This window comes from Pelophylax lessonae, assembly GCF_965119305.1.
Source record: "Pelophylax lessonae genome assembly, chromosome: 1".
NCBI classification, from domain to species: Eukaryota; Metazoa; Chordata; class Amphibia; order Anura; family Ranidae; genus Pelophylax; species Pelophylax lessonae.
The window spans coordinates 139,888,867-140,033,045 of NC_138768.1; the positions used below are offsets into that span (position 1 = coordinate 139,888,867).

Genomic DNA, 144,179 nt, shown 5'->3' on the forward strand with positions numbered 1-144,179 from the left:
ACATGAACAAACCATTTAATGGTGTCAGGACAAATCTGATAATTGGAGAGCAGACTGAGTTCCCAGCACAGCTAGATCACTGACCACACTGTGCTCTCATGGTTAGTGAGGTCAGTTTTTACAAAATAGGAAAGCAGAGCGACTGGCTGGAACACCAGGGATTTTACACAAAGCAATATAGATAGAACAGGAGACTTTCATACAGTTACACCGTACAGCAGGCACATATCAGGAATATGAAATGTTGGCTTTACACTTTTTTTTTTTTAATTAAATGGTAAGCACAGAGTAATTACTTTATACTCCTCCAATCAGGCTTTACACACACTTTCTACACACAAAATAGCACATTCAGTATAGCATTTATAAGCTTTGTGGCCTCTGCCCTGATTGTTAAATTCATCATAACTGGCCACCTATCCCAATATTGCGCAGCAAGAGGAGGCATTTAACCTCTGAACCCTGTAGAGAAACCAGCAAATTCTGTTGTCTGATTTCAGCAACAGTCTTTTTACTTTTAAAGTGCTCACCTAGAGTTCTATTTTAATAGCTTTGTAGTATGGTAGTTTCTAATATCTACTTTTTTTATGTATCCTATTTATATTGTATATTGTGGATGGCTTCACATTGGCCCTAATTGGCTGCTGACACATCTGATTAACACCGACCAAATAGCGCTTTGCTCCCCATATAGCTGGAACATTTTGGAAGTCTTGATCTGTTTAGTATAAACCCACTCGCTGCTGCAATGAAGTGTTTCTCAGGAGTCCTTTAAAGAGGAAGTAAACCCTCCTCTGCAACTTGTACCTATAGGTAAGCCTTAATATAGGATCACCTATAGGTACTGTAAATATCTCCTAATATCTAATACCTAACATGCACCGTTTAGGAGATATTTACTTTGCATGCAGCCAGTGACATCACTGGTGAATGCGCTCTGAAGGAATGGCCGCTTGTGCCGTTCCTTCAGAGCCCTGTGCCATGACCGTCCGCTCCCGAGCACATGTGCGAGAGTGACGTCATCGCTGCTCCAGCCAATCAGATGGCCGGATGCCACAAACCCGGAAGAAGGGCAACACAACATGTCACCCATGAGAGAGGTGAGCGGTCATCACTTCGGGGCTTTGTTCTAAGGTAAACATTATGTGTTTGTCTTTCAGGTGTTCGTTTAAAAAAAAAAAAACAATTCAGAGGTTTACAACCTCTTTAATCAAGTTGTTCATTATGGCTCTTAGAAAAATGGATTTATCACATTTTTTCTTTTTTTTTTTTTGTAAGCAGTGTTTACAAATCTTTTAGAAAACTTGCACATCTATTGCTGTATTAGGGCTCTTTCACACGGTCCGCCTCCGTAGGCGGATCCGTGCTGCTCAGCGGGGAGCGATCTGCCGATCCCCGCTGAGCCGGCGGATGACAGCTCCGTCTCCGCTTGCAGAGCGTAGAGGGAGGTGTTTCAGCCCCCGCTGCTCTCTATGGGGGATCGGATGAGAGCAGACCGCCTGTCCGCTCTCATCCGATCCCTGAATGGATGGAAAAATAGGGTTTCCATCCGTTCCAGATTTCACGGACAGGATCGGATACGGATGGCAGTGGGTGTCAGCGGAGGTGTCTCCGTTGACATCCGCTGACCCATAGAGCTGCATGGAGGATCCGATCAGATCTGCCTAAAAAACTGACAGGCGGATCTGATCGGATCGCCGTGTGAAAGAGCCCTTATTTAGTTCTGTGCTGTGCTATGTGATGTCAACATTACAAGGCACATTCATTTCTTTCTGCTTGAAAAGCATACTAGACTTTCTAATACAAATGCCTTTATCTATGTTTATTCTTTCCTACAAGCTATGGTACTCCACCAGTTATAATGTCTGTCTTAGACACACGTGTCTGTCCTGTGACTCGTTCAAATTTACTTTCTGCAAAGGACTTTATAGAGCAACGAACTTGCTGGGGAATTCTACCTGTTGGCTTCCCATGTTATATTTTTCTTTTACCTGCCTAAAATATATTTTATACCAATTATTTTAGCACTGAAGGAAAATGTTTAAAAAAACTTTTAGTATATAATGGTCTCAGTGGAAATAGTAAAGACCTCTGCATTGAAAACCAATTGTCAGATTTTGTCCAAGTGTAATGTTACAAGGCATGAATCTGAGAAAAAGTTTTACTTTTAGAAAGCTCTGAAGAATGGAGACTGTAACGTGGGACCTCCATCACCAGAGAAGAATCCCAATCCAAAAAGAAAAAATAACAAGAAGAATAAAGGCAGGAAGAAGAACAATGCACTTCCCCTGAAAAAGGTACTGCAAAGATATTTTATTCTCCTGTATAATCTTTAGTATTCAAAATTGTAGCCTTTTTATATTTTGCGTTTCCTAATGTAATGAAGCACAGAAGAGCCGCCTTTAAAACAAGGTTTTCAGCTGCCATGTTTCATTACATGTTGTAAATATACAGAGTAAGCATACTACATGCAGAGCATGCTTTTGCAATAAAGATGTGTACAGCATACATAGAAGCAATATAGTACAATAGGTAGAAATATGACCTATAACATAAAACAGTTCAGCATGAGTTTTTGCTTCACTGTTGATTTCAATCTATATCCAAAATGCAATATATAGGTATTGTGATAATTATTTAGTCATAAAGCATCTGATCATAAATACATCTTTTTAACCCTTAAAAACACTTTTAAAGGTGAAAGGCAGAAGGTTCTTGCAAGAAAATATTGTAGACCTTTTATTGCTAATGGCATAACATCACATTTCCCAAAAATAGTTCATTACAGAACATTGGGCAGAGCCATGCAAATGATTGCTTTACGCTCCATTGGCCAGATGCACATCAGGAACTGCTGGTGCAAATATATCCTAATATAGAGCCATTTATTCCAAAATGCATACAAACCATAGAGTAGGGCTTGGGACCCAACAAGACAGTGTAATCCATACAAGTTATGGTGAGAAGGAACTAAAGAAATAATCAAAGCTCTATAACTGAATCGGTGTGCAGCACAGTAGAGCCGCCTTAAGTGGGCATTAGTATGCATGGGTCTCTACTGGACTGCATTTGTCACAATAATAAGATTGTTGAAGTCCATTATCTATGTATATGTACGACTGTCCAAATCCTGTGATGAATTCCAATTTTATGTACTGTCTCTGTACTTTGTGTTTTTAAAATAGTTTAAACACTTACCGACTCCATTATGTATATATATATATATATATATATATATATATACATTGCGGTTTGCAAGTGGTTTACCAGGGTTATGGCTAAAGCTATAACCTCCTGTATTTTTTATTTTTAGCCGGTGGCTGGCTTTCTCATGGAAGTAGTCAGAGCGGCTAACTAGCCGCTGGATCACTTTTAGAAGCAGAGGGAGGGGTCGGTGGTCATTCGGTTTCCCAGGCTTACCGTTTTTACCAACGTGCCAGAGAAACAGTCAGACAGGTTGCGTGACTGGTTATAGAGGTACCAGAGACCACATCGCTTGTATGGTCTTGGGCGACCTGAAGTACGTTATGATGTCACTTTTGGTATAGGGCAGAAGTAAACAAAATCACATATTTTTTTCTTTTGCTTTTAAACTTTAATAAGAGATTTGGGGTCATAAAGAGGACCTGTCATCCCTTATTTCTCTTACAAGTGATGTTTACACTTTACACTCCTTGTAATAGGAATAAAAGTGATAAAAAAATGAAAGGGATGGTTTAAAAATAAAAAAAACATTTTTTTTAAAAGCACCCCCTTCCCTCTGTGCTTGTGTGCAGAAGTGTGTATACAAATGTCACACATGCATATGTAAACAGTGTTCACACCACACAGTGAGGTGTCACCGTGAACGTTTGAGCGAGAGCAGTAATTCTTGCACTAGACCGCCTCTAACGCTAAACAAGTAACCTGTACACCTTTTTAAAAGCGTCGCCTATGGAACGTGCACAATTTTAAAGAGTGACATGCTAGGTATCTGGCATAACATCTTTTATATTTTACCAAAAAATTGGGTTCTGTATTTTTTTTTAAATTTTTTTTTTTTTTTGCATTAAAATTAATTAAAATGTGTATTCACTTTTTTTTTTTTTTTTTTTTCCTGTGCTGCTCACTAATTTTTGAATGAGGGCTTTCTGATTACTTTAGTCCCTTACCATAACCTGTATGGTTGTACGGTCCCATTATTATTGCTTCATTAATAAAATTATTAGTTTTACATTGCAAGTGTGTATTGGTTCCTTTATGGGCTCAGTTCTTGTATATCCTTTTCTTTTAAGTGGAGAGTTGGAGACTCGTGCAATGCCATTTGGTCAGAAGATGGCAATCTTTACCCAGCTACGATCTCTTCTATTGATGCAAAAAGGGAAACGTGCATTGTTGTGTATACCGGCTATGGCAACAGCGAGGAGCAAAATTTGACAGACTTGCGCTTCCCTGACAGTTCAGAAGCCGATAGTGATCAAAAAGATCAAGTGCAGGTAAGTGGTCTGAATTTTTTTTACGGTGTTCTTTTCTTTTTGGGCTGGTTAAAATTGAAGCAGGATTAAAGCATGATACAAGCATTTCTGGCTGTGAAGTAGGGTAAGAATGCACTGCTTGTAGCTCCCCCGCAACCAAATTACATGCCTGATTTGGATCCAGAGATTTGCACGAGAGTAGAGTCTATCTCAGCTCTCTTCCTCCTCGTTGGTTTAGATGGCCAATCCCAGCCAGTGACAATAGATGGCCAATCCCAGCCAGTGACAAGGGAGCATCTTGCTATGGGGGCACTTGGCAGGAGGAAGGGACCAGGAGCACTAGCGGGAGGCCAGAGAAGAAGAGGGTTTGGGCTGCTCTGTGCAAAACCATTGCACAAAATAGGTAAGCTAACATGTTTTTAATAAAAAAAAAAAAAAATGAAGCTTTACAATCGCTTTCAAGTGGTTGTAAACCCTGGGGGAAAAAATAAAAAACCTGTAAGATTAAGGCATAATGGGCTAATATGCATCGCATACTAGCGCATTATGAAATACTTACCTTAGAACGAAGCCCTCCAGCGGCACACGCAAACCGCTGAGACAGCTGACCTCTTCCCCAGTGTTTCTTCTGGGTTTGCGGGCTCCGACGCTGTGAGTGGCCGGAGCCTCAATAACATCACCCCCACGCATGCACGGGGGAGCCACCATTTTCAGGACAGGCTCTGAAGGTCTGGCACAGTAAGCAAGTTTGGGAGATATTCACAGTACCTTTAGTTAAGCCTTATTATTGGCTTACCTGTAGGTACAATAAAAAATAAGACTTCCACTTTTAAGTATTCTTTTGCTTGACATCATGCAGTCATACACTGCTTTAAAAATAAAAGCTGAACACCTTCTTTTATAAAGCACAGTGATTTACTTTATAACTGTGCTCTACACTCCCCTGGCTTGGGGATTAAAGGCGGTGGTGAACAACAGAACTGAACGAAGGTTTTGTAAACCAAAAAAAAATGGGCAGGTGGTTAGCTTGTCATGTGACCTGTCAGTTTCAAGATCGGCGTTCCTCCAGTCCCAAAGTTCTCACCTGCTCCTTTGAGCAAAGAAAACTGTGGCTTCACCGGCTACACACTGCAGCCTGATTTTTATAAATGTGGAAAGGCAGCTGTGCAAAATGTAAAGTTAGAGGTGATTTCCACTCTGTTATAAATGAGCCCCATCATTTTTAGAATACTTTAGTGTAAGCAGTGTTTTTAGTAAGGCATCAAACTAGAAACTCTAGCACACAGTTGTGATGGGCTATGCAGTGCTGTATCTTGGCCTAGGCCAACAAGGCCCAGGCCAGCACTTTGCAGGGGGGGCAGCAGAAAAGCTGCACCCCACGTGGAAAAAAAAACAGCCTCCTCCTGGCTCCCGCATGAAAAGGGTCCCCACCGGCTTGCACTACACTTTTAGTATAGTGCCAGTCCTATGGGGCAAATCAGTCTGGCACCCCCATAAAGTGGTCACACTGCTACCTGCTGGTACTGATGGGCACTAATAGGCTTCACTGATGGACACTGATGAGGTGGCACTGATAAGCTGCACTGATAGGCTGCACTGGTGGCCACTGATCGGGCTGTACTGATGAGGCCGCACTGATGAGGCTGCACTGGTGGGCACTGATAAGGCAGCACTGATGAGGCTCGACTGATCGGAACTGATAGACTGGTTGTGGTCTGTGATTTACAGATGACAGGGCGGGTCATAAACAGGAAGGGGTGTGGCCTTTGCAGGAAGAGGTGGGTCATATTTAAATTAGGGGCTGCACAAATTTGTTCAGACCTAGGGCAGCACAAAACCTAAATACACCACTGGGGCTATGTAACAAGGCCCTGAAAGAGTTTTACAAACCTGGAAGGATGTTCATGCACTTTCAAATTGTAATATTTATCTGAATAACCACAAAAAAATAACTTTAGTAATAGGAGGATAGCACTAGTCTTTTCATACTCCGCTATATGAATATGGCATAGCAGGAATGCATATAACACAACCCCCAGCTTCCTGTGTGTAACCTGCTGTAAGAGTACTGCTCTATTTATGAGGTCTAAGCTTGTCATGTTTAAAGATTTTAGCTATGATGCACATATGCAACAGGTTAAAGAGATATTAAGTGCAGATTTTTTTTTTTTACAAAAAAGGAAAAATTTCATAATTACCTGCTATTTGCAGTGGTTTTGCACAGAGCAGCTCCAATCCTCTTCTTCTCAAGTCCCCTACCAACACTCCTAGCCCTTCCCTCCTGCCGAAAGCCCCCATAGCAAGCAGCTTGTCATTGAGAGGAAAGAGACCTGGGATAGCTGCTGCTCTTGTGCACATCGCTGGATGAAGACGGGGCTTAGGTAAGTATTGAGGAGGGGGGGAGGGGAGAGACGCTGCACACAGGAGGTTTTTACTTTCATGCATAGAATGCATGAAGTTGAGAAAAACCTTCAGCCCTTACAACCACTTTAATGTTAAAATGTTGTTGGAAGATTACCTTAACACAGTCCATACAAACTTTGTTAAAGTGGTTGTAAAAGCAAAAGGTGTTTTTTTTTTTTTGTTCATCTTAATGCATTCTCTGTACTGAGGTTAAAAAAAAAAAAAAAAAAAAACCTCACAATATAATGTCAAGTAAAGGGATTACATGTCAGTATCTTATGTGTTTAAATGAGTTTCTATTGTTTTTAAAAGTGTGTTTAAAGACCTTAAATGCTTTTAAAAGTACAGTGACAGTAAAAAAAAAACATGCCTACAGTGTATTTTAATAGGGTTTTTCTATTTCGCCGATTTTCACTTTTTCGTGGGTGGGTCCGGAATGTAACCCCCGCAATGGAGGGGGGTTTACTGTATGGGCTGCTCTGTGTCCCGTGATGTATGATAAAGAATGATGGATTTTTCCTACAACTTGCCTGTAAAATCCATTTCTTTGAGTACATCATGGGACACAGAGGTCCCTCCCTCTTGTCTGGGATGTTTGCTTGCTGAGGTACTACCTGTATGGGAGGGGTTAAATAGAGGGACTTCCTGTCTTGATTGCCAGTGTCCATTCACCTATAGGTGGCTTATAACACAGATGGTAATGAATATGGCTGCTCTGTGTCCTGTGATGTACTCCAAGAAATGGATTTTACAGGTAAGTTGTAGGAAAAATCCATATTTTGACTTTTGAAACCTCACATAACCACCAAAGGGCATATTTCGTTGATTGGAGTAGTCTAGTTTTATTGTCTAAAGTGCAGAGTTTATCCACATTGTTGGTTATTTGTGCTGCAATTGACAGCACTTTCATGCTCTGCTGAAAAATGAATAAATTGTATTTACAAATTTTTAATGCTTTATTAACCAATCTAGCATCATCCAAAGCAGTTGGGTAGAATTGAGTATTATTTGTAGTTGTTGATGTAGTGGTGTGCCTAAATTTTCACAACTGAAGTTTTCGGTCGAAAATGGGCCTATCCCATTTTGGCCAAAAACTGGTCATATATGCCGAAAATTAATGGCGGCCGCAGCAGCAGCTTTCACTTTAACTTATATGGTGCGTGACCGGCTGCAGCCAGCTCCCGAGACCCGCCGTTTGTATCTCCCCACCCTGTGCTAGACTGGTTGCTAGAATTGCCAGCTGCCTGGCGTCTAGCAACCAGTGACATCACGGTCCCGAGAGGAAAGCGAGGCCGAGAAGAGGACCCAGCATGCAGAGCGGAGGAGGATCTTCCTCATCCTCCTCCGCGCCTATTACTGACTCTCTGGCTCCACCCACCTCCTCCCTCCATCTTCTACTGTATGGCCGCTGTGGATAGGAAGGACAGGAGCAGCACCAGAGTCGATCTGCTATCTGTGGGGAGCAGTGAGTGACAACCATATTATGTTATGATGTGCATCAATGTTTCCCTATACTTGGCTACCCCCTGGCACTATACCTGTATAATACAGCTATGGGACAGGTTTATAGTGCCAGGAGCATCTATATACAGACTGTAACTATTTTTTAAAATCATTTGGGTGGAAAAGTCATTTTCGGTTTCTGTCTCGGCCCAGAATTTTTATTTCGGTGCATCCCTAGTAAATTGTTTTAGTAGGTTGGGGGGGGGGATCCTGTCCTCATCCTGTCATAGGACTTTACTGGCATAGAATGTGAGACCAAATCCATACATGAAGGTATATAAAAATTATATTTGGAAAACATTAAAACATTTTTTTATGATGTAACATCAAGTGAGCATATGCACATTAAATACATAATGGTGCATAGCACACGTTAGACATTTTGCCTCCAAATGAAGGAATCAAATATGACAACCTCCCAAACTGGGATAGTGTGGTATTCAAACCCCAAACCAGGGATAGTGGAAGAAAAGCCTTCGTAGGTCAATGTGTTTAACAGTGGGCGTATCTTCAGGGCCCAAGTAACGGAGGGGAGAACTTATGTTCTGTTGAGCACAACAACCATAAATGTGATATATAGTCACAGCCATATAACCATTTTACATGTCTATATTCAGACATGAAGGTAAAAACTATAACCGTTCCATGTTGATTACCTACACAAGCACCAGCTGAACAGACCTGCCTCCCGGGCGGACACAGGGGTTGAAGAGCCCTCCCCAGCAGACTGCATATGTGTTGATACATGAAAGGAATCTGTATATTAAATACAGAACAAAGGAAGAGAATTTAAGCTTGCATATATGTCGCTATATAAAGTGGCATGTATTGATTTCATGTAATGTTGGTAACTTAATAAATATGTACCTGTCTATATTCCTTGAAGAGCCCAATCACTGATCTATTTCCACTAAGTTGGCTCAACCAGGGTGACCATTCAGGGACAAATGTCTTGCCCAGACCCCATATTTTGCACATGGCTGTATTGGAAGGGCAGGATCTTATTTCCAGTAAGGATACATAACAACATGAATCACAACCTCTGGGGGGAAAAAGCATATGTACAGCCCAACATCAAGTTAGTGTCTTAAATGTGTATCCAAATCGTTTTAAATATGCATTCAAGGATATAATGTTGCATGTCTAGCAACCTACCGATAGTATGTATCGTGTCCTGTGTCCCAGCTCTCCTAAGGAGGTAAGACAGCAGGACGCTGCTGGGAGTCCTTATACCCCCACAAGGCCGCATACCAACCTGGAACTTCTGGGTTCTGACATCCCTGCCTCGCGCCCGCTCCACCCATTGCGCATGTCAAAATGGCGCTGAATGCAATGGAACCCACGCCTCGCTATCGGGCCAGAAAGAAGAGGTTCCTGCCGCCATATAGCAAAGAGAGGAATCTCTCTGTTGGGAAACAGGCTGGAATAGATGGTATATTCCTGTGCGAAGCGCATGTACCCGCCCATGGAAACATGGATAGCCATAGTCTCTCCACATAGGTGCCTGCAGGACCATGAACATGGGGACAAAACAAAAATTGCAAAGCTTTTGCCTAACCATAAGAGTCGGTTCACACTAGCGCGACTTGTCAGCCTGACAAGTCGTGCTCCCTCGCGGTCCATTGACCGCTACAGGACCAGTTCTTTATAGGAGCGACGCAAGTCGCTCAGACTTAGAAAAAGGGTCCTGTACTACTTCGTAGCGACCTCGGAGCGACTTGCATAGACTTCCATTATGTGAAGTCCCTGCAAGTCGCTCCGAAGTCGTGGTGCATGGTAATGCACAAGTCGCCCCCGAAGTAGTAAGGAGTCGTGTCGCCTCAGTGTGAACCGGCTCTTAGTGTTTTTAGTGTTATATGCAACTAGCATATATTAATTACCTATGCAGAAGTTCTAGCCTCTAGCATGAAATGAAGATATTAGTCTTTGACTACTGCCAGACAGATTCTAACTGATCGCTTTATTTCGGTCTAGAGGAAGTTATTGTGTTTCTCAAAAAATGCCCATATCCTAAAAGGGGGGAGGGATAGAGGAGGGGATCCAATGACTCCCTCAACCACTGTGATGTCCTAACCACTGTGATGTCCTACAGATCTGTAAGAAAAAGGGAATACATGAAAAAGACCAGTGATAAATGGAAGAATGGAATAGGATCAGGGACCAGATACACCTGGGAGAAAAACCCAGATGGGGTTTAAAGCTCATGGCTTCCTTTAGCCCTGGTACCACAGTGGCTTGAAAATTATTGGGCTTCGCGTTGAAGGATTATTTTGTCAGTTGCCTCCCCTGGGATCCAGAATTATCCATTCCAGGGCTGCGAACTTGATCACCCTTGTATCCCATTTAAGGGTAAGTGCAACATGCCATCCAATGGGAGTGGACAGCATGTTGCTTCTCCCATAGTATTTTTGGTCCCTGATCCTACCCCAAAATTGGCGTTTTGGTCTGCAATTACTAAACACAACACTATCCCTGGGTTGGGGTTTGAATACGACACCATCCCAGTTTGGGAGGTTGTCATATTTGATTCCTCCATTTGGAGGCTATATGTCTAACGTGTTCTATGCACTAGTGTTATCATGTTTTAATGTCCTTATGCTCACTTGATTTTACATCATACATTTTTTTTTTTTTTTTTTTTCTGTATTCATTAGGATGTGGCATACTAGGTAGTGTATATGTGTGTGTGTGTGTGTGTATATATATATATATATATATATGTATGTGTATGTATGTATATATATATATATATATATATATATATATATATATATATATATATATATATATATATATATATATATATATATATATATATATATATATATATATATATATATTTTTTTTTTTTTTTTTTTTTTTTTTCTTGTTATTAGTGTTTTAGAGACACTGATATACTTTGCTAATGTTTTTATGTGCAGGATTTGAACGGTGAGGAGCACTCAACAGATGACAGTGACAGGTCATCCAGAGACTCAGAAAGCAGACATCACCACACTGCAGCTACGGCAAAGAATACCCATTTCCCACCAGCCCCGCCTCCTTTTATGCCAGGTTTTGGACGGGTAAGAGTGCCGGCTACATTTTGTGACAAGTGGTGAGCTATAATTTTTAGAAATGGCACACAGTTATATATTTTTCTGGAAAGCTAGACTGGTTCTGTTTGAATGGCAGGCTCTATATTAATTTCTATAGAGGATTGGAGCTGTAATTTAGGCTCGGCAGGGTGTCTACAGCAAGAACTTGTCTTGCACAGAGATGCATTTGTTTTTAATGTCCATGTTTTTGCATAACACTATGTAGAGATATTCTTGGAAGCGGTAGAACAGTGCATTGTCATTCTGAGATGCATCTCAATCCTTGCCTGAACCATATGCCTTTTAATTAAGCAGAGAAAATGTAAATATACAAAAAAGTGGCTTCATTTTTTATTTTTTAAACATGTCCATGCTTGCATAGTGATCCATTCACATTGCTTAGTATGCAGAACCACCCAGTTGCATCAGCCATTACACGGGTCTCACTCAGATATGTAATATACAGAATTCAATGGTTGCTTGATTTGTACTTGTGCAGTAGCAGTGATGATCATTTATGTATTTACAGCCTGGTGAGAACTCTAGTCAAGCACCTCCATTCTTTCCTGGCTGGCCTCCATCATTTTCTCCAGGCCCACCTGTAAGTCATTGTCTTCTCACAGTATAGGGACCATGTATGAAGAGGTAACAAAAGGCACAGTTTTTTTGAATGTGCCTTCATGGCAGCTTTTTTTATAAGAAGTATTTTCATCATTTTCTAACATATCCTTCTCAGATGGAGCCAAAATAAATACCAATAATTTATATAATGACAGTTCTACTTTGCAATCCATGTTGCTGGCACTATTATTCTCACTTTCAAATTAAATAGTTCATTCAGTTTTGAATGTCTGCAATTAATATTTAACTTGGGTAAATTTTGGTTCCTAACACTGAATTTTAGCATTGTAAAAATGAGTGTTCTCGTTCGTTCATTGACAGACATTGCTCCTGATATTCATACCCACTGAGTTATACTGCCCCTACAGGAGTAGGACACTAGGCAGAAAAAATCTGGCTACGCCTATGGGCAGTTCCAGGGGGGGAATATACTTCTCCCTGCTATAGGTACTTTTTTTTTTTTTTTTTTTCTCTCTTCTGCCTAGTCAGGAGTAAGGACCTAGTTCCTTGCTGGGTTCTCTGGTCCTGGCACAATTTTTTTTAGATAGAAATATTTTTTCTCCTGGGTTTTTTTCCTGTGAGATCTACAATCAACTGCCGGACTGGGCGACGGACTGGATAATCTAGATCCAGAGGTCCCCCCCCCCCCCCCCCTTGTCTGGTCAGCGAGCGCATGCAGACCTCGCATCACACTAGGTGGGCCGCAAAATAGCCCCACTGGACGGGGGCTGGCCTGTGAGTTAAACACCTCGCGAGGGCGCATACGACCGGGTCTCTGCCTGTGTCGCAGCATTCCTCCTGGTGGACAGCCCCCCCCCCCCCCAATTTAGATGGCAAAGTGTTCAGTCTAGAGCGGTGCCCGCCTGGTTCCTGGTACAGTGATCAACTGTCTCCCCCCCGGAGGCTTTTGAGGTGGATTTGGGCCCCTCCTTGGGACAGTCGAGCCCTCGGGTTCCCCTCCTACCCGTCAGGCGCCCCCCCTTTCATATGTCTCCTTAACCCCCCCTCCCCAACTTATGCTAGGTCTGTGTGGGTGGTCTACTTCACCTCCTGGGGTGGGGGCAGGGCACTGTGCTGGTGATGCGGGGGGGTGGGTGCGGCGATCGGCTGTGTGGGGGGGGGGGGGGGGCTCCTACCAGGGCCCCCCATCCTGCCAGCGTCTTTCCTTGAAGCCTAGGGATCCCTCCTGGGAGCCTTGTGGTGCTGCCATTTTGTTGTGGCCTGTGTTTCTGTGCACAGCGGCCATTTTGCGTGGTTTGCCATTAAAAATAGTGGCAGCCATGACAGTGGAGCAATTTCGGAGGTGGCAATTTCGGAGGTGGGAGTCCCTCCCCATCCCCTGGTGCTGAACTCCTGAATCTCTTTACTACTTCATCGCCACACATGGAGTTCCTGGTGGCTGCAGGTGCCTATTTCTGCTTGGGGGCAGTCTGGTGGGGTTCTCTGCTGAGGATCACTTAGTGCTTGTGCCTGGCGACCAGGTGGTGCTGCCAGTGCGGTGGGCGTTGTCCCTTTTGCAGTGTTACACTTTTTGTGGGGTCCCCCTGGTGACTCATGGAGTCTTTGGAGCACATCTCCCCATCTCTCTGAGGTTGCGCGACCCTCTGGGTCCCAACTATCCATCAATACACTGACGGCTGTCCCGGAATCCTTTGTGTCTTGGGTGAAGGTGGTTTTCGGGTGACGGGCTAGCAAAAAGCACCCCCTGCCTCATCTGTCTCTGCAGATTTTGAATCTGATTTGGCTGCCACGGACGTGGGTCACCCTGCCGGGTCTGCGACCACGCACCCGGAATCCTCAGATAGTGAGGATTATTCCTCCATATCTGCAACCATGCACAAAAAGGTGCCAGTGGAAGCACTGATAGTATCTGTGCGGATACCTTGAAGATGGAGGACACAGCTGTGACATAGGTGCAGTTTCCAGATTGAACAAGGCAACCATGATTCCGGTTGCAGAGTACCGGGCCTGTAAGAATCCGGCTGACAGGAAGGCAGAGGCTGCGGCCCGCAGTATGTACACTTCAGCTGGTTCTGCACTGAGGCCAGTATTCACCATTGTCCTGGGGTCGCAAGTTCTGACAGTGTGCTAAAGTTTTACGCCGTAACCTAGAGGGAGAATATGTGCCAGTCACCACTGTTTCCTCCGCATTGCTGTGGGAGAGGAGCATTCTCAGGTTGTGGCATTGCCCTTTTAGTCTCGCCTCTGCTCCTCAGGTTTTCACAAGTGTTAGCCCCGGTGCTAGCGTTGTTACTGGGCTACTTGGACAATCTCCTCCTGCGAGCGGTGTCCCTAATGCCCTGGTGGAAAACCTGGAAATCGCCATATGAACTCTGAGGGAGTTCAGCTCGATTCTGAATTTTCAGAAGTCTGCTCTGGTTCCATCCACAACCCTGGACTATTTGGTTCTGACTCTGGACTTGGCCTTAGCCAGAGTGCTCCTTCCTCTGGACAAACTCCAGAAATTGCAGGCTGCAATTTGTCTCCTGCTATCCAGCAGATGGTCATCCCTCCAGATTTGCATGTGGGTGCTAGGCCTGATGCTGTCTACCTTCGAGGCAGTACTGTTTGCACAGTTCCATACGAGGTCGCTGCAAAGGGAGATTCTGGCTAAATGGGACGAGACTCCGCCGTCTCTGGACAATCTGATCTGGCTAAGCCGGGGAACGAAGGAGTCCCTGATCTGGTGGCTTTGTTCTCCGGCGCTTCGGCTGGGCAAATCCCTCCTCTCCTTGTATTGGACAGTGGTCACCACGGATGTCTGGCTGGGGCAGCGTCCTCGGCAAGAATTCTGCTCAGGGGATCTGGACACTGGAATAGTCCAGATCGATAAATGTCCTGGAACTCCAAGCGATCAGACTGTGCCTGGACCATTGAATGGATGGTCTTCAGGGATGTCCAGTGCGCATTCAGTCAGACAATGCCATGGCCGTGGCTTACGTCAATCACCAAGGGGGAACAAATGTGTCCTGGTGGCTCGGGAGGTAGCCGGCATTCTAAGTTGGGCAGAACGGTTCTTTCCACCCCTCTCCGCCGTGTACATTCCCGGGGTGGAAAACTCAGGTGGATTACCTCAATCGGTAGGTGTTTGACCAAGGAGAGTGGTCCCTTCATTTGGAGGGATTTTATCAGTTGTTTCTCCGGTGGGTAATCCCCAAGGCTCGGTCACGGGATCCTCTGGCAGACGCCACAGACGCACTGGTGGTCCCGTGGGGTCAGTATCATCTGATTTACGCCTTTCCTCCTCTCAAGCTTCTGCCAAGACTTCCACGCAGGATCGAGTCAGAAGGGATTCCAGTCATCTTAGTGGCTCCGGACTGGCTTCGTCGGGCTTGGTATGCCGATCTGGTGCGGCTGGTCGTCGACATTCCTTGGAAGCTTCCCTCAGGGAGAATCTGCTGTCCCAAGGACAGATCTTCCATCTTGCTTTATAGTCACTGGTTTTGACAGCTTGCCTGTTGAATGCCAGGTGCTGATGGATGGAGGATTATCCGAGTCAGTGATTCCATTGCTGTTAAAAGCTAGGAAATCTACTTCTAGGAAGATCTTCCATCGTATGTGGAAGTCGTACATTGCGTGGTGAGTCTCTTGGGGTTCATCCTCGCTCCTTTTCGGTGGCTCGGATTTTGACTTTCAATGGTGGGTTAACAGAAATTGGCCTTGAGAACCTTTAAGGGCCAGGTGTCGGCATTGGCGGTCTTCTTTCAACGACCCTTGGCCACACACTCCCTGGTGCATACTTTTCTTCAGGGTGTCTGACGTCTGGTTTCTCCAGTGCGGTCTCCGTTGCAGCCTTGGGACCCCAATTTGGTGCTTTCGGTCCTCTCAGAAGCCTCCTTTTGAGAATCTTTGGAAGATTCCCTTGCTAACGCTGTCTCAAAAGGTGGCATTTTTGGTGGCCATCACCTCTGCGTGCAGGGTGTTGAAATTGGCGGCGTTATCCTGTTGTTCACCTTACTTGGTGGTTCTTCGCCTTTGTCCGTCGTTCCTCCCAAAGGTTGTCTCTGATTTTCATTTGAATGAAGACATTGTGTTGCCTTCCCTGTGTCCCATGCCAAAACACCCAAAGGAAATTGTATTGCATGCCTTGGATGTGGTTCGGGCAATTAGGGTGTACCTGGCAGCTACGGAGTCTTTTGGGAAGTCATTCTCACTATTTGTGTTTATGGATGGGCCTCGGATAGGGTTGTCCGCTTCCTCTGTGACCATTTCCAGATTGATCAGACAGACGGTGATTCGGGCCTATTCCATCAAGGGTCAGGTTACTTATTTCCCTGTCGAGGCGCACTCTACTCGGGGCGCTCAGTGCCTTTTGGGCTTTCCGTCATCAGGCGTTTGTGATGCAGGTTTGCAAAGCGGCCACCTGGTCGTCGGTACACACTTTCACAAAGTTCTATAAAGTGGATGTGTTGACATCCTGCGGATTCTTCTTTTGGCTGCAAGGTTTTGCAGGCTGCTGTTTAGAGGACCTGATCCTCTTCGAGGGTGCATGTTTGTTTGTGTTTGTTTGTTTTTTTTTTTTTTTTTTTTTTTTTCAGGTGGGCTCCAGTTGTTTTGGATGGCTACTGTTTAGCCTTGAATTTTTTTGCTGTTTCCACCCCTCATTTTTAACACTGCTTTGGGACATCCCAATGGTTTATGCACTGTCTGTCAATGAACGAAAGAGAATGTGATTTTTAACTTACCGTTAAAACCTATTTCTCTGATGTTCATTGAAGGACACAGGACCCAACCCCTCTGTGGAGTTGTATTTCTTCTGACGCTGCTTTTAACAAAACTGAGTACCTATGGCAGAGAGGGAGTATAACCCCTGGGACTGCCCAAAGGCGTAGCCAGATTCTTTTTCTGCCTAGTGTCCTACTCATGTAAGGGGCAGTATACCCAATGGTTATGAAGATCAGGAGCTGTGTCCGTCAATGAACATCAGAGAAATGGATTTTAGGGGAAGTCATCCCTTTTTTTTTTTTTTCCAATTTTTGTTTAAATACTTCTTACAAAAAATGTATATTCTTGCTAAAACATGACACCTAGCATGCCTAAGCTTGCTTTTTTTTTTTCCCATAATTTTGTTTCTGTTTTGTTTTTTTTCATTTGGTTTCACGACCTGTATGGTTAATTTTTCCCAAATCGCCTTTCAGGACAGCACCTGAGAGCGCAGCTCCACCCAAATTTCCCAGGAAACACTGCAGCCTTTATAATCCCTCCTCTTCCGCCATGCCTTGAGTTATTCTCCATGGTGGAAGCGCTGCGGGGAACCAGTTAGGGGATTTTGCATTTTAATGACCATCCCAGCACCCTGGGATGTCTAGCCTGTGTGCCCAGGAGCTGCGGATTATGGGCTGGGAACTGCATCTCGCGGCAGTCCCCCCCCCATCAGTCCTGATAGGCGGGACTTCTGGCGGGGAGCGTTGCCGCATTGATTCCGGCCTCTGTAACAAGGGTTAGTGTGCAGGTCAAAGGTTGGCACTTCCAGTCCCCAGGGCATAGGGACCCTGGGAAGTGTCGTTTTTAAAGGTCAGGCGGTTCTTTTATATTCCGCTGCGCACTCTACATGAAATGGAGGCGAGGGCTGCAGCATCGGCTGAAGCAGGCGCCGCAAGCACCGGGCCAGGCCCAGGTAAGAGGGTTACAGCGGTGCCTCTATTCTTTACTATTTAGCCTAATTGTTTTTTTTTTTTTTTTTTTTTTTTTCCCTGTACTGCCTTCAGTGGGAGCCTGCTCTGTGAATGCTGTGATAAACTATTCTTAGCCTTACAGTTGGCACTAGGACTCTGTCTATTGGTGTTTGGCTGGTTTAGTGCACAGGGAGGTTGTTTTTTTCTGAGGGTCAGGATCTGTTCACTTTGGGGCTTTTTGAGTCCCAGCTGTTAAGTGATTGGTGGCCTTTCTCTATGTTTGGTTCCAGGTTAAACCCACAGTTAAAACTAAGGCCCCTTTCACACTATCCGTCCGGACGGATTCCGTTCTCAGTGGGGGATCGAGCCGCCGATCCCCTGCTGAGCAGGAGGATGACAGCTGTGTCTCCGCGCTGTGTGCGGAGACACAGCTGTCAGTTCCACATGCATCTCTATGGGGGAAATCGGATGGGAACAGACCGTCGGTTCGTTCTCATCCGATCCGCTGGGCGGATGGAAAATAGGGTTTCCATCCGTCCAGATTTGACGGATCGGATGTCAGCGGACATGTCTCTGCTGACATCCGATTCCCCCATAGAGATGCATGGGGGGACCGTTCAGATCCGCCAAAAAAACGGACAGGCTGATCTGAACGGTCCACCTGTGTGAAAGGGGCCTTAAGGATTCATGGCCGAAACCTCTGTGCAAAACCTTCATAGCAGACCTTGTCAAAGAGGAATCTTCACAACCATTTAAAGATTTTTTTTTTTTTTTTTTTTTTTCATCTGTGAAAAAAACGAATACTTTAAGCTCAGCCCTTTCCTTGTAAGTCAATGTACCAGCAAAGTACTTTTACTTTGGTTGAGGAAGTCTGGGGCCATCCTCGGGTCGATCTATTTGCGAACCAGCAAAAGGCAAAGGCGCCAATATTCTTTTCAGAAGATCAGGCCTGGCGTCTAGATGCTCTTGCTCATCCGTGGGACTTCTCCTTGTGCTACACGTCCCGTTCTCCCCCCACCCCCCTCCTTCCAGCTGATACCTCTAGCCCTCAGGAAGTTCAGGGAAGAATCCATTGATTTGATCTTGACCAAAGGGGCCATGGTTTGATACACTTCTAAATCTTGCCACGAAACTCGCCTGGAAACTTCTGCTCAGGAGGGACCTGCTAATGCAGGGAACCCTGGACCATCCAGAATCCGATTGTCTACAATTGACAGCTTAGTTTGAGGAAGACCTTTTTTAAGGGCCAGGGGTCTTTCAGAGAAACTTATTACCGCCCTTCTTTCCAGTAGAAAAAAGGTGACCAGGGCTATCTACATGAAGATGTGTAAGAGATATAATTCCTGGTGTTCTTCCAAGGGACTCAAAGTTAAAAATTATTGTTTGTTTTGGAATTCCTCCCATCAAGGAAGGGAGAAGGGGCAGGCAGCCAGCACCCTAAAAACCCAAGTGACGGCTTTCAGTTTTTTTTTTTTTTGAGAAAACTATCACAAGAAGCTTTGATTGTTAGGTTCTTCAGAGCTTTAGCATGAAATAGGCCAGTAGCCCCTAAAGTTTTTCCCGAATGGGATTTGTCTCTTGTGTTACAAGGTTTCACCAAAACTCAGTTTGATCCTTTTAGGTGAAGCATCTCATAAGAATTTAGTTCTTAAGACAATTTTTCTGGTAGCGATTATGTCGACCTGAAGAATCAGTGAAATTCAGGCCTCGTCAGCCGCCAATCCTTTTTTATTTATATTTCCTGATTTGAGTTATTCTCCGAACGGATCCAGCCTTTCTTAAGATTTCTACATCTTTTCATCGTACTCAGGAAATAGTTCTACCTACTTACCTTTTTCTTCGGCTCCAACTAACGCAAAGGAGGAGGCCTTTCATACTTTAGATGTGAGAAGATGCCTGATACAATATCTATCCTTAACCAAAGAATTCAGGAAATCAAACGCACTCTTCATAATCTTCACGGGATCCCACAAAGGAGGAAAGGCCTCCAAGAGTACTTTAGGAAGCTGGCTTAAGTGTGCAATCAAAGAAGCCTACATAGCCCAGGGGGAAGATCCTCCTGAGGGTGTTGCTGCCCACTGTACAAGGTCTGTGGCAGCTTCTTGGGCTGGTGCTTCACCTGAACAAATCTGCAAGGCAGCTACCTGGTCCAGATTTTCTACTTTCCTTTGACACTATAGGCTAGACTTACTGTGAGCTGCAGATCAGGCCTTTGGTAGGAAGGTGCTGCAGGTAGTGGTCCCGCCCTAGGGTTAGTTTCTTGGTTATCCTCTCCAGTTGCTGTCCTGAAAGGCGATTTGGGAAAACCTTAGTTAGACTTACCAGTGACGGTATTTCTAAAAAACCTTTTAGGACAGCAGCTGCTATCCTCCCTGGGTTTTTTCTAAAATGTGTCTTAATGGCTTGTTATGGTTGTTTGTGCTCTGTTTTCCAACCTGTTGGAGGCTACCCTATAACTGAAGGCATGGTGGAAGAGGAGGGTTTTATAAGGCTTCAGTTATTTTCCTGGGAAATTTAGGTGGAGCTGCGCTCTCTCCAGGTGCTGTCCTGGAAGGCTCTTAGAAATGCCGCAACCAGTAAATCTAACTAAGGTGTGTGTGTTTTTTGCCCATCACCAACACCATATGAAGGCTGGAATTTCATGCGTGAATCCTGTTGCTCTACCAGCTACACATTTCAGAAATTCTGTAGAATTCCTGGTTTAAACATAGCAAGGCAATCAAATATAAACAAAAGTAAGACTAAACCTCTGACAGTAAATTATCATGACTAATCCTTGCATGTCCTCCAGAATCCTAGAAATCCAACATTAGAAACTTCCCCATCTCTAGAGAGGCATTAAGAGGTGTTCCTGTTGACTGTTACTGCAGGCATAATGAAGGTGTCCTCATCTTTGTCTGTGTTAAAGCACAGAAATGTAAATCGCAAACATGGATTTGTACTGAGACCTTCACTTAATTTGGAAACTTAGGCTGGTCATACATAGTGCGAATTTCTTGCCTTCAGCCTGTAAATTTGCACGATTTCCCCATCAACACAGACAGTGCTGACGGGAATCTCCTCCAGCCGAGCGATTGTCTGCTCCTGGCGGGTGGGCGGTAGAAACCATCCCCACCAGGAGAAGACAGTGATTGTTGCTAGCGGCTATAGCAGCCGCTAGCGATAATCGTAAGAAAATCTGGCTGGCTGGTTGTAGGATCAACTTGGTACATTCAGTCTGCCAATAAGGGTTTGATTCTCGGCTGGTTCCTACTGAAGTGCAAGTCCAGGCAAAAACTAACACTAAACCTGCTCTCTGCCACATTCTAACCCTGTAAAGCAAAAATCACTGTACTTATTCTGCAGCCAGTCTGGTCCAGTCTCCCGACGGCGAATTCTGTGTGCAGGAAAGGACCTACAACAGCTGTGAAATGCCTGGGAAGTGATGACGCCCATAGTTGCTATGGGGCTTCTGCTGTGGGCCCTCTCCTGTACCCGCCTCCACACTGAAGACACCACTGACCACTGATGCTGGGACCAGACCAGATCGGCTGCAAAATGGGTTAAGTATAGCGCTTTTTTTTTTTTACAGGGTTAGATAGATTGGGTTTAGACTGGAGGAGAGCAGTTTTAGCGGTAGGTTTTACCTGAACTTCTACTTTAAGGGAATCGTATAAAGTTGACGTTGAGCTTAAAAAAAAAATCCTACATCTTTAGTCACATCACTTATTTGTAAAGAAGTATATTCCATGTTGTGCGGACAGCTGGGTCCTAGAGAGATCTTCACTTCACTGCAGGGATGCCTGCCTCCTTCCTGTTGCTGAACGTCTGGCGCTGCAGAGGTTAATAGCCTTAGGTCTTCAGGCACAACAGCAGTACACATGGTCAGATTTGGACATGTCTCCTCCATTGAGAAAAGTTCTTTCTTGTTTAAAAGTTTTATTGAGAACTCATCAGTGCTCAGGCATAAACAATGCTCAAACCAGGTTGCGATCTAATACGCTCTGTAGGCATTACAATTTGTACTATATGTACAGGTGGTGATTAACACAGTTAACATACAGGGGAAATGATATGCTGAACAGCACCAGAGGTCTCCATTTGGAGTCCAAGGTTCCAACAACGATCGATTGAAGTTTGAGGGTAAATAGTGGTCCACCCATGGCTGCAAATTTTAGATGTTTCGAAATGCGTTCAAGTAGGGTAGCCTCAATTTTACTATATACCAAAAATTGGGTTATTCTGTGGTTAGTTTCCAAAATGCATATTGTAGGCTTTTTCCAAGCCCTGACAATGGTCTGTTTATAAGCTGCGGTCACATGCAGTAGTAATTTAAATTGTGCGGTCATTAGATTTTGTTGTAGGGGATGCCAAAAATCTGACTTGTATCTTAGGCAGACTTCTGGGAAAATTGGTGAGCCAATCACACAAGCAGGAAATTATGTTTCTGGGGTGTGGTCAGTGCACATTCTGTGTACAGAACAGCTCCAGGTTGCCATATTGCATTGCATTTTCTGAAAATTACAACAGCTGCAGATTGAAGGATTGAAAAGGAAAGGTCATTTTTAATAACCTTTAATTACAATATTTGTGTCCCAATTGTATACACTATATTCTTTCTTTGCTGATTTATTTTTCCCACGAAAGTGGAGTTACCCTTTAAAGGTAAGTGATGTGATTAAAGCTGTTGGATTTATTTATTTTTTGTTTAAATGCCTCCCATATGCTTACCTAATGCCTGCTTATAATTCCTTTCAACAGGCTATTAGAATTGGCATGCAAAAATGTATTCTGTTTTATAAAGTTCCTTTTCTGTGTGTTGCTGTTTAGCTGATACCCCCTCCTCCTCCAATGGGCCCTGATGTCACAGAAGATGATGAAGCCCTGGGAAGCATGCTAATTGCTTGGTACATGAGTGGCTATCATACTGGTTATTATCTGGTGAGTGTACATCCTGCTGCTCACATTTGTTGATTATAATTGCCATAGTTTTTAATAATAGATTTTGAATTTGTTGTTTTTAGAATTAAATACATATTGTTTATCTAACGGCGCTTCTAATGCTTTTAAAAGGGACCTTAAACAAAAAAGCCTTTGTAGGATACTCGCACTGCATTCCCATTAATGTGCTAACATAAATATTAATAATTGCTACAAAATAAAATGTGTACGACTTAAGTGTTTTAAACATGCAATATAGGTGTGGTATAGTCCATAGTTCATGAATTCGCATCTGCAGTAATTAATTCAATATAATCGTGGTCAATTTTCTTAATCCATTTAGGTGCTCCAATTAATGATGTGCTATAATAGCAAAGTGATCTGCTTCTCACTCGTGCTCCCCCGTCCTGATTGAAGGCTTACCTCACAAGAAGTGACCCCACAATCAGTAAAATGTAGATCTCATGAATGCTCTGCTCACACAAATAATGATCTCCCAGTCAGATGTGATGACACATGAAATGAATGTTGTTCTCTCTGAAATGATCAGAGCGCCTGTGATCCTCCTTTATAGTCTCCATGATCATTTCACAAGTCCCTCCCCCCACAGTTGGAAAACACTCCCCTGGGCTCACGATTAACCCTTTGATCACCCCTAGGTTAACCCCGTCCCTGCCAGTGTCATTATTACAGTAACAGTGCATATTTTTTAGCACTGATTACTACTGTAGTAATATCACTGGTCCCCCCCCCCCCAAAAAATGTCAGTTAGGGTTCCGATCTGTCTGTTGCAATGTCGCAGTCCCGCTAAAAATCGCCGATCGCAGTCATTACTAGTAAAAAGACGAATCCTTTACCTAGTTTGTAGACTCGATAAATTTTGCGCAAACCAAAATACTCTTATTGCGATTTTTTTTTTTTTTTTATTAGTGCAAAATGTAAAACTCGCACAGGTGATCAAATGCCACCAAAAGAAAGCTCTATTTGTGCGGAAATAAAGGGTACAGTCGTATGGCCACGCAATTTTCTGTTGAAGTAACGCAGTGCCAAATCACAAAAAATGGCCTGGTCATTAAGGGGGCAAATCCTTCTGGTCCAGAACTGGTTAAATGGAACACCAAACATTGACCACAATTTAAGATGAATTAATCACTGTATATGCGAATTTATGAACTATGGACGAATCTAAGTTGTTGTTTTGTTGCAATTGTTATTCAGGTTTGCACGTTAATGGGAATGAAGCGCGACACCTGTATGTTTTGGATTGAGCTAGCACATATAATGGCAGTGTGTCTGCAGCTGGTTCCGCAGCTTACTATCTATTTTTTGTTTTAGTGGACTTGCATAGTAGTTTGCGAGACTCTTTGCATAGTTGTTCTTCATAGGGTAGTGAATCCCACATTTCCTACAATGTAACTATCTTATGGGCCTTTAAAATGACTGACTGTTATTAAAAGCAAAAAATAAAGAGACTGCTGGCTGGTTCAACAGGCAAAGTTCCAGCACTTTGTGAGCATGTCAGTGTCAAAACTTGCATGTCCTTCCTGACTCCCTGTGTGGGACAGTACAACGGTATTGGAACTTGCCACTAGGAACCGCATGGGATTTAGCTGTGACAGAAAATTTGCCAAGGCTGCTGCATGTGTGCATGAAACTAGGTGTTTGCACTTTATACCTGCAGCTTTATTGATTTCGTTTTTTTTCTTTTTTTTTTGATACAGCACTGCGTTACTTTAACTGACAATTGCACAGTCGTGCGGTACCTGAATAAAATTGTCCTTTTTTTTTTTTTTTTTTTTCTTTTTCTTTTTCCCCCACAAATGGAGCTTTCTTTTGGTGGTATTTGGTCACCTCTGCCTTTTTTCCTCCGGAAAGGTTCTTCCCTTCCAGCCTGCTTTTTGTCCCCAGATCGCCTCTTCACTAAATGGGGGGGATGTTTTTAGGGGGTTTACTCAAACCTGTTTACAAAGGAAGGCAAGGTACTTCCAATTCTGGACCTCAAGGCGCTAAACTGCTTTGTGTGGGTACAGAAGTTTCAAATGGGATCCATTCGCATGGTGGTGGCGTTCCTACATTAGGGGGATTTTGTCGCTTCAATCGACATCAAGGACGCCTACCTTCACATTCCAATATTTGCCCGTTGCCAGCACTTCCTCCGCTTTGCTGTGGGTGAGGAGCAATGATCAGTTTGTGGCGTTTTTTCCTTTGGTCTCGCCTCTGCTCCTCAAGTTTTCACAAAGTGTTGGCCCCAGTGCTAGCATTGTTGCGTTAGCGGGGGAATTACAGTACTGGGGTACCTGGACAATCATTTTCTGCGAGTAGAGTCTCAGACTGCTATGATGGACACCTTGGAGAATACTTAGGGATTCGGCCTAAGGCAGAGTGTTGCTTCCTCTGGAAAAACTGAAGAAATTGCATGAGGCAATTCAGCTTCTGTTGTCCAGCAGACAGTCATCCCTCCGGGCTTGCATGCAGGTGCTGGGCCTGATGGTGTCTACCTTTTTGAGGTGGTTCTGTTTGCACTAGGGCTGCAACTAACATTTATTTTCATAATCGATTAGTTGGCCGATTGTTTCGATTAATCGACTAGTCGGATAAAAACCTCAACAAAAAAAAGTTGGTGTATAATTTAGTATTCTTAAATATCTATATGCAGTGGTAAATATAAATATCCAGCTATATAGTTGGATATTTATTCCACTCTGAGACAGATATATGTATTATTGGAGGTTTTAAATGTGGTACATATCAGACTCCGAGATCAAAATTTTTTATATTTGATAAGACCTAAAACACTTTTTCGCAGATTTTCTGACCGGATTGGTATAGAATATTAATAGGCAGGTAGCTTGAAACAAGCTCCCTGCGCCTGCTGTCACTTATGCTGGCCATACACAAACTAAATTTTTTTGGGATATGTGGTGACACTACCAAATCGGCTGCTCTCTCCGTGTTGTTGTTCCACGATTGCTTTCATCTATCCATCTTTTAGATCTAGGGTGTCGTATACCTTATTTTAGCGCATAAGTTTGCTTCTTTTAAAATTCATTCGATTTTACAACCTTTTAGTGGTATCCATTTGGTGTTCGATGTCAACCACAGTGACAGGAACATTCGAAGGAGCAGAATAGAAAACGTCTCGATCAAACAAATCTTCAAATAGTGTATGTGGTTTTTGCTCAGAAGTTATATTCATTTTAAAATTGAATGTTAAAAGTGGAATTTTCAAACACTTGCCCATTTAACAAATATACAAATCATTTTTGTATAAATATAGATGAAAATATTTTTGTCCAAAAATCCAATACATGCATGGGCAGCATAAGACCTTTAGTAGCAGCAGCTTTTTTTTTTTTAATCACCTGTCATGATGGGGGTTAAAAAAAAAAACAGCAGATAATCGCTACTGTAATATATTTTCTACTGTGAAACAGTGAAAATATTTATTTATATCGTGTGTGTGTGTGTATATGTGTGTATATGTATATGTATATGTGTATATGTATGTATATATATATATATATATATATATATATATATATATATATATATATATATATATATATATATATATATATATATATATATATATATATATATATATATATATAATATACAGTGGGTACGGAAAGTATTCAGACCCCCTTAAATTTTTCACTCTTTGTTATATTGCAGCCATTTGCTAAAATCATTTAAGTTCATTCTTCTTCCTCATGAATGTACACATAGCACCCCATACTGACAGAAAAACACAGAATTGTAGACATTGTTGCAGATTTATTAAAAAAGAAAAACTGAAATATCACATGGTCCTAAGTATTCAGACCCTTTGCTCAGTATTTAGTAGAAGCCCCCTTTTGATCTAATACAGCCAGGAGTCTTTTTGGGAAAGATGCAACAAGTCTTTCACACCTGGATTTGGGGATCCTCTGCCATTCCTCCTTGCAGATCCTCTCCAGTTCTGTCAGGTTGGATGGTAAACGTTGGTGGACAGACATTTTTAGGTCTCTCCAGAGATGCTCAATTGGGTTTAAGTCAGGGCTCTGGCTGGGCCATTCAAGAACAGTCACGGAGTTGTTGTGAAGCCACTCCTTCGTTATTTTAGCTGTGTGCTTAGGGTCATTGTCTTGTTGGAAGGTAAACCTTCGGCCCAGTCTGAGATCCAGAGCACTCTGGAGAAGGTTTTTGTCCAGGATATCCCTGTACTTGGCCGCATTCATCTTTCCCTCGATTGCAACCAGTCGTCCTGTCCCTGCAGCTGAAAAACACCCCCACAGCATGATGCTGCCATCACCATGCTTCACTGTTGGGACTGTATTGGACAGGTGATGAGCAGTGCCTGGTTTTCTCCACACATACCGCTTAGAATTAAGGCCAAAAAGTTCTATTTTGGTCTCATCAGACCAGAGAATCTTATTTCTCACCATCTTGGAGTCCTTCGGGTGTTTTTTAGCAAACTCCATGCGGGCTTTCATGTGTCTTACACTGAGGAGAGGCTTCCGTCGGGCCACTCTGCCATAAAGCCCTGACTGGTGGAGACCTGCAGTGATGGTTGACTTTCTACAACTTTCTCCCATCTCCTGACTGCATCTCTGGAGCTCAGCCACAGTGATCTTTGTGTTCTTCCTTACCTCTCTCACCAAGGCTCTTCTCCCCCGATAGCTCAGTTTGGCTGGACGGCCAGCTCTAGGAAGGGTTCTGGTCGTCCCAAACGTCTTCCATTTGAGAATTATGGAGGCCACTGTGCTCTTAGGAACCTTAAGTGCAGCTGAAATCTTTTTGTAACCTTGGCCAGATCTGTGCCTTGCCACAATTCTGTCTCTGAGCTCTTCAGGCAGTTCCTTTGACCTCATGATTCTCATTTGCTCTGACATGCATTGTGATCTGGAAGGTCTTATATAGACAGGTGTGTGGCTTTCCTAATCAAGTCCAATCAGTATAATCAAACACAGCTGGACTCAAATGAAGGTGTAGAACCATCTCAAGGATGATCAGAAGAAATGGAAAGCACCTGAGTTAAATATATGAGTGTCACAGCAAAGGGTCTGAATACTTAGGACCATGTGATATTTCAGTTTTTCTTTTTTAATAAATCTGCAACAATGTCAACAATTCTGTGTTTTTCTGTCAGTATGGGGTGCTATGTGTACATTCACGAGGAAGAAGAATGAACTTAAATGATTTTAGCAAATGGCTGCAATATAACAAAGAGTGAAAAATTTAAGGGGGTCTGAATACTTTCCGTACCCACTGTGTGTATATATATATATATATATATACACACATAAAAATATTATACCCAGAAGTCGGATATGCAGGATATTTTAACTGGGAGTCAAACATGAAGCTATATGAAGGATGGAGGAGGGAAAATAACATTTATGTATTAAAGTAGTACTAACAGCTGAGACTTATTTTTCATGGATATAATAATTTTAAATATAATGCACAATACTAGTAAACTTTTACTCTAATTGTAATGCCTTATATCACCTCTAGTCTATCAGCCTCCCACCTTCTCTGGGTTCAGATGCTCATCTTCCCTGCACAGAGCCCTTAAAGTGATCGTAAGCAAGGTATATAGCAAGGTAAAAAAAAAACCTCTGCCTTTTTAGAATCACTTCGTTCCTTCTCTTGCCCAGGACTACATTTCCCATGAGGCATTGCTCCTCACACATTCACAAGTTCTCTGCCATCTGACATGTACGGATGGTGTACTGAGCTGTATGTGCGTTGCACTATATTTTTCTCATATGTAAACAAATAATGCATTCTGTATGCAGGACAACTAATCGATTACGAAAATAGTTGACAACTATTTTCATTGATTAGTGGTTTCAGCCCTAGTTTGCACAGTTCCACACGAGATCTCTGTAAAAAGAGATTCTGGTGAACTGGGACCAGAATCCACGGTCTCTAGAGGTGGCTTCGTTCACCGGCACTTCGATAGGGAAATCCTTCTTCCCCGTACTGGGCGGTTGTCACCACAGATGCCTGATTGTTCGAGTGGGGAGGCATCCTCGGGACAGCTTGTGCTCAGGGGGTCTGAACTTGGCAAGAGTCCAGACAGCCGATCAATGTACTGGAACTCCGAGTGATCAGACTGTCTGGATCATGGGACAATTAGTCTTCAGGGGTGTTTCAGCTGGACAATGTCACGGCTGTGGCCTGTGTCAATCACCATGGGGCACACAAAATGTCCTGGCGGGTCAGGAAGTAGCCGGCATTCTTAGGTGGACAGAACGATCGTTCCAGCCCTCTCAAACTTCTGCCAAGACTCCTGTGCAGGATCGAGGCAGCAAGGGATTCCAGTCTTTCTGGTGGCTCCAGACTGGCCTCCCCGTTCTTGGTACGGCTGGTCACCCATTCTCCTTGGAGACTTCCTCTCAGGGAAGATCTGCTGTCTCAATGACCAATCTTCCATCCTGCTTTACAGTTGCTGGTTTTAATGGCTTGGCTGTTGAAAGCCAGGTGCTAAAGGATAGAAGTTTATCTGAATCAGTGATTTCTACGCTGTTAAAGATGAGAAAATCTACCTCTAGGAAGATCTTCCATCGTATTTGGAAGACGTACGTTGCGTGGTGTGAGTCTTTTGGGGTTCTCCCCTGGTCCTTTTTCAGGGCTCGGATCTTGGCTTTCCTCCAATGGGGGGGGGGGGGGGGGTTCAGCTGCGCCTGGCCTTGAGTACCATCAAGGGCCAGGTTTGGGCTTTGGCGGGTTTCTTTTAACGTCTTAGGCCACACTTTCCTTGGTGCGTACCTTTATCCAGGGAGCTCGATATTTTGTTCCCCCAGTGCGGTCTCCATTACCACCGTGTGTCCTTAAATTGGTGTTGTCCGTTTAGCCAGGAATCTCCCTTTGAAAATATTAGGAGGTTCCCCTGCTTTAGTTGTCCCAGAAGGTGGCCATTTTGGTGGCGAATACTTCTGCGTGCAGGGTGTCAGAGCTGGCGGCGTTGTCTTGCCGTTCACTTTACCTGTTGGTTTACAGAGGTACAGTGGTTCTTCCTTCCTATCTGTTGTTCCTTCCAAAGGTCGTCTCTGATTTCCATTTGAATGAAGACATTGTGTTGCCTTTCCTATGTCCCAGGCCTAAACATCCTAAGGAAATTACTCTGTATTCCCTTTGTGGTTTGGGTGATCAGGGTGTACCTGGCAGCTATGGAGTCTTTTAGGAAATCAGACTTAATATTTGTACTCACGGTTGGACCTCAAAGGATTGGCCGTTGCTGCTCCAGATGGAACAGACAGCGATTTGGGCATATTTAATTAGGGGTCAGGTTCCTCCTATCCCTGTTAAGGCGAACTCTACTCGGGCGCTTAGTGCCTCCTGGGCCTTCTGTCATCAGGCATCAGTGATGCAGGTTTGCAAGGCGCCCATCTGGTCCTCTGTGCACACTTTTACAAAGTTTTATAAAGTGGATGTGTTGGCATCTGTGGATGCTTCTTTTGACCAAGTTTTTTCAGGCTGCAGTCTGGAGGTCCTGGTCCTCTTTGAGGGTGTATTGTTTTTGTCAGGTAAACTCCAGTTTCTCTTACGTCCTCCGACAGTCGCCGCCCACTCACAAGTCTTCACCAATAGGTATTGACCTTTGCTCCGTAGGAGTAGCTAGGCAACAAGAATTGTTAATACAAAAGCTTTTAGCATAGACACACCCCTAGGGGCTGTCCCCTCAGTCAATACCTCCCTGCACCAGCATTCCCAACTCGGTTTGATCTTGCCTAGCTTAGGAGTAGCTGGCTATCCTGTGCTGGGGCTCAGTCTCAGCCTTCTACCCTTTCTTTGATTTTATTTCAAGTATTTTTCTCTTTTCCTTGCTAGCTGTTATTTTGTCAGCCTTAGTTTAGGGATCTTCTAATGAAGAATCATCATGTGGAGCTGGGTCTCGGACTGTTCGCCCTGGATCCCAGGGCTGAGAGCCAGATGGATCCCCAGCCTGCCAACGAGCGTTCAGCTTAGGTTTTACCCTGGCACATTGAACGACCCATCCCTGTTCGCTGCAGGGATGCTGCCTGTGAGGTGGCTACCTCACTGGACGCCATGACTGCGGTCCACAAGCGTCCTGGCTGCGGCACTCCCTGTCTGCCCTGATAGCGGTTTGTCGCTGTAGTCGGCTCCCCACGCCATCTGGTACGGTAAGCACCTTCTGTGTGGGGACCTTCTGTGTGGGTGTCAGTCTGTGGCTGTGTAGTACCCTCCATGTCTGTGTAACTGCGGGCTCCCTGTCAGATCCCTGTGTGGCTGCACTGCCTGTGGGCTGCGAGGGGGGGGGCCATCCTGCTCTGCTGTTTATTATGCTCTGGGTGAAGTTTGTGTGCAGACATGTGTGTGTGTGTGTGTGTGCGGCGGTCGCTGCGGCGATCCGCCATTTTATTTGCCTGTATACTGTAACCGGACCTGTCCCTATGCAGCGCCGTGTTTTGGCGCCATTCGCCGCCATTTTGGCGGGCGGTGCTCATCATGCACATGGCGGCGCCATTTTATTGTAGCCTTCTCCCTCGGCCATTTTGCTGGAGCCTTCCATAGGCTATATCAGTCAGCCAGCATTGCATCACTTCCTCTTTCTCTGGGAACAGCGATCGGTGGCAGCAGTCTGGTGTGCTCTCTCCAGGTTTTTACCTTCTTGTCCTGTCATTCCTTGCTCAGTATTGTCTATCTCTGCGGGGTCAGTGCATACAGCAGTGTGCGGTGGGCTGCGCTCGCCGTGGTATTAAATGGCCAGTACCTTTATACTTTTCTGTACTGGGGCATGGATTCTCAGGATAGCAAGTTTCCCCCGCCCCGGTGGGGGACCAGGGGGCTGCTGCACCCCCCGAGGGGGCCGATCTGACCACTGTAGTGGCTTCCTTAGTGTCTCAGGTGCAGATGCTGCTGGCTGAACGATCCGCAAAAAGGGCCAGGTTATCCATTTCCTCTGATTCAGAGGGCGATGTGGCTGGCGTGCCCTTCTCAGGGTCCCGCTCATCTTTGGACCTTGTGGGGTCTGAGGGGGAGCCTGAGGTGGAGGGAGTTGATGTTTCTCCCCCTGGCTCGCCTGAAGAGCTTGCACTCATGAATGAGCTGATTGCTTCCATAAAGGACACCTTGCACCTGGAGGATGAGCCTACTCCTCCTGCTAGGATGTCTTCCTTTGGGACACAGAGGACTCTCAAATCAGCGCAGGTTTTTCCCTGCCCTGCTGAATTTCACCATACCGTTAATGAACAGTGGCGCAATTTAAAGAAGCCCTTTACTGTGCCAAATAAGTTTAAATTGCTTTATCCGTTTGCACCTGCCACCGACGAGCGTTGGTGTGTGGCGCCTCCGGTGGATCACGCGGTGGCCGTTTTAAACAAAGCTACTGCGGTGCCTTCTGAGGATACCCCGGTTTTCCGGGACCCTACGGACAGGAGAATAGTCTCTTGCCCGTCATGCCTATATGGTGGCTGGTTCTATGCTGAAGCCTATTTTTGCTTCCATTATGGTGGCACAGGCTGTTGCTGATTGGAGCAAGATGCTCAGGCGCACCTTGGCGGCTGATTCAGCTTCACCTACCACGTTGGCTATGGTGGACCAGAGCCATCAGGGTGTCATGTACTTGTGTGATGCGGACTTGAATTTAGCTCCCTTGGCTGCGCGCCTGTCCAGCGTGGCGATACTGAACCGTCGTCTGATTGGCTGAAGAATTGGTCGGTCGACCAATCTTCTCGCAAGACGCTGGCGGATTTTCCCTACGTGGGATCTCGCCTTTTTGGCGAGGCTTTGGATACCCTGATAAAAGGGGTTACGGGGGGCAAGAGTACTCTCCTGCCCCAGTCTTACAAGCATAAGTCTTTCCGTGGAAAGCGGAATTCCTCGTCTAGGCCCTCTCAGGGGTCCTTTCGTGCCTTTCGGTCGCAGTCCAAGGGCAAGCCCTTCAAAGGCCAAGGCTCCCAGAAGAAGCCGTGGGCGGGGAAGCAGAAGTCCAGCCAGTCCGGTTCAGCTTCCCATACCACTTCTGCCTGAAGGGGCGCCCTCACCAGTTTCTGGGGTGGGGGGGACGTCTGCGCGGTTTCCTACAACCTTGGCTGGCCCGCGTTCGGGACAGATGGGTTCAGGAAATCGTTTGATCTCGTTACAAGATCGAATTTCTCAGCCGACGGGCAGATTTTTTTCCCTCAAATCTTCAGCTGTCTCCGGAGCGCTTGCAGGATTTGCACCTAGCGGTGCGGGCACAGGGGGTGGTGGTCCCGGTGCCTCATCGAGACAGATTTCGGGGGTTTTACTCCAATCTGTTCACTGTGCCCAGAAAGGAGGGCAAAGTGCGTCCGATTCTGGACTTGAAAGCTCTGAACTGATTTGTGCAGGTTCGCAAGTTTCGCATGGAATCCCTGCGCTCAGTGGTGGCTGCCCTGAGTCCGGGGGAATTCATGGCCTCCATCGATCTGAAGGATGCGTACCTACACATCCCCATTTTCGAGGGTCACCAGAGGTACCTTCGATTCGCCATTGCGGAGGATCACTACCAATTCGTGGCGTTGCCTTTCGGTCTCGCTTCGGCTCCGCGGGTTTTTACCAAAGTGCTGGCGCCGGTTCTGGCCCTGTTGCGTGCACAGGGCATTGCTGTCTTGGGGTATCTGGACGATATCCTGATAAGGTCAAACGCCAGTCAGAGCCTGGTGACCGACCTGTCCACCACGATGCGGACTCTGCAGGAGTTCGGTTGGACCATAAACATTCCGAAGTCGACTGTGTCCTTCGGTTCGCCTTCCCTACCTGGGAATGATTCTGGACTCTGTCCAAGCGAAGGTCTTCCTGCCGGAGGACAAGCTTCGGACTCTTCAGGACGAGGTCGGGTCCCTCAGGGACAACCGGCACTCGTCTCTGCGGACATGCATGAGATGTCTAGGTTTAATGGTCTCGTCTTTCGAGGCGATCCCTTTTGCCCGGTTTCACACGCGGGGTCTCCAAGCGGAGATTCTGGCCGAGTGGGATGGGCGGCCGCAATCCCTGGATCTGCGGATCTCGTTGAGCCACGACACCAGAAGGGATCTTCTGTGGTGGCTCCAGTCCCCGGCGGTGTCGGGGGGCAAGTCTTTTCGTCCATTATTATGGACGGTACTCACCATGGATGCCAGCCTGTCGGGCTGGGGTGGTGTTCTGGGTGTTCTGTCCGCCCAGGGAACTTGGTTGGAGGAGGAGTCCTCCCTTCCGATCAACATTCTGGAATTGAGAGCGATAAAGCTTTGCCTTCTGAGATGGACGGACCGGCTTCGGGGCCGTCCAGTTCGGGTCCAGACGGACAATGCCACCGCGGTGGCCTACATCAACCACCAAGGGGGCACCAGGAGTGCCCGAGCGGCTCGGGAAGTAGCCGACATTTTGTCTTGGGCCGAGACGCACGTCCCGGCGATAACGGCAGTTCACATTCCGGGGGTGGAGAACTGGCAGGCGGATTATGATTCGCCAGACCCTGGACCAGGGAGAATGGTCCCTTCACCCGGAGGTCTTCCAGATGTTGTGCGCGAAGTGGGGTTCCCCGGATGTGGACCTGTTCGCGTCTCGTCTGAACAACAAGGTGGAAAGGTTCGTGGCAAGGACACGCGATCCTCGGGCAGACGCCTCAGACGCGTTAGTGGCGCCCTGGCATCAGTATCGTCTGTATGCCTTTCCACCGATTCAGCTGCTGTCCAGGCTTCTTCGCAGGTTAGCCTCGGAACCACACACGGTGATTCTGGTGGCGCCGGACTGGCCTCGCCGGTCTTGGTACGCAGACCTCGTAAATCTGGCGGTCGACGCTCCGTGGCGTCTGCCACTTCGAGAAGATCTCCTGTCTCAAGGACCGATATTCCATCCTGCTTTACAGTCGCTGGCTTTAACGGCCTGGCTGTTGAAAGCCAGGTCCTGAAGGATAGGGGTCTCTCCCCTGAGGTCATTCCCACTTTAATCAAGGCTAGAAAAGCCTCTTCAGGAAAAATTTACTACTGTACTTGGAAAGCATACTTTGCCTGGTGTGAGTCCAGGGGGTATTCCCCTCGCTCCTACTCGGTGTCGAGAGTGTTGGCTTTCCTCCAAACTGGAGTGGACCAGCGTTTGGCGCTGGCCACGATTAAGGGTCAGATTTCTGCGCTGGCAGTTCTCTTTCAACGCCCTGTGGCGTCTAATTCATTGGTTAGCACCTTTGTTCAGGGGGTGCGACATTTGGCCCCTCCTAGGAGGGACCCTTTACCTCCATGGGACTTGAACTTGGTTCTGTCCGTGTTGCAACAGGCTCCCTTTGAAAAGATCAGGGAGATCTCGTTGTCTCTGTTGTCCAAGAAGGTTGCCTTTTTGGTGGCAATCACTTCGGCTTGCAGGGTGTTGGAGCTGGCGGCTTTGTCCTGTACCTCTCCCTACCTGGTGGTCCACAAGGATAAGGTGGTCCTGCGGCCTAACCCATCTTTTTTTCCGAAAAGGATCTCGGAATTTCACCTGAATGAAGACATTGTCTTGCCTTCGCTCTGCACGAAGCCTAAGCATCCGAAGGAGGTTGCCTTACATTCCTTGGATGTTGTCCGGGCGATCAGGGTTTACCTGTCGTCCACTAAATCTTTTCGCAAGTCGGATTCCCTCTTTGTCCTTCCTGAGGGACCTCGGAAGGGCATGGCGACGTCGGCTGCGACCATCGCCAAATGGATCAGACAGATCATTGAACAAGCCTATGCCTTTAAGGGGAAGGTTCCTCCCTTCCCTGTGAAGGCGCACTCTACCAGGTCTTTGAGTACGTCTTGGGCTTACCGTCATCAGGCGTCTGTGGCCCAGGTGTGTAAGGCGGCGACTTGGTCGTCCGTTCACACCTTCTCAAATTTCTATAAGGTGGATGTTCAGGCATCGGCTGATGCCTCCTTTGGCCGTAAAGTTTTCAGTGCTGCAGTTTCCTAGGGACCCTTGTTTTTGTGGGCCCTTGGATATTGGGGTGTTTTACCCCTGGGTTACTTGTTTTCCTGGGTTGTTACTCCTGTTGAGCACGTTTTCCTGTTGCCCAGTTGGTTCTCTTACTGTGGTAAGGTTCCTTTCTCTGTTGTGGGTACTGCGTTGCCTTTCTACGGTTGCGTCTCCCACCCCTCATGTCTACACTGCTTTGGGACATCCCATTGGTGAAGACTTGTGAGTGGGCGGCGACTGTCGGACGTAAGAGAAAACGGAATTTTTGTAAAATCTTACCGTAAAATTCCTTTCTGAGTCCTCCGACAGTCGCCGCCCCCCGCCCCTCTTTTGGGGTTTTTGTGTACTCTTACTGCTATGCTACCAAACTGAGTTGGGAATGCTGGTGCAGGGAGGTATTGACTGAGGGGACAGCCCCTAGGGGTGTATCTATGCTAAAAGCTTTTGTATTAACAATTCTTGTTGCCTAGCTACTCCTACGGAGCAAAGGTCAATACCCATTGGTGAAGACTTGAGTGGGCGGCGACTGTCGGAGGACTCGGAGAAAGGAATTTTACGGTAAGATTTTACAAAAATTCAGTTTTTTTGTTGAGCTCCATGTTACTCGGTTGGCTATGGTTAGCCTTGGGAATTTTTTTCTGCTGTTTTCCCACCCCTTATGTTTAACACTGCTTTGGGACATCCCAATGGGTTAAGAGAGCAAGGAGCTGTGTTTGTCAATGAATGAAAGAGAAAATGTGATTTTTGACTTACCGTAAAATCCATTTTTCTGTTCATTGACTGACAGAGCACCCACCCCTCTGGGTGGGTGTGTACCTCTTGAGACTGCCCATGCCCATAGGCATAGTCGGGCTTTTTTCTGCCTAGTGTCATTTTCCTGTAGGGGGCAGTATAACCCAATGGTTAAGAAGAATCAGGAGCTGTGTCCGTCAATGAACATCAGAGAAATGGATTTTATGATAAGTCAAAAATCCCATTTTCTTCATAAATTTAGGCCAATATGTATTCTGCTACATATCTTTGGCAAACAAAATCCCAATGAGTGTATATTGATTGGTTTGTGCAAACGTTATAGCGTCTACAAACATGGGGATATATTTATGGAATTTTTTTTTACTAGTATTGGTGGCGATCAGCGACTTATAGCAAGACTTTGATATTGCGGTGGACAAATCGGACACTGACACTTTTTGGGAACCAGTAGCACTAATACAGTAATCAGTGCTAAAAATATGCACTGTCGCTGTACTAATGACACTGGCTGCAAAGAGGTTAACTGTGTTGGGAGGTGCTTTTACTAGGGGAAGACATGGATCAATGTTCCTGCTTTGCAGGGACACAGGATCCATGCCTTCCCTACTGACAGGCGATTAGCCTTGTCCGCAGTACTCGAAGATCAGCTCCTGCTTTGCATGCACGCCTCAGGCATGGAAGTGCACTAGTGTACTAGCTATGTGATCCTTGCCGCAGTATATGCAAGTTATACGATCGGCAAACTGTTAAATTGTATTTAGACTTCTGCAGTCATATTTGACAACCCCCCCATGTATAAGCAAAATGTAAGCAGCAATTTTTAAAGAATTACTTTTATGTCTTGTGAATAGGAATATGTAACCAATATAAAGTAGGTGTTATTCCAATCTGGTTGGGAAAGTGTTAATACACTTTAAGTTTAGTAGCTTAGATTCCTGTATGTGAAGAACTACACCACAAGATTGGTGCTAATTTAATTCTGAAAGCCTCCTGTCAGAGATATCCAGGGTCTATGCATAATTGGCAAGCTGTGAGTTGATATTACTAATTAGTGTTACTAAACCCACAAAGGTAAAATCAGTCTGCATACGCAGTAAAGCATGCTTGTTGTACTTGCTGTGGAATGTAAGGGGTTAATCCCTGTCTTCTCTGATACTCCCCTTCCACTGACTCCAGAACAGGTTCGGATAAGGCCGAGCCTTTGGAGTCAGGCTGCACATGCTCAGTTTGGGATGTGTTGCTAGAGGGTTTTTATTTTTTTTTTTTCTTGGGAGGGTGCATGTGATCAGCGCACGGCAAATATACACTGTCCGGACAGCGAATCTGGGGGTCAGGGATGCTGATAGGACAGTTTAATGCAGTATGAAAACTCCTACAAGCATCACGGTGAGCTTGTAGCAGTCACAAGACTGCTATATACTGCTGATGGGAAAAGGTGTATTTAGCAGTTTCTTTTCTAAAATAATTGCATTTCCATATTCTATGTACTGTGGGAGACCAGATATAGTGAATGCAGGGTCCTGGGTTAAGTGACACTTTTTTTTTTTTTTTTTTTGTTCATTTTACACATGCTTTTGATGCAATTTGATGCATTATTTTTTTTTGTAGGAAGAGAAGACTGAATTTTTATACACAAAACTCTGTCAAAAACATTCGAAAACGCACATATATGCTTTTGCATTTCTATTGAAATCGCATTGAAATCGTACTGCACTATGTTACATTGATGTGAATGGGCACTGTAGAGGATGTTTTCTATTTGTGTGATTGCAGACGCAGATGTAATCGTGTGAAAGGGGCCTTTAGAGTACATTCACACTTTAACAATTTGGTGCAATGCATTAAACATAATCCTGTGTGCTGCATCTTTGGTGGTGTTTGCACCAAAACACACCTTCCATGGGTTTAAGTAATTAAGGTTCGATTGTAGTTATAGAAAGTGGAGCTAAAGATAAAAAGAAAAAAAAAAATATCCAGGGAGCTTTTTATTGAAGAGAGACATGCTTTGTCTTCAATGTTTTCAATCTTCTACTGAATGTACGTAGTTCAGCATACATTCTTGACCAGTTGCCAGCGTGCCAGAATGAAAGACTCTGTGCGCATGTGTGGGAGTCACGTCATTCCCGCTGGCCAATCAAGAGAACAATACCCTGGACCCCGAAAGAAACCTGGGGGGAAAGATGCCAGGGATGCAACAGTCGCATTGCTGGAATGCAGGGGAGTATATTGCAGTTTAGTTCTGCTTTTAAGGTTCCATTTTTAGTCCTAGGTCCCACTGCAGTTTATTCAGTAGCTGACTTTGATTTAAAAAAAGTAACAATGTTTCCTGTAGTCAAACAGGTTCTTTATTGAAAAAAAAAAGACATACAAGTGAATAAACAAGATAAAAAACCATGGGAACACAGCAGAGCATAGAATTTTCTAAATATACATGGGTACATCCAGCATAGTCAGGCAAGGCAAAAAGGACATATAATTATTATTATTATTATTATTATTGAGGATTTCTATAGCGCCAGCAGTTTACACAGCGCTTTACAATATTAGAGGGAGACAGTACATATACCAGCCTTTTTCAACCAGGGTGCCCAGGCACCCTGGTGTGCCTTGAGGTTTCTTCAGGGGTGCCTCAGCAAAATGCCCCAAAAATTTACCAAAATTTGTATACAAGGCAGCAGGTGGATGAAGCCTGCCTTTTACGTTACACAAAGTCACAGGTTTTCATTGTGCACTGTTACAACCTTCTAGCTGCCAACCTGCTAACGACCTATGACATCATCAGTTGATAAGGACGATGTCAGTCTCCTGCGTAGCATGCTTGTTTGACTCTCCCCTGCTTCTCTCCATAAGTTTTGGTGTCCTTTTAGATGAGTGATGGAGAAAACTGAGGAAAAAGAGAAACATTGGCATACTAGTCAGTACCAACTTGTACCTCTAACGTTGGGTGTCCTACGTGTGTGTGTGTATGTTGCTGCATTATGTAAAACTATTAGAATTGTTTTTACATTTTAGGATGGGGTGCCTCAAGACTGTCCATAATTTTAAAGGGTGCCTCGAGACTGTCCATAATTTCTGGGGTGTGCCTCGACTGGAAAAAGGTTGAGAAACACTGACCTATACAATACAATAAAATACAAGAGGATTAAGAGGGTATACTTGCAACCTTTTCTTGATTATGTTTGAATACACAGACACCAATATGCAGAGTACACTACTGCCTTCTTATGTCATAGCCAAATACACTTTTCCGGAGCCTGCAGCCACCTGTTCCATATTTTATTGAATTTGGTAGGGTAGCCTCAGTGAGTAGAAACATTGTTACTTTTGATCTAGCTATATCTGTTTTATTATCCTATGTTCTACACAGCTGGCATTTGCTGAATTTTCCCAAAGAGGCCTGTGTTTTCTTGCTGCCTTAATTGTATTGTCAAAATGTGTGACAGTGATCAGATTGCACAGATTTCCTTTTTCTATTTGATTACATTTTTAATTTTTTTTTTCTTTAGGGTTTAAAGCAAAGTCGAATGGAAGCTTCATTTGGAAAATATCCACAACCAAAATAGGAAATCTAAACGACATTAGCATGTGAGTGTACAGTGTTTAAATCTGCTTCATAGGCCTCTACCTTCTATATTCTGCTCTCAAGTCCTTTGAATCTGGCATTGTACAAAAACTGTTTATTATTGGCAGCAGTGCTTTCTCAGCTATGAAGATATAGATATATGTGTGTGTGTATATATATAATATATATCTTCCCCTTCATTTTTTTAGAAAATATTAACCGTGATATAAGGAATGCCTTTTTCGTGGCAGTATGTTATTGGTTTTACCCCTTTACACCATGTATTGTTACCTTCCTTCCCAAACCTATTCTTCTATATTATAGCAGCATGAAGGCAGTTGAATTATAGTCTGGGTAAGTGCAGAAGAGGTCAGGGACCACAGTATTAAGTTTCCTGTCCTCTGATCACCATAATTGTGGCGAAAGTGATCATCCTAAAAAGTAAAAATTTGTTATTGAAACACCGTTTCCCCATCCTCAGTCATGCTGTGTATTCTGAGGTTTCTTGGCTCCAGAGCTGAGCTGCAGCTTCCAGCTACCCAAATCTGGAAGGAAGATAATGAACTGATGTAAGTGGTTCCTAATCATGTGATCACCAAAACAGATTACTGTATATACTTGAGTATAAGCCGACCCGAATATAAGCTGAGGCCCCTAATTTTACCACAAAAAAAGTGGGAAAACTTATTGACTCAGGTATAAGCCTAGGGTGGGAAATGCAGCAGCTACTGGACCACAAAACAGGGGCTTCGGGCATGGTACAGGAGATGCAGGGCTGTGGGCATGGTACAGGAGATGGTTTAGGGATGGTACAGGTGATGGTACAGGCATGGCACAGTAGGTACAGGCATGGCACAGGAGATGCAGTGCCGCGGGCATGGTCCTGGAGAATGTCTTGTACCATGCCCGCAGCACTGCATGAGGAAATGCAGGGGCTGCGGAGGAGTCTCACTTGTCGGTGAGGCGCCTTAAATTTAAAAATGGTGCCGCCCGGCACCAACACGTCACCACGCATGCGCCGCCGATGCTCGGGAAAGCCCATACACGTTCGGCTATTCCCGGGCAGACAGCGCATGCGCGGTGATTTGTTGGCACCGGGCAGTGCCATTTTTAAAAAGTGAGCCAGTGACTTGAGTATAAGCCGAGGGGGGCTTTTTCAGCATAAAAAAAATGCTGAAAAACTCAGCTTATACTCGAGTATATACGGTAGTTATATTTATTGTAAGGAAGGATTATTACCTTTTTACAATAAGAGAAGTCCTATTCACACAGTAGACTAACTGCCAAGTACCATGGGGTAAGGGGTCTGTATTTCTGGGATGATTTTGATCTATTGCTGGGTCACCACAGTCATAGTCTAGTATCAGAAAATGAGCCATAGAAATGGGTTTCGTCCTTGTGCTGATGTTTGGGTTTATTTTGACTGCCCTTAGGTTTAAAGTTTGTAATGTACACCATTTTTGGCCATATACCAGAATCATTTATAATTGCGTGTATCTATAGCCAGCACTTTTTCTCTTGCGTCCTCTGACAGACGCAGCCACTTCATAGTTTCCTCACAAATGGGTAATGGGCCCACTCCTGGGCATATCAGAGCTGCGGTCTCTGTAAGATCTCCCTGACCTGTCAGGACAGGTCCTGCCTTCCTTGCTCCTAATGGGGGTTCTATGGTGGCGTTTACCGCACATGGGGGGGGGGGGTTATGCCTACTACCTTGTCCTGTAGGGGGTCCCTGGGTGGATTCCTGTGGTGGCCTTGTTTCACTGGGCTCCTGATCGTCGGTGCTGTGTTGGGCTGCCATTTTGGGTGTGGGCAGCCAGGCTACATTTAAGTAACGGCAGCAGCCATTGTCTGCATTGCTGTGTGTTGCCGCTGTTTTTGGGCGCCATCTTGGATGTGGGCATGCCGTGCTATATGGGCAGTGGCCATTTTCCCTGTGCTTTCCCTATTTTTTATTATGGCACCATTTTCTTGAGGCTTAGGGAGAGTTTCGGCCTCTAGTGATATGAGGTCACTTCCTCCCAGGAGTTTATACTTTCTGCAGACAGCGTGAGAAGAGGCTGTTCATCCTGCTTTCTCTGGTCACAGTAAGGAGGTCTTTTAGTCCTTTTGGACATTTTTCAGACACATTTCTCAGTGGGTGTGCCAGATAAAGGGGATCTCCAGCAGTAGCGTGATTTGGCGGTGCGTATTTAAAGGGCTGGTGTACCGTATTTGTCATTTTTGCAAAAATGGAGTCCCAGAGTCAAAATTTCCCAGCTGAGCTTGTGTGTGCTTCTGGGTCTCATTCCCTAGCATCCCAGTCTGCAGTCATTGAAGCTCTGGTGTCAAAAGTTGATCTTGTCATGTCACAAGTTCCTATTTGAGAGGGCATTGGCCTTTTTAATCTTCTCATTCTGAGCCTGAAGTGGTTGCCATGGACACTGCCCTCCCTTTCCTCACACTCGGGCGGCGAGGAGTCGTCCTCCTCAGCAGCAGCACGGGAATGCGATTTGGTAGAAGCACTGATTTGCTCCGTCAGGGAGACTTTACATCTTGATGATGAGCCCACACAGTCAGGAATGCGGGTTGTCTTTGGCTCCCGCAAAGCCCAGAAGTCGGTCGGGTTTTCCCATGCCCCGAAGAGTTTCACGAGACTGTGAACGAGCAATGGCGGTGCAATAAGCACATGCTAGCAGTACCTAAAGCGCTTTCAGCGTCGCTACCCTTTTGCAGACTTGGTTTCTAATCGCTGGACATTGTCACCTATTGTGGACCACATTGTGTCCCGGCTGAACAAGACCACAGTGGTTCCCTGGAAGACTCCCCGGTGTTGAAGGACCCGGTGGACAGGCGCCTGGAATCTTTCCCGCCACTAGCACTTGGTGGGGGGGCTTGCTCCTCAAGCCTGTGTTCGCTTACGTGCTGGTCTCTCAAGACTGTCACGGAATGGATCAAGGTGCTTAAGAGCAACCTGCTGGCTGAGTCGGTTCCCCCGCCTCTTATCGAGCTCACGGATCAAATGGCCCAGGCCATGGTGTCTCAGTGTGACGCTGCCCTGGATGAGGATCCCCTGGTCGCATGGCTGCCTGCGCTGGGAATTGCAATTCGCTGCATGGTCTGGCTGAAGAGCTGGTCGGCTGACCAGGCCTCTAAGAAGACCGTGTCTGATCTCCCCTTTTTGGGGGAATGCCTGTTTGGTGACTCCTTGGATGAAATGATCAAGGGTCTCACAGGGGGTAAGAGAACTCTTCTACCCCAGTCTGCGAATTGTAAGGCGCCCCGCGGTAAGTGGGGTCCATCCTTCAAGGCTCACCGGGGCCTCCGGCGGAAAAAAGAAGGCTTGGGTCAGGCAAGCCCAAGGTCGGTCAGTCCGGTGCTGCGCCCAAGCCTTCCTCCACATGCAGGGACGCCCTCACCAGGCTCAGGGGTGGGGGGACGTTTGCGTTACTTTAAGGAACCCTGGACGTCTCCCCAGGTAAAGACCCTGGGAGCTGAAGCCAGACCAAAGGGCAATGCCACAAATTGAAAACGGTCCTCTGCCACTGTGATGAAGCGGAGATACCGCAGAAGACCTTCTTAGATAGGGATGTGCAGACACTCATCCTTCAAGGTGATGGAGGCCAGAAAAGCCCAATGACTCAGACTTTACCACCGACCAGATGGAATTCCATCTGACACTTCTGCACCTGCACAAAGCGGAGCTTTGATGGACAGAACCTGTCTGTGGGGTGAGACCGAATCTCGCTCTCGTACCCTGAAGGAATCAGTTTGTGAAATCATGTGTCCTGAATAAGGGACAACCCGGGTTCCTGAAAGTAATGCAGACATCCCCCCCACCCCTGAAAAGGGCGAGGACGGCCCTTCAGGTGGAGGAAGACTGGGGCGCAGCATCGGACTGACCTGCCTTGGACTTGCCAGACCAGAGCTTATCGTTACCACCGGAGGCCTGGAAGGATTTTTCTTTGTCCTGAGGCACAGAAGGGCTGCCGATGAGCCTTGAAGGAAGGACCCTGCTGCATGCGTGGTGTTTTATCCTTAGCGGAGTGGGGCAGGAGGGTACACTTACCCCCTGTGAGACCCATTACAATCTCACCCAAGGATTCCCTGAAAGGCGTTCCTCCAGATAGGGATATCCGACACGGTCATTTTTGAGGCTTGGTCTGCCAGCTCTTTAGCCACACCATGTGGCGGTGTGCAATCCCCACCGCAGACAATCTTGCGACCAGGGGAGCTTCATCCAGGGCCGCAGCACACAGGTACACCATGGCCTGGGACATTTGGTCTGTTAACTCAATGAGTTTGACTCCGCCACCAAGTTGCTGTTAAGCACCTTGATGCATTCCGTAACCGTCCGGGAAATCAGCACGGAAGCGAACACAGGCTTGAGAAGTGAGCCCGCCACAGATACACGTGGCGGGAAAACGATTCCATGCTCCTATCCATTGGGTCTGTAAACACCCGGGGAGTTTACCACGGGCACCACTGTGTGTTTTTTTTTTTTACCTGGAAACCGCATGTTTTTTTTGTTAACTGGGTCCGCAAAGGGATAGCGGCGTTGAAAAAGCTTAGGCACCGCCAGCACATGCTTAACGCGACACCACTGTTCTTTCATGATATCGTGAAACTCCTCGGGGCAAAGGAAAACCTGACCCGACTTCTTCTGTGCTTTACGGGACCCGAAGGAAAAACCTGCTTGCCTGACTGGGTGGGCTCATCGTCGATATTCAAAGTCTCCCTGACTGAAGCGAATAAGTGCTTCAACTAAAGCGTGTTCCGCGCTGCAGCGGAGGACTCCTCCTCCCCCCCCCCCCCCCCCCCTCATCTGAGTGTGAGGACTGGGAACCCTCAGGGAGGACATTGTCCATGGCAACCATATCAGGCTCTGAATCAGACAGAGGGCATCGGCCATTTTTTAACATTACCTTGTGACAGCATAAGATCAACTTTGGACAGCAAAGAGTCAATGGCTGCAGTTAAAGGCTAGTGCAGGTGCTCCGGATGTCCCGGAAGCACACACAAGATCAGTGGGGAAATTGTTATCCTGGGACTCCATTTTTGGCAGAATTAGAAAAAATGGAACACTGGCCCTTTAAATCGGCGATTTGCGGTCTGCACCGTGATCCCGCACTGCCGCCGGAGTTCCCCTTTATATTGTCAGAGAAACTGAAAAGAGCCCAAAAGGTATTAAAAAGAACCCCATAGTGTCAGAGAAAGTAAAAAATGAACCACTCCCCACCATCACACAGGTACACCATGGCCTGGGCCATTTGGTCTACCAGGTTAATGAGAGTCGGAGGGACCGACTCAGCCACCAAGTTGCGTTTATCACCTTGACCCATTCCGTAACCATCTGAGAAACCAGCACGGAAGCCAACACAGGCTTGAGGAGCGAGCCCGCCACCTGATACATGTGGCGGGAAATGGATTCCACCCGCCTATTCATCGGGTCATTAAACACCGGGGAGTCCTCCCATGAGGATTTATTCAATCTGGAAACAGTGTGGTCCACAAACACAAAGTGATGACCGCACTCTGTAAGTAAACATGTGAAGTTTATTCACCACTGTAAATCCAAACTGGACATCAATACATCACCGACAAGGACAAAAGTTGATGCGTTTCACGAGTTTACAGTCGCTTACTCATAACCACTGAGCTGGCAATTATTTGAACCCTGTGAGACCCTTGACTGTTTACAACAGACCCATTGCAGTCCAAAAACTGTAGTACCACATTTACTGCCATTTGTTTGGCACTAACCCCAAACACCGGAGTACGTTCATATTCTCCTTATAGCGTTCATTGAACCCTACAAGCTGTTTAGTATTTCCAGACTTTTATGGCGCTTTTCCACTGCATGGAACCGCATGGTAAGGTGTAGGAACGGTTCGGTTTGGTATGGTATGGTATGGTACGGTACGGCGGCGCTTTTCCACTACATGGAACCGAACGGTACGGCTCGCTTGTGTGCTTTTCCACTGCTGGTACCGCATGGTAAGGTGTAGGAACGGTTCGGTATGGTACGGCGGCGCTTTTCCACTACATGGAACCGAACGGTACGGCTCCCTTAAACAGTACCACCTCAGTTGTGGTTCCAACAGGGCCGTACCAATACCATATCCCACAATCCTTTGCATGCAGCCTTGACTGTCACTACTAGCCACTGATTGGTCAGAGAATCATTGTTATCCCACCCACTTACTTTAGTACTACTTTAGTGGAAAAGCAAACCATACCAAACCTTACCGAACCGTTCCAACACGGTACCATGCAGTGGAAAACCAAACCGGGCCGAGTAGAGCCGAGCCGGTACTTGCAGTGGAAAAGTGCCATTAGAGCGCAAACCTGAGCAGAAGAGAGCCCAGGCACACAGCAAACATGTACTGTAGTTGTTCTTTAGAAGTATGCTATTATGTTTTGAATGAATTCTTTAATAATATCTTTTATTTGCTCCACCTGTGATCACAGGCACCATCTCTCCTAGGGAGAGGACCTGCTTCTGGGCAACGGAGACATGAAGACATCTTTTTGAACTGTTGCTGTCATTTAACACATATAACTGTCGCCATTTAGCAATATGTTTCTGTGTAATTGAAATATTTGTTTGTTAAAAAAAAAAGTGTTTTAAAATGCTGCAAATAAAATTTATTACAATGCATTTTTTAATCTTGGCATTTTGTGAGATCTCTTTTGTTTCAATCATCTCTCATTCCCTGCCATAGCAGCCGATTCAGTAAGCAAGAACATAATGACAAAGTGAAACGTAGCCCATTATAGAGGAGGATGAAGGAAAAGTAGTTGCAAAACAGACCAATCCTTTAAGCCTCTGATTTGATTTAGATTTTTCCTGCTTTGTTAATAAAGTGTTATCTTTCATTGTATAGCCAACCTGCTCTGCTTAACATGGGAACCTTCATATTTTGGTTATTCTCCAAAGCTCTGTTTATCGTAACTTCTAGGTTGTTGAAAATTGTTTTTGATAAGTAATACGTTTTGTAAAGAAATAATAAAACTTTCATTTTGTCAGTTTTCTTTTCGTATGAGTTTCGTTTCTTCCTTTTTTTTTTTTTTTTTTTTATTTGTCTACATATGTAATGCATAGTTGAGCAGGTACCACTGAAATTTTGTACATTTTTGCTAATGTGTTAATAATCAGAATAGGATAATTGGCAATAAATGCTATACTATATGTGAGCAAAGCTATGTCCCTTTGCTATTCATGCTGCAGTCAACCTGATTTTTTTTTTTTTTTTTTCCTAATGTAGAAGGTTTCCATCTCATGGTCTTAACCATCATTCCTAAAGTATATGTCGTACCATAACTTTTTTTTTAAACAATTTGAAAAGAGCGTGGAAGAGTTAAAACCCTTGCTGGGTAATGTCTGGTGCTTTGATAAAGAAATTTCCCCTGCCTTATTTCCAGACAGGAAGTGAGGGATATCTGCATCCATCCTGGGCACAAATAGCAATAAAAAGGTCGCAGGTTCTAGCTTCCCCTAACAATCAAAAACCTTTTTGCAGGCTAACATTCACAACCCATGTGTGTTGTCATGAGAAAAAAAAAAGAAAAATTTACTCTTAGCTTTTTGAAACAAATAGTTTGTGCTGTAAATTTTCAATTACCCCTGTCATAGGAGGCCTTTGACATTTTGAATCTTGCCATCAAATGCTATAAAAAGGCCATGATCTTGTTTTAAAGCGGTTGTAAACCCGAAAAAAAAAAACCTGCAAGACAAAGGCATAATGATTATGTATTACTTACCTTAGAACGAAGCCCCGACATGGACCCCCGGACATCGCTGCGGGCGCTGCCATGATCCCTCGGCGTCTCTGGCGCTGTGATTGGCCGAAGCTGCAATGACGTCACTCCCGTGCGCATGCATTTTCCGGCAAGCAAAACTTGCGTGAGCGGCTGCATGTACTGCAAATATCTCCTAAACCGTGCCGGTTTAGGAGATATTAATTGTACCTACAGGTAAGCCTTATTATAGGCTTACCTGTAGGTAAAAGTGTCAAAAAGCGGGATACTACCACTTTAATCTTAATCCATGACGTCGTAAACCTGCATAAGTATTTGACAGACTCTTGCAAAGTTACAAAATGGGCAGTCTTTGGGGACAAGCAAGTCTAAAACATTTTACTGACCTATATTCGCCAAAGAAAATTTCCAAGCTGTGGCCTAGAGCTGTAGTGCCTTCAGAGGAGATGCCCAGCCCCCCTAAAGTGATATTAAAGTGTTTTTTTTTTTTCTTTAAAAATAATAAACGTTCTACTTACCTGCTCTGTGCAGTGGTTTTTCACAGAGCAGCTCCGATCCTCTTTTTGGGTCTCTCGCCGGCGCTCCTGGCCCTTCCCTCCTGCCGAGTGTCCCCATAGCAAGCTGCTTGCACCCAAGCCAAGCTGCTGCTCTGTGTCCATTTAGACACTGAGCCATGGTTTTGCCTTGCCCCCTCTCGGTCATGGTCTCACTGACTTTGACAGCAGTGGGAGCCAATGGCGCTTGCTGCTGTGTGTTGGCCATTAAGGCGGGAGAGTCCCGGACAGACGATACACTCATGCAACATCGCTGGATCAAGATAATTAAGTATTAGGCCCCTTTCACACAGGCGGACCGTTCAGATCCGCCTGTCAGTTTTTTTGGCGGATCTGAACGGTCCCCAGATGCATTCCTATGGGGCATCGGATGTCAGCGGAGACATGTCTGCTGACATCCGACCCGATCCGTCAAATCTTTTCAAGGGGTTAGTTCTGTGTATACTGAGTAGACTGTTCTACAGCAGCCTCTCTCAACCAGTGTGCCGCCAGAGGTCCTCAGGTGTGCCCCAGGTTCATGGGAGAGAAGGGCTGTCAGATGAGCCCGATCCCCTGCCGAACTGTACATCGGCACTGTGAGGGAGCTCCATCAGCCTCAGCAAAGTGAAAGTAAAGGGAGGGGGGAGTGTGTTGTGCTCTCTGCGTTCCCCTACAGTGCAGTACCTGGCTGAATGAGGAAAGGTACTGTGCTAAAACATTTTAAAAGGGCTTTATACGTGTGTTGATTTTAATCCTGATCGTACCTGCAGAAATGCAGGGAAAGAGTCGCTGAACTTTTTTTTTTTTTTTAAATTGCGTTGCACCAAAAGCATCTCACATTTGCCAATGTGTGGGCTACTATTAAGAATTAATGGAACCCCTTAGCATCAGAGCATTTGTCTTTGTGTCAGGAACGAACGTGATTTTGCTTGAGTTCCGTGACATACAGTAACGTAAACCAAGCCTTGGGACAGTGGTGCTTCAAGACTGAAAACACTCTTCAAGGGCACCCTAACTGGAAAAAGGTTGAGAAATTATATTCTAGAACAGTGATGGCAAACCTTGGCACGCCAGATATTTTTGGAACTACATTTCCCATGATGCTCAACTACACTGCAGAGTGCATGTGCATCATGGAAAATGTAGTTCCAAAACATCTAGGGTGCCAAGGTTCGCCATCATTTTCCTAGAGTATACTGGGTTCCCTTCGCAAAGCAGTATTTTCCGCTTTCAAATTTGTGGTAAAATAGCGCATAGCGTTTTTCAAAACCTTTTTTGCAATTCATAAAAAAAAAGCTACCAAATACAGCATGATGTATTTCTCTCATGAAACTACATGGTATCTCCTGTGATATCCAGTGGGATGGATACAGTGGAGAAGAACTTGAACCCGTCCGTTTTATTTTCTTCTAAAAAAAGAGGTAATAAAGTACTTAGTCAGCCACCATTGTGCAAGTTCTCCCACTTAAAAAGATGAGAGAGGGGCCTGTAATTTTCATCATAGGTACACTTCAACTATGAGAGACAGAATGGGGGGGGGGGTGAAGAATCCAGGAAATCACATTGTAGAATTTCTAATGAATTAAATTCTTCGATAAAATAAGTATTTGGTCATCAACAAACATGCAAGATTTCTGGCTCTTAGACCTGTAACTTCTTTAAGAGGCTCCTCTCCTCCCCTCGTTACCTGTATTAATGGCACCTGTTTGAAATTGTTATCAGTATAAAAGACACCTGTTCAAAACCTCAAACAGTCCCACTCAAAACTCCACTATGGCTAAGACCAAAGAGCTGCCGAAGGACACCAGAAACAAAATTGTAGACCTTCATCATCAGGCTGGGAAGGCTGACTCTGCAATGGGCAAGCAGCTTGGTGTGACTAAATCAACTGTGGGAGCAATTATTAGAAAATGGAACAAGACTACTGATAATCTCCCTCGATCTGGGGCTCCACGCAAGATCTCGCCCCGTGGGGGTCAAAATGATCACATGAGCACTGAGCAAAAATCCCAGAACCACACGGGGGGACCTAGTGAATGACCTGCAGAGAGCTGGGACCGAAGTAACAAATGCTACCATGAGTACACCCTACGCTGCCAGGGACTCAAATCCTGTGTCCCTCTGCTTAAGCCAGTACATGTCTGGGCCTGTCTGAAGTTTGCTAGAGAGCATTTGGAGAATGTCATATGGTCAGATGAAACCAAAGTAGAACTTTTTGGTAAAAAATCAACTCGTGTGTGGAGGGGTAAGAATGCTGAGTTGCAGCCAAAGAACACCATACCTACTGTGAAGCATGGGGGTGGAAACATCATGCTTTGGGGCTGGTTTTCTGCAAAGGGACCAGGACGACTGATCCGTGCGAAGGAAAGAATGAATGGGTCCATGTATCGTGAGATTTTGAATGAAAACCTCCTTCCATCAGCAAGGGCATTAAAGATGAAATGTGGCTTGGTCTTTCAGCATGACAATGATCCCAAACACACCGCCCAGGCAATGGAGTGGCTTCGTAAGAAGCATTTCAAGGTCTTGGAGTGGCCTAGCCAGTCTCCAGATCTCAAACCCATAGAAAACCTTTGGAGGGAGTTGAAAATCTGTCTTGCCCAGCGACAGCCCAAAAGCATCACTGCTCTAGAGGAGATCTGCATGGAGGAATGGGCCAAAATACCAACAACAGTGTGTGAAAACCTTGTGAAGACTTACAGAAAACGTTTGACCTCTGTCATTGCCAACAAAGGGTATATAACAAAAGTATTGAGATGAACTTTTGTTATTGAACAAATACTTATTTTCCACCATAATTTGCAAATAAATTCTTTAAAAATCAGACAAGGTGATTTTCTGGATTTTTTTTTCTCATTTTGTCTCTCATAGTTGAAGTATACTTATGATGAAAATTACAGGCTTCTCTCATCTGTTTGAGTGGGAGAACTTGCAAAATTGGTGGCTGACTAAATACTTTTTTTGCCCAACTGTATATAGGCGTTTTTTTATTGATGATATCATTATCATGGAAGGAAGTGAAAAAGAGTTGGAAGATCATATAGCCAAATTAAATGATAATTATTATTTATTATACAGGATTTATATAGCGTCGACAGTTTGCACAGCGCTTTACAATATGAGGGAAGGCAATACAATTCAATACAGGAGGATTTAGAGATCTGAATAGCAGGTTTACTGGCACTGTCAGCAAGCTGAGTATTCAGTTTTTGGATCTAGAGATAACCATAGAATACAACAAAATAGTCACGAAAACACATTTTGAAAGTACTGTTAGAAGCTCATATATATCTATCAATAGTTGTCATCACAAACTGATATATATCATAGTTTGTAGCAGAATTCCCAGCCATTGTGCTGGATGTGGGTCTGCCAGGGTTACCGCTAGCAACAACAGCACATTTAAGCATGTTCTCCAAGTGTAAGCACTGAGACAAGAAACAGTCTGGCATCTTTGGTTTTTGTATTTATTTTGAAACTTGGATGGGAGAAGGGAATGAGTGGGATACTTCTCTGGCTCGACTATACACAATAGATTGGGACTCTGAGAAAAATGCCTCTTGACGCTGAGTTAACGCTGGCTGAATGCCGGTCAACGCCCGTTGGTGCGAGTGAACTCTATCTTGCGGTCTATGGACTTGAACTGACTTCTGACACTTCCTTGTGACCCAAAAGTCCTTTGTACTGCTCCCTTTAGCCTTCCTGGCTGAGGTAGCTACATGTAAACAATGCTGCAACTCTTAACTCTTCAGGGCCCAAACACTGGCACCCTCTTTCTCTTCAGGGTCTAAACACTGGCACCCCCATTCTATAACTTCTGCACAGGCTAACTGGCTCTTGGATCCCTCTGACCTCCTGGAGTGGTCTCCTGTCCTAGGCAGACTCCGGGGCAGTTTACAGTACTCACGATTCTGCTTTCCTGGAAACTCCGGCCCAACAGCTCTGCACGGTCCTCAGCACACTGGATCCCTCTCTGCAGCTCAGCTCAACCTTCTGTCCTCTAGGCCGCCAAGGATACCTTTCCTCACACCAACAGGAGGAGAGACAGCCGTCACCCTCCTCCCGGGACTCTGCTTCCCGCCAAAGATATCCTGTCATGTGCTCCCCACAAATTATGCATTGCTGCAGAATCTGGCCTCTGGGATGGATACAAGCCCTGGCATGCTATTGGTTAGGTTTCCTCCACTGTCCAGTGAGAGCCCTCACTGGATACAGTGGGGAGACTCCCCAACTCAACAGTAACACCTGAGAACACGTGACAGCCTAGCTGAACAACTGGACCCTGCTGATAAGCAGACAAGGTCTCCCCTATAGGTTACCTAGCACCTACCTAGGAGGGTGCTACAGACTCTATAACTTTTATACAGGCTAAAAAATATATACTGATTTGGGGTTACTTTAACCAAAGAAATGTAGCAGACTACATTTTGGCCTACATTTTTTAAGAAAGACTATTTGTTTGCAAAATTTTATAACAGAAACTAAGAAACGTTTTTTTCCCCAAATGTTGGTATTGTTTCTTTTGTATAGCAAAAAATAAAAAACCCAGTGGTGCTAAAAATTATTTTTCATGACTGCGCAATTGCCAATAAAAGTAGCATTGTGCTGAATAGAAAAAATGTCCTGGTCATGAAGGGGATAAAACCATCCAGTGATCAAGAGGTTCAAAAAACAGAATATACTTGCTATTGTATTTAGAAAAATGTTTTTAGCCTTGATTTCAGTTTTAGTTCTGTCTTTTCACGTGCCTAATCCTGAATATTTGGAGCAAATGGAAAGGGTACCTGCCAAATAACTTCTAAACTTTTGGACTGAGGGTGCTTCTCTTTCATGTTGTTAAACATATTGAGATCATCTTTATCCAGAAGCCACCCCAACATCCATATTGTCGTCAAGCTATGCAGTCTAGACGCAAACCGTACAAAGGCAGTAACAGTGGTAGCATGACACTTCATAGCCCAATTTATTCTAGCCAGGTTCAGGATGTTTAATTCCGGCATGTCTTCAGCTGTTTCAAAAAATGTTCCCCATCCAGATTCCGACACATTGTAACAAGAATGAAGCTCAAGACGGCAAAGCTTTTTCAAACAGCCTTTCTTTGCAATATTTCCTGTAAAAGTCAAAGTTAGAGATTAGATAAAAGATAAAAATGTTATCACTCTAAAAAATAAACCTAGCAGGTCATCGTAATTTTTTGCTTTGACAAAATTCTTGAGGAATTTCAGAGCTTTCCTAAACTGAATGGGGGATATAAGCACTTGTGTGTCTTCTAGCACTGTCTCATGATCTGCCCCAACTAGATTTTAAGGATAAGTTCACCTTTCTGAACATGTTACTTGTTACAGGTTACACCTGTATTTAACATGTTCAGCATCCACCACCTCACCCCAAATCCCCCCCTTCCCTGTGACAGGGTGGGGGACCATTTCCCTGCATCTGCTGTTACAATTTGAAAACAGCTGCCCACTCTGCACTTTTTTACCTATATTTCATTTTTTTTTTTTTTTTTTTAAAGATGAACTTAGCCTTTATTCATAAATAAGTGGATCTATACAAAGCTCATATATATATATATTTGTTTAGTTTATAATCAATCAGTTAATAAATAAATTATTAATTATTATTAACAATTAATAAATAAAAATGAAAGCGTGCCAAAAAAAGCAAAAATAAATCAATATTGTGACAGTACAGTTCCCTATCATGGGGTATGTCGCCCAGGATTTTTAACCCGGCAGGTTGAGAGCCTCCAGGATTATTGTTTAGTTTGGAGGAAACTGTGTTTTCAGTTTTCTCTGCAGTTTGTAAAGTCCAGTTGGGCACCTGGAGCCTGGAGATTTTGCAGCGATCTGGGTGGGAGGAAATCTACAGTCCTGGGACCAAGTTTGGGAGTAGCCAGGACACTGATTGTTCAGGTGGGTCCTGGGCTAATAGTAGAGTCAGGACCAGGCTTCCAAGGAGTCCTGGTGTGCAAGGGAGAAGCCTGCATGTCTGCACAAGACAGTCTGTCAGAGCAGACAGAGGGCCAAAGCCTGTAGGCAGTAGCAACAAGAAAGCTGGAAAAGGGAGTGCCAGCAGAGGCACGGAGTGTGTAAGAAACTGGGACACTGTAACAGGGTCAAGGGGACCAAGGCTAAAGCCTGAGCAGCAGTGCTTACCAGAGAGCCAGGTGACTTGGTGTGACGGTACTCACTGTCACTGGGAGTGAAAAACAGATACTTAATGGTTTGGCTTGCTTCAAGTGGGACAGTAATATTTGTCAGCCATGTATCTCGAGAAATACGTGAGGACTATTCCTGTTTGATTCTGAACATGTTCATTGAAAGAGCTAATCACATTGGCTTCTGTTCCATGTCCTTCAATGTCCAAGACAGGCTTTCCCTATTGTTTGTGTATTGAGATAATGTGTATTGTATTGCAGGATCTTGAGGAAAGAAAGCCTGCTAGTTATTTGGCTCAGGTTGATTGAATCATTGCCCTCTGTTAGTTGATGAGTGGAAATAGTATACTGTGTGTGTTGGTTGTTCTTTAGATGTGTTAATTCTATTTCTGTATACAACTTCATCTGCATATGATAATGTAATCAGGCAACCTCTGACCTGTGTGTGGTAATCTGATAGGGGGGGGGGGGTCCATGTTGTATATAAATTCTGTGTGACTGTTCAGTAAAGAGAGATTTCCAGTACAAGCTAAGTTGTTGGCTAGCTTAGTATGGTGGCGACTAGGATTTGATATCTATGTTCATAACTGCAAGGAAGCCGCATCCTTCCATCAGAAGTGCACAAGTACAGTGTGGGTTGCGGTTCCGTTACACTTGGTATTTTTCATTCGTAATTACATTATTTCTGAGAAGTTGAAACCCCTGCGTGGAAATTCTGGATAGACATTTTCTTTCTAAAATAAAATTGGGCCAAAAAGCCCTTAAAACTGCATATCTGGCATGGCTCAGCTCACTGGTAAGCTCTACACTTAAGCTAAATAACCCCCAACTTTACAAGTGGTGCTAGTGGTGGTAAAACGAGCAGAACTGAAGATCCTCACATATACCAGTGAGCTATTGCTAAAAGATGGAACTGTATAGGTCGTGGCAAGTGGCTTTAGGAGGAGCTGGTGTGAACAAGAGCAAGGTTGGCAAACTCAATGTCATCATGGGCCACATCAGCAGTATCTGGGCTAGTTGTATCCGGGGTGTGCTACAGTATCTCACAAAAGTGAGTACACCCCTCACATTTTTGTAAATATTTTGTTATATCTTTTTATGTGACAACACTGAAGAAATTACACTTTGCTACAATGTAAAGTAGTGAGTGTACAGCTTGTAGAACAGTGTAAATTTGCTGTCCCCTCAAAATAACTCAACACACAGCCAATAATGTCTAAATTGCTGGCAACAAAAGTGAGTACACCCCTAAGTGAAAATGTCCAAATTGGGCCCAGTTAGCCATTTTCCTTCTCCGGTGTCATGTGACTCGTTAGTGTTACAAGGTCTCAGGTGTGAATGGGGAGCAGGTGTGTTAAATTTGATGTTATCGCTCTCACTCTCTCATACTGGTTTCTGGAAGTTCAAAATGACTCCTCATGGCAAAAACTCTCTGGGGATCTGGAAAAAAGAACTGTTGCTCTACATAAAGATGGCCTAGGCTAAAAGAAGATTGTCAAGACCCTGAAACTGAGCTTCAGCATGGTGGCCAAGACCATACAGCGGTTTAACAGGACAGGTTCCACTCAGAACAGGCCTCGCCATGGTCGACCAAAGAAATCGAGTGCACGCGTTTAACGTCATATCCAGAGGTTGTCTTTGGGAAGTAGACGTATGAGTGCTGCCAGCATTGCTGCAGAGGTAGAAGAGGTGGGGGGTCAGCCTGTCAGTGCTCGGACCATACGCTGCACACTGCATCTAATTAGTCTGCATGGCTGTCATTCCAGAAGGATGCCTCTTCTAAAGATGATGCACAAGAAAGCCCGCCAACAGTTTGCTGAAGAGTAGCAGACTAAGGACACTGATTACTGGAACCGTGTCCTGTGGTCTGATGAGACCAAGAAAACTTAACATAACAAGCGTGTGTGGAAGCAACCAGGTGAGGAGTACAAAGACAAGTGTGTCTTGCCTATAGTCAAGCATGGTTGTGGGAGTGTGATGGTCTGGGGCTGCACGAGTGCTGCCGGCACTAAGGAGTTATAGTTAGTTGAGGGAACCATGAATGCCAACATGTACTGTGACATACTGAAGCAGAGCATGATCCCCTCCCTTCGGAGACTGGGCCGCAGGGCAATATTCCAAATTGATAACGACCCCAAACACACCTTCAAGATGACCACTGCCACAAAAGAAGCTGAGGGTAAAGGTGATGGACTGGCCCAGCATGTCTCCAGACCTAAACCCTATTGAGCATCTGTGGGGTATCCTCAAAACAGAAGGTGGAGGAGCGCAAGGTCTCTATCATCCACCAGATCCGTGATGTCATCATGGAGGAGTGGAAGAAGACTCCAGTGGCAACCTTTGAAGCTCTGGTGAACTCCATGCCCAAGAGGGTTAAGGCAGTACTGGAAAATAATGGTGGCCACACAAAATATTAACACTTTGGGCCCAATTTGGACATTTTAACTTAGCCGTGTACTCACTTTTGTTGTCAGCGGTTTATACATTAATGGCTGTGTGTGGAGTTATTTTGAGGGGACAGCAAATTTACACTGTTACACAAGCTGTACACTCACAACTTTTCATTGTAGCGAATTGTAATTTCTTCAGTGTTGTCACGTGAAAACATATAATAAAATATTTACAAAAATTTGAGGGGTGCACTCACTTTTGTGAGATACTGTATGTACAGAGTGCTGGGTTCAGGAGTGTGTTACATACAGAGTGCAGGGTTAAGAGGTGCGCTATGTACAGAGTGCAGTTCCAGGGTTTCCCTATGCACAGAGTGCAAATTTCAGGGGTGCAGGGTCTAGGAGTGTGTTATGTACAAATTGCGGAGTTCAGGGGTGTGCTATGTACAGAGTGCAGGGTTCAGGGGTGTGTTATGTACAGAGTGCAGGGTTTAGAGGTGTGCTATGTACAGAGTGCAGGGTTCATGGGAGTGCTATGTACAGAGTGCAGGGTTTAGGGGTGCGCTATACACAGTGTGCAACCCCAACTCCAACCACAGCCCCCTTTCCCCCAAAGCTTCCCTATCCCTCTCTATCCTACCTGGATGGGCCCTAGTACCTCCCTGTGTAGAAGGCTCTAGCTTGCCTTGCAGGGAGATTGTTCCCCCTCTCAGATTCTGGACATCTGTCCCCACCATGAATGCATACAGGGATCAGTTGGATCTGGAAGCCGCTGAGAGCAAAGCTTTACCTTGTAAATACAGAAGGCTTCTGTGTTTAGAAGTGACACCAGGAAGCAGGAGGAGAGAGTGAGAGCCAGATGTGGCAGAATTTACACCACATTCCAGCCACAAAACTGGGTATGAGGGCCACATGACAAGGCCTGGCAGGCCGGATTCAGCCCATGGGCCTTGTTTTTGACCTACTGTATGTGAACTAGAGCAAATGATGGTCAGAAACAGTGGACATTCTGCAGGCTTGGCTGGAAACTGGAAACATGCTGCAAAAGACATGAGCGACTAGGGATATGTTACATGAGGCTAATAGGAACTACTGATATTACCCCTTCACAAAGCAATGCTCACACTCCCAATCCGACTCCAAACTTGTGGGGTTCAAGGGCTGCACAACAAGTAACAAAGGGCCACATGTGGCCATGGGACTACAGATTGGACAGAAGCACTGTCAAAACCTCCTATACCTGGCTGTGCACCAATTGTGTGCATCTTCTGACAGCTACACATACAGTATATGCCCAAAAAACAGGAACTCACCTAAGAGTGCAATGCTGTCATCATCTAAAATCTCCTTCATGGTGAGTAACTGGAGGTTAGGCATTTTCTGAAATTGTTCAATAATTAATTTAGCAGCATGACCCATTCCTTGTCCTACTGGTAACCACAGCTTCTCCAGGTGAATAAGAGAGCCCAAAGCAATGGCTGTGAGGGAATATATATTTCATTTTAGAGGGCTTTACGATGCAGTATGGATTCCACATATTTTTGCAAATGTTGTGTAACTAAAAATTTTTTTTCTTAATGCAAATTAATAGACAGAGTAATTGGTTTTATTTATTTTTTCTTTGCTAGCTAGCTTTTTTTTGTTTTTTTTCTGTGCCTATTGATTTTTTTACCTTTCTGGAAGATTCTCACACCCTATAATTTCTTGTTCTGGTGTCACAGGAACATAAAATGAAGAGCAATCTCCCCACTGTGAACACTTGACAAAAAACTTGACAGGTTCTGACCCCTACCCACTCAACTCCAGCCACACTTTTGGCTGGAGTTGATCTTTAAGCTCCTATTCACACCGGTGTGGCTTTGAAATCGAGCTGCTTCACAGACCCCTAACCATTTCACCTTTGAGACAGAGAAATGAATTGAAGACACAGATTCTTTAATTCCTTTCTCTGTAATCTCGTTTGCACAGAAAATTAATGAACAGAACACAGAGGCTCCTTTTCATTCATAAACCGAAGCATAGTAAACCGAGTTTACTATGCTCTGTTATGAATGGACACATGAGCGATCAGAAGCGATTGCTCACCGTGTCCAATTCAGAAAAGGAAAGGGCTGGTAAATTACATATTTATTGGTCCCTTCCAACACTCTCCATCTGCCTGTTTGCCTGCAGCAGCTGGCGGGAGAGGGAATCTGGCAGAGGGATGAGGGGGGGCCCGGGCACCCAGGGGGAATTAGATGTGGGCAGCGCAGGGAGAGGAATTCATGCATCGGGACGGGAGAACAATCATAGAACAATGCACTGTGTCTCTCCTTCCAGCAGCTGAAAGCCGACGGCAGGGAGAGGGAAAGAAACTGGCTTTCAGCTGCTGAGGGGAGACACAGACACAGTGCATTGTTTTGTAATTGTCCTCTCTTCCCGCCGCACTGATCCCCCTGCTGTCCCGGCCCCCCTGTGTGAGTGACCTGTAGAAGTAGGTGGGTATTTATCTTCTCTGCACAGTCTTGCAAAGCAACGCTGTTGCTGGCAAGTTGTTGCTAGCGTCAGGATCATAAGTGTAAATGGGTGCTAGAAACCAAGGGGTGTCTTATATAATTTATACCCCTGAATAAGCACTTATGCTAAAGTCTATTCAAACTCTCCTAATTTGTAATTGTAATGCAGTCAGAGTTCGAAGACCTGAAGGATGGGTTAAAAACCCTGTGCTGGCAGCGCATAGGAGAGTCAGACCTCGACTCATCTTAAACAAGCTCTCCTGCAATCCAACATGTCTCAATGAACAAAGTCAAATCAACATCGCTCTCACTCCCTGAGCACAGGGAGCGGATTAGAGCAATATTCAGGTGGAGTGTCCGAGAGCTGGCTGCTGCTTGTGTGTGAGAGGGAAGTCTGACTTTTCTAGTGCTGCCAGACAGGGATTTTTAACTCTGACTGCAACACTTAGAAAATAAGAAAGGAAAAAGGGGTAAAATGTATTACTGTATATAAAACCTACTTGCATTACAGTAAAACATTAAGAGGGTTCAGTTGAAAGGTTTCTAATAAAGAACCTAAAAATTATATGGGGCACACATATAAAAAATTAAAAACAACAAATGGAAAAAAATGCATACTTTACCGAAACGTTCGGAAATATCGGCTCCATAAATGATGTGCCGGTCCAGATTCAGAACTTTTAAAGATGTAAAATTATTTAATCCTTCAGCTGTTAAGAGGTCAAGGAAAACATAAATAAAGCATAAATAAGGGGATACATTTTGGAATTTGAAATGAGGAACATATGCACTAGGCTCTTGTGCCTCCATCCAGGGCAAGCATTTTCGACTACACAGGCGAAGGTGCATTTTGGTCCCCCCCCCCATTCTTCCTCCCACTTCTCCCCCTCTATATGGCATACACTTTATTTGTGCTCCATTAAGCTATAGTGGTTCTGGTGGTTAGAATGTGTGTTTAACTTAAAGAAAAAAAAAAAGAGGGGTGGTCAGAGATTGCATACATGGCACACGGGACAGTCTGAGATTGCATGCATGGCACACAGAACAGTCAGAGATTGCATGCATGGTACACAGAATGGTCAGAGATTGTATTAATGGCACATGGGACTGCATACATGGCACAAGGCATGATCAGAGACTGCATAGATGGCACACGGGATGATCAGAGACTGCATATATGGCATAAGGGATGATCAGAGATTGCATACATGGCAAAAGGGCAGGACTGGTACAATAATATACACGGCTTGATTGCCTCACCTTCCACAGACATAAGAAAGAGAAATCTTTATCTCTGACTGTTCTCTACCACACCACTGCTAATCGTGTTCCTCCTGGGCCTTCTGCTGGTCTTGGCCCCTCGCCCTCGTCTCACTTTGCTCCAGGCTCCTCCCAGGGCTCCCCCTCTTCTCACACGCTCTGTGTGCTGCTGTAATGGAGGCATTGTGTTCCTCTCTCCTACCACCCAGGTGGGAGGATTTTTTTTTCATGATCCAGGCAGCGATCCTCATCTCCAGGGCTGAAGAGGTGGGGGTGGTCTTTGATTGTATTGCAGTCTCGCTCTGTGCTGCAGCTGGCAGAGGAGGAATGCAGTAGGCAAGGCAGCGACTGTAGTAAGGAGATGTAGTGCGGTGAAGTAAACAGCACCTGGCCGGGGCTGCGCTGCACCGCCTCCTGTCAGTGTACTGAGCTGGGCTGGGTACAGGTGCTGGCCGCCGGGGCCAGCATAAGCAACTCTTGGGGAACCCCTGGCTTTGACGCCGCCCTCTCCTGGGGCCCTTAGGAGGTCGCCTTGGCTGCCTTATGCTGGCGCTGGCCCTGGCTCCATCCCTATAATTAATTGAAGAAGAAGAGGAAGGACTTTAAATGAGGTGCAGGGCATACAGTTGGTATGCAGAGAATACATTTGATAATTCATATATATATATATATACATACACACACAATTAGGAACACAACACAGTACAGTACAAAGAATAGTAATATTGAGAGCAGATTATTATTAAAAAGCCTAATCAACAGATTGTAAAAACAGATAATTCATTAATACAGTATTTCATCCATGTGGTAAAACATATTCATATTAATTGGGCTAAATCGCACCACACTAAAACATATGGGTATAAGGTTAAGAGCTGATTTGTGATAGATCTCAATAAACAAAAATAGTGTAAGTTCATGGTTGACAAAATTCATATATACTGTAGGTCAAACATAGAAACGCATAGTTGTAAAAATGTAATATTTGCAATATTGTAATAGTTGCAGCTCTGCAAGAACTCCACTCTCCAGTTTTACTAAATAACATCTCATGTGAATATCTAAGTGCCTTTTTACAGCAAATTCCTGGACGATACACCCTTTTGCATCTGCTCCTGAGGAAGTGGAGCGAAATCCACGAAACGCGTCAAACCTTTTAGATGCAATTCTTTATTACCATTATGCATTTCTATGTTTGACCTATATATGATCTGTCAACCATGAACTTATACGTTTTAGTGTGGTGTGATTTTGCCAAGTTAGTATGAATATGTTTTGCCACATAGATGAAATGCTGTAATCATGAATTAACTGTCATGAATTACAATCTATTGATGAGGCTTTTTAATAACCTGCTCTCAACATCACTATTCTTTATACTGTACTGTGTTGTGCGTCTACTTGTGTATATACAGTATATGAATTTTCTAATGTATTCCTACCTCCTCTTCTTTTTCTATAAATAAAGCATGGCCACCCAGGAACAGGAAGTGAGTAAACTGGCAGGATTGCCAGGTGAAAAGTATAGGTAAAAAAAAAAAAAGCATGAAAAAGACTAATATACCCCACCACCTAAGAACTTGTAATTGACTTTCTGGGTAAGACACCAAACTGCCTGTGAGGTCCAAGCCTAATTCCAGCTTTACAGGCATTTTTGGCAGCCAAACCATAGAAACATAGAAAAGTGACGGCAGAAAAAGTCCAACGAATCTGCCCATTTTATTTTTATTTTGATGTTTTTTGATATTTTTCTGTTAAACTTTTTTGTCAGAGTATAGATCTATGTTTGTCCCAAGCATGTTTGAAGCCATTTACTGTTCACTGTCTCACTATCTCTGCTGGAATTTTTATCCAAGCACCAACTATGCTTTCAATAAAATAATACTTTCTGAAATTAGTTTTGACCTTCCTCCAGTTAGTTTGAGGTCATGTCCCCATATTCTTGATTTTGGTTTCATATTGAAAAAAACTGTCCTCCAGAACCTTATTCACCCCCTTGATGTATTTAAAGGTTTCAATCATTTCTCCCCTCTCCTTTCTCTTCCTTCCTCCAGTAGTCGCTGTTGATATGTTTTATCCCCCAAATCTTTCACCATTTTTGTTACCCGTCTCTGGACTCATTCTATTTTATCAATATCTTAGTATATGTGAGGTCTCCAGAACTGGACACAGAATCTCTAAATTAGGTCTCAGTAAAGATCTACCGTATATAGGGGAATCGGGACCTCCTTCCTCCTGCTGGTGATCCCTCTAGCACCCCCCCCTTAAGCTCCAATAGGCAGTCCCCCCCCCCCCCAACTACTTACGGGTACATCCACTCAGAACTGTGAAGCTCCCCCCCAGCAGTTTATGTACATTGGCCTGGGTGGGGGCTTCAACATTCTGAGTGGACATACCTGTACTTCCCTCAAAATGGGTGTCCGCTCGCGATCACAGGACACAGCCAAGACAGGATCGGGATATGAGCGCTGTGATTGGCCCTCCTGATCATGTGATGGCTGTGTCCAATCACAGCCATCACAGTGTAAACAGAGGCACGTGTCTCTATGTCAGTTCTCTGCGCTGAGCTCGATGGGAGCTCAGTGTGGGGGGGAAGGTGTAGCAGGGGAATTTGCAACCTCTGTGACAGCTCTGTGTGTAAGGGATGATTTTACACACAGAGCTGTCACAGATCCTAACACACAGTACACAAAGCACCACTGTCCCTGTCCCCATAAACATCTATCACAGTGCCCCCATAAACATCTCTACCAGTGCACAAAACATCTGTCATCTTACTTAAACAAGAATTATAAATAAACTATCTGTCCTGAATTTTGTTGAATACATTACCTAGAAAAGCCATGTCATGTTCCAGGAGAACCGATCCAAAAAAGCTCAATTCTTTCAGCTTCTTACAAATTGAAAGTGACTCTATTATGCCTTTAAAATCTGGATAATATTTAAAAGATAAGTGCAGAACCTCCAAATCTGCAAAGTTTTGGATGAAGCCAGCTGTAAAATAAAGCATACACATGTTTTTGCTTTACTACTAGTTTTCTTAAATGAACGCCATTATTATTACATTTAAGTAGGTAATGAAAAAAAAAATACAAAGTTTTAAATTAAATGTTCATTTTTGACAAAAAAAAAAAAAAAACAGCCCCTTTCTATGACCCCCTCAGTACACAGAGTTTTCCCTTCTGGTATATAGGACTTTCGTGTACAGACAGCATGGCACTAGATTTTAATGCCTGGGCTGTAGGGAAAGCAGGAGGGGGAGAGACATACATCTAGGAAGAAAGACAGGCTGAGGACTTTTTGTCAAGCATGTACTTTAAATACAATAATTAATGCTATTAATAAAAAAAAAAAAATAAAATAAGAAAAAAAGTCCAGGATCAAAACGTTCAAAATGTTTTTTTGAGTCAAGGAATTTGGAACATATGTCTAAGCCCCGGTTCACACTAGGGCGACCTGTGAGGCGACCTGGTCGCCTCACAGGTCGCCGCAGGTCGCCTCCCATAGGGAAGCTGCGGACCCGTTCTAATAGGAGCGACACAAGTCGCTCCGACCTAGAAAAAGGGTCCGGAGCTTCTTTGGGGTGACCAGGAGGCGACCGCCATAGACTTCAATGTTATGAAGTCTGTGGCGGCCGCTCCGTGGTCGCGGCGCGCTGCTCGCACCGCGATCTCGGAGGTCGCCCCTGAAAGTAGCGTCGCGCCAGTGTGAACCGGCGCTAAATGTTTGTTATTTATAGGTTTTGTAATGTCAAGTCAATGACTTTGTGAATATTTCATTAAACTTTTGTAGTATAGTGTAAGTTTTTAATAGTTATTGATTTACAAGAAACGAAGTAATCGTTTTTTATGTTATCAATTATGTTAGTCTTATCACTTCTGTGTATATATCTGTATACAACAAATCTATGTATGCTATATATACTGTGATATCTGATCTCACTTTCCTTACTCTAAGAATATGGTTTAAAATGGTGGTAACTCGGTTTTTAGGCTATATATATGGCTGGAAGACAAAGGATCATTGGAGCTCACTCAGAACGTTGAGGGAAGAAGAAGATTGTTGCTTTCAGAAATTTCAAATTAAATTACGGGCTCCCTGGATTGGAATGTGCTGTATTTTATCTATTTTATCTTCTGTAATACATCTTTAAACCAAGCTATGTAAATTCCTTTATTATTATACTTTTGAGTTGTCTGAAATGATTGCACTACATCCACACATCTGAAAAGTTAAAACACAGGAATCTGTAAGTAATAAAGGTTAAAGTTGTTGTAAAGGAACTAGGATAAAAAAAACCTTCTGTCTGCAGCATCCCCCTCAGCCCTCTTAGTACTTACCGGAGCTCCCTCTCGATCCAGTGATGTCCACGAGTGCCTTGACCATCTGGGACTCTCCCTCCTGATTGGCTGAGACAATTAAAGTCAGATAGCCAATGAGGAGAGAGAGGGGGCGGGGCCAAACTGCAGCTTCGTGTCTGAATGGATACACGGAGCTGCAGTGCAGGTCGGCTCAGGTGCCCCCATAGCAAGCTGTTTGCTTTGGGGGGAACTCAACAGGAGGGAGGGGTCAGGAGCACCGGCGAGGGATGGATCTGGGCTGCCCTGTGCAAAACCAACTCTACAGAGGAGCGAAGTATGACATGTTTGCTATATATATATATATATATATATATATATAAAACAAGACTTTACAATCACTGTAACTATTTATTTCACTTGTGGTCTGGGTTGCTTTCATTTTACACACTTACCAAATTTAGCTGATCCAGTGCTATATCCTGTGCAACCAAAAGCAAGTTTTTTCATTTTGTGTAGTGTTCCAAATTTCTCTGGTAAGTGATCTAATACGTCAGGGTTTTCCAGGAGGTACACCGTCACTTCTTGTAGATTTCCAAACATGTGTATGTTACGAATCAGAAACTCTACAAAATATACTGCATGATCAGAAACACCGCTTCTCAAGTGAATTTACTGTGTGTATATATATATATATATATATATATATATACACATACACACACACACACACACACACACATATATATATATATATATATATATATATATATATATATATATATATATATATATATATATATCTATCACACACATACCATATATATTTACACACACATAAAATTTTATTTCTTTTCACATTTTTTTTCCTGATAAATGAAATACTTTCTATTTACATTACTGAAACCAGCAAGCAGAGCTCTAGGCTCCTTCTCACATGCTTACAAGGCTTACCTTAGACAATTTGCTAAAATCCTGTTGTTTACAGGGTTGAATAGCTCAAGTTCTACTTACCTACAACCTTATATTTATTTGTAAAATAAAAGTAGTAATAAAATATTTTTAAAAAGAGTAAAAACTTACAACAATATAAAAAATTAAAATACATTTGAAACAAAATCATTATAGTGTACCTTTAAGGTCCCGTTCACATAGGGGCGATCCGACTTCGGGAGGCGACCTCCGAGGTCGCGGTGCGAGCAGCGCACCGCGACCTCGGAGCGGCCGCCACGGACTTTATAACATTGAAGTCTATGGCGGTCGCCTCCGGGTCGCCCCAAAGAAGCTCCGGACCCTTTTTCTAAGTCGGAGCGACTTGTGTCGCTCCTATTAGAACGGGTCCGCAGCTTCCCTATGGGAGGCGACCTACGGCGACCTGTGAGGCGACCAGGTCGCCTCACAGGTCGCCTCAGTGTGAACCGGGACTAACTAGGTCTCATCCATTTTTATCCTAATATCACTTTTATTCTTTTGACTAGATTACCATTTTAAAATGCCTCTATGAAGTTGTAATTTCTTTGTTCATAACATCGCACTGTATAACATAGCACAAGGGAGAACTGCACAGGCTACAAATGTTGGTAATGAGTGACAGTGACTTGATTTCCTTTCTGTCTCACCATATACACTATAGTGGAGATTGTACATTTTCTAATGAATGGTTTTAAGATAATTTCATTATGAGGCAATTTGGCACAGCAGAACAGAAATTATGTTGTCTACAGCAAATATAGTGGCAGTATAACTATAGTATTCTAATACCTGGGTAGTTTTCACCATGGTTGCATCCAATCTCAAGGCATTCCAAAGATGACATCCTGAGAATGAGATCTTGCTCGTCAGTTGTCAGAAAAGAGTCACATATGCCTAACTTTCTGAAAGCATCTGAGAACTCCATTATTGCGGGTCTGATGTGCATCACAAAATCTCTGCATTCATTCAGCTGGAGCTCTATCTGATCAGAGATCGAGAAAAGAACTTTAAACTTTTCACAGTTTAGCTGAGAGGCATTGTTTCCATTGGCTTTAATTATGTCCAGTTTAAAACATGGCACCTTGTGTCCCTTTGTTGACATAAATGGACGAACAATGGAGTCCTTTATTACAATTTGCTCTGGGAACAATGAATAGAATTTATCACAGTCTTTCTTTGACTTCTCATTGTCTTCCTTCGTTTTGCTAATTGACACATAAGCAGATGAATAATCGCTTTCTACTGTTGGAACTCCTAACATTTCAAGAGATTGTTCTAGCTTTGAATAATCTGGTGGTGTTATTTGGTTTGTGGCATCAATAACAATTTTGATACAGCTCAACAGACTAATACATTCTGGATATTTCTCAATGAAACTGAGAATATTTTCTGCAGGATTGTTGTTTATGATATTTATTGAAAATCCAAGAGTTTTCCCAGCCATAAACTCCATGATTGTGGGAGCACAATCAGGAAGGCTTTGACTTTCCTCTGCGGCTTCTATTGCTATTGTTGCCAGTATGGAAAGTGAAACTATGTCTACAGGGTTGTGTCCACGTAATAGGAGAATAATATTTTCCTCTATCTGTTGAAGTTCTGGATGTCTCTGCAAGTGTTCTCTACTTTCCAAATCACAGTCCAATGCCTCAGGGTTGTCATAGAGCGTGAATAAAAAAGACAAGATCTTTATGGTTGCCTTAGTAGATATCCTGCTGGCATATTTTAGGAAATAGCTGTAACGTCCCAGAAGTTTGAGAAAAGTGTTCACTTGATGGAGGTAATGGAAACCCTTGCTGAGATCCTCTGGTTTATCAGACTCTAACAATTCACTAAGTCTCTTCCCAGCAAGAAACTCCTGGAATGATGGGTCAAAAAACCTATAGATGGACCGAAGTCTCTGTGCTGTGAATTTGCTCAAAAGTCCAAATTTGATGGCTCTGTCACACTCCACCCCAGAGGCTTTTAGATCATCATCTGAGAACTGAAATTTAGATTGAAAAAGACCCTTGAGTGCTAGTTCCCCACATGACACAATCTGGGACATCAGTGCTTCTCTCTCAGCTTGAAACTTCAGCACAATGCATTTCAAGTATGTTTTAAAAATATGGATGTCATCAAATTTATAGTCACCATTTTCTAACCATGAGGAACACTGAGCAACAACAATCAGAGGTGTTTGCAAAATAGCTGGCACGTTTTGGGAATTTATTAATTTAAACAAAAAGGTATCTATTTTGCCATTGTCATGTGAAAATATGTTCTTCACTAGGTAAATGGTACTGTATAAGGGAAACGTTTGGATGCCCAGTACGGTCCTTGCATACTGTCGCAGTTTCCATGACTTGTGTGTGCTCACTGTGACTGCCAAGCTCAATCTGTTCCAGGGGTTCTTCCGTAAAAGCTCTTCTATTGCTTCAGGAATGGAGTCCACCATACCATAGTCATCCAATAGGAACAAAACTCTGTCCTTTAGATGTTTTATAATTTCTCCCAAAGACTCTTCAGTAAGAAATGCTTTAGATTCAATCAGTTGATGACAGATCATGTCACACAGAGACTGTTGGCTCTCTGAGGAAGGTACTGAAATATAGAACACAAGGCTGAATCTGTTGAGAATAGGACATTTTCCTGTAGCCCAGAGAATGGCAATCTTCCTGAGCAGAGCTGTCTTCCCACTGCCAGCTTCACCTTCTATCATAGTGATGTCCCCCAGCTCCGATAGGACTTCTGGTAATGTCAGTTTTCTCAATGGCTGATTTTTAGTGTCTTTTAAAACAACAGAAATATCAGCAAAAAGTGAATTCAGATCTATCGATAAAGAATCTCCAAATGGGAGCCTATTAAGGAAGTTGGAGTCAGTGTACTTTTTAATGAGCTGTTTGTTCAGTGTTTTAATAAGCAGAGAATGTTCGTGGGTTGTTTCTGTAAGAAAAATAAGTATACATGTTATATCGTTTTTTTTTTTCATATTAAATAAAATAATTTATTTTTCTATTGAAATGACTAGTGCCAAAATGTAAACTTAATAAGGCTATATAGAGAAGGATTAGTAGGCTGATTAACAGCAGGGGTTACAACCTGAGTTTAGTGCACATCATTCTAATTTCCCACAGGTTCAGATTTTAACTGCTTCAGCCTCGGAAGGTTTCCCCCCTTCTTTACCAGAGCATTTTTTGCAGTTTGGCACTACACTACTGATAATTGCGCGGTCATGTAACGCTGTACCCAAACAAAATTTGTGTCCTTTTTTTTCCCTAAAATTGTTACAAAAAGTATCCAATTAACCCATTTTTTGTCATACATTTTGGCCAAAATGTATTCAGCTACAGGCCTTTGGTAAAAAAAAATCTCAAGCGTATATTTATTGGTTTGCGCAAATGTTATAGTGTCTACAAACTATGGTATATATATATATATATATATATATATATATATATACTAGAATTTACGCAACTTTTACTTTTTGACTGCCTATCTCATTTCTTGAGGTGATAAAATGGCAGGGTAGTACAACCCCCCCCCCCCCCAAAAAAAAATCACCCCTTGTTGGAAAGAAGACACCGCAAAGAGCCCTCAAAGAGCCCATTGAATATTACATTTTTTGTTACAAATGCTTTTTTACACAGTTGTCAATTAAATGATTTATTGCTTACACATGCCATGGGTATATGTGGAAATACACCCCAAAATACATTCTCCTGAGTAAGGGGATACCATATGTGATAGACTTTATGACAGTCTAGTCATGTACAGGACCCCAAAAACCAATCACTGCCTTCAGACTTGCTAAGGGCATAGATTGCTCATTCTACTACCTCACTACCTTATCACAGTTTCGGAGGCCCTAAAATGCCAAAATAGCACAACCTCTCCAAATGACCCCTTTTTTGGAAAGTAGATTCAACATGCCTCTCAGCAAATAGCTTGAGGTGTCCAATTTCCAAAAAGGGGTAATTTGGGGGGTGTTTGAACTGCCCTGGCATTTTATGCCCAACATGAGAAGCTTATGCCACACATCACCCATGCTTCTAACCAAGCCTTTTCGTTTACATGAACCCTTTTATTTGCTAGACAATTACTTTGAACCTCCAAACATTATATATATTTTTTTCAAAGCAGAAGCCCCACAGAATAAAATGGGGGGGCATTGCAATTTTTTTGTCACACAGTATTTGCGCAGCAATTTTCCAAACGCAATTTTTTGGGGAAAAAAAAAACACTGACTCTTAATGCACAAAAACACAATATATTGCCCAATTGTTTGGTGAGATATAAAATATGATTTTATGCAGAGTACAGAGATACCAAACACAACATTAAAATTGTGTACGCCCGTGCAACCTACATACATGTTTAAAAGCCTTTACAGGTGACCACTTTAGATTTACAGAGGGGGGGATCTACTGCTAGAATTACTGCTCTCGATCTGACGTTCATGGAGATACCTCACATGCATGGTGCAATTGCTGTTTACATACGACACTAGACCGATGCTTGTGTTCTCCTTTGTGCGCGAGCACAGGGGGACAGGGGTGCTTTCGTTTTTTTTTTTATGCTTTATTATCAGAAGCAGTGGTGGCTGGTCAATAGGGGGCACAGGGGCGCCGCCCACCCAAGGCTAGTCACGTAGCATCAGCATTAAAAAAAAAAAAAAGTATTCCTTTAATGCGGCGGGGCGTCGGACACATTGCTGCTATGGAGAGGGGTGGGGGTTTTGTGATCATGTGCCAACTTTCTGGCAAGCTGATTTGCAGTCCCTTATAGTGTCCTCGGGGCGCAGAGCAGTGCGCCCCGAACACTCCCACTCACCATGCTATCCTGTGATTGGATTCCAGGACCTCCTCCGACATCATAGGGGCGGTGCTTGGGCGTTGCTGTCTGCTTCCCTCACCTCACCCCAGACGTCGGTCTTCCAGTCTCTCTCTGCTGCTACTGCTACACAGACACAGGAGGACGCAGACTCAGTGAGAGTGAGGAGGAGTAGACTGGACGGATCGATTCAGAGGAGAGAGGGCAGCCAGCCAGCAAGAGAGCGGGAGGGAGCCCTCAGCCCAGTCGATCCCAGGGCCCAGGCAGACAAAAGGTGAGTGGAACTTGGAAGCAATGCAATGTGAACATGCCTGTATCTGACTGCTTCCCTCTGCACATGAGCCTTACTTTCTTACAAGTTTTTTCATTTACTTGACCTAAGCACCTCTGGATGGGGGGTCTGTACTGGGGGGTTTGTACTGTGGGATTAGTGCTGGGGGGTCTGTACTGTGGGATTAGTGCTGGGGGGTCTGTACTGTGGGATTAGTGCTGGGGGGGTCTGTACTGTGGGATCAGTGCTGGGGGGGGGGGTCTGTACTGTGGGATTAGTGCTGGGGGGGTCTTTACTGTGGGATTAGTGCTGGGGGGGTCTGTACTGTGGGATTAGTGCTGGGGGGGTCTGTACTGTGGGATTAGTACTAGGGGGTCTGTACTATGGGATGAATGCTGGGGGGGTCTGTACTGTGGGATTAGTGCTGGGGGGGTCTTTACTGTGGGATCAGTGCTAGGGGGTCTGTACTGTGGGATTAGTGCTAGGGGGGGGTCTGTACTGTGGGATTAGTGCTGGGGGGTCTGTACTGTGGGATTAGTGCTGGGGGGTCTGTACTGTGGGATTAGTGCTGGGGGGTCTGTACTGTGGGATTAGTGCTGGGGGTCTGTACTGTGGGATTAGTGCTGGGGGGTCTGTACTGTGGGATTAGTGCTGGGGGTCTGTACTGTGGGATTAGTGCTGGGGGGTCTGTACTGTGGGATTAGTGCTGGGGGTCTGTACTGTGGGATTAGTGCTGGGGGGCCTGTACTGTGGGATTAGTGCTGGGGGGTCTGTACTGTGGGATTAGTGCTGGGGGGGTCTGTACTGTGGGATTAGTGCTGGGGGGGTCTGTACTGTGGGATTAGTACTAGGGGGTCTGTACTATGGGATTAATGCTGGGGGGGTCTGTACTGTGGGATTAGTGCTGGGGGGGGGTCTTTACTGTGGGATCAGTGCTAGGGGGTCTGTACTGTGGGATTAGTGCTGGGGGGGTCTGTACTGTGGGATTAGTGCTGGGGGGTCTGTACTGTGGAATTAGTGCTGGGGTCTGTACTGTGGGATTAGTGCTGGGGGGTCTGTACTGTGGGATTAGTGCTGGGGGGTCTGTACTGTGGTATTAGTGTTGGGGGGTCTTTACTGTGGGATTAGTGCTGGAGGGGGGGTCTGTACTGTGGGATTAGTGCTAGGGGGTCTGTACCGTGGGATTAGTGCTGGGGGGTCTGTACTGTGGGATTAGTGCTGGGGGGGGTCTGTACTGTGGGATTAGTGCTGGGGGGGTCTGTACTGTGGGATTAGTGCTGGGGGGGGCCTGTACTGTGGGATTAGTGCTGGGGGGTCTGTACTGTGGGATTAGTGCTGGGGGGGGTCTGTACTGTGGGATTAGTGCTGGGGGGGTCTGTACTGTGGGATTAGTGCTGGGGGGTCTGTACTGTGGGATTAGTGCTGGGGGGGTCTGTACTGTGGAATTAGTGCTAGGGGGTCTGTACTGTGGGATTAGTGCTGGGGGGGTGTGTACTGTGGGATTAGTGCTAGGGGGTATGTACTGTGGGATTAGTGCTAGGGGGTCTGTACTGTGGGATTAGTGCTAGGGGGTCTGTACTGTGGGGTTAGTGCTAGGGGGGCTGTACTGTGGGATTTGTGCTGGGGGGTCTGTACTGTGGGATTAGTGGTGGGGGGGGGTCTGTACTGTGGGATTAGCGCTGGGGGGGGTATGTACTGTGGGATAAGTGCTAGGGGGTCTGTACTGTGGGGTTTGTGCTAGGGGGTCTGTACCGTGGGGTTTGTGCCACTCTCAGTCAGTGTATCCCATAATAGGATGTCTCTCACAGTATATCCCATAATAGGGCCCCTGCTCCCTATTATGGGATATACTAGTACTGAGGGATCCCTTAATATGTGATATATTGTGAGAATTTGTTCACAAAAGCAAAATACAGGGGGCAAAATGGGTGGTCTATAAGGGGTGGGGCTTCTGAGAAGTGGGAGGGGTCAAATGGAAGGGCGGGGTCTGGCGCCCCACCATCTTAAAACTTCACCAGCTGCCACTGATCAGAAGTGACAGTGATCTACTGATACTGCACTCATTGGGGGCTGGGCGGAGGGGATAAATGCAGGTGCTGGCAGGTGTCGGGGCTGATCCTGCTAACGCTGCATTTTTGGGAACACAATACTATTGGGGACGCTAATATAGTTCTGATCGGATCAAAGATTTTGATCAGTTCAGACACTATACTAGTCATGGACATGTATGGTGTGTGTGTGTTCGTGTTATTGGCAATCAAAGGGTTACAATGTATTAGTAAATATGTGGCAGGCAATCTGACGCATCTGGGATTGATGCTAACTGACGCTAACGCTATCTGGCGTCACCCGTGACACTAATACAGTGATCAGAAAAAAGATCTGTACACTGTACTAATACTAATGACACTGTGACATGGCAGTGAAAGGATTACCTGGGGGTGATCAGGGGCTTATAACTTTATTAGGGAATATATGGGGGTATCCTGACCCCATCTGGGACTGACGCTGATTGAGGCTAACTGCCTAATGACACTGTGACAGGAAGTGAAAAGGTTAACTGGGGGGCGATCAAGGGGTTAAATGTGCCTAACTATGTGTTCTGGTGTCAGTGCAGTGCTTGTACTAACTGTGGATTCTCTCTTCTCTCATGCTGGAACCCGAAAAGGGCTCCAGGAGAGAAGATCGCATTATTTCCTGTGCCTGTGTTTACATTACTCAGACACAGGACGTTCTGCCATTTGTCAGAACCGATCAGCAGATCCAGGCTATACATCATTGGCCTAGACCTGATGATTGTTCGGTTCTGAATTAAATCTGATCATTGCCCGGCCGCCCTGCCACAGTAAATATTTGTAGGGCGGTTCAGGAGTGGTTAATGGGATATATAGTGTTTTTATATTTTCTTTTCTTTATTATGCTCAAGACTTAAAATACAATTATTAAAAACCTTTATCTATTTTTGTTCAGTATAAAAATAATTTGCCAACTTTCAAACCCTTTTCGGACTAAGCAAGCTGCATTCCTAAAAAGTATGTTGTTAACTAACTGATAGGGCACTTATAGAGTCGGTAGGCGCTTCTGGAGTCCAAGCTTGGAGCATTATCATTGCGCCAAACATCTTACTTATCCTTCACTTTTCTATTTTTCTCTTCCCTTTCTTTTTCCTCGCCACACCCCCAGACTGGTTATCTGGAGCCTGGGAATTCTTATATTTAAAGAGGGGTTAGGCCTAAAGTAAGGTAACCAGATTTTTAAAAATAAATTTGGGGACATATTTTTTTACAAGTAATGGTGGAAATCAGCGATTTATAGTGGGAATTTGTGGTGGACAAATTAGACACTTTGTGGGAACCAGTCACATGAATCAGTGTTAAAAATGTGCACTGTGACTGTACTAATGACCCTGCCTGGAAAGGGGTTAACACCCAGAGTAATCAAAGGGTTAAATGTGTGCCTAACACATTTTTTCTCACTGTGGGGGAGGTGCTTTTACTAATGGAATGCATAGATCCTTGCTCCTGCTTTGCGGGAAAACAGGATCAATGTCTTTCATACTGACAGAACGGCAATCTGCCTTGTTTACATAGGGAGACCGCCGTTCTGCCTGTGTACAGAATGATTGGTGGATACCGGTAGACATCAAGTCCGCCCGACCCGCTGAGCGGCTCTGATACCCAGAAATGCAGGAGATCATATATATATATATATATACACATGATCCTGCTCATTGTGACCGCCCTGTAGCAGTAAATCTGCTATGGGGCGCTCAGCAACTGGTTAAGATCATCAGCATTATGATAACTCACAGGCAGCAGGCACTCTATCATGGCTCTGGTTGGCTCTGTCACAGTGCATCACATAACATGGCTGCTGGGTGCTTATGGCCAAGTTAACAAAATCGGCAGCCAGCAGACATGTTATGTGACACAATGTGACAGAGCCAGCCAGAGCCATGATAGAGTGCCTGCTGCCTGTGAGTTCTGATACCATCCATGATGCCAGAGAGACAGACACAATGCAATGTAGTCCATTCACAGATACCCCAAAGCACACCTGTGTTGAAGCCTTGAAGGCACTGGCAGCCCCACGATGGGATCCGCTTCCCCTCTGTTCCTGCTGCTGGACACTGTCAGCTGAGCTCATCTGCCTCTCTCTGCCTATCGCCGCCATCGCCCACCTCACAGCCTCTCTAGTCTCACTCTTTGGGCCCCCACCACTACTGGGTGGGGAGCAAAGCTGAGCAGAAGAAGATCACTCCGCAAGGGAAGGCAAGGAGATAGGCAGGCGGCTGGCCGGGACTTGAGCCAAGGCAGAAGAACATGCGAGCGGGAGCCGAATGGGCAAGCGCCCGAAACGGAAGAAATAGTCTCTCCACTCCAACCAGCACATGATCATCAGAAAGGGGCACAGATAGTGGAAAAAAATACACCTGCCTAAGCTAGCAGAAGCGGTGGAGTGTAATTTTTTAGTTCTGCACTGACTGTCCTTAAAATTGCTCGGGCCCCTGTTCAAATCCAATCCGGGGACGAAAACAGGGACAGACTTGGTCCAGGGACAGTGTCCTCAGTCCAGGGACTGTCCCCGGAAAATGGGGATGTCTGGTCACCCTAGCCTAAAGGCCTTTTCTCCGGCCGCTTCCTGTTTTGAATGTTACCATTTGTAGATGTTGATGGATAACCATTCTTTCTATAAGATATTTGTGTTTGTTTGATATGCATTACCTAAGATTTACCAATAAAAACTATTGGAAACTAAAAAGTATGTTGTTTATTGAGCATAGTAACTAAAGTCCAGATTATACATGCCTCCCTCCCTTGCTTTTTCAGAGGGTCCATGTGGAGATTCAGTTGCAGACCCAAAAACACATAAACTTCAGTGTTCTCCCTTTAGGAAGCCCATAATGCTATTCTCTGTCATACTGTGAGTTCACCTAATAATAAATGTTTATTTGTAAAATAAACATTTATATGAGTAAAATGTTAAACAGTTTAAGAATTTGCTTAAACTTAAAAATTGTTAAAGTAAAAAACTTACCCCTCCAAAAATTAAAACAAAATAGTTAACTTGAAACAGAAACCATAAACCTAACCTTTAAAACATGGCCCTAAAAATTATACCTAAATGTAACCCCCTAATGGGATTTTGGATGTGTGGCAGGAAAGCGGCCTCTCCCTACACTGGATCACATACCTAGTACATGATCCGTGCAGCCTGACAGGGGATCATGCTGTTTTTTCATTCCCTGCTAAGCAGGGGAAAAAAACAACAAGATCCTTAGTAAAAGCAACACATATCACACACATTGCACATAGTTAGGCACACAGTTAATCCCTTGATCACCCCTAGATGTTAACCTCTTCCCAGTCAGCATTATTAGTACAGTGACAGTGCATGTTATTAACACTGATAATTGTGTTAATGCCAGTAGCAGTTAGTCAGTTCCCCCCAGTGTCAGTTAGTGTCAGATTGACTGCTGCACTATCGCAGTCTCGTTATAAGTTGCTGATCACCGCCATTAGTAGTATAAAAATATAAATGAATATAAATTCCAGTATACATCCCATAGTTTGTAGATGCTATAACTTTTGTGCAACGGTTACACAAACAAATCGATATACATTTACAGGGATTTTATTTTACCAAAAACATGTAGCAGAATAAATTGTTGCCAAAATGTATAAAGAAATTTGATTTTTATAGCAGAAAGTAAAAAATAGTGTTTTTTTTTTGTCATTTTTTTTTTCTATTTATATTTCGCAAAAAATAAAAAAACCCAGTGGTGATCAAATACCATCAAAAGAAAGCTCTATCTGTGTGAAAAGAATAATATAAATTTTGTTAGGGTACAGTGTTGGATAACTGCAGAAGTGTCAGTTAAGGCAGTGCAGTGCCGGAAAGCAAAAAATAGCCTTGCCATGGAGAGGGTAAAATCTTCTGGAGTGGTTAAGGAGTGACTCCACTTTTGTTGAGAAAAAAAACATTTCCCTCTGTGTGATTTATGTACATTGCAAGGATTTAACAAACTTTGTTGTAGATGCCTGCCACTTTTTATTCTGAATAAAAAGCTGTTTGTTTGTTTGTTTGTGTCCATATGTAATGTGAATCTGAATCTGAGTGATTTTATAATTATCAATCAGCTCCTGCACCTGTAGGGCTCTAATGAGGAAAGTGGCAGGGTCTGCATCCCTTTAGATGCGGTTTTCTTTTGAGAGTATAAAACCAAAAATTTAATTTTTGTTGCAGGGAATGCTCAAGATCTCACTTGAATCTTAGTGCAGACATCTGAGAAAACCAGCCAATCACACAGGCAGCAATGACATTTCTGGGGGGGGGGGGGGTTCTGTACACCATCTGTGTACAGAATGCCTCCAGGTTGCCATACTGAACTGCATTTTATAGAACATTGCAGATTGAAAAGGAAAGGTCATTTTTAATAACATTCAGTTACAACCTGACATGTGTAGCAATACACTATATTATTTTTTCTTTATTTGCTATTTATTCCCACAAAAGTGGAGTTACCCTATAAACTACAAACATATTTTCACAAGGAACATATTACAGCCAAAATGTACATTTTCTTGCGCCAATACACCCAATGCGCAGTAATTTGCAACAAAATATTAGCGCCAAATTCCTGCATTCGGAAACTGTCCAAATTCAGCATGCATTTTGAAAGGATATAGGATATGGAACTGTCAAGGTGCTTGAACAAGTAACAACACTACTTATTTTAATAAAAATATAAACCTTTATTTATCAAAAATGTATAAAAACATATATTGTCCAATATATGGAAGTGAGATCACTTCGCTTTTGTTTCCAACCAGTTTCGCCATTGTGGCTTCTTCAGGGAAATGCGTGAAGAGTTTTACTATTGGATAAACAAATATACAAAAAAATCAAATAAAATGCTCTCAGGCACTTTTCACAATTCATAGTATATGCATTAGTACAGTGTGTAGAAATTTTAAACACAAAACTACACCAATCAACCGTGTAAAGGTTCCTATAATAACAACTCCATACCTGTTGGTTATACAGGGTGCAGAAGCAAAAAAAAAAAATCAGAGTAATGATAGAAGGGAGTCTGTCACCCAGGGCCAGGTCCGGCGGGAGGGGCGGCTGCCCTGGGCGGAGTATGGGAGGGGGCGCTGGGTTGCCAGTAAGAAGACTCACAGAATAGTTAGGCTTTCACTCCACGGTATGCTGCAACCTCTGTTGTTGCTACTGCCAGTCCAAAAACGGGGCTAAGGATGCTCCCTCACCCATTGGCTGACTCCTCTATACAGCGGCTCTCACATCCCTTTACAGACGGGAGAAGAGAGCTTTCTCCCAGGCTTTAGTTCCTCAGTGTGTCCGGCTCCATCGTGGGCTGTCACAGGAAGAGTTTCTCTATAGGGGGAGGAGCAGGAAGACGACACTACACTGCAGCCCCGATCATTGCTCCCGCCTAGCAGCACTGAAGATATCGCTTTTTGGCCTTTTGGCTAACATCAAGTGTAGTATCTGTTCTTATTTTGAACAGAGCGAGAAAGCAGGTTCAGTTCCACGCCGGCCGGTTAGTACTGCTCCTGGATGTAATTGGTAAGGAATATGGTGATGGTGGTGGGAAGGCCTTTTCCTCCTGGGTTGAATCTGGCCTTGAAAAAGGCTTGTCCCCAGTTGAAGGCAGGCTCTCCCTAAGCTGTCAAAGTTCTGATGTCTCCAGGTAGGGATGGGGCTGCACTGGTCTGGCTGAGGGCTGGGACGTGAAAGAAGCCTGTGGTGTATGTGCCCCTGGGGTGCCTTAATTCTCACAGGTGGGGGAGCTCATCTTGAGTTTTTTGGCACCTTGGTCACTGCACTTACACTTTTTTCACACCTGCCTCTAGGGATGGGCCTTTTGGCCGTGACCAGAGGAATTTTTATTCCTGGCTGATGGGCCTGTCAAGGTTCCTCACCTTGACACTAAGCACTTTTCCACTTCCCTTTCCCCGCTCTCCAGTGTTGTATGTTTTTCTTCCTTGTAGTTTGTCACTTACCTATCTCACTTTTTCACATGATGAGTAGGGTGTGGATCCTCGGGCCTACCTTGAAAGTCTTGGGAGGGGGTGGATATGGCCTTCTGGCTTAGTTCGCCCTCTCTCATGGGGTCTCCCTTCATGGGGGAGCCCACCTAGTACTTGGGGTGGGCTGTTTCGGCAGTCCTCCCAGAGAATGGGGTTTGCCTTGTTGCAGACCAGTGAGTACCTGTCAGGAGTCTTGCGCCCTGGGGGATCAAGGTAAGGGTCCGTCCTCGGAGGTGGACCATCCGCACACCTTGTGCACTTTTTGTGTTTCTCACATTTGCGTGTGTGCACTTTTTTATGCACCGGTTGGTAGTTTGAGTGTGTTCACACACAAAGGGCATACTTGCCAACTGTCCTGTTTTTGCCGGGACAGTCCCTGCAAATAGGAGCCTGTCCCGGGTAATTTACATTGTCCTGGCAAGCGCCGTTAAAGGAGCTGCCCGTAAATGCCCGTTACGGGTAGCCGGTGCCCGTAAAAAAAATGGTTGCAGGCTCACATCGTAACTGCACATGCGCTGTTCCAACGCCTGCAGGGCTCGGGAAAGATTGCACAAGCTCAGCCGGGCGGGCGCATGCACAGTTACGTAATGGCACCATTTTTAAATCAGAAGCACTCGTTCTCGCCGGTGGCCACAGCAGAGCAGAGAAGGACTCCTGGAGAGTGAAGACACATTCACAGACATGAAGGCAGGTAGGATGAAAGCAACAATCTTATGTGCAAAAATATCCGGTAATATGACATGTGAATAAAGTGTCAAATGTGCTCGGGTGTGACCATGCAAAAAATGTAATATGTAAATATAAATAAAGTACAAGGTGTAAATAAGTACGATAAAACCTAATTATACCACGTAGTATAATCGTACTTATTTACACTTTATTTATATTTACATATTCCACTTTTTGTATGGTCACACACTTTAGAATTGCAGGGAATTGTGATGAAAATTTTACACTTTTGGCAGAAGTAGTGCAGCTGAATGGGAGAATTATTCCAACTCTGCTACTTTGGCCTTAAGTTTGAAATTCCCTTTTCAATTTCCAATAATTTGATGATAAATAGGTGGAAAATAATTATGCAGAGTGGGTGGAGCTTCAGGGAAGTGGGTGTGGTAAGTAATTGATAGTTGTGCTGCAAAGTGTCCCTGGAAATTTTTTTTCAAATGTTGGCAACTATGCACGGGTTAGAAAAAAAAAATTAAAAAAAAGACATCAGAGCTCAGCACATGACAGAATGAAGATGTGACAGAATGGATGGATTGTATGTTCTGCACTTGTGAGTTCCGATCTATTCTTCCTTCCAAACTGTACCTGGCTGTGCTGTAAACTTGTCCTGTACTTTGCTAAATGTGAAAGAGAAAGTAAAATGGATTCATATGGTGGGAATATACTGGGATGTTTCAGTATTCTACAAAGTGTAAAGTAACTCCATTCCATTCTGTGACTAAAGGCCCGTACAAACTTGACGGAAAACGGACGAAATATCCTCCGATTTTTCTCTCTCTTGCTCAGTGTTCATAATCATTTTTAGTTGACAGTGCATAAATGTTCACAAAATTTCTCGTCCGATTTTTTTTTTTTTTTGTGGCACATTTGTTCCTAGACTTCCGGGTTGTCAGCAACTTCAGATCATGCACAGTCTTTCGTATCCGATTTTTCACGGATGTACTGCATACACATTAAACGAAAATTGGTCGTCTGGGGATGGACGATAAAAATTTTGGTGTTTGTCCCTCCGTTTTTTTTATTTTTGAAAATGTCGGCATCGGCTGCTGAAAGTTGTGTACACAATAGCCGAAAATCATACGATTTTACCTCAGATGGGAATTTTCGGCAGATTTTCTACTAGTGTGCACCAGTGTTGGAAGTAACTGCGTTTAAGTAAACGGCGTTACTTAACGCAGTTATTTTTCAGGGTAATGAGTAATCTATCAGATTACTCTTGCTTTCCCTTTAACGCCGCTGCCGTTACTTTCGGCTGCGTTACTGCAATTACATCTACCGCCGCTAGATGGCAGTAGATGTAATTGTATTCCCCTCTCCTCTATGACCGCTGTCCGTGGTACAGGAAGTGGAGAGAGAAGAGGAGGAGACTCAGGAGCAAGTGAGTCACGATCGTCTCGTCGGGGGACAGCCACCAGCTGCACATGACTTAACACTGTTATAAAGGAACCAAAGGAAATAACTGAGATGAAAGCTGACGAGCTGTAAAGATAGGGGGCTGGATGCAGGTGAGAAAATATCCCGCACTTGCATAATATCCTGATATGCTGTTTATTGCTCACTCTCACAGTGGGAGACCTTTACAAAAGCAGAGCAAGTCAGCAGACCCATTCCTATTGAGAAGGTGAAGATCTTCAAGGTGTTATCAAAGTTGCCCTCTAGTGGTGGCACAGGGAAAATAGTGGCAATGCAAACCATTATTTTCATCTTGGATGGAGTAAGTGAGGGTTTTAACTACTGTGATTTTTTCTTAACATCTGACCTGGTTGTCACCAGGGTCACCAGAACTACTGAGCGATTTCCCCTCTATTCCCATTTTGGTGACAACCATATATATAATATATATATAACACCACCGGTCCACCACAACAGGTCAGCAAGACGTCCACCACCGACTCCACCAACGCACACACCAGAAGAGGAGAGAGGCCGAGGCGCAGACAGGCAGGCCTGGAGGAGGACGGAGCCAGAGGCCCAGAGGGACCTGGACAACAACAGTGTGCCACACACCACCAGCACAGCAGGTACCCAAAAAAAAAAAAAAACTCACAGACTCAGTCACTCACAGTCACAGACACAGTCAGGACCCCCACCAGCCACCCACCCACCCACCCACCACTAGTGTGCCACCAACACCAGCAGCCAGCCAGTCCAGACTGAGACAGCAGCAGCCAGCAGATACCAAAAAAAAAATTAAGTCAGGTCAGGAGGACCCCCACAACCAGTGTGCCACACCGCCACCACCACCAGTGTGCCACACCGCCACCACCAGTGTTTCACACCACCACCATGTGCCACACCGCCACCACCAGTGTTTCACACCGCCACCAGTGTGCTACACCGCCACCACCACCAGTGTGCCACACCGCCACCACCCCCAGCCACTCCAGGCAGCAGGTACCAAAAAACAAAACAAAATACAGTTACTCACAGTCAGGAGGACTCAGACCCCCACAGTGTGCCACACCGCCACCACTATTAAAGATCTCATAGAACGTAATTGCATTATAGAATAGTAAAAAAAAGTCGCAGTTACTTTTCTGAGTAACTAATTACTTTTTCAATGTGGTAATTGAGTCAGTAACTCAATTACTTTTTGGGAGAAGTAATTTGTAACTGTAACTAATTACTTTTTTAAAGTAAGATGACCAACACTGGTGTGCACCCTACTTAACACTTGTATCTGCAGGCAGCAAAGATACAAGTGTCTTTGGAGCACAGTGAGAATTTGTTGCCATGTAAGTTTCTTTTCTCTGTGCTCTTCATGCACATGGCAGTGTCAGTTCTCCTGATCTCCCTCCTGTGTCCTGCTTCATTTATCTCCTGCCTCTATTACAGCTCAGTTCAAGCACAGGAAATGTGCAGAATTGCTCTGATAGCCCCAGGATCTCAGCAGAGATAGAGGAGTTGTCCTGAAGCACAGAGCTCTTCATGTACAGACTGGGGCAGTGCTGGGGAGAAATCCTGGGGGTTTCAAGCTGTAGAAACACATTATTTCCACAAGCTGCAAATGCCATATACCCTGTTGTGAATCAGAGCTCCCTGTGTGATAGCGGGACCTCCTCATTCTCTTTCCCAGATTCCCTTCAAACAGGTGAGCAGAAAGCAGAGGTGTGCTGAAGTTTGGAATGGGGGGTCTGGTTTTCCATAGGCTAGAGATGTCTGTTCTGAATTGGTCTAGAAACTAGCAGGAATGTTACAGATCAAACTGTCAGGAATACTTCACTCCTAGCAAACCAAATTCTAAGTACATTTTGTCACAATTGTGATCCTGGTGTCGGTGTCAACTAGCCAGTACAGGAGAAGGCAGGGAAACTACTGACCCGCTCCTACAGCATCAATCCCTCATCAGCCAGGGTCACCAGTGTAAAGTAGACATTAAAGTGGCATTAAACCCACAAGTAAACATTATATTGCAGGTTACCAATTCTTAGTTGTGATGGCTGCATTTGTTTTCCTTTTTCTTCTTTGTTTTTATCTGGTGATCCAGCCAGCAAGTCTGTTTTTCAAAAGAACAAGCTCACTTGCAGTTACAGAGATGTGATAAACCATTTACCACTGGCAGGGGTGCTTACAATGCTCAGCATATACAGTCAGGTCCATAAATATTGGGACATCGACACAATCTAATCTTTTTGGCTCTATACACCACCACAATGGATTTGAAATGAAACAAACAAGATGTGCTTTAACTGCATACTTCCAAATTAATTTGAGGTTATTTACATCCAAATCAGGTGAAAGGTGTAGGAATTACATCCGTTTGTATATGTGCCTCCCACTTTTTAAGGGACCAAAAGTAATGGGACAATTGGCTGCTCAGCTGTTCCATGGCCAGGTGTGTATTATTCCCTCATTATCCCATTTACAAGGAGCAGATAAAAGGTCCAGAGTTCATTTCAAGTGTGCTATTTGCATTTGGAATCTGTTGCTGTCAACTCTCAATATGAGATCCAAAGAGCTGTCACTATCAGTGAAGCAAGCCATCATTAGGCTGAAAAAACAAAACAAACCCATCAGAGAGATAGCAAAAACATTCGGTGTGGCCAAATCAACAGTTTGGAACATCCTTAAAAAAAGAAAAAGAGCGCATCAGTGAGCTCAGCAACATCAAAAGACCCGGAAGACCACAGAAAACAACTGTGGTGGATGACCGAAGAATTTTTTCCCTGGTGAAGAAAACACCCTTCACAACAGTTGGCCAGATCGAGAACTCTCTCCAGGAGGTAGGTGTATGTGTGTCAAAGTCAACAATCAAGAGAAGACTTCACCAGAGTGAATACAGAGGGTTCACCACAAGATGTAAACCATTGGTGAGCCTCAAAAACAGGAAGAAACAGGCAAAAATTTGGGGGAGCATACCCATGTATTTCTAAAGCTGCTGCAGCTATGAACCAAAAGACATGTATATTAAAAAAGAATAGCGTGCAAATGCAAAAGAAATAACTACCAAATCTGAAGACAATACATAAATAAAAATGGGGGTTTGGTCCCACCATATGGCCATATCGTGCTCAAGCCCACTACTGCGTCAAAGTACCCCATTATCAGTGGGTCCTACACTATCCATGAAAAAGAGATGAATCCAGCCTTTCTACCTTGGAGACAACACTCCTTGCTGGGAAGGATGTGCAAATGCACTACAGGGGACTCCTCCTATATCCACTTGATGGTGGACACTGATTGAGTACAGGTGTGTGTGGGGGGGGGGGTGGGGAGGGTTGCTCAACCTCGATGGTCTGGTCAGACCGAATACATAATAAACAGGCAAAAATTTGGGGGAGCATACCCATGTATTTCTAAAGCTGCTGCAGCTATGAACCAAAAGACATGTATATTAAAAAAGAATAGCGCGCAAATGCAAAAGAAATAACTACCAAATCTGAAGACAATCCATAAATAAAAATGGGGGTTTGGTCCCACCATATGGCCATATCGTGCTCAAGCCCACTACTGCGTCAAAGTACCCCATTATCAGTGGGTCCTACACTATCCATGAAAAAGAGATGAATCCAGCCTTTCTAACCCTTGGAGATAATACTCCTTGCTGGGAAGGATGTGCAAATGCACTACAGGGGACTCCTCCTATATCCACTTGATGGTGGACACTGATTGAGTACAGGTGTGTGTGAGCAACCCTCCCCACCCCCCCACACACACCTGTACTCAATCAGTGTCCACCATCAAGTGGATATAGGAGGAGTCCCCTGTAGTGCATTTGCACATCCTTCCCAGCAAGGAGTATTATCTCCAAGGGTTTGAAAGGCTGGATTCATCTCTTTTTCATGGATAGTGTAGGACCCACTGATAATGGGGTACTTTGACGCAGTAGTGGGCTTGAGCACGATATGGCCATATGGTGGGACCAAACCCCCATTTTTATTTATGGATTGTCTTCAGATTTGGTAGTTATTTCTTTTGCATTTGCGCGCTATTCTTTTTTAATATACATGTCTTTTGGTTCATAGCTGCAGCAGCTTTAGAAATACATGGGTATGCTCCCCCAAATTTTTGCCTGTTTATTATGTATTCGGTCTGACCAGACTATCGAGGTTGAGCAACCCTCCCCACCCCCCCACACACACCTGTACTCAATCAGTGTCCACCATCAAGTGGATATAGGAGGAGTCCCCTGTAGTGCATTTGCACATCCTTCCCAGCAAGGAGTATTATCTCCAAGGTTTAGAAAGGCTGGATTCATCTCTTTTTCATGGATAGTGTAGGACCCACTGATAATGGGGTACTTTGACGCAGTAGTGGGCTTGAGCACGATATGGCCATATGGTGGGACCAAACCCCCATTTTTATTTATGGATTGTCTTCAGATTTGGTAGTTATTTCTTTTGCATTTGCGCGCTATTCTTTTTTAATATCAAAAACAGGAAGGCCAGATTAGAGTTTGCCAAACAACATCTAAAAAAGCCTTCACAGTTCTGGAACAGCATCCTATGGACAGATGAGACCAATATCAACTTGTACCAGAGTGATGGGAAGAGAAAAGTATGGAGAAGGAAAGGAACTGCTCATGATCCAAAGCATACCACCTCATCAGTGAAGCATGGTGGTGGTAGTGTCATGGCGTGGGCATGTATGGCTGCCAATGGAACTGGTTCTCTTGTATTTATTGATGATGTGACTGCTGACAAAAGCAGCAGGATGAATTCTGAAGTGTTTCGGGCAATATTATCGGCTCATATTCATCCAAATGCTTCAGAACCCATTGGACGGCGCTTCACAGTGCAGATGGACAATGACCCGAAGCGTACTGCGAAAGCAACCAAAGAGTTTTTTAAGGGAAAGAAGTGGAATGTTATACAATGGCCAAGTCAATCACCTGACCTGAATCCAATTTAGCATGCATTTCACTTGCTGAAGACAAAACTGAAGGGAAAATTCCCCAAGAACAAGCAGGAACTGAAGACAGTTGCAGTAGAGGCCTGGCAGAGCATCACCAGGGATGAAACCCAGCGTCTGGTGATGTCTATGCATTCCAGACTTCAAGCTGTAATTGACTGCAAAGGATTTGCAACCAAGTATTAAAAAGTGAAAGTTTGATTTATGATTGTTAATCTGTCCCATTACGTTTGGTCCCTTAAAAAGTGGGAGGCACATATACAAACTGTTGTAATTCTTACACCGTTCACCTGATTTGGATGTAAATGCCCTCAAATTAAAGCTGAAAGTCTGCAGTTAAAGCACATCTTGTTTGTTTCATTTCAAATCCATTGTGGTGGTGTATAGAGCCAAAAAGATTAGAATTGTGTTGATGTCCCAATATTTATGGACCTGACTGTATTTAAGTAAAACCTTTATATTAAAAGAAAAAAAAATGTTACAGTAAATGATTATAAAGTGGGAGCTGGAGTTTGGCTTCAATTTGTTAGTGTATCTAAATCTTCTAGTTTGATTAACACTCCCCTCCCCCCAGACTGACAGCGCTGCTGTCTGCTGTGCTGCCTGTGCTTCTTTATCCAGAGTGGGAGCGCTCTACTAAAGGAGGTGTGTTATTGGCCAGATCACCAGATGAAAAACGGTGGAAAAAAAGCCTAAGAAAAGAAAACAAATGCAGCCACCACATCTAATGCTGCAATATATTACATTTTTGGTTTTCAGGTAAGTATTTCTTTAAGTGAACCACTCCCCAGTTCATGCACCCTTAAGTATTATAGATATTCTGAACAAACAGTAAAAGAACTTTAAAGTGGACCCTTCCCACCCTAAACCTTTGGATCTTCACAAACTTCTTCACAGTTTGAAATGTTCACCCTGGGCGCTGGATGGCCTTGTACTGGCACTGCCCAGGGCCGCGCACATCAGTGGGCTAGGCTTTACGTCCACAATCTATACAATGGACCTGCTTTAACAAAGATGCATCAAATAAATCCTAAAGAAGTGATATTGGCATTGACTACAAAATTAAACTTCTATTGATTACTTAGGGGAGCCTACAACCTCCACTAGATGGCACTCTAATGGCTGCAACAACATAAATGGAATATCCAATCAACAAAATGTTCAAGGCAATTTGAAATAAATATTAAAAAGCTTATAAAAAGGTTCCTATGGTACGTTAAATGCAACATATAGTGAGCTGAAATATACCTGTTCAGTATGATCACTTTAATGGGCGATCAATATCCGCCAAACGCTGCAGCATTATTGATCCCCGCTGTTGTCAGACGTCAAAACGGGATGTGGATGCCAGACGGAGGATCTCTCATGCTCAGTGCGGGAATCATCTGTTCTTGTGCGACACGCTCACCCCAAGACCTCTCCCATAGGAGCGTGGTCACAAATGACCACAGCACCTGCCTATCTTCTAGATGGCAAATGGGCAGGTTGAGGAGGAGAGGATGTCCATCGGGGTGGAATGTGCACTCGGTGCATTCGAGCACTCGGGAAGTTGGAGGGGTCCTATCCCCACACACGTCATAGCCCCGAAACAAAGGCACACAGGTTGCCAATACCGGGGATGCACACAAGTAACATCCTGGCTTGGGGACCAGCAAGCACATGCAGCACCCTGATCCAGTGGCTTCCACGAGCACTCCAGGCGTCCGTACGGGGAGCAGTCAGTCCCCACCACCACCTGCCCGGTCCCTGTAACATCTATTGAGGTGGTGTAAAATTCTCGTTGGAACATTGCATGGGGAATTCGCAAGGTTTGGCTATACCTACATACATACATCAAAGAAATACATGAAGCTTAAGAGCTTATAGATAGGGGAGGGAGATGGTAATAATGGACATCTCCTAATCTAATAGGGTCTAGGGTAATTTAATCCAGGATATTTGGTAGCCTGTAGGGAGTATATTCATTGGGTCTCGATTTGTAATAATTTCCTATCTACAGTATCTCACAAAAGTGAGTACACCCCTCGCATTTTTGTAAATATTTTATTATATCTTTTCATGTGACAACACTAAAGAAATGACACTTTGCTACAATGTAAAGTAGTGAATGTACAGAAACGGACAGGTCCCGCACTGCACATGCGCGATCCCTTGTCTGGTGTCCGCATCCCATTTGGCCGTCTGACGTCAGCGGGGTGGAGGGGGTGTAAAGAGGACCACCAATATCTGGCGTCTTTGCTGGAGTCCCAGGGAGCCTACTGTACCACACAGTGACCTCAGGTAGTTAAACACATTGACTTTGTGGCTGAATCCCCTTGGTAATAGGGGGATTTTCATTTATGTGATATCTTATCTTGGAAACAATTCCTTACAATCTTTGTGAACCCTTTCCCCCTTCACTATACAGGTTTTGAAGGGCTAAGGATCAACAATAATGCAGGGTTTGGCGGATATTAAGTGCTTATTAATGTGATCATATTCAACTGAGCAGGTATATTCCAGTTCACTATATGTTGCATTTAACATACCACCAGAACCTTTATAAGCTTTTTAGTATCTATTTCAAATTGCCTTAAACATTTTGTTGATTGGATATCCCATGTATATTATAAGTAACAATAGAAATTTAATTTTGTAACATATGAGCTGTCATTCAATGCCATTAACCCTTCTTTAGAATTTATTTGATGCGTCTTTGTTAACGCAGGTCCAATTTATAGATTGGTGGCCTCTTTTCCCCCTCTGCAGGAGATCTGGTTGTGGAAGTATCCCCTAGCCCACTGATATGCGCTGCCCTGGGTGACAGACTCCCTTCTATCATTACTCTGATTTTTTTTTGCCTCAGCACCCTGTATACCCAACAGGTATGGAATTATTATAGGAGCCTTTGCATGGTTGATTGGTGTAGTTTTGTGCTTGAAATTAATATACACTGTACCAATGCATATACTATGAATTGTGAAACGTGCCTGAGAGCATTATATTTGATTCTCATTGTATCTTTGTTTATCCAATAGTTAAACTCTTCATGCATTTCCCTGAAGAAGCCAAAACGGCGAAACTGGTTGGAAACAAAAGCGCAGTAAAATTCCATATATTTTAAATTGTTCAATACATGGGTGTACAAATGTTTTCATACATATACCTTTTTGATAAATAAATGTATAGATTTTTATTAAAATAATTTGTGTTGGTACTTGTTCAAGTACCTTGAAAGTCCCATACTCTTTATCCTTTCTAATTACATGCTACCTGGCATGTTGGTGCCAGTTATATTTGCTTGACTTGGTCATGTCCACAAAACCCACACTTGTCCATATTCAGCATTTTAAGTGATGATTGATAGATGTTTAATTTTTATAAACTAACTATGGAAGTATGTGGCTATGTGTCACATAAACAATCCTTCTGCCCGCAACAATTTGGTGGCAAAAGTATAACCAATGGACAACCTATCTTTTCCTATGGATTTACTTTCTTTTTAGCCACACCAGCAGGATGTCACTCCTTTGCTAGCAAGTATGATTTTGGTGCATTCCAGGCTGAGGGAGAAATTCCATTCCATTGGTTGGTTCCCTTGCCTGGGTGATTTGTACATCTGCCATCATCCTTAGTAAATAAAGGCCACGGTCAGACTATTTGCTATAAATGATATATATAGAATGTACTTACCTTCTATTGGCAACATTTTTTCTTCTAATATATTTGTTAAAGAAGCACCCTAAAATAAACAGCATAGACGATGAGCATGGATACAGGTTTATACATTTCAATAAATACAGAGTTGATTATTTTCCATCTAAGAATCAACACTCTAGTCATTCCTGACAGCAGTATGTGGTAATATCATAGCTCATATAATTGCCTGTCTGAACAGCCCAGCAGTTGAGGGGAATGAGGAGGTATTGCAGGTATGCACCTCTGACTGTCTGCAATTCATACCCGTCAGCATCTTTTAGTATTCAGTATAATGGGGGTCATATACAGAATGATTTTCTATGTGACTGTATTGTTGATTAATTTACTGTCCAGTAGGGATAGGCCAAATGACCCCCTGTTCGGTTCGCACCACAACGTTCGAACATTGCAAAAGTTCAGAATCGAATAATGAACCCCTCTGAAGTCTATGAGACTCGAACAGTAAAAATCAAAAATGCCCATTTTGATGGTTTATATGAAAGTAATTGGGTATATATGGTTTTGGGGGTCTGGGTACTGCCCTGGGGGTATCAATGAAAAAAAGTTTGTAAAAAACTTAATTTTAAATGAGCAGTGATTTACTGATGCTTCAATTGAAAGCAAAAATGAGTAAACAATAAGAATGAAAAAATCCTTTTAATATAGTGCCTGGGGGGTCTCCTTAGTCTACCTGTAAAGTGGCACATCTGCAATGTGTATAGAAGCTGCTACAGAAATAATTGCATTTATAAAGCCCAAAAAAGAAAAAAAAAATTTCCTTGAAAGCTTTCTTTAATTTGTATAAATCGGCTTGGGGAGCCAGGTTGTATGATGAGGACACAATGTAGTTCACTGGAAACAAGATTAGAGACTTTTTGGATAAATTCTGGTCTCTTCCGCAGACTTTGGATAGAAGTCACAGGTGCGGAAAAATTGGTCTTTGGGTGTCGAAGGTGCCTTCACACCGTAAATCTATAAAGGTACTTTGGATGAAAGCAAGAATTGGCCTTGCTGTCAAAAATATTAATGATATGCACCTGTCAAAAAGGTGCGGAAAAATTGGTCTTTGGGTGTCTGTGGCACCTTCACACCGTAACCCAATAGAGATACTCTTGATGGAAGCAAGACTTGGTCTTGCTGTCAAAAATTGAAATGATATGTACAGGTGCAGAAAAATTGGTCTTTGGGTGTTAATTGTGCCCATGAAACCTACACCAAAAAATTCTCCAGTTGAAATCAACACCCACAACACAAGGCAGATTAGAAGTCTTGCAGAGATTCCACATCCTAAAAACACTTAATCAGTGACATCAGCATTAGGCTGTGGACAGATACGTTCTATTATCAGTAACTAAACCTTCAGCAGCACTGAATGCCCATTCGGAAAGCATGCTGGATGCAGGGCAAGTTCTTGCCAGTGGTCTATTCTCATGACCCAATAACCCAGTGGATCGTTACCTGGAAAGCTCTCCATCTCTGTTTTCGCCCCTAGATAATTGTCCACCATATGATGCAGACGCTGCAGATGGGATGTGGAAGCTTAGAGCCCTGGGCAGCGAGGACTAAAAAAAAAAAAAATAGTGAAATGCATCACTTAGGCGGCCCTCTTCTCCACCGCTCCTCTCTTGACCAACAAAAGCCTCAAAACTACGTTTTCCATGACACTGTAACCTACTAGAGTCAGGAAAAGCATTAGATAAACTCCTTTTTAAAGTGTCCTCAAGAGATTTCATCTTCTGCACCCTCTGTGGGGACGGGATGAGTTTCCAAAATGTTCCCCTTGTAACGGTGGCCAAGGAGGGTTGCCAACTAATATTGATCCTTCTCCTTGATGCCAGATATTCTTAGGTCTGTTCGCAGGCTTTAAAGCATGAGAGAACCCATGCACTGCAAGTTTGCGGAGGAATGAGAAGAAGACTCCTCGGGTTCACTGAGGATTACAGTATCTGGAACTTCCTCCTCCCAGCCACGTACTACTCCCAAGGGATCAGGGGATGGAAAACCATCCGTTGGAGGGTTGACGTAGTCCTTCTGCTTCAATGCCTCCAAAACTGCCAGAATCCTCCTCCTCCCTCTCCTCTTGTGCGTTCTGTGGTGTAGGAAGAATGGTGTCTGCATAAAGCAGACCTTGAGAGGAAAGGAAGTCCTCCTCTACTTCCCGCTGCTTTGCCTCGAGTGCGCTATCTGTAATGCCACGCAGAGTCTGATGCATGCATTGTCACGGCTCACCATCCTTGTGGCCTCCTCAAATGGTGACAGTACAGTACATGCATTCTTTATCAGAAGTCATTGGCATGGAGAAAAAAAGCCTAGCTGGCATTGCCAAAGTCAAATCCCACTTGGTGGGCATATCACAAATCAGGCGGTTTACAGGGCACATGGAATTCACGCAGAATTTCAGCCAACCGAGCACTGGCTGTGTAGGGCCACCTGAAATGGTTACAGACTCTTCTGGTCTTCTTTAGCAGATCTTCCATCCCTGGGTACCGATTTAGGAAACGCTGCACCACAAAATTGAAGACATATGCCAGGCAACTTTCCCTGTCTGAGGGCGGACAGGAGGTTTGTGCCATTATCACACACAACCATTCCTGGCTCCTGCTGGCGCGGCATGAACCACCTCTGGGCCTGCTCTGCAGCGCTGCAAGAGACTCTGCTACGGTGTGGTTCCTGTCCCCTAGACACACAGACTGAAGCACTGCATGGCACCTTTTAGCCTGACTCATTGAATAGCCCCTTGAACCCTTGAACACTTAGGGGTACTTGTGGTTTGTAGGACAATTCAGCAGAGGAGGAGCAGAGGAGGAGGAGGAGGGAGTAGAGCTGAAAAACCTTGCATCATCACCACTAGCTGTATGGAGACATGGTGACACAAACAAGCTGCAGCACTGAGCCCAGTCCTACATCCTTCCGAAATGCAAGCAGAGTTACCCAGTGTGCTGTGAACAAAATATAGCATCCCTGACCATGCTTGCTGGACCAGGTGTCAGCAGTAACGTGAACTTTAGGGGCTGACTGCCTTGCCCAACAATGCCACAACATAGCCTTCCATGTGATGGTACAGAGCTGGAATGGCCTTACATAAAAAGAAATACCGACTAGAAACCTGCCATTGTGGTACATCACGTTCTGCAAATTCACGCAAGGAGGCAGAATCCACCAGATGGAAAGGCAGAAGTTGTAAAGCTAGCAGATTTGACAAGCTTGCATTTAGATGCTGGGCATGTGGGTGGCAGTGACTATTTTTTTTCACTGCAGCATATGGGGCAGAGAAATTTTCCGGCTATAGTTTATAGCTGATAGTGTGCTACTGGCAGATGTGCTGCAAAACCTGGGACACCCTGCGCTATACCATGATCCCTGTCAGTGGAGGCTGCTGAGAGGTCATGAGGTAAAGCAGGGGTACACTGAGGTGGGTAAGGAGGAGGAACAGAATTGCGTCCCTTTTGTGTGGCTTTCAAGTGCTATTGCCAATGGGCTGAGTGTTGGAAGGTAAATGCCTTGTCAAGCATGTGGTACCCAAATGGCTGGTGTTTTTGCCACCCATGACAAACTTTTCAAATTGCAACAGTGCGATCAGCTGCATATGTGCTAAAAAAGCCCAGATAGCTGAGCTGTGGGAAGGGTGCCGGGAGATAACAGCTCCACAATGTGATGGAATAGGGTTGCTGCTTTCTACTGTTCCATTATGGCTGCCTCATTGGGGTTGTGCCTCAACCTCACTTTCCTCCTATGACCCACCCGGGACCCAAGTCACGTCAGTGACCTCATCATCATCTCCTCCATCCTAATTACCACACGAGACAACTTGGCAATACGCTGCGGCTGGGAGAACATGACTGCCAATTTTTGTACCTCAGAACCAACATCTGAATCAAGTAATGGCTGTGCATTGTCAAGGAGCAAGTGGCTGACTCTGTGTTCAAATAACTCAGCTGACTCCTCCATGCCTGATGCTGGGGCTATGGCAAAAATAGCTGTGAACAAGGAGGCAGATTTAGCCACTCTGGCAGCTGCAGTGGACTGCGCACTAGTCTCTGCTTGGGTGACGAAGGATGAGGAGGATGAGGATGGTTTAGTAAGCCAGTCCACCACCTCCTCTGAATGCTGTGGCTGGATAGCACGGGCAACATCACTAAGTAGAGGATATGATGCCCTGCCTGAGGACCGACTATGTCCACCTTTGCCTGTGGACACATACGCTGTTGGCCCCCCTCACAGTGCCATGGGAACGTCTACCTCTCTTTGTTGGCCTCCCAGACATGATGGCAGGGTGCTTATTAACAAAATGTAATAAAGATGTGGAAATGTGTACGTGGATGCACTTTAATAAATGGAAAGTGGTCTTTGGTGCACTTTAACCTGAGTACTTAATACATAGACACACTGCAATATACTGCAATAAAATGCACTGACGCACAGAAATGTACTGCGCTAAATGTGCACAAAGGCACAGAAATATACTGCGGTAAAACGTGCACTAATGGACAGAAATATACTGCGTTGAACGTGCAGTAATGCACTGAAATATACTGCGTTAAAGGGAACGTAACGCACTGGAATTTACTGCATTAAATGGCATGTAACGAACAGAAATATACTCCCTTAAACATGCAATAACGCACTGAACTATAATGAAGTATACCTGCCCTGGCAAAATTAACGGACACTAAAGTAAAAATGAATGGTCACTACACTCTCACTGACTAAACTATCACTAGATTCACACTAAAGTGACACTAAAGTAAAAATGAAAGCTTACTACAGTCACACTGAATGAACTATCACTAGATTTACACTAAACTGATATTCTACACTGACAATAGAATCAGAATAGCACACTAACTCTCAGAGCCGGCGCTACCACTAGGCAGGTTAGGCGAACGCCTAGAGCGCACTGCTGCCTAGGGCGCCTGCCCACTGATTTGCCTACTCAGCCTGCCTCTCCCGAAGTCCCGCCGCCACCTGTGTAGCCAATCCGGACCATCACTTAGTGAAGGGGCGCCGCGGCAGCACTGAAGGACCGACCTGACATCACGGTCTCCGAGTCCTGACACTTACAGTGACAGAACAGAGGCTACCCGTGCCTCTATGATCAGTGACAGACAGGTCACAACCAGCTCTGCTCTGTCCTTCTCCCCTCCCCTTTATCCAGCAGCAGAGAGCAGACTCGTGCATCAGACATGTGAGTATCTGATCAGTGGAGCTCCGGGGGTCGGTACCTGGAGGTGTGTGTGAGACACAGCTGGAGGAGCAGGCTGCCTAACTTTCCTTAGTGGTAGCCCCGAGGCAGGGCTTGTGCCTGGAGAGAGAGCCATTGGCAGCAGAGCAGAGCCCTGGTGGTATGTGAACAGTGAAAAACACATTGAAATTCTATAACTGAACTGTACAGTGTGTGTGTATATATTTATATGACTTATATGTGTGATCTCTCAGATGTGTGATGTTATCCCCCCTTCTCCTCCCCTCTTCCCTCCCCCCTCCTTCTCTTCTCACCCCTCCCCCTTCCTTCTCTTCTCACCCCTCCCCCTCTCCTCCCCCCCTCCTCCTCATGTCTTCCCCTCCTCCCCCCCTTCTCCTCCTCCTCTCCCTCCTCCTCCTTCTTCTCTCCCCCCCACTCCTCCTCCCCCCCTCCTCCTCTCCCTCCCCCCTCCCTCTCCCCTCCCTTTCCCCCCCTCCTCCTCCTGTCTTCCCCTCCTCCCCCTTCTCCTCCTCTCCCCCCACTCCTCTCCCCCTCCTCCGCCTCCTCTCCCCCCCTCCCCCTCCTCTCCTCTCCCCCTCCTCCTCCTGTCTCCCCCCCCCCCCCTTCTCCTCCTCTCCCTCCTCCTCCTTCTCTCCCCCTCTCCTCCTCCTCTCCCCCAACCTTCTCCTCCGCCTCCTCTCCTCTCCCCCTCCTCTCCCTTCCCCCCTCCTCTCCCCTCCTTCTCTCCCCCCCTCCTCCTCCCTCCCTCCCTCTCCCCCCTCCCCTCTCCCCCCCTCCTCCTCCTGTCTTCCCCTCCTCCCCCCTTCTCCTCCTCTCCCTCCTCCTCCTCCTTCTCTCCCCCCACTCCTCTCCCCCTCCTCCTCCCCCCCCCCTCCTCTCCTCTCCCCCTCCTCCTCCTCCTGTCTTCCCCTCCTCCCCCCCTTCTCCTCCTCTCCCTCCTCCTCCTTCTCTCCCCCCCACTCCTCCTCCTCCTCTCCCCCAACCTTCTCCTCCGCCTCCTCTCCCCCTCCCCTCCTCTCCCCCTCCTCTCCCTTCCCCCCTCCCTCTCCCCCTCCTCTCCTCTTCCCCACTCCTCTCCTCTTCCCCCCTCCTCTCCTCTTCCCCCCTCCTCTTCCCCTCTCCCCCCTCCTCTCCACTTCCCCCCTCCCCCTCCTCCTCCTCCCCTCTCTGAAGAAATATGTGGAATGGCGCTGCAAAAATCTCCCTTCCCCGCCACCTCTACCATATTCACGGGCAGGGTAAAGGGGTGGAGTCAGGGGCGGAGCCAATGGGGGCGGCAAAATAAGGTTTCGCCTAGGGTGTCAAAAATTCTTGCACCGACCCTGCTAACTCTCTAGCAGCACTGAGCCCTGTTCTATCTATCTCCATGCCGATATCACAGTACAAATGACCACTATTGAAAGAATACTTTTATAGCGTGTGGTGGGACTAAGAGCAATGAGCCATGATTGGATATTCATCATTACTTTCTCCATCATGGCTTCAGCCAATCAGGGCTTCCAATGCACTGTGCGGTGGTGCAGTGCATTGTGGTCATTCAAGGGGTTGAACAAACAGTCGAACGCAGCAATAATTCGGGTATTCGTTGAACGGCCAAAAAGCCAATGTTTGGCCCAAACTCAAGCTTGGGCCGAACCATTTACCCATCCCTACTGTCCAGGAGAAAAATATGAACAGAAAGATTGTTTGATGCGCCATACACGTAATGATCATAATAATCTGTTTTTACGATCAAATTTTCTGTCCAAACCGATTTTGATTACATTTAATGGTTTTGCACAGAAATGATGGGTAACATAGTATGTGTCTTTTCGATAATTCATAAGCAATATTCCATATTCGCATTGCACATGTTCCTGGAGAAAGCTATAGGGTACAAGGTGCTGTAGTAACCACCAGCTGGAGACTGAATCATACAAGCCACAATGAAGATATTTGCCAGCACACCAAGGATCTTCAAGTTCAGTCAAAATGTTTTTTATTGAAGCATGATCACATCACAAACAAGAAAATGCAATTTTTCAGTCACGTAGGGCCTCTGAAACGTTGCACTTTCTTGTTTGTGATATGATCATGCTTCAATAAAAAAAACATTTGGACTCAACTTGAAGATCTGTGGTGTGCTGGCAAATATCTTAATTTTCGATAATCAAACACTCGATCATATTGTCTGATTATCTGAAGCATTGTTTGATCAGATCGGTACAATTATGGCCATCCTTAAGAGTCTCTTCAAGCCTGAATTTCTACTAGGGTGGTACGTGTCCTATGGCAACCCCAGTAACTACCAATATTATTAAAAAGACAGAGAGCCATAAGGCTGGTATTTATTCCTTAGAAAATGGACCAACCATGATTGATGCACATCCACAGGGTAAATAGAGATGGAGTGTCTGCTGGATGCTATGTGGGAGAGCAGAAATTTAGCACTGTACCAAATGAAATTGTGGCACAAACAAATGCTAATGCTCCATCCACATAAGTTAGCCTCTACCCCTCTAGATACATGTGAAGATACACTTGTGTGGCATAGTTAGTTTATAAAATGTTCATAAAGAGTTTATAAAAATCCCAGAGGAAGCATGTTGTACTTCAGTAGGCAGCTCCACCTGAGCTAGGAACGAAACTCTGAAATTCCAAAAAGTCACAAGGAGGCACCATCTTAGTACATCAACAATGGGTTTATTACGATTAAAAAGCCACTCAAAGACCTTATCTGCAGCTCTATCTGGAACCTCCTGGAACATTGGACTTGGTTTTCTCACTGAAATTACACTGTTTGCTGTCACAAGCGACTCTTCCTGTGAATGGCTTTCATCCAATTTGGCATGGCTGCAGATAAGCTCTTTGATTTTATATTTCTTCAGTTTGCATTTGGCTTTTTAATCAAAATAAACCCATTGATGCTGCACTTAGCTGGCACTCCCTTGTGTTCCATTTAGCTCTATACCATGTTGATGTATGTCAAGCCAAAATTTTTTCTAGTTTTTAGATCGAGTGTAGGACGGGAAGTTTTGGATAGAGTGTAGATGGAAAGGTTAAATTTACATCAGTCACACAGACAGCAATAAACATCTGATAGATGTTCCAACATTTCCCTATTCTACAAAAAAAAATAATTATATTTTGTAGAATAGGGGAATGTTGGAACTCCTGGCAGATGTTTATTGCCATCTGTGTGACCCGGCCCTGCTCCCTTTCTCCCCTGATTGGCTAGCTGACTGATTGACAGCAACAGGAGCCAATAGCACTGCTGCTGTATCTCAGCCAATCAGAAAGGAGAATCTCGGTTGGCTGAGACACACGTAGACATTGCTAGACAGAGAGGGACCTCAGGTAAGCATTAGGGGGGCTGAGGGGGGCTGCTGCACACAGAAGGCTTTTTCTATCTTAATGCATAGAATACATTAAGATAAAAAACCTTTTGCCTTTACAACTCTTTTAAGCATGGAAACCCAAAAACTATGCATTCTCTAGCACCTACATAGGAGGGTGCTACATGGACTTGTGCATGTTACTGAATCTCACAAATGAGCTATGCATCACCCTGGGTTCCAGTTCACAACATGTGATGGTCGGTCACTCACCTAGAGCAGCATTACTTTGGCTTTAATGACTATGAACCAGTGCACAAACAAGGTCCATAAAGACATGGATGAGTGAGTTTGGGGTGGAGGAGCTTTAATGGTCTGCACAGAGTCCTGACCTCAACCTGATAGAACACCTTTGGGATGAATTAGATTGCAAAAGGCAAGCCAGGTCTTCTTGTCCAACATCAGTGCCTGATCTCACAAATGTGCTCGTGAAGAATGGTCAAACATTCTCATATGCACACTCCTAAACCTTGTGGAGAGCCTTCCCAGAAGAGTTGAAACTGCTAATGCTGCAAAGGGTGGGCCGACTCAATATTGAACCCTATGGACTAAGTTTGGGATGCCATTAAAGTTCATGTGAGTGTAAAGGCAGGCGGCCCAATACTTTTGGTAATATTATGTATATTTAAAAGGCCAGTGTTCTCACACTCAAAGATCCAAAGTCACCAGCACTCCAAGCAGGCTATCAGCACTAGTTTATATTTACCGTCAATTCAGCAAATCCACAGTAATTTGCCATGTATTGCTCGATTTCGTCCTTGGTTTTTTGGCCCTGGAGAAATGAACACCTAATAAAAAATACATGATTGAAAAACATTTATCTGTTTGCTCTTCACCAAACCCTGATATTCCAGTATATATTGGCTGTGCTTTCTTAATCATTTACTGGCTTTTAATCTTTTAGGGACACCAGGGTTGCAATATTCACCTGATATAGTGTCACAATTGTCCTTGAGTAGCAGGGGATTCTTTATCCTGCCTATTTAGTTCCAATTATATAAAATAAGAAATCCAACAAGTAGGACTAGTCCTCTATCTGAGCCAGGTATACAGAAGTGGAAACTCAGGACAGAGCCCTCACCATTGGAGACCCCTAATAATATAGGACGCCACTGAGTTATTTATATAGCAACATTCAACCAAAATAATTGCTTTCAGGACATATGGATTGTAACCTAAAATGTTTTTATGATACATTTACAATGCATTTAGGATGCCTTAACATTACATTGCTATTGATTTTATACTGGAAAAAAAAGTATACCAAATGCAAATTACCACTGCTCAATAAGGGCCTTTTCTAAATGTTTCTAAAATATTCACATTTTATTTGAACTGCATGTGTGTGGTTTAGAATTCATCACTGTTCTTAGTGATGAACAGACAGATATTCTAGTCTTTTCAAGTGTATCTTGCCTTTTTCAGTTTTTGGTCTTGTACACGCTAGCTCTTATGCACTGAAGCCCTTCCTTATTTAAAGGGTGACTCCATATTAAAAATAGACATTATACCTTTAATTGCAACATAAGCCATATCAGACATGACTTCCTCATATGGGGCTACTGAAGACTTGGTATACAGAATTCCCTCCTGAAAGTTAATTAAGTAAAGACACCCCAAACAATATAATTTCTGAAATCATAGAACCAGTAGAATTAAAAGGATAAGTTTACCTATTAACAAAAACAAATAAATGCACATCTTTTTGCCGTTATAAAAATGTGAATTATAATTTTTTATTGGGAGCCTGGAAAGCATTACACCCATGATCAGCAGATGGTGGGTGTAATGCAGGGCTCCTGCAGACTCTGTGTGTAAGCTATTGGCATACATGAAACTACACTTAACGAAGAGTGCGTTCCCTACGCACCATAAGCCATAGGTATTAAAAACGGAAAATTTATATCAAATACTTACCGTAATTTTCCTTTCCTGATGGACTCCATGGCAGCATACGTATCGGGTTTGGCTCCGCCTCCAAACCTACCCATAGGACCTCACTCCCATAAATCTTTGCTCCTGTTCAGCACACGTGTTCTGTAACTATCCTCCACAGAAATCCGGGAGGGAACTCCTGCTGCCATGGAGTCCATCAGGAAAGGAAAATTACGGTAAGTATTTGATATAAATTTTCCGTTTTCCTGACAGACTCCATGGCAGCATACGTATCGGGAAATAACTCGCCGTACACACAGGGTGGGCAGGTGCTGAACAGAAAAGTTTAATGCATTTTGTCAAACAGACAGGACTTGCAAACCAAAATTCACAGACGAAAGAGCCGCTGGCTCAACACAGTAATGGGACAGGAACGTGTTAATAGAGGACCACGACGCTGCTCTGCAGATGACTTCAGGAGCCACATGTCTGGATACTGCCCAGGAGGTAGAGATGCTCCGCGTCGAATGAGCTGTAACTACTGCTGGAGGGGTCAAGCCCTTAGCCCTATAAGCCCACTGGATGGTCTGGATGATCCAGGAGGAAATGGATCTCGTCGAGGCTCTTGAACCTTTGTTTTTTCCATAGAAGGTAACAAAAAGATGTTCTGATTTTCTGAAAGAGGAAGTGGCATCTAAATATTTCTTAATACATTTTCCAACATCCAGAGGATGAACCAAAGACTCTTCCTCTTCCTGTCTAAAGGTTGGTAAAACTGTTTCTATGTTTTCATGGAAGACAGAAGTCCTTTTTGGTCTCGCATCCAGCATGGGAATGAGCACCACTCTGTCAGGAAAAAATGTTAAGAAAGGCTCTTGTGTCCCAAAGGACCCAATTTCCGACACTCTTTTTGCTGAGGTTACAGCTACCAGAAACACTGTTATCAGTGTAAGCTCTCTTATGGTCAAAGAATCAGACCTGTCTCGAATCTGACCCGCCAGGAAATCCAGAACTAGTGGCAGATCCCACTTGGGAAACCTGGGTTTTCTCTGAGGTCTGATTCTCACTGCCCCTTGGAAGAACTGACGAATTAGGGCATGAGTGGCCCAGGAGATCCCTGTAAAAGCGGAAATAGCCGAGACCTGGACTCTGAGCGAACTCACTGATAGAGGCAAGTCCAGACCTGATTGGAGAAAGCTCAATACATCCTGGATCTTAATTGAAGATTGAGGATCAGGCCTTGTAGTCAACTGTGCAGAAAATTTTTCCCAGATTCTCTGATAAACCCTGTTCGTTGAGCTTCTTCTAGCACTAAGCAATGTCGAGATTGCCGTTTCTGGACAGCCTAAATCCTGTAACCTCCTCCTCTCAACATCCAGACCCTGAGATGTAGACAGTCTGGGCACGGATGGAGTACAGACCCCTGGGACAACAGATCCTGTCTGAAGGGTAGCGGGATTGGGTCTCGGACACTGAGTAGCGTCAGAAGGGGAAACCATGGCCTGTTTGGCCAGAAGGGAATCACCGCCACTACCTCCACTGGTTCCGACCTGAGTCTCCGAAGAAACTGTAACACAATCGGAATTGGTGGGAAGGCGTATGCCCTGTGGAATCTCCACTGATCCGAGAGTGCATCTATCCCTGATGCTTGTGGATCTCTGAATCTTGAGTAGTACCTCGGCAGTTTGTGATTGCAGGGGGAGGCGAAGAGGTCTACCTCTGGAGAGAGCCCCAATGTTAGGATCCAGTCGAACGTTTCCTTGTGAAGGGACCACTCGTTGTTGTCCAGATCCACCCTGGACAAGAAGTCTGCTTTGACATTCTGGACTCCTGGAACATAAACCGCTGAAAGATTCGAGAGATTTTTCTGTGCCCAGGACATAATCGGCTCCACTTCCCTCAATAGGGACCAGCTGCGTGTTCCCCCTTGCTTCCTGATGTATGCCACTGCTGAGGTGTTGTCCAGACGCAGCATGACAGGTTGGTCTTTTGTCAGGTGAGAAAATGCCTGAAGAGCTTGGAATGCTGCTCGGAGTTCTAGTATGTTGGATACTATTCCTCGAGTGGAAAACTCCCACCTGCCCTGTGCCACCTCCGACAGACAGTGGGCACCCCAGCCTATGTTGCTGGCGTCCGAGGTAACCACTACCCACGGAGCTGGCCTCAGAGAGTGGCAGTTCAGCAGGTGATCTCTGCACAACCACCAGGGGAGACTCGCTCTCATGGAAGGGGTTAAGAAGATGCGTTGATCCAGATGCCACGTATCCCATTGCTGAAGAAATCCCTTCTGAAAGGGTCTCATCCTCCACAGGGCCCACTTCACCATGGGGACTACTGCGACCATAGTCCCGATCACCTTCAGGCATTGACGTGCCTGAAGATGAGAGGATGAGAGGGCAAAGCGAATCCTGTCTCGAAGTGTCCCTATTTTTTCCTCTGGAAGAGAGATAGTCGCCTTCTCTGTGTCGAACAAAGCGCCCAAGTAGACCAGGGACTGAGTTGGAATCAGGTGACTCTTCTCCTTGTTGAGTAACCAACCAAACTTCTGGAGAGTGGACACGACCTGCTCCAGATGAACTAATAGTTGGTCTTTGTCTTGGGACAACAGGAGGAGATCGTCCAAATAGTGGTGAAGACGGATACCTTTCAATCTCAGTAGGGCTACCACGGCCAATAAGATTTTTGAAAAGGTCCGTGGAGATGTTGAGAGCCCGAATGGGAGACAGATAAACTGAAGATGTAATCCTCCCACTTCGAACCGGAGAAACCTTTGAAAATCTTCGTCCACAGGGACATGAAAGTAGGCGTCTTTCAAGTCGATGGACACCATCCAATCTGCCGGCTGGACTGACTGCTGTATGGACAACAGGGTCTCCATTTTGAACCTTTCTTTTTTTATGAATTTGTTCAAGAAGGTCAAATCTATTACTGGTCTCCATGATCCGTTCTTCTTTTGGACCAGAAAGAGCGGAGAATATATTACTTGGCCTCGCTCGGACTCTGGAACGGAGATGACAGCCCCTTGAGCAATGAGAGCTTCGACGTAAGAAAACAAAATCTGACGCCTTTCTTCTAGGAATGGTATGGCAGTAGGCAGGAACCTTGAACCTGGCCTCTCCTTGAAGACCCACTTGTGGCCTGAGGACACCGTCCTGACGGCCCAGGGGTCCTGAATCGAAGCCGCCCAGACATGCCGGAAGGAGCGTAGACGCGCACCCACCCGACATGTCTGAGCGGGCCCACCTTCAAAAGGACTTAGTGGGCTCACGGTCCCCCGAGGAGACATTCTTCGTCGTCTTCCTGGAAGACTGTCTGGATCTCCAGTTCCGGTTGAACTCCCGACCAGGTCTATAAGAACGAGCTTCCCTGGCCCGGTCAGGAACAAATTTTCTGGTAGGCTGTCCTTTCTTGACGTTGAACTGGCGCCGATCCTGGGGAAGAAACCCAGACTTACCGCCTGTAGCCCGGGTTATGGCCTCGTCAAGTTTATTCCCGAAAAGGGAGGACCCCTCAAAGGGAATACGGCACCAAACTTGCTTTGATGCCGGATCCGCAACCCAAGGGCGGAGCCAAAGAGCTCTCTTAGCTGTGACCGAGGACAGCATAACCCTTGCCAATAGACGGATCAGGTCTATGGAAGCCTCCCCAAGGAACGACGCGCCCAGCCTAAGCTCCTGGATTGGAGCGCTTCTGGCCACCTCCTCCGACACCGATCTGACCGATTCGTCTACCACATCAGCCCAAGACTCCATGGCTTTGGATAGAGCGGCTAAAGCCAGGACTGGCTTACAGGCCATACCTGCTGTAAGGTAGATTCTTTTCAAATCGGAATCCATCCAACGGGTCTTTAAATGAGACCGTATCCTGTAAGGGAAGGGTCACGTGCTTGACCAGTCTCATGACTGCTGCGTCAACTAGAGGGGGAGACTCAAGATGTTTCACATCATCCTCTTTGAAGGGGTAAAGTTTAGCCATCTTGGATACTAAGGAATTCTTTCGTTCCACCTTTCTCCACTCCTCCAAGATAATTTCACCCAACTCTCCCAGGAAGGGAAAATTAACACGCTCCTTATTGAGCTGTTTAAAGTACTTCTTCTGCTTGGGAGGGGGAACAGCTGACTCTTCCCAATTTAAGGTCTCTCTGACCGCTTTAACCAGGGAAGGCACCAAGGTATATTCAAAACCCAGGCAGGGATCCTCATCTTCAGAGTCGCTACCTGACAAGAGCATCGACTGATGGCTTGTGTGGGCCGACTCGAAATCTTCCTGTACCTGGAGTGCTACAGGGGAAGGGCTTGGGGAAGCCGTTGCAGTGTCTTGAGAACGACTGACACCCATCTCTGCCAAAGAGTCCTTTACTACTCTCTTGACCAAAGCCTCAATGCGTTGATCGGAAGTATCCCTTTCTCCCGCAGCCTGGGAGAAACATCTGTCACAGAAAAGCTTCCTCTCCGGGACACTAGCGCCACAGCCCCTGCAACCTGCTTTGTCAGGTCTCCGTGCGTGGCTGGCTGAAGTAGACGCTTTACGATGATGTGAGCCCGAACGGGACTTTCCTGTAGAGTGCCGGTGGCGAGAGCTCGAGCGCCTTTCACTTCTTTGAGAAGAGTGCCTAGTCTCTGAACGAGGAGGGCTGTAAACAAGAGAAAAAACAGAAAAAACAGACAGGAAGCTAGGAACACTTGAGTTCCTACCCCCACCCCCTATAACCCACAACCCCACCAAGAAGCCCCAAATACCTGTTAGGGGCGGGCTGACCACCGGAGGGCAAAGTAGCTTCCATTCTGATGCTGACCTACAAGAATGAGCCGGACAGCATGTCAGAAAAACCAGCAAAGCGGGGGGGGGGGGGGGGTTGCTCCCAAACTGGGGCCAGTACTCACCAGGAACCAAGGTTAGCAGGCAGAGCGGCAGCGCACAGCAAAACGACCACAAAACGAATCGATTTTCGTATGTGTAACACCCAGTATCAGCAGTGTGTACAAACACAACACTGCTGACAGCTCTGGGGTTTAAATATGGCGCCTGGTGACGTCATCAGCGATCGCCACCGACGCCAGCTTACTGCGCATGCGCCGTGCTTACACGGCGCATGCGCGAGAACCAAGCCTCGTTCCCGAGGCGCCGCACATGCGCAGTAGCGCGCACCGGAGGCCGGTCAGGAAGTGAATCGCTGACCGGCCCCGGACCACTAGCCACCAGGGAAAGCAGGAGAAAACCAGGTAAGACATAAAGGCACTAGCATGAGCACTAATATAAACAAAATAGCTGCCATGGAGGACTTTGTACTCACGAACCGCAGATCACCAGGGATGGATGCACACACCGGACTTATCTCATTCTTAGGGTACCGGCCACCCGCAGCAGCTGGGCTTTTTGGCCAAGGCTGCATACATCTTCGCCCCTACTCCATACCCCGCAGCAGCTGGGGCTTATTGGAGAGCTCCATACCCGACTGGTAGAGCCATCCATCACCCGGAATCCATCTTCAGGTAGGATATCAGGTAATCCTTTGGAGGACAAAAAAAGAACACGTGTGCGAACAGGAGCAAAGATTTATGGGAGTGAGGTCCTATGGGTAGGTTTGGAGGCGGGGCCAAACCCGATACGTATGCTGCCATGGAGTCTGTCAGGAAATATAACTTTTATTCATTCCTAGAAAACATAGTCTGGATTGTATATATGGACTGTACATATATACAGTCCAGACAATGTTTTATAGGAATGAATAAAAGTTGTATTTAATACCTATGGCTTATGGTGCGTAGGGAACGCACTCTTCGTTCAGTGTAGTTTCAGTTTTTTGCCAGTCTGGTATTTTTTTGCTAAATTTCAGGTATTAGTCTATGTTATTGGCCATACATCCTACAGCCAAGCAGTTACACACTAATAGGAAGCATCAATGAACCACCACAGCGCTCAACACCACCGTGGTAGTTTATGGAGAACTACAAGCTGACAGCTGCAAAGGCTGCCGGACCTTGTAGTTCTCTATTCACAGAACTCTGGAAATGCATGGCACGACCGGAGCCCTGTACGGCCATGTTCTTTGCAGATTCTGACAGAGAGAGGGGGAAGAAGATCCTCTGACGCCTGTCACAACTGGGAGACAGGGGGTGTGGGGGCCAGTGGATTTGTGACATGTTACATGTTACACCCTAAATGTGGGTGTTACATGTTACAAAAGGTAAACTTATCCTTTAAACACACACATTGATTTACTAAAGTCAAGAAAGCAGATTACTTTGCAAGGTAAAGTTCTGCTGACTTTTATCATTCGATCATGTGCAAGCAAAAATACAATTTGTATTGTACATGATTTGCACATGATTAGGTATGCTTTGCAAAGTGAATTTTCACCAGATTTACTAAGCTAAAAGTAAGATAGTCTTGCAAACTGAAAATTCCTTTGAAAGGTGGACAGCCTATTTGACTTTAGCAAATAAATCCCATACTGTTAATTTTGTACATCCTTGTTATTCAAAGTTCTTTATATAATAATAAAAAAAAATGTTTTAACAAATAGAGGAAACATGTAAAACAGGAAAATATGATAGCTTCCGTTGCTGCCCTGTTCTTATTACAATGCTAGTTGCCTTTATGTAAGGCTGATATCCTGTATGCTCCTCATGATGTTCAAGCTAAGGTAAAGTTTCAAGGAAACTATTAGGCAAATTTTGGATAACGCTATTATTGAAGTTTGGCACACTGCATGACAATTCCTAAGAGGGCTAATAATAATAATATATTATAGATAGACTTTTCCCATAACCGCCTTTTATACAAAAATAAAACAAATTCCAAAATGTGAACACAGATAAACAAATATATGTGCTATATATATCCAATGTGAACTCTAAGTAGGTCAGAGACCCAGCTTAGACTCTCTTAAATATAAAATCAAATAATAAATATAATATCGTTAATAAATCCAGCAAAGTGATAAAGTCCAGTGTTCAAAGTACAATTACTTCATTCGCTGGCTATAACATTAAAAGTAATATTTTCTAAGAATAAAATCTCAAATAATTAGTGATGGGAAGTCTTGTGTAAAAGGAACATTTCCAAAAATCTTTTAGACTGTGAGAACTGTAAGATGATGCACGTCTTCTAAAGAAAATGATTCCCTGAAAAGCATTCCCCAATAGTGACAGGAGTAATACTCTGCAACGTGAAGCTACTGTCTGTTTATGTCAATGTAAGTGGATCCTTTTATTTCTATAATAAATATGTGGCATATTACACTGTACAGTGAGGGAAACAAGTATTTGATCCCCTGCTGATTTTGTACATTTGACCACTGACAAAGAAATGATCAGTCTATAATTTTAATGGTAGGTTTATATTAACAGTGAGAGACATAATAACATCAAAATATCCAGAAAAAATGTATTTAAAAGAAGAATAAATTGATTTGCATTTTAATGAGTGAAATAAGTATTGGATCCTCTATCAATCAACACGATCTCTGGCTCCCAGGTGTCTTCTTTACAGGTAAGGAACTGAGATTTGGAGCACTCTCTTAAAGGGAGTGCTCCTAATCTCAGCTTGTTACCTGTATAAAAGACACCTGTCCACAGAAGCAATCAATCAATCTGATTCCAATCTCTCCACCATGGCCAAGACCAAAGAGCTGTCCAAGGATGTCAGGGACAAGATTGTAGACCTACACAAGGCTGGAATGGGCTACAAGACCATTACCAAATAGTATGGTGAGAGGGTGACAACAGTTGATGCGATTATTCGCAAATGGAAGCAACACAGAAATGGTCTAGGTCTCCATACAAGATCTCACCTCCTGGAGTTTCAATGATCATGAGAACGGTGAGGAATCAGCACAGAACTACACGGAGAATCTTGTCAATGATCTCAAGGCAGCTGGGACCATAGTCACCAAGAAAACAATTGGTAACACACTACGCCATAAAGGACTGAAATCCTGCAGTGCCCGCAAGATCCCCTTGCTCAAGAAATCACATGTACAGGCCAGTCTAAAGTTTACTAATGAACATCTGAATGATTCAGAGGAGAACTGGGTAAAAGTGTTGTAGTCAGATGAGACCAAAATTGAGCTGTTTGGTGTCAACTCAACTCGCCGTGGTTGGAGGAGAAGGAATGCTGCCTATGACTCCAAGAACACCATCCCCACCATCAAACAGGGAGGTGGAAACATTATTCTTTGGGGGCGTTTTTCTGCTAAGGGGACAGGACAACTTCACTGCATGAAGGGGATGATGGACGGGGCCATGTACCCTCAAATCTTGGGTGAGATCCTCCTTACCTCAGCCAGGGAGTTGAAAATAGGTCGTGGATGGGTATTCCAGTATGATAATGACCCAAAACACACAGCCAAGGCAACAAAGGAGTGGCTCAAGAAGAAACACATTAAGGTCCTGGAGTGGCCTAGCCAGTCTCCAGGCCCTAATCCCAGAAAATATGTGGAGGAAGCTGAAGGTTCAAGTTACTAAACGTCAACCTCAAAACCCTAATGACTTGGGGAGGATCTGCAAAGAAAAGTGGGACAAAATCCCTCTTGAGATGTGTGAAAACCTGGTGGCCAACTACAGTAAACGTCTGACCTCTGTGATTGCCAACAAGAGTTTTGCCACCAAGTACTTAGTCATGTTTTGCACAGAGGTCAAATACTTTTTTCACAAATTAAAATGCAAATCAATTTATAACTTTTTTTAAATGCGTTTTTCTGGATTTTATTGTTGTTATTCTGTCTCTCACTGTTAAAATAAACCTACCATTAAAATTATAGACTGATCATTTCTTTGTCAGTGGGCAAACGTACAAAATCAGCAGGGGATCAAATACTTTTTTCCCTCACTGTAAGCTTGCCCTCTTATTTTTATGAGTGTTAACCTATGCTGGTGAAGAAAAGGAGAGGAAACAAGTGCAGCTATTGCGGTATGTACCTGTGAGCCCTGGTTTATATAAAGCTGTTTATGACCTTGTGTCCACTGTGAGGTCCACCCAGGAAGGTGAGGGCACACCTGTAATTCACTGTGGTGGAGTGAACACATAGGATAGTTGGAATCGGTTCACTATTTGTTGTTTTCTTTAGAAGACTTGCATCGTCTTAAGAGTTCTTACAATTAATAGACTGTGGGAAATTTTCCTTTGCACACAGGACATTTTCACAAATTATTTTAGATTTTATTCTTAGGAAATATAATTTTTAATGTTATAGCTAGTGAATAATTGTACTTTGAACACTGGATTTATTAAGAATATTACATTTACAATTTGATTTTATACAAAAGAGAGTCTAAGCTGGGTCTGTGACTTATGTAGAGATTACATTGGGCTTATAAAGCACATACAGTGGATTTGTTTATTTATGTTCACATTTTTAAATGTATTGTATAATAGGTGGTTATGGGAAAAGCTCTACTCTAGTCTTTATGTAGCACTACCACTGTAGGAGTTGCTGATGTCAGGGTTCCCCACTGCTATACAGCCAGTCACACAGCATTTCATTCTTGCACTCAAACTCAGAAACCAGTCATTTGGCTTGTTTTGCTGTTTTTTTTATTTTATTAAGAGATAACTTGGATGGGGTAGGTGATGTTCAACACAAAACCAGGGACAACTTTCTCCCTATTTACAGATTCCTCTTTCTTCCTCCTGCACAAACTTGGTTCCCTTTGTACAGCTTCTGTTGGGTCACTCCTGAAGGAACTAACAGTCTCTTGCTCAGCAACAGCCCATTACAGTCTAGGAACTTGCCATCCCTTGAAAAAGTAGCACATGTGGAGTGAATGGCATCCCTCACCATCTTCTGCTTCCTCGTAGACACTGATCCCAGCTGTACTGCTTGTAGAAAAGCTAGCCCACCTGGCTGCCACCAGAGCACCTGGCTGTTTTCTCTTCCCAGTCTTCCTTTTTGACACACACATGGATATTCCACAGGGCAAGGTTGGACAAAGACTGCTGTATTCAAGAGAGCACTGCTACAGCTGGCAGTCTCTCCCCTTGTCTGTCCCTGTACCATGCTGATCTACTCACTGTCTCTCCTTGCTCCTGCTGCCTCTCCGCTTAGGGTCCCTCCAACTGCCTCCTGTGGTTGGATCCTTGCAGGCCAGTCTCCTGAGCTCCAGCCTGAGGTAAAACCCCTCCCCGGCAGAGGTCCCTTTAAGGGCCACTGACAGACTCTCCTCAGCACTGCTTCTCCATCTTCCACTCAACTCCCTGACTGGCATGACCCATGTCTATTCAAGAGTTTCTTAGTCCCCTGTCAGGCCCACTCCTGGGGATTGACTAAGGGCCCCTAAATATTCAAGGCAATTTCTCCTAGCTTCTGCCCACTATCTTCTAGAATGTTCTCCAACATTCTAGAAACAGGCAGAGGCACCAGAGAGCTGCCAGGATGAGTCATCCAGTCCTGAACACTAGTAACTCTGACCCAATTACAGACTCACAAACTAAACATGAGCTAGAACATAGTTGACCTACTCTCGCTACTAGTAGCACACACTAGAGGGTGCTACATTTAGATTCTATACATTTTTGAGTTGGTGATTAAACATGGGTGGAAGCAGCTTTTCTGTAAATCACAGGGCATTAGGTCTTATAAGCATGGCAATATATTGATACTTCAATAAAAATATATTGTTTCACATAAATTATCAACTTCTCTATAACTTACTCCGAAAACCATTTTGCATGTTCTTTCCATGGATCATCATTATCTTCCCAGTTTCCCAAACATCCTCCACAGGAGAAGCACTGCACTGTGTCTCTTGTGCCTGTGTTATTTTACATGGGGAAAAAAATCATCATCTGTACTGGGTCATCATATATGCGATATTGTAAATCAATATACAAAAAAAAATTATGGAGCAATTACCAGTGAAGAAAAACCCAGCTTGTGAAAGAGAAGAGGGCTCTATTAAAGAGTAGACAGGCCAGCCAGAGAATGTCTGTAACCTGGTTTGCTCATCTTCCATAGCTTCCCCATGGTTGGCCTGACATGTGTTAAGCTGCACACGGACTTCATACTTTAATATATTCCTGACATCATTGCCCTTAACAAATTCACAGTCAGGGTTAAATTTTCTGTGCTTATCCATTGGGATAAAGTATAAAGACTGTTTGCAGAGTACCAGTCCACAGCAGAAGCACTGACAACTGTTCTCTAGGCCTGTGCGAAAGAATCCGGCACCTGCTATCTCTTTTGGAGACCAGCTGGACAAAGGATCTTGAGCCATTACACTCTTCAGCCTTTTTAATTCACTTCTCATAGAGTAGTTGGGTCCTCTTGGCAGCTGCTCTCGTATTTTCCTGTATTGTTCTTCAGCAAATTGGACAGATTTGCTTATATCTATATGTGCCATAGACGGTGGAAAAGAAATACCGCGAGTTGACTCATGTTCAGATATATTAATCAGGTCCATCATTCCGTGTCCTGCAAGATAGGTAAAAAATGTTGATAGGTTTTTTAAGTCATTATTATATATTAATTAAATTTGTAAGACTTTAAAGAACAGCCATTTTCAATAAACCAGCTTTCCTCAACTGAAGTTCCATAAAATGTCACTCAGGGTTACACTCGAAACATTGACTTTATAGTTCTGGTGCCAACATCACTTAGCAAATGCAGTGGACCAATAGAGTGTCACTTTCTATCTCTTATGTAGGTAGCCACTGACACTAGTTGTTTCCCTCTGATCAGCAGTGTTAGGGGACACTCTCTACTGCTCATGGATGTAAGGGTTCCCTTGACCACTGGCCACCAATGTAAGCGGCTCTTCTTTACTAAACACTACAGTTTCCACTCTTCATTTCTCTTCTGAACATAATTAATGTCTCATTTAATTTTAATGACTAATACTAAAATAATTTGGGTTTAGAAGTGAAGAGTTCAAAATTAGCCACTATGGCTGATAAACAAGCTAGGGACCCCTAAATCTGAGTGGAGTTCTGAAAATGTATTAAAATTTCTTTTAAAAAATACAAAGGCTGGGAGCAGCTAAAAGAGCAAAGCTAAATGTTGTTGTAAAATGTGCTGTATTGTGATAACTGCATGTGTTTAATACTGTGATGACTGTATTCAGTTTATATATTGGGATTTAGCTCAATATAGTCCTTAACCACTTTAGCCCCGGAAGATTTGGCTGCTCAAAGACCAGGCCCTATTTTGCGATTCGGCACTGCGTGATTTTAATGGACAATTGCGCGGTCGTGCGGTGCTGTACCCAAACAAAATTGACGTCCTTTTTTTCCCACAAACAGAGTTTTCTTTTGGTGGTATTTGATCACCTGTGCAATTTTTATTTTTTTGCGCTATAAACAAAAAAGTGCGACAATTTTGAAAAAATAACAATATTTTTCACATTTTTTTTATGAAATTCTCAACAAAAAAAAATGTAAAAATCAAAATTTTTTAACATTTTAGGCCAATTTGTTTTCTGCTACATATGTTTGGCAAAAAAAAAAAAAATCACAATAAGCATATTTTGATTGGTTTGCGCAAAAGTTATTGCGTTTACTAACTACGGGAAAGATGTCATTTTTATTGTTTTTTTTTTAGTAATGGCCGCAATCTGCAATTTTTTTTTTGCAGGACTGCGACATTGCGGTGGACAGATCGTACCCCTAACTGACATTTTTGACACTTTTGGGGGTACCAGTGACATTACTACAGTAATCAGTGTTATAAATATGCACTGTTACTGTCACTGGCAGGGAAGGGGTTAACTTTATTGGTGATCAAGGGGTTAAGTGTGACCCTAGGGGCATGATTCTAACTGTCAGGGGGCGTGGCTAGTTAGATCATCACAGAGACATACGATCCTACATAGCAGGATCACATAGCCTCTGTGATGATCTAAGGGAGAATGACAGATGGCTGCGTTTACATCAGCCGTCTGTCTTTCTCCCTCTGCTGTGGGAGATCATGAGTGACTGGCAGGCATCGGATCCACCGGTCACCCACGCTAGCTCCCCAAGGAACGAGCGGGGGCGGGAGCGCACCGCCGCCGGCACGCGCTTGCCCCCTACAGGCGGCTGAGCGAGCGACGTACAGATGCGTTGTTTTGCCCAGCAGTGGCAGAGTGCCGCAGTATATGTGCGGTGGGGGGGGGGGGGGAGGAGTGTTTAAACCACTTAAGGACCGGAAGGTTTTACCCTCTTAATGACCAGGCCATTTTTTGCAATACAAAAATGCGTTAATTTAACTGACAATTGTGCAGTAGTGTGACACTGTACCCAAATAAAATTGAAGTCCTTTTTTTCCCCACAAATAGAGCTTTCTTTTGGTGGTATATGATTGTGGTTTTTAATATTGCACTATAAACAAAAAAAGAGCAACAATTCTGAAAAAAAACAATATTTTTTGCTTTCTGCTGTAAAACATTCCCAATAAAAAATTTTTAAAAAATATTTTTTTTTTCATCAATTTAGGCCAATATGTATTCTGCCACATATTTCTGTTAAAAAAAAAAAAATCCCAATAAGTGTATATTAACCACTTGCCGACCGCTCACATGGAGCGTACTGCGGCAAAGTGGCTCGTTCCCGTCCAGCGACGTAGACCTATGTTGCTGGACTCCTCCCCCTGTAGGCGGCGCTTGCGCGCCGCTGGAGGCGCGCTCCCGCTGTTTTCATTCACAGCGGGATTCGGGCCAGGGGAGGAGCCGCTGCTCTGCCCCGATCGTCGGGGAATCGAGTGAGGAGATCCGCCCGCCTGTGTAAACAGAGCAGGCGGATCTCCTAAGTGACAGGGACTGACAGATCGGAGTGTTCAGCATAACTGAACATCCGATCTGTCTTTCTGTCACTCAGTCACCTCCCCCCCCCCCACACGTCAGTAAGTACCAGGCATACATTAACCCCTCCCTCTCCAATAAAATTAACCCCTTCACTGCCAGTGTCATTTTTACAGTAACAGTGCATATGTATAGCACTGATTACTGCAGTAATGTCACTGGTACCCCCAAAAGTGTCAAAAATGTCAGTCAAGGGTCCGATCTGTCCGCCGCAATGTCGCAGTCCCGCAAAAAAAGTCGCAGATCACCGCCATTACGCGTTAAAAAAAAAAACACCAAAAATTACAGAAATCTTTCCCGTAGTTAGTAAACGCAATAACTTTTGCGCAAACCAATCAAAATACGCATATCATGATTTTTTTTACCAAACATAGGTAGCAGAAAACAAATTGGCCAAAAATTTTAAAAAAATTTGATTTTTACATTTTTTTGGGGGGAATTTCATATAAAAAAAATGTTAAAAATATTGTTATTTTTTCAAAATAAACGCTCTTTTTTTGTTTATAGCACAAAAAGTAAAAAGCGCACTGGTGATCAAATACCACCAAAAGAAAGCTCTGTTTGTGGGAAAAAAAAGGACGTAAATTTCGTTTGGGTATGACGTCGCACGACTGCGCAATTGTCAGTTAAATTCGCACAGTGCCGAATCGCAAAAAGTGGCCTGGACGTAAGACAGCAAAATCCTCCGGTGGTAAAGTGGTTAATTGGTTTGCGCAGAATTTATCGCGCCTACAAACTAGGGAATACATTTATGTCATTTTAATTATTTAATTTATTTTTTAATAGTAATGGCGGCGATCTGTGATTTTTAGTGGAACTGCGACATTGCGGCGGACAGATCGGACACCTGACACTTTTGAGGGGACCAGTGACATTGCTACAGTAATCAGTGCTAAAAATATGCACTGTTACTGTACTAATGACACTGGCAGGGAAGGGGTTATCACCAGGGGCAATCAAGGTTTAAGTGTGCTCCTAGGGGGTGTTTTCTAACTGTGAGGAGGATGGGCTTATGGAATCAACACAGGGACCTGTGTTCCTAAATAGGAGGAACACAGGAGCCCTGTGTTGATTGCTGTCAGAACAACGTTTTTCTGTGTTTACAACAGCAGACCGCCGTTCTGTCCATAGGGAGCGATCGCAGGTGCCCCGCAGACATTGCGTCTGCTGAACCCGCTGATTGGCTCCCCCTCTGGCCAATCGGTGTGCGTGTGCCCACACCAACTGTTACATAAAGCGAGGTACAGGTAAACAAAGATAAAAGCACAGAGACCGCTCTGGTGTAGAATGTCCTAACAATCAGGAGGGTGCTGGTTAGGTCCGTAATCCCGACAGCTGCACAATTAAGAAGTAGGCAACCGCACACCAACTTGAGAGTAGAGAATGATAAAAACCATTTATTTAGAGTCCATAAAATCCATAACGACAAACCACAGACAGGAGGGAAGGAAACAGTTGACGCGTTTCACAAAATTATATTCGCTTTGTCATAACCGTAACATTGTTTCACGTAACAGAGCCGACCTGCCGACGTAAAACTACGGCGGCTGGTCGGCAAGTGGTTAAGGTACCCCTGAACATCAGATAACAGTCACTGTTTTGACCAGACTGGCATATAATATAATGTTCTTGAGGCATCACCTGCCTTTTCCCCAATAAACCATCCTTAAAAATACTGCTCCCAATATGCGATTGAGAACTATGGGAGAGCATTCCTATATGTGAAATTTTCTTGTGCATATTTTTCTTCAGTTCCCATAATTAACTTTGGTTACTGTTCAAAGGTAAGCTGTGACCATGATGTACTAACTGCGCCTATAGGCTAAAAGATAAAAAATACTTCTCTTTTGTTTCTTTTTTAATCTTTTATTTTTTATTTTTTTTACATACTGTCACCACAGCTGTACAGTGTCACCATAATGACACTGTACTGCTCTGGGGAGGTCATCAGGATTTTTTTTTTCACTATGATTACTTATTACAGTGGTATACACTGTATAAGCAAACATTTTCACACTATAAAACTGTGAACGGCATCCATTCATATGTTCATTGTGTACTATTGTGATAGCTATGATTGGCCACAGCTATCACATTGTACATGTCAGCTGTGATTGGCCCTGTACCATGCGATCACTGTGACCAGAGTTTATTACAGTAGTACACAATGGCCAGAGATGTATAGTAACGAAGTAGAACTACTTAAGTACTGTACTTAAGTACCGAAATGCGGTATCTGTACTTTCCTAGAGTAGAATTTTTTTCTCCTACTTCTACTTTTACTTCACTACATTTTTTCGATGATTTCAATACTTCTACTCCAATATTTTTTTTTTGTGCTGCATAGTTACTCGTTACTTTTAAAAAAATGACCACTGCCAGAACAGTAGATGGCAGGTTTCATGAAGCTCAAAAAAATGTGTATAATGTAATTTGTAAATCAGCACATACGAAAATAAAGGCTGCGTATAATAAAAGCTGCTATACCAAATCTTTCCAATAAAAAGAAAATATGAAACAAACAAATAAATGGTGCTACAGCGCTTAAAGTGCATCAAGAAACTACTAACAAACACAGGTTAATCATTTGAATAAATCATTTGAAATAATAAAAAACAATATGATGTTCAAACTTTTGACTTCTTTCTTTAATAACTACATAACACAGTACTTGTACTTCTACTTTCAGTACTTGAGTAGAATTTTTTTTTCAAAACTACTGGTACTTTTTACTTTTAGTACTTAAGTAGCAAATTTTTTGAAAAAACTACTTGCAATACTTAAGTAAAAAAAATGTTGAATACTTTAGTACTTCTACTTAAGTAACTTTTTCTGCGAGCACTTCCACTTCTACTCAAGTCACTTTTTGATCGAGCACTTGTACTTTTACTCAAGTAGAAATTTCGAGTACTTTATACAAGACTGACAATGGCTATGAATGAAAGCCATTGTTTACAACTGACATGCTACCAATCACATGGCACCAGGGCTGCATACAGTGGCAAGGTACAACAATCTGTGTTCCACTGTGTCTGGTGTTCTATTGCGTGGTCCCTAGGGCATGTACGTGGCGCGACTGGGAGGACATCATATGACATCCACTTAGGATATTGTAATGGTGGTTAAAGGGATAATTCAGCCAGTATTTTAAAAGTTAAAAGTCAACAGCTACAAATATTTCTAGCTGGTGACTTTCAAAAATCCAGTTATTTACCAGCCCATGGAGACCAGCGCTGTCATCCTGCACCCGATTTTTCACTAATGCAGGGAGACTGTTCCTGCAGCCTCCTGGTATGTGTAACAAAGCTCTCCTCTGCTTCTCCCTCCTGCTCCTCCACCCTTGTCCAAGCTAACTGATTGCACTGTCCACTTTTATCTCTTTCCTGTGATTACCGGAAGTTCAGAAAAGCAGAAATGAGACAGCAGGATTCAGCAGCACTGAAAGTTGTAAACTGCATGTGCTGGGGAAGAGTTTATAACAAATATTTTACCGGGGAAATTTATTTTATTATGCTCAATGTGTTAGCTAAAAACACTGAGGGTTTAATACTACTCCAAGTAGCAGGCCCCCAAACCATAGCAAAAGGGTTGGTTGTGGCCTGCTCGTTGCCGTAAACCAGTCCTTGCAAAAAGAAGGCCCTGCTTGCTGGGCTTTCATTGCATACTGGAGGAAAGCCACTGTACATTGTAGCAGCTGCTGTCAGGCACTGGAATCCAGAACATTCTACCACCCAACAGTTTTCAACAGGCACTGATATCTCCTGCCTGATGGTGCCTGTATAGTTCTAGATGTGCCATATAAGTGCCTACTCAACACCAGTGTCCATGAGGGGGTCTTTCATTACTCCTATCTAGAACTGATGGAGGTTTCTGTGCTCCCTGTTGTAGCTCTGTACTCTTTGCTTGTATTTAGTACCTAGGTGATCACACTGCTAGCTAGATTTCCTGTGGGATTCAAAAGGAACCAAAAAGCCCATTTCTAAGGTTACGTGAGATACAGCATGACCTTCTTATAGCTGAAGGTGTTTGCACATTCTTGCTTTCATCACAAACCCTTGAAACAAATAGCTCAGTCTTTGCTTATAGGTAAGAAGGTGGAGCCATGCAAATCATTCCTTTTTGCCCTTTTTTAGCCATTATTGTATCCAAAAGCCTTCTGGGTGTAGCGCCATTGGCTCCCGCTTCTGTCACAGTCAGTTAGGCAATCAGGAGCAAGAGGGGGCGGGGCCAAACTGCAGCTCCATGTCTGAATAGATACAGGGAGCTGCAGCTTGGCTCAGGTGCCCCCATAGCAAGCTGCTTGCTGTGGGGGAACTCGACAGTGATGGGCCAGGAGCAGCGAAGAGGGACCCGAGAAGAGGAGGATCTGGGCTGCTCTGTGCAAATCCACTGCACAGGGCAGGTAAGTATAACATGTTTTTTTTTTTTTTTTAAATAATAGACTTTACAAATCACTTTAATAACAAACTACTGGGGGTGTTTTTACCCTTTCGCAGAGATTCTGTTGCTTTCATAGAGGACATCCAACAGATGTTCCATTGCTTCCTTGACAGAGAGAAAGGCAGAAACTTCTTGAGATTTGTTTGATTTAAAGATAATGACCCCTCCAAAGACATCATTGAGTATTTTATGGCAGTACACATCTTTGGCAACAGCCCTTCCTGCAGTTGCTATCTACGGACTCGGACGTTCTGTTCAAGAGGGTGAGCCTGAGTATGGCTCAGATGCCAGACAATTCATAGAAAAGGACTTTTATGTAGATAACAGTTTAAAATCTCTACCTCCAAATGAGTCTGCAATTAGTCTCATAAAAAGACCACAGCAAATGTTAGCCTGCTCCAATCTCAGGCTTCACAAGACTGCTTCCAACATTAAAGAAGTAATGGAAGCTTTCCCTTCCCAATGATCTAAGAGACTTAGACTTAGGGACCAGTGGCGTCACTGGACCCCCAACAGGATCCCACCACTTGCTCTGGGAGGGGGTCGGTAAGCCCAGATTGCCGATTTCCGACCCCGAGCATTATTGTGAAGAACAGAGCCAGCACTAGAGGAAGCAGAACCGATGTTTCCTGTATAGTTCTGACTTCTGTCACAGGCGGAGTCATATCAAATGTACTTCGCCTGTGACAGGAGCGATACAGGAAGCATCGGCTCTGCTCTCTACGGCAGCTACATGCTTCCTCCAGCACCACTCCTGTCACATCTCCATTGGTGTCTCAGAAGAGCCAGCTGTCACAGCCACCAGTACCCACCAGCAGTACCTATCTGCAGCAGTACCAGCCAGCAGTACTCACCAGCAATACCAGCCAGCAATACCCACCAGCAGTACCAGCCAGTAGTACCCACCAACAGTACCAGCCAGCAGTACCCACCAACAGTACCAGCCAGCAGTACCCACCTGCAATACCAGCCCTGGAGGACCGCCAGCAGCAGCCACCAGCCATACGTGCTGGTGGGGGGGGGGATACAGCAGCAGCAAGTGATACCTGCAGGAATCCTGAGGAAGAAGTGAAGATTGAGGTAAGTGGAGGTGCAGGTAAACCACCTTAGGCCCCTTTCACACAATCGATCCGATCGGGTACACCTGTCTGTGTTTCAGGGGGACCCAATCGGACCCATATTCACATCCATAGAGTGCCAGATGTAAATGGACTTGTGCCTGTTTACACCTGTCCATCTCCAATTTGATCCACTTAAAAAAACTGAAAGGGATCTGTCGCCTTCTGTCTGGGAGGATCGGAAGGCCCATAGTGAGGAGCGGGCTGTGTGCATGTCTGCTATGCATATGCTGAGTGGACACGGACCTGTCATCTGCGTGCTCCACTCATTGTGGCCCACAATCAGTTACCAAGTTGTTTAAGTGACCCTCGCTCCTCAAAAGGTTGGGCACCCCTGCTGTAGGGGCATGAGTCCCTGATGGAGAGGTGCACTGTAGCAGCCTTCCCTCTTTGTTTTGCCATGGTGTGTGGCGGAGGGAAGGAGTCCTGGATAGAAATGTGCGCTGTACTGTAGCGCATCAGGAGACCCCTGAGGAAATCATAAAGATCTCCCATGACATTGATAAAAGTGGTAAGACTGTCGCCACTGTTGTGGCAAGCCTAAACACTTTCATCACTGTGGTTGGCAGGTCTCACTATTCTTCCCTACCTCCTCTGCACTGAGAGCATGGCATAAATACTAAGCTTAATTACTGCGTAAACAGGCACCAATACTAAACTTTATTACTGCGTAAACTGGCCCCAGTACTAAGCTTTATTACTACGTAAACTGGCACCAATACTAGGGGCTATTGCTGCATAAACTGGCACCAATACTAGGTGTTATTACTGTGTAAACTGGCACAAATACTAGGGACTATTACTGAGTAAACTGGCACCAAAACTAGGGGCTATGACTGCGTAAACTGGCACCAACACTAGGGGTATTACTGTGTAAACTGGCACCAATACTAGGGGTTATTACTGAGTAAACTGGCACCAATACTAGGGGTTATTATTGCGCAAACTTGCACCAATACTAGGGGATATTACTGTGTAAACTGGCACCAATACTAGGGGATATTACTGTGTAAACTGGCACCAATACTAGGGGCTATCACTGCATAAACTGGCACCACTACTAGGGCTTTTTACTGGGTAAACTGTTCGCTGAAATTGCTATAAACTATAAAGAAAAACTTTTAGGCACTTTCCTTTTTCTCAGGTCTGAAGCAATACCTGAGAAAGAAAGGAAAACTCTTGAAAGCTTGTCTTTTAAGTGTTAGGTTAGTACAATAAAAAGGTATCATTGCATGCTGCATTACACACACACATATACGGTATATATATATATATATATATATATATATATATTTATTTATTTTTTATTTTTTTCAGTGGTATGATATAGTGATGAAAATTATGAGTGCCCCCCCCCCCCCCCCAATATCTATCTCCCCCCTAGATATTGTTCCTAGAATTGCCACTGCTAGGGACAGACTCCTTACCTGTACAACGCAGTCTTGGTCTGCTATGGGATTTAAAATCAGATTTCTTTACCTTCTAAATAAAGCACAGAGGAAAAACCTTTTACTCGCAGAGGTGTCTTGTCCACGATTAATAAGGCAAAGCAATAGCTATTGTTGCCTATCTAAAAACTGTAGATGTTACAGCACAACACCACCACATAGGATTTTTCATGGGCAAAGCAAGTCTGGCTCCACACCCTGAGCACACCTTACCTAGACTAGAACTTTGTGCTGCAGTATCAGCTGTTGAGCTACTCGAACTTTATGCATCAGAAATGGACATTGACCTTAAAGATCCTGATTTCTACACTGACAGCAAGGTGGTGTTAGGCTACATCTATAACCAGACTATGTTTATGTCAACAGGATTAGGAGATACACCTGTCCAACACAATGGCACTACGTACAGTACCTACTGACTAACCCTGAAGATCATGCTATAAGAACTGTCGCTGCATGTCACCTTTAAGGAGTTGTAAAGTCAGGAATGTTTTTTTATCTTAATGCATTCTATGCATTAGGATAAAAAAAGCCTTCTGTGTGTAGCCGCCCCCCTCGGCCCCCCTAACATTTACCTGAGCCCCATCTCTATCTAGCGATGTCCACGAGTCCCTCAGCTGTCTGGGACTCTTCCTCCTGATTGGCTGAGATACAGCTGCGGCGCCATTGGCTCCCACGGCTGTCTATCAAAGTCATTGAGCCAAACAGGAGAGAGAGGGGGAGGGGCCGTATGACTGCTTCATGTCTGAATGGACACACGGAGCTGCAGCTCAGCTAGAGTGCCCCCATAGCAAGCTGCTTGCTGTGGGGGCACTCAATAGGAGGGAGGGGCCAGGAGGAGCAACGAGAAAGAGGAGGATCCGGGCTGCTCTGTGCAAAACCAACTGCACAGAGGAGGTAAGCATAACATGTTTGTTATTTAAAAAAAACAAGACTTTTCTTTAAGGACACAAGATGGTTTGCGGGACCAGCATTCTTGTACAGCACAGAACACATTGATCCTGATAGTGACATAATTGAGCTAATAGATCCAGACTCAGATGTTTAAATCGGCCCTGCGATCTCCATACTTCAGACAGTAAATTCTAACAGTCAGCTTAAATCCCACAGATTTACCAGATTCTGTACCTGGAAGTCACTCATTTAAGCTATTAGTTGCCTCATCCATATTAGTTTATTCCTTTAACCGCTTTACCACTGGTCACTGTGCTGCTACTGCAGCACAGTGGCTCGTTATCGTCTGGCGACGTAGGTCTACGTCACCAGACTTTCCCCTCTCTCGGCCGCCGGAGGCTCGCGCGCGCCGCCGGAGGCTCGCTCCCGCTGTTTTCAGTTACAGCGGGAGTCGGGCCAGGGGAGGAGCGGCGGCGATCGCCGCAGCTCTTCCCCGATCGTCGGGGAATCTAGTTTGGAGATCCGCCCGCCTGTGTAAACAGAGCGGGCGGATCTCCTAAGTGACAGGCAGGGTCAGATTTCAGGGTTCAGCATAGCTGAACCCTTGATCTGTCCCTGTGTCACACAGTCACCTCCCCCCCCACACGTTAGTAAGCACCAGGCACACTTTAACCCGTCCCTCTCCAATAAAATTAACCCCTTCCCTGCCAGTGTCATTTTTACAGTAACAGTGCATACCCCCAAAAGTGTCAAAAATGTCAGTCAAGGGTCCGATCTGTCCGCCGCAATGTCGCAGTCCCGCAAAAAAAAAAAAAAAAAAAAAAAAAAAAAAAAAATCGCAGATCGCCGCCATTACGCGTTAAAAAAAAAAACACCAAAAATGACATAAATCTTTCCCTTAGTTAGTAAACGCAATAACTTTTGCGCAAACCAATCAAAATACGCTTATTGTGAATTTTTTTACCAAACATGGGTAGCAGAAAACAAATTGGCCAAAAATTTAAAAAAAAAATTGGTTTTTACATCTTTTTTTGGGGGGAATTTCATATAAAAAAATGTTAAAAATATTGTTATTTTTTCAAAATAAACGCTATTTTTTTGTTTATAGCGCAAAAAGTAAAAATCGCACAGGTGATCAAATACCACCAAAAGAAAGCTCTGTTTGTGGGAAAAAAAGGACGTAAATTTCGTATGGGTACGGCGTTGCATGACCGCGCAATTGTCAGTTAAAGTCGCACAATGCCGAATCACAAAAATTGGCCCAGACGTAAGACAGCAAAATGCTCTAGTGGTAAAGTGGTTAAACGCGCCACCCATGCAAGTGACTATGACTGCAAAGGCTGGCACCACTGTCAAACGATTAGTTCAGTAGCGGAACTCCAGCAGTCTCAAGACTTCATCATCCGCACTGTGCAAAATGAAAGTGAAACTTATGCCAGGGAGATTGCCTATATCCTATACAAGATATTCCTGCTGACAGTATTCCTCAAAATTTTTACCCATATCTTGATCACAGTGGCCTCATCACCAAAACTCTTACAAGTGAAGATAGAGTCAGAAAGGTCAAGGTTAAGGTCCGCAGAAACAAGGAAGCAAGGTTTTCCTCAGACCAGTGTATGATTTGGTCTTACTGTTTTCTTCTGAGGACCTAAATAGTGGTACCAGGTGGGGAGTGTTCTGCCTCCAGCAGGATATCCATTAAAGTGGTTGTTTACACCCCTGTAATGTTTTTGCCTATAGTTAAATTTATAACAACTTGCACCGTTTAGGAGATATTTACATTGCATGCAGCCGATTAGGTCATCGGCGCATGCGCTCTGAAGAAACGGGCGTCTGTGCCAGTAGCAAAGCCGGATTCTGCAGACCCGAGAGGAAGATGGGCGAAGATGAATGCGGCCTCCAGCGGGGAAGAAACGGGCTTTCATTTGCCGGTGTCACATAATGTGATAGTATGCATTGCATACTAGCACATTATGCATTTACTTTGCAGTTAACCAGAAAGAAAAAAAAAATTCCATGATTTACCTCCTCTAAGTTGTTTTGCTTGTAGACAGAGGTTGATAAAGCACCTGGACCAGATGGCATCCACCCACGCATCCTAAAAAAATTGAGCACTGTAATTTCAAAGCCTTTGTTTCTCATTTTTAGGGACTCGTTAAGGACTGGAATAGTACCACTGGATTGGCGTAGGGGCAATGTGGTGCCTATATTTAAAAAGGGATCAAAGTCTTTGCCAAGTAACTTTAGACCGGTTAGTTTAACTTCTATATAGGAAGATACTGGAGAGTTTAATAAAAGACCACATAGATGAGTTCTTGCTGGAAAATAATATTTTAAGCAACAGATAGCATTTCTTTTTATGAGGAGGTAAGTAAAACATTGGACAGAGGGTGGCTGTTGACGTAGTATACTTGGATTTTGCAAAAGCGTTTGACACAGTTCCCCATACACAGCTAATGTGTAAGGTAAAGTCTACCGGCTTGAAAACATCGGTTTGTAATTGGATAGAAAATTGTCTAAAAGATAGAATTCAGAGAGTAGTGGTTAAGAGAGAGAGTAGTGGTTAAGAGAGAGAAAGAGAGAGAGAGAGAGAAAGAAAGAGAGAGAAAGAAAGAGGGAGAGAAAGAAAGAGAGAGAAAGAAAGAGAGAGAAAGAAAGAGAGAGAGAGAAAACAGTTCTTAAAAAGGATATCGGGGAACTGTTGAAAGTGCAGAGAAGGGCAACCAAACTGATAAGAGGCATGGAGGAGCTCAGCTATGAGAAAAGATTAGAGGAACTGAATTTATTCACTCTTGAGAAGAGGAGATTGGGGGGGGGGGGGGATATGATCAACATTTATAAATACATAAGGGGTCCATATAGTGAACTTGGTGTAGAGTTGTTCTCTTTAAGGTCACACAGAGGACAAGGGGGCACTCTTTTAGGTCTAGAGGAAAACAGATTTCGTCTCCAAATACAGAGCTCACTAGATTGCTAGGTGTACTTAATATAAGTTGGTACTACATTTTTTTATTTAGGTAAAGTTGATCCAGGGAATATCGGATTGTCCCTCGGGGGGGATCAGGGAGGAATTTTTTTCCCCTGCTGTAGCAAATTGGATCATGCTTTGGTGGGGTTTTTTCTCCTTCCTCTGGATCAACTGCGGGTATAGGATTGTGTATATGGGATTGTATGGTTGGGTTTTCAATACTGTTTTTTTCTTTTTTTTTTTGTTGGTTGAATCAGATGGACTTGTGTCTTTTTCAACCTGACTAACTATGTAACTATGTAATATCAGATTTGATCACAAGATGGAGCCAGTGGTAAATGTACTGTTTTTGCAGAATCTAGAAACTGTTCAGCTTTAATAAAGTTTCCTTTATCCTTTAGTCTAAGATAAAAATTGCAAAAAAAAAAAAAGGGTGCATCCTGAAAGCCAAGACTCCTTTTTAGACAAGGAGAGAGAGAAGGAACCAGCATCTCTTTACATCCACTAATGGCAGCATCACTGGTGAGAATTACGTTCAGCCAGTCATAGCCTAATTGATTGTATTTTCTGTACATTTCATATACTGATTATATGTACTTCTTATCTGTTTTTCTTATTAGCTTCACCCCACCCAGTTCTGTTAATAAAGTCTGGCTTATTGCAGAATAGGAGGGTTTAGCTGCATGTCGTGTTACACACAGGGAAACGTGTAGTGAGGACAGAACATAAGTGCTAATGGAAACGAGTGCTTCCTAGGTGGAATAGCATAAAGAGATTCCAGCCACTCTTCAGATAAAACTTAAAATTACAGTAAACCAATATAGAACAAACTCAGAGATCCAAGAAGTAGGGACATTTTTTTTGCTCCCCCTGACCATAGATGTAGGGATATTTTTTACTCGCCATGACCACTGGAATTGAAACAATGTTTACTTCATCTGACCACTGACGTATGAATATATATATATATATATATATATATATATATATATATATATATATATATATATATATATTGTGAGGGATTAGCTCGGTGGCGGGTGTGGATGACCCCTTGGGGGGTGCGTTTTCCCAGAGAGGTAGCCGACAAGTGCTTGCAAACAAACAGTGTGGTTTATTAAATGGTGTTTTCTTCACCAGGCTGTATGCAGCAAAACATCCAAAATAAAATAAAACAGAAAATAAATCCTTGCCTCTGTGGGCGGCTACCTTCTCACAACTGGAACCTGCCTAAGTGTCTGTCTCCAACCTACCGTCGGGCAGACTTCCTTGTCCTACAGCGGACACTCAATAGTCCTTTTATAATAGCTTCACAGGGCAACACAGTCCTTTTGTTTCTTTCACATCAACAGTTCGTCTTCTCACCTTTGAGACGTATTCACCCTTGGTTACCGTCCCGGGCACACATCACTCCGGGGGGTCTTCTCCCAGGCCCACACATCCTGTCGGGAGGCACACGCTGACTGTCCTCCTGCTCCCAGCCCACATGGCTTCAGGATGCAGCTTCTGGAGGCAGCAAACAATAGGACTTTCTCTGAACAAATTATAGAGCCTTAACTCCCTCATTCTGAACAGGTGAAGGCCTTTCAACTTCCTGCTGGCTAGCTCTGTAGCCAACACCCTAAATTAATTAATGGACTTTCTAAATCAGGTGGAAATGTATCTCCTTCCTGTGACTACATTCCCAGATTTAGCTGACTTCCTGTCACATACCCCCCCCTCTTGTTTCAACCCTAGGGTTGGGACACATATTTCCAGGCACGCATGTGTCAGGCACTGCTGACTCACTGATAAGCCTCCTATTATCCTCAAGCTTCCGGATGAAACTGTTTTGTCATCTTCATTGACGGATTTCTCATAAATGCCACACAGTTTGTCTCTCATCTCATATACACATTCTTCAACTGCATTTTTGGCATCATTTTGCTCCTTCTCGTTTCTGTCATCTTCATTGACAGCTTTCTCATAAATGTCAGACAGCTTGTCCCTCATAACCGTCTGTCCAATCCACCATGGAGGACCGTGATCCATAGGCAACTCAATTGGGCTAGTCTTAATGTCTTCAACATTCTTAAGACGCCTCTCTCTGCAATCCATAAATGTTTTCCACAAAACTTTGAGAACCTTTGCTTCACTAAGCTTTGTTCCAAGTAGGGACTCTTGACATCCCTCTGTGACTTGAGTTGCCTCTCCATACATCTGTACACAATCATTGACTTTTTGTTGTAAAAGGGAATGATCTTCCTTCTTGAGCTTTGCTTGCTCTAAGATGCTGTGCAGAGGATTTTCCAATTGAGACAACAGGCTGTCACACATTTCTTCAAAGTGACCCCTGTTCCTTTTCCCAGAGATATCAATATCATTCACCAAACATTTCATATTCATAGGCAGATCTGAAGCATTTGCACTCATCAACTTCTTAAACTTTTCGCCCTCCTGAGCGAGTCGCAGTAAAGGCCTACTATTTGATTTGATATTCAGTTTATATTTCTTGCCAAACTCTTCACAGAAGAAGCCAACCAGAACATCATCAACTTTCCTTCCACCAACATAGGGGTCAAAGGCAACAACACAGTTGAACCCAGCGATCTGGGTGGTATCCATTATAGACCTCCTCTCTGCATCAGTGAAGAAGCATGGAACTGCAACACATTCTTTTACAGGTTTCTTCAATGCACTTTCTGCTGAACTATTTGACCGCTCAAGGTCACCTAGTTCTTTTTCTCTATCTGAATTCCACATGGAATGCATCTCAAGATCACGATCAAACTTCTGCCACCCGTCTTTCACCAGTTCCATTTTGGAAACACTCCCTGAAAGGCACTTATTCATTTGCTTCACGTTTTCACCAACAGCCTTAGTTTTCTCCACTAGGTTTTCAGCCTGAACTGAGAAATCACCACATTTCTTACTCAGCTCCTTTGTTTGCTGAAGTTCTAATGATACATTTTCCAATGCTTGAAGTTTTTGAAGGAACGGTTTATTCCAAAGGGGTGATTCAAGCCACATGTCGTCACATTTCTGAGGCTCACTCAGGACAGACCCCAAAACACTGATCCTTTTAAAAACTGCATCAGGCACACTATCCCCTCTTTGGGACAGATCCTCTGTTGCCTGGAATTCCTCTTCCAGTTCCTGCAACGGAATCTTCATCTCTTCTACTTGCTGTTCTAAGGCTCGCTTAGACTTTTCTAGCTCCTGAACGCTTTTCACAACATCATCCTTGGAGCTGACCAATTCTTCCATTTCTGTACGCAGCTGTTTAACACTTTCTAGTTCAGCCTTACACTCTAGAGCTTCCTCCAAAGAGCGAGCCAAGAACAGGGCTTTGCTCTCGTTATCACGCACCTCCGTTTCTGCACGTGCGCGTTCTTCTGCATATTTTGCAGACACAGTCTTCTCTTCACCAAGCATCTGATCAAACTTCTTTTTCACATCTTCAACACACTGTAATGAACCAACGCTTTCTTCCATGCGTTTTTTCATATCCGCTATCTGAGCTTGCAATGTTGCGACTTGCTCTGATAGGTTTTTCTTTGCTTCCGCCTCCTCTTTTAATTGTTCCAGGAAGCCATTTTTCTCATCTTCCATTTGTTTGAGCTTTGTGCTAAAACTCAGCCTTTGACACCTCTCTTCCTGTAAGAGTTCCTGCGTGTCTTGCAGCTGCGATTCCAAGATAGAAAAATCTTCCGCAATTTCTCTAGATTTGCTGTCTGCTTGAGAAAGCTGATTTGTAACATTGTCCAACTCAACCTGCAGTCGGTTTGCCTTCTCTGACAGCTTAGCACACAATCGGTCACCTTCTGACACCTTGACTTGCGATTCCAGAAGCTGTGCCTCTACTTTTTCCCTCTTATGTTCACAATCTCCTTTTCCCTGCATAAGAGCTTTCACCTCACTGGCTAGCATCTGGGAATAAGAATGTAATTCTGCCACACAGGCTTCTTTCTCCTTTAACTGCTGCTGGACACGTTGGGCTTCATCTTTCCAACTTTCACAGTCCGCACGCCATTCATCTACCACATTGCTCAAAGTAGTGAGCTCATACACAGTACTCAGTAATTTAGCCTCTCTTTCACTTTTCTCTTTGTCGCTGAGAGACAATGTCGCTTTCAGAGCAACATTCTGTTCCTGCGACTCCTGCAGGTCTATTTTTGTAGCTCCCAAAGACTGAAGACTTTTTTCCAGCTGATTACGCAACTCCAACATATCAGCCATACTTTGCTTCTGCAAAGTCTGAATTTCACTTTCCTTTTCCATGAGGATGGTATCTTTCTCCATTATAGTCTCTCTGCGTTTTTGCAACTCGACCAAAAGAAGAGCAGTGGATTCTTCCCACTGTAACACATGAGACTTGAGTAGTTCATTCATTTCCTGCAAGTTTCTATGCTCCATTTTAAGCAATTCCAAGGCTTGTTCCTTTTCTTCCATTTTCCGTTGCAAGGCATCCAACTCAGCCCTGCACACATACTCGGTTTCCTCCAAACCGATGGCCTCCATTGGCTGCTGGCGTCTCTGTTTCCAGCCTGCCATGCTCTCTTGATGAGCCTTTTGTTGAGCTGCAAAGCTCTGCTGAAAATCCGCATTTGCCTGCTGTTGAGCTGCATTTGCTTGCTGTTGAGCTGCATTTGATATAATCAGATGTTTCAACATCTCCTCCATTTTGAGTTTACTTTTCATCTGAGCACACTGCGTCTCCATAGCGGTTTCATCAGTGTTGCTAGGGACAACAACCTTCCTCTTTAGTAGACTCTCTTTAGGCATGGATGGGGCTGGTTCAGACGGCAACATCCCCTCCATCCATAGAATCCGGTCTCTCATTTCATCTATCTTTGCATTCTTCAGGCGTTTTGAACGCCCCATCTTCAATAACTCCACAAACAAATTTTTCACAGTCCAGCAAAAAATTTTCAGACCACTGTCTCTTTAACACATGTAGTTTTTCTCTCTCTTGCAAGATCTCTTTTCCTGCACACACAGTTTGTGCAGTCACTTGCACCAGACACAACAAAGTTCATCAAATAATTTTGAGACCGCTGTCTCTTTAAAACACTTTTTTTTTTTCTGTCAGGATCTTCTCTCCTGCACACATAGATTGTGCAATCTCATGCACCAGATAAAGTTCATCAAACATTTGCACTTCCTTGCAGGGATCTCTGCTTATGCCCACTGCATACCTCCACCATATGTAAGGGATTAGCTCGGTGGCGGGTGTGGATGACCCCTTGGGGGGTGCGTTTTCCCAGAGAGGTAGCCGACAAGTGCTTGCAAACAAACAGTGTGGTTTATTAAATGGTGTTTTCTTCACCAGGCTGTATGCAGCAAAACATCCAAAATAAAATAAAACAGAAAATAAATCCTTGCCTCTGTGGGCGGCTACCTTCTCACAACTGGAACCTGCCTAAGTGTCTGTCTCCAACCTACCGTCGGGCAGACTTCCTTGTCCTACAGCGGACACTCAATAGTCCTTTTATAATAGCTTCACAGGGCAACACAGTCCTTTTGTTTCTTTCACATCAACAGTTCGTCTTCTCACCTTTGAGACGTATTCACCCTTGGTTACCGTCCCGGGCACACATCACTCCGGGGGGTCTTCTCCCAGGCCCACACATCCTGTCGGGAGGCACACGCTGACTGTCCTCCTGCTCCCAGCCCACATGGCTTCAGGATGCAGCTTCTGGAGGCAGCAAACAATAGGACTTTCTCTGAACAAATTATAGAGCCTTAACTCCCTCATTCTGAACAGGTGAAGGCCTTTCAACTTCCTGCTGGCTAGCTCTGTAGCCAACACCCTAAATTAATTAATGGACTTTCTAAATCAGGTGGAAATGTATCTCCTTCCTGTGACTACATTCCCAGATTTAGCTGACTTCCTGTCACAATATATATATATATATATATATATATATATATATATATATATATATATACCCAATTCCTAAAAAGTTGGGAGACTGTACAAAGTGTGAGTAAAAAAGAAATAGATTAATTTACAAATCTCATAAACTTATATTTTATTCACAATAGAATATAGATAACATATCAAATGTTGAAAGTGAGACATTTTGAAATGTCATGCCACTCATTTTGGATTTCATGAGAGCTATACATTCCAAAAAAGTTGGGACAGGTGGCAATAAGAGGCCGGAAAAGTTAAATGTACATTTAAGGAACAGCTGGGAGGACCAATTTGCAACTTATTAGGTCAGTTGGGAACATGATTGGGTATAAAAAGAGTCTCTCAGAGTGGCAGGGTCTCTCGGAAGTCAAGATGGGCAGAAGATCACTAATTCCCCCAATGCTGCGGCAAAAAATAGTGGAGCAATATCAGAAAGGAGTTTCTCAGAGAAAAATTGCAAAGAGTTTGAAGTTATCATCATCTACAGTGCATAATATCATCCAAAGATTTAGAGAATCTGGAACAATCTCTGTGCATAAGTGTCAAGGCTGTAAAACCATACTGGATGCCTATGATCTTCGGGCCCTTAGATGGCACTGCATCACATACAGGAATGCTACTGTAATGAAAATCACAACACGGGCTCAGGAATACTTGCAGAAAACATTGTCGGTGAACACAATCCACCGTGCCATTCGCCGTTGCCGGCTAAAACTCTATAGGCCAAAAAAGAAGCCATATCTATACATGATCCAGAAGCACAGGCCTTTTCTCTGGGCCAGGGCTCATTTAAAATGGACTGTGGCAAAGTGGAAAACAGTTTTGTGGTCAGACGAATCAAGATTTGAAGTTCTTTTTGGAAAACTTAAATGCCATGTCATCCAGACTAAAGAGGACAAGGACAATCCAAGTTATCAGCGCTCATTCCAGAAGCCTGCATCTCTGATGGTATGGGGTTGCATGAGTGCGTGTGGCATGAGCAACTTACACATCTGGAAAGGCACCATCAATGCTGAAAGATATATCCAAGTTCTAGAACAAAATATGCTCCCATGCAGACGTCGTCTCTTTCAGGGAAGACCTTGCATTTTTCCATCATGACAATGCCAGACCACATACTGCATCAATTACAACATCGTGGCTGCGTAGAAGAAGGATCCAGGTAATGAAATGGCCAGCCTGCAGTCCAGATCTTTCACCCATATAAAACATTTGGCACATCATAAAGGGGAAGGGAGGAAGAGGGAGCAACTAGAAGCCTGCATAAGACAAGAATGGGACAACATTCCTATTCCTAAACGAGAGCAACTTGTCTCCTCAGTCCCCAGACGTTTGCAGACTGTTATAAAAAGAAGAGGGGATGCCACACAGCAGGGCCAATCCTGGGCGGGTGCGCGGGGTGCACCGCGCCCAGGCGCCGCGTGAGGGGGGCGCTTTGTCGCACATAATCCTCTCCCGCAATTCGCCGGAGTCTCTCTCACTGCAGCCTCGGAGCCGCTACATCCTTTGTAGTTCTGACTCACAGGCGGAGTGATATCAAATGCACTCCGCCTGTGAGAGGAGGAGCCATACAGAGGAAATTGCGGTTTTCTCTTTACTGCAGCCGCCTGCTTTCTCTGTACGGCTCCTCCCCTCACAGGCGGAGTGCATTTGATATCACTCCGCCTGTGAGCAGGAACTATGGAGGAAATAGAGGCACCGTTCTCATAGTGACAGCCACAGCCCCGCCGGGATATCACACAAGAGCCCAGCACCACAGAGCCCACAGAACCAGCACCACAGAACCCACAGAGCCAGCACCACAGAGCCCACAGAATCAGCACCACAGAGCCCACAGAGCCAGCACCACAGAACCCACAGAGCCAGCACCACAGAACCCACAGAGCCAGCACCACAGAACCCACAGAGCCAGCACCACAGAGCCCACAGAGCCAGCACCACAGAGCCCACAGAGCCAGCACCACAGAGCCCACAGAGCCAGCACCACAGAGCCAGCACCACAGAGCCCACAGAGCCCACAGAGCCAGCACCACAGAGCCCAAAGAGCCAGCACCACAGAGCCCAAAGAACCAGCACCACAGAGCCCAAAGAGCCAGCACCACAGAGCTCAAAGAGCCAGCACCACAGAGCCCAAAGAACCAGCACCACAGAGCCCAAAGAACCAGCACCACAGAGCCCAAAGAGCCAGCACCACAGAGCCCACAGAACCAGCACCACAGAGCCCACAGAACCAGCACCACAGAGCCCACAGAACCAGCACCACAGAGCCCACAGAACCAACACCACAGAGCCCACAGAACCAGCACCACAGAGCCCACAGAGCCAGCACCACAGAGCCCACAGAGCCAGCACCACAGAGCCCAAAGAGCCAGCACCACAGAGCCCAAAGAGCCAGCACCACAGAGCCCAAAGAGCCAGCACCACAGAGCCCAAAGAGCCAGCACCACAGAGCCCAAAGAGCCAGCACAACAGAGCCCAAAGAACCAGCACCACAGAGCCCAAAGAGCCATCGCCACAGAGCCCACAGAACCAGCACCACAGAGCCCACAGAGCCAGCACCACAGAGACCAAAGAGCCAGCACCACAGAGACCAAAGAGCCAGCACCACAGAGCCCACAGAGCCAGCACCACAGAGCCCACAGAGCCAGCACCACAGAGCCCACAGAGCCAGCACCACAGAACCAGCACCACAGAGCCCACAGAACCAGCACCACAGAGCCAGCACCACAGAGACCAAAGAGCCAGCACCACAGAGACCAAAGAGCCAGCCCCACAGAGACCAAAGAGCCAGCCCCACAGAGACCACAGAGCCAGCCCCACAGAGCCCAAAGACCCAGCACCAAAGAGCCCAAAGAGCCAGCACCACAGAGCCCAAAGAGCCAGCACCACAGAGCCCAAAGAGCCAGCACCACAGAGCCCACAGGTCCAGCACCACAGAGCCCACAAGGCCGAGCACCACAGAGCCCACAAGGTCCAGCACCACAGAGCCCACAATGCCCAGCACCACAGAGCCGGCACCACGGAGCCCAGCACCACAGAGTCCAGCACCACAGAGCCCCGCACCACAGAGCCCCGCACCACAGAGCCCCGCACCACAGAGCCCAGCATACTACAGAGACTGGCACCACAGAGCCCAGCATACCCAGAAGCAAAGCCCCAGGAGGACCAGCAGCCAGGCCCTAGCAGCCAGACCCCAGGACCAGCAACCGGAATACAGGACCAGCAGCCCAGCCCCAAAAACCAGGACCAGCAGCCAGGAATCAGGAGGACCAGCAACCAGACCCTAGGACCAGCAGGCCAGCCCCAGCAGCCAGACCTTAGGACCAGCAGCAAAGCCCCAGAAGCCAGGCCCCAGGACCAGCAGCCATTATTTAAGGTAAGTGAAGTCTTCTAGTCTTGGGCCTGGGCATCAAAGTGCTATTAATTAATATAATGTTGTTTATTTTTCTATTGTTCAGTGACACTCTAATGTAGTCTCTCATGGGGGCTGGAGGGGACTCTTTCTATCAGAGACTCTCCAATAGGCACAGAGAGGGCCTCTGTAAGATAAACCCCCCTCCGGGTCCCATTAGACTCAGTTGTAGTCTCTAATGGGACCTGGTGGGGGGTCTTTCTAACATAGACTTTAAAATACACACAGAGATGACCTCTGTTCCAGAGACCCCCCTCCAGGTTCCATGATACGACCCCATTGTAGTTTCTAATGGGGCCTGGTGGGGGCTCTAACAGACTCTCTAACAGAGGCCCTCTGTGTTGCTTGGAGAGACCCCCTCCAGGTCCCATTAGGAAAAGGGGAGGAGTTAGTAAGATGACCACGCCCGCGTGGGGGCGCCATAAATATTTCTGCACCCAGGCATCTGTTACCCTAGGATCGTCCCTGTCACACAGTGGTAAACATGGCCTTGTCCCAACTTTTTTGAGATGTGTTAATGCCATGAAATTTAAAATCAACTTATTTTTCTCTTAAAATTATACATTTTATCAGTTTAAACATTTGATATGTCATCTATGTTGTATTCTGAATAAAATATTGAACAATTTTTGTTCACAATTTGTAGTGTCCCAACTTTTTTGGAATCAGGTTTGTATATATACATATATATATATATATATATATATACACACACATATACACACACACACAGTATCTCACAAAAGTGAGTACATCTCTCACATTTTTGGAAATATTTTATTATATCTTTTCATGTGACAACACTAAAGAAATTACACTTTGCTACAATGTAAAGTAGTGAGTGTGCATAAAGAATTAAAAAAAAAAAAGTAGTGAGTGTGCAGCTTGTATAACAGTGTAAATTTGCTGTCCCCTCAAAATAACTCAACACACAGCCATTAACGTCTAAACCGCTGGCAACAAAAGTGAGTACACCCCTAAGTGAAAATGTCCAAATTGAGCCCAATTAGCCATTTTCCCTCCCCGGTGTCATGTGACTCGTTAGTGTTACAGGGTCTCAGGTGTGAATGGGGACCAGGTGTGTTAAATTTGGTGTTATCGCTCTCACTCTCATACTGGTCACTGGAAGTTCAGCATGGCACCTCATGGCAAAGAACTCTCTGAGGATCTGAAAAAAGAATTGTTGCTATACATAAAGATGGCTTAGGCTATAAAAAGATTGCTGTAGCACAGTGGCCAAGACCATACAGCAGTTTAACAGGACAGGTCCCACTCAGAACAGGCCTCGCCATTGTTCGACCAAAGGAGTTGAGTGCACGTGCTCAGCATTATATCCAGATGTTGTCTTTGGGAAATAGCCATATGAGTGCTGCCAGCATTGCTGCAGAGGTTGAAGGGGTGGGGGGGTTTGCCTATCAATGCTCAGACCATACGCCGCACACTACATCAAATTGGTCTGCATGGCTGTCGTCCCAGAAGGAAGCCTCTTCTAAAGATGATGCACAAGAAAGCCCGCAAACAGTTTGCTGAAAACAAGGAGACTAAGGACATGGATTACTGGAACCATGTCCTGTGGTTTGATGAGGCCAAGATACACTTATTTGGTTCAGATGGTGTCAAGCGTGTATGGCGGCAACCAGGTGAGGAGTACAAAGACAAGTGTGTTTTGCCTACAGTCCAGGATGGAATTGGGAGTGTCATGGTCTGGGGCTGTATGAGTGCTGCTGGCACTGGGGAGCTACAGTTCATTGAGGGAACCATGAATGCCAACATGTACTGTGACATACTGAAGCAGAGCATTATTCCTTCCATTCGGAGACTGGGCCGCAGGGCAGTATTCCAACATGATAACGACCCCAAAAACACCTACAAGACGACCACTGCCTTGCTAAAGAAGGGGAGGGTAAAGGTGATGGACTGACCAAGCATGTCTCCAGACCTAAAATCTATTGAGCATCTGTAAGGCGTCCTCAAAGGTAAGAAGGTGGAGGAACGCAAGGTCTCTAACATCCAGCTCCGTGATGTCGTCATGGAGGAGTGGAAGAGGACCCCAGTGGCAACCTGTGAAGCTCTGGTGAACTCCATGCCCAAGAGGGTTAAGGCAGTGTTGCAAAATAATGGTGGCCACACAAAATATTGACACTTTGGGCCCAATTTGGACGTTTATACTTAGGGGTGTACTTACTTTTGTTGCTAGCGGTTTAAACATTAATGACTATGTGTTAAGTTATTTTGAGAGGACAGCAAATTTATACTGTTATACAAGCTGTACACTCACTAGTTTACATTGTAGCAAAGTGTCATTTCTTCAGTGTTACATGAAAAGACATAACAAAAATGTGAGGGGTGTACAGTACTCACTTTCATGAGATATATATATATATATATATATATATATATATATATTTTCTTTCTCCCACAGATATAGGGGCATTTTTTTACTCCTCTTAATCATTGGCATTGAAATAATTTTCACTTCACCTGACCACTAGCATAGGAACATTTTTTACCCCCCCCCCCCCAACCACTGACATTGGTGCATTTTTTACTCCCCCCCACTGAGGTAGGAGCACTTTTAACTGCATCTGACCTATGATGCTGGAGCATTTTATTACTCCTAATGACCACAGTCTAGGCTTCCAACAGTCTGGCAGTAAAGTAGCACTTTGTTTAACCACTTCCATACCGAGTCATGTAAAATGACGTCGGCAAAGTGGTTGTCTAGATCCGGGCCGCCGTCATATGACGTCGGCCCGTTCTAGCTGCTACTGCGCGCCCCCGGCGGCGCGCAGCGGCGCGATCAGGGATGAGGCTCGTCCCTCGGACATAGCCCATCACTGATCAAGGTAAACAGCCAATAGAAATTGGCTGTTTACCACGTGATCGGCTGTGTCAATCACAGCCGATCACATGAGCGGCTCCTGCACGAGCCGCTCGTTCTCTCTGCAATGCGCGCAGAGCAGCGATCGGGGACGAGGCTCGTCCCTCGGACAGAGTCGATCCCCGATCTAGGTAAAGAGCCAATGAAATTGGCTCTTTACCACGTGACCGGCTGTGTCCAATCACAGCCGGTCACAAATGTCAACAGAGAACACGGTAACTAGCTGTCACCGTGTTCTCCTCCTCACACACTGATCCTGTGTGAGGAGGAGATTGTGGTAACAGCTAGTTACCAACTACAGTGCACCCCAAACACACTGATTGCCCCCCCCCCCCAATAAAGAGCACCTGTCACTAGCCCATCAAAGTACCCGAGTACCTGTCATCAGGTACTCAGATGACAGGTACTCGGGTACTCTGATGGGCTGGTGACAGGTATTCGGGTACTCTGATGACGGATACTCTGATGACAGGTACTCGGGTACTCTGATGACAGGTACTCGGGTACTCTGATGACAGGTACTCGGGTACTCTGATGACAGGTACTCGGGTACTCTGATAACAGGTACTCGGATACTCTGATGACAGGTACTCGGATACTCTGATGACGGGTACTCGGGTACTCTGATGATGGGTACTCGGGTACTCTGATGACGGGTACTCGGGTACTCTGACAGGTACTCGGGTACTCTGATGACAGGTACTCGGGTACTCTGATGTCGGGTACTCTGATGACAGGTACTCGGGTACTCTGACAGGTACTCGGGTACTCTGATGACAGGTACTCGGGTACTCTGATGACAGGTACTCGGGTACTCTGATGACAGGTACTCGGGTACTTTGAGTACCTGTCAACGGAGTACCCGTCATCAGAGTACCTGAGTACCTGTCACCTACCCATCAGAGTACCCGAGTACCTTCCACCTGCTCATCAGAGTACCTGACGCCTGAAGTACCCAAGTACTTGCCGCCTGCTCATCAGTACCCATCACTACTCATCAGTACTCATCAGTACCTATCACGTATCAGTACTGATCATCAGTACCCCTCAGTACAGTATCACCTATCAGTCAGTGAGTACTACTCATCAGTACCTATCACCTGCCTGTCACCTGCCCATCAGAGTACCCGAGTACCTGTCACCTGCCTATCGGAGTACCCGAGTACCTGCCACCTGCTCATCAGTACCAGAGTACCTGTCACCTGCCCAACAAAGTACCCGAGTACCTGTCACCCTTCATACAGCCACCATGTCCAAGTCCAAAAAGGTTTATATACGTCGTCCGTTTAAACCTAAATACCGGTGTTATGGCAGCAGATAGCTGCCATAACCCTGGTATTTTTTTAAACGGTGGACAGTTGGCTTTCCGATAAGGGTGGTCCCAGCGGCGGATTCGCCGTGGGATCACCCTTCCGGGATGGCGGAAGAGGCGCCCCCCCCCCTCCCGACGCGTTCCGGTCCTTTTCCCCGCTTACCGGACCCGCCGGCAGCGGGGAAAACGATCCGGTCCCGAATCCTCACAGACAGGATGTCGAGTGAGGGCAAGCTTGCCCTCACTTGACTCTATGGTCTTGGAGGACCGGAGCTACGGAAAATGTTGTTGCCTAGCAACCGGTTTAAAGGTCCTTTTTTTTTTTTTTTTCATTTTATATTATAATTATTTATTTTTTTTTTCTATCTTTTAGTGTACTTGTGAGATCTGAGGACTTTTTGACCCCAGATCTCACAAAAAAGAGGTCCTGTCGTGCCTATTTCTATTACGAGGAATATTTACATTTCTTTTAATAGAAATAAAAATGATCAATTTTTTTTTTTTTTTTTAAACGGTGTAAAAATAAAAAATAATAAATAAAATAAATAGTAAAAAAAAAAAAAAAAAAAATTAAAGCGCCCTGTACCCGTTAGCTCGCGCGCAGAAGCGAATGCATACAGAAACCCCGCCCACATATGTAAACGGTGTTCAAACCACACATGTGAGGTATCGCCGCGATCGTTAGAGCAAGGGGAATAATTTGAGCCCTAGACCTCCTCTGTAACTCAAAGATGGCAACCTGTAGAAATTTTTAAATTGTCGCCTATGGGGATTTTTAAGTACCAAAGTTTGTCACCATTCCGTGAGCGTGCGCAATTTTGAAACATGACATGTTGGATATCTATTTACTCGGCGTAACATTATCTTTCACATTATGGAAAAAAATTGGGCTAACTTTACTGGTTTCTTATTTTTTAATTAAAAAAAGTGAATTTTTTCCAAAAAAATTGCGTTTGGAAGACCGCTACGCAAATACGGTGTGATAAAAAATATTGCAATAATCTCCATTTTATTCTCTAGGGTCTCTGCTAAAAAAAAAAATATAATGTTTGGGGGTTCTAAGCAGTTTTCTAGCAAAACAACTGATTTTAGCTTGTAAACACCAAATGTCAAAAATAGGCCTAGGCAAGTGGCTAGGATGCATGATGATGCTCCTTGGATGTTAGGCCCCTCTATATGGCTAGGCTGTGAAAAAGTCTCACACATGCGGTATTGCCATACTCAGGAGGAGTGGCAGAATGTATTTTGGGGTGTCATTTTTGCTGTGTACATGCTATGTGTTAGGAATATCCTATAAATTGACAACTTTGTGTAAAAAAAAAAAGTTTTCATTTTTTTCCCACATTTTCCAAAAACCTGTGGAAAAAAATGATATGTTCAAACGACCTATAATGCCTCATAGAATATACGTTGGAGTGTTTGCTTTCCAAAATGGGGTCATTTTGTGGACTTTTCTATTGTATTGGTGCTCTAGGGCCTTGAAAAGTGTGATAGGTAGTAAGAAAGTTTTATGTGTATTTATGCTCCTAGAACGCCTGAATGTGCTTCTTGGACGTGGAGTCTCTTTTTGTGGCCGGGCTGTGTAAAAGTCTCACACATGTGGTATCGCCATACTCGGAAGGAGTAGCAGAATGTATTTTTGGGTGTAATTTTTGCTGTGTACATGCTATGTGTTAGAAATAGCTTATAAATTGACAACTTTGTGGGAAAAAAAAGAAAAAAAAAATTTTTTCTTCATTTTCCCAAGAATTGTGGGAAAAAATTACAACTTCAAAAAACTCACCATGCCTCTTACTAAATACCTTGGACTGTCTACTTTACAAAAAGGGGTCATTTGGTCGGTATTTGTACTGTCCTGACATTTCAGGGCCTCAAGAAAGGAGATAGGCAGTCAGTACATCTGGTGTGATCAATTTTCAGTAATTGGTACCATAGCTTCTAGACTCACTAACTTTCACACAGACTAAATAATATACACTAATTTGGGTTAATTTTACCAGAGACATGTAGCAGTATACATTTTGGCCCAAATGTATGAAGAAAATTTTATTTTTTGCAAAATTTCATAATTGAAACTAAAAAAAAGTGTTTTTTTTTTCAAAATTTTTGCTCTTTTTTTGCATATATCACGAAAAAAAAAAACCCCAGTTGTGATCAAATACCACCAAAAGAAAGCTCTATTTGTGTGAAAAAAATGATAAAAATTTTGTTTGGTTATAGTGTAGCATGACTGAGCAATTGTCATTCAAAGTGTGAGAGTGCTGAAAGCTGAAAATTGGTCTGGGCAGGAAGGGTGTCAAACTGCTCTGTATGGAAGCGGTTAATACGCTTGGGGACATCTGCCCTTGAGCAATCGGTCTTGGGGTACACATAATCCTGGCATGGAGGGTGTCTTCAGAGTATATAGAGTGTGATAGTATAGGGATTGTATTGTAAATCATATATCGTGCAGTGTCCTTGGACAGTGTCAATTTATCTGGTATGGTACAGATCATTGAATATGCACTTCAATGTCAAAGGGATCCTAAGGGAGTTTAAATGTTTATAGAGAAGAACACAGTTCGCATTGCACTTTGCTCTATGGACTTTGGTTAATATTTGGTCAGCTAATCGTAAAGTAGGTAGGAAAACACTTCTACATAGGTGTCTCAATCTCAAACAATAGTTACAGTACTCTAAAACAGTATTACCTTACACACTATAGCAAAGAAAACTTTGTGTACTTACCAAAGTAAACCAATCGAAGCAAAGAAAGAAATCAAATGTTTAGGTGATTATGACAACAAGACCACTCCGCTCGACAAACATCCGACTTCTGAGCTGAAACTCTCAGTCATGTGATTTAGAGCTAAGAGGAAGAACCACTCTGACAAGAACATGGCATGTTGATGGATAGGGCATTGTTAAGATAGCTCAGTGCCTCTAGAACGTTAAAGTGAAAGTATAGCGTATTTTCAGCTAATATGAAATATTGATGTTAAAATAATTTTTATATGGAACTGCATTTTGAAAAATTTCAAACTCTAATGTTCACCTTGTACCTGTTTAATGTACATATAACAGAAAAAAGTTTTTTTTTTTTTTAGATAAGCCAAAAATTTGTGGCAGCACATCAACTTGTGTGTGATATAAATCAAAATATGTAAATGTACTATCAAAAATATAACGTAAATATAATTTTTAATAAAGGGAATAGTGTACATCATACACTGCTTGGCCAAAAAAAAAAAGTTGCCACCAAAAGAAAAAGGTCATACATACTGTAATATTTAGTTGGCTTTGATTACGGCTTGCATTCGCTGCGGCATTGTTTCGATAAGCTTCTGCAATGTCACAAGATTTATTTCCGTCCAGTGTTGCATTCATTTTTCACCAAGATCTTGTATTGATGATGGGAGAGTCGGACCACTGCTCAAAGCCTTCTCGAGCACATTCCAAAGATTCTCAATGGGGTTTAATTCTGGACTTTGTGGTGGCCAATCCATGTGTGAAAATTATGTCTCATGCTCCCTGAACCACTCTTTCACAATTTGAGCCCAATGAATCCTGGCATTGTCATCTTGGAATATGCCCGTGCCATCAGGGAAGAAAAAATCCACTGGTGGAATAACCTGGTCTTTCAGTATATTCAGGTAGTCAGCTGACTTCATTCTTTGGGCACATGCAGTAACTATTGTGATATTTGGGGTGATAGCTCCAAGGGATCACGTGCACAAGCCGGGTAAACTTAAACAAGAAGTGGTTTATTTTCTTCCAAAACAGAAATAAGGCTTCCAGCAGCAAACAGTTGAGAAAACAGACATAACTTAAAAGTCCGCTTAACTTCAGCATAAAAGGTAATTATAATACAATACCAGCTTTTGGCAGGGTTTTTTACCCCAGTTATGTAGTCCCAAGCAGCAGCTTGTCTCCAGCCACCATGCAGCACACAAACACACTTGTTTCAGCAGCTCAGCCTCCCAGGTGTATGTCCAGCTCCTACTCTCCCCACACCACTGACACTACTTCCTGTCTTTTAAGAGCTGGTCTCTCTGGGAGACGGCTTAACCCTTGCCTTCCTGTGATCCCATACTTCCCTTAAAGGAACCACAGCCCAAATATTGGTGCAATGTAACACCCATCCAGGACCCAACCTCTATGACCTCCACACTATCCAATAGGATAGTTACCGCATGCTTAGTTTAGTTAGTGGCTTAGGTAATTCCATGTGGTGACTTTTTTTCGGCCAGGCAGTGTATATGGACATACATACCTCGCAAAGAGAGAAATAGGACTATGAGCATTGTAGTAGAGAAAATTACCCATATTGATGGATAATTTGATGTACTTTTGTTGGTACATTTTAAGAAAAGGAAAGAAATTCAAGACAGTCAATGTCACAAAAAGGTTGTGAGAGGAGTCTCTTAAATTCTTTGTGATGTATTTGAATTCCCATTCTTGTTTTTATCAGTAGAACCTAAAGTGCAGTCAAATTTGAGAGAACCCTGCTATACATTTGTAGCCCCCTGGTCCTAAACTAGGGCTATAATGTATATTTTTGTTTTTGGCAGGGCTGTGGACATGCTACAGAGCTGAAACTCAGGGACACTTTTTAGACCCCCCAGACATTGAATCCATAAAAAGTCATGCCTGCCTCAAAAAATGCCCGATAAATGCCCGATAAATGCCTGCAAGAAAAAAAAGCCAGCTGGAGAGAAGCCATATTAATGTTCTAATAAAAATTATAAGAAAAATGATAGTTTTTTGGGGGTACTGGACATGCTACAGAGCTGAAACTTCACAGGGACACTTTTTAGACCCCCCCCCAGACACTAAATCCAAAAAAAGTCATGCCTGTCTCAAAAAATGCCCGATAAATGCCTGCAAGAAAAAAAGCCAGCTGGAGAGAAGCCGTATTAATGTTCTAATAAAAATTATAAGAAAAATGATAATTTTTTTGGGTTCTGGACATGCTACAGAGCTGAAACTTCACAGGTACACTTTTTAGACCCCCCCAGACACTAATCTAAAAAAATTCATGCCTGCCTCCAAAAATGCCCGATAAATGCCTGCAATAAAAATGGCCAGGTGGAGTGGAGCCATATTCCTGTTTTAATAAAAATAAGAAAAATGCTCTTTTTTTCTTGTTCAATACCATTTTTATGGAAAGTCGGATCACAAGTCGTGTCAATTAAGATAAGGAGGCGACTCCCATTGAAGTATATGGGACAGGTCGGATCACAGGTCGCCTCAAAGTAGAACAGGACCCTTTTCTGAAGTCGGAGCGACTTCAGTAGTGACAATTAAGATGGCACTGATTGATTAACATTGCTTTTGTTATGTCAAGCGACCTGGGGCAACACAAGTCGCCTCATAAGTCGCCCTATTGTGAATGGGCTCTAAAAGTCTGGGTGAGGAATTTGCACTGTCTTCCCTTCCTTGTCCTGACTTTTGATTGACCAGGCCTGGCCAGATACATGCGGGCAGCGGACCTCCACCCGGTCCAAATAGATGGCCTGCCCATGGTTCCACTGTGTCTTAACTGAAAGGAATGTTTTCCATAAGTCCATCCTGGACTGATTAGGATGTGGCTTGGGGATGAAGAGGAAGTCCCATACAGCTTCATAACACCAGGACTCTCTTTTAGCCTCAATTTCCAGCATGACCTTCCGTGGAGGATAAGGATGGTCATACTTATAGTCTAAGGCAACCTTCCTCTGGATTCACCTCTGCATCCTGGAAAATCTGGGAAGGGTCTTCCTATTACCTCTCCCAGCTGGAGAATATGGGGTCTCCACTCTTTCCATTAAGGAGGCGTAGGCCTCATTTGGTTCCAAGCCTGGGCATAGTTCTTAGGTGGGGTTAGGTCTGGGACCCGATTGACATAGGCCACACAGAACCCCAGATTCTTGGCACACTCTCCTCGCACCACAGAATCCCTGGTCTCCTCATCAGGAATATCAAGACTGGCCGGACTGCTCCGATCTTCAGTCCCCCAGTCCCATTCAGTCTCCTTCTCCGACATTAGTCCTTCCTCCAAGGACCCAAACTGCTGCTGGAAGCTGGGAGACCGC

The 144,179-nt window shown here is 44.4% G+C and overlaps 2 protein-coding genes across 3 annotated transcripts in view; one reads left to right on the forward strand and one right to left on the reverse strand.

Moving 5' to 3' along the window:
• LOC309564881 (survival motor neuron protein-like) overlaps positions 1-46,594 on the forward strand; it is a 61,678-nt gene extending 15,084 nt beyond the window's left edge. The window contains exons 3-9 of one of the 2 annotated variants that reach the window (XM_082269567.1): positions 2,172-2,297; positions 4,275-4,475; positions 11,282-11,425; positions 11,967-12,038; positions 22,483-22,593; positions 39,735-39,813; positions 46,241-46,594. In XM_082269567.1, coding sequence (XP_082125693.1) covers positions 2,172-2,297; positions 4,275-4,475; positions 11,282-11,425; positions 11,967-12,038; positions 22,483-22,593; positions 39,735-39,791 — 711 coding nt within the window. In that variant the 3' untranslated portion in view covers positions 39,792-39,813; positions 46,241-46,594. The remainder of the gene's footprint in view (positions 1-2,171; positions 2,298-4,274; positions 4,476-11,281; positions 11,426-11,966; positions 12,039-22,482; positions 22,594-39,734; positions 39,814-46,240) is intronic. The other variant, XM_082269568.1, reaches the window with a different exon arrangement.
• A 6,124-nt stretch (positions 46,595-52,718) lies between these two features.
• LOC309555216 (baculoviral IAP repeat-containing protein 1-like) lies at positions 52,719-111,335 on the reverse strand. Its single transcript, XM_082257095.1, has 10 exons — positions 110,835-111,335; positions 110,634-110,733; positions 98,811-98,892; positions 89,522-89,570; positions 66,428-68,560; positions 65,122-65,292; positions 63,201-63,362; positions 59,732-59,818; positions 57,927-58,091; positions 52,719-53,173 (listed from the first exon to the last, which is right to left on the reverse strand). Exons 1-10 carry the CDS (start codon positions 111,319-111,321, stop codon positions 52,812-52,814), a joined length of 3,798 nt encoding a protein of 1,265 aa, XP_082113221.1. The 5' UTR covers positions 111,322-111,335; the 3' UTR covers positions 52,719-52,811.
• Between the last annotated feature and the right edge of the window lie 32,844 nt (positions 111,336-144,179).

Excerpts from the sequence above, each read along its gene's own strand:
- LOC309555216 (XM_082257095.1), bottom strand. The coding sequence starts at position 111,321 with ATGGCACATATAGATATAAGCAAATCTGTCCAATTTGCTGAAGAACAA. Across the intron at positions 58,092-59,731 it reads CGATATTTCCGAACGTTTCG|CCATTGCTTTGGGCTCTCTT; the intron begins GTAAAGTATGCA and ends ATTCCCTCACAG. Across the intron at positions 53,174-57,926 it reads TGACAGCATTGCACTCTTAG|GAAATATTGCAAAGAAAGGC; the intron begins GTGAGTTCCTGT and ends TGACTTTTACAG.